General features: G+C 37.4%; 4 protein-coding genes, 1 long non-coding RNA gene and 1 pseudogene across 6 annotated transcripts; 1 reads left to right on the top strand and 5 right to left on the bottom strand.

Annotated features, from left to right (window-relative positions):
- Window positions 1-48,729: 48,729 nt before the first annotated feature.
- Window positions 48,730-53,370, bottom strand: LOC136210593 (uncharacterized). The gene is made up of 2 exons (XR_010678125.1): window positions 53,117-53,370; window positions 48,730-49,022 (listed from the first exon to the last, which is right to left on the bottom strand). It is a non-coding gene; the product is annotated as an uncharacterized lncRNA (long non-coding RNA).
- LOC136211148 (protein PHOX1-like) lies at window positions 51,471-52,388 on the top strand (annotated as a pseudogene).
- Window positions 53,371-67,268: 13,898 nt separating the features above from the next.
- On the bottom strand, window positions 67,269-75,473 carry LOC136210592 (geraniol 8-hydroxylase-like). Its single transcript, XM_066001929.1, has 2 exons — window positions 74,372-75,473; window positions 67,269-67,986 (listed from the first exon to the last, which is right to left on the bottom strand). Exons 1-2 carry the CDS (start codon window positions 75,299-75,301, stop codon window positions 67,366-67,368), a joined length of 1,551 nt encoding a protein of 516 aa, XP_065858001.1. The 5' UTR covers window positions 75,302-75,473; the 3' UTR covers window positions 67,269-67,365.
- Window positions 75,474-79,774: 4,301 nt separating this feature from the next.
- LOC136210591 (flavonoid 3'-monooxygenase CYP75B137-like) lies at window positions 79,775-83,222 on the bottom strand. Its single transcript, XM_066001928.1, has 2 exons — window positions 82,136-83,222; window positions 79,775-80,524 (listed from the first exon to the last, which is right to left on the bottom strand). Exons 1-2 carry the CDS (start codon window positions 83,063-83,065, stop codon window positions 79,904-79,906), a joined length of 1,551 nt encoding a protein of 516 aa, XP_065858000.1. The 5' UTR covers window positions 83,066-83,222; the 3' UTR covers window positions 79,775-79,903.
- Window positions 83,223-103,263: 20,041 nt separating this feature from the next.
- Window positions 103,264-106,678, bottom strand: LOC136210589 (uncharacterized). 2 transcript variants are annotated; one of them, XM_066001926.1, is made up of 3 exons: window positions 106,534-106,678; window positions 103,971-105,806; window positions 103,264-103,773 (listed from the first exon to the last, which is right to left on the bottom strand). In XM_066001926.1, exons 2-3 carry the CDS (start codon window positions 105,625-105,627, stop codon window positions 103,418-103,420), a joined length of 2,013 nt encoding a protein of 670 aa, XP_065857998.1. In that variant the 5' UTR covers window positions 105,628-105,806; window positions 106,534-106,678; the 3' UTR covers window positions 103,264-103,417. The 2 variants fall into 2 exon arrangements, with proteins under 2 accessions (XP_065857998.1, XP_065857999.1); XM_066001927.1 differs by having other exon boundaries at window positions 103,751-103,887.
- Window positions 106,679-119,424: 12,746 nt separating this feature from the next.
- On the bottom strand, window positions 119,425-122,250 carry LOC136210588 (MYB-like transcription factor ODO1). The gene is made up of 2 exons (XM_066001925.1): window positions 121,887-122,250; window positions 119,425-120,468 (listed from the first exon to the last, which is right to left on the bottom strand). Exons 1-2 carry the CDS (start codon window positions 122,147-122,149, stop codon window positions 119,883-119,885), a joined length of 849 nt encoding a protein of 282 aa, XP_065857997.1. The 5' UTR covers window positions 122,150-122,250; the 3' UTR covers window positions 119,425-119,882.
- Between the last annotated feature and the right edge of the window lie 21,929 nt (window positions 122,251-144,179).

Raw genomic sequence — 144,179 nt, 5'->3', positions numbered from 1 at the left:
CCTTTTACATCTGAAAAGCAGTATTGGGTGTTTGGTTAGTGATCTCCTGTTTGCCTTTTACACTCGAAAAGCAGCCTTTTACAAAAGCAGAGAATCTCTGCTTTTTGGAAAAGCAGATTTTTCAAATAGCAAACAGCAAACCGTAACAGCAACAGCAAACCATAACAACAAACAGTAAACCGTAACAGCAAACAGTTGGTAAAACAAACAGCCCCTAATTAGTCTTAAAAGTTTAAAGGTAAGAGTGGCATACCCCGTAGATTTTATGTCTAATTAGGGACCCTCAATATAAATGAGGATCTTGTGTCGTTTTTATAAAAAGAAAATTTCACAAGTGTCCTTTTCTTTTATTTATTAAAGAGACCAACCCTCTGAAAAAATCTAGTAAAATCTTGTAATTGGTACATTTCGATGTTGATTCATTCATTATAAATTTTTTTGCAAAAAAGTATAGCAAATGTGCTGATAGATGTTATTGTTGCGGTTGTTTTCGTTGTTAGCTATTGATGTTGCAGTAAGCTCTTTAGTATTGTTGTTAACTGGTTGTTATTAACTGATTAATTTATACTGTCTAATAAAATTATACTGAACTCTTGCTGTTAGTATGTGAAATGTCTAATATGAGAATGTTTTAAATTAATGAACAAATAAATTATAAAACAAAGCTAAATTACAAAAAATAATAAAAATAATTTAAATAAATAATTCAAAATAAATTTTTATCGAACATAACAAATAGAGATAGAAATAATGTTAAAAAAGAAATATGTTTTGTATAAATAAGAATGATAATTTTGTCAATATCAAATAACTACAAACACATGTTTCTGGAAAGCCCCCAAAAGAATTTTTTTTTGTGAAAATCTCTGAAACGCATCTATTTCTATAAAAAAAAAGCTACACGCTAGCCGCCACCGCTAGCCGCCGCAGCCTCTAAAATCACAAACCTTCCACCATGGCCACCGTGGTAGATTCTGTTTCTCCTTCTCCGTTCCCTTTGGACGATTTCCTCAGCATAAGGACTCTCTTCAATCCAAAATTGTGGTTCGCCTCTTTTGAACCACCTCCCAAACCCGTCTCCTATGCGGGGGTTCTTAAGAAAAACACGGTGGACACTCCTCCCTCATCCGCAATGATCTCCAACATCGGGGGCATCAAATCGGTCCGAATATCTCAAGCAGCTTATGAAAAACGAATTGCGATGTGTGCAAACTCATGGATTGGTCGACTCATCCTCAATAAGGGGGACAAGCCATGGAAAGTTGCGGATTTAAAAGAAAATTTGACTAAAATTTGGGGCTTATAGGAACCTTGGCGCTTGACCTCGATTGGAAAGGGTTACTTCCACGCTATTCTTGGCTCTGCAACCGCAAAAGCCCATGTCTTCACAAAAGGAATCGTTAATACGAGGCCTGTAACTCTTCACCTGCAGCCATGGGTGCCGGATTTCGACCCAATGGCTGAGAAATCACTCAAATGCATAAGTATGGGTTCGATAATACTCTCTCCCTTAGGAATATTAGGATACTCAGATCCTCTTAGACATCGCAAAGGGCATCGGAGGACTTCTTCGATTTGACAGGGCTACTCTGGATGGGGATTTCGGTCATTTTGCAAAGATGCTTCTGGATGTTGATCTAGCCCCTGAACTACCAGTAAAGCTTGGCATAGAGAGGGATGGAAAACAACTGTGGATTGAAGTTGCTTATGGAAAGCTTCGCAGTTTTTGCAAGGTCTACTCTTCGATTGGACATATGGCCTTGATAACGGGTGGTGAACTCTTGATCGGAATCCTTCCCTGCGGGGGGCGCCATTGGGATCGGCGGGGGGAAGCTCCGATGCCAAAGTCAGTATATAGTAATAGAATAAACGGTAATGACAAAGTAGGGTTAAGGAGAGCGTGAATATGTACCTCAATAGCTTGGGATGCAAGCTATTTATAGTCATGTAGTTGTAACTCTTGGTAACTAAAAAGTCTCCATTAATGCCTCATTAATGGTGGTTACTGATCTTATTCAAGTATGACCGTTAGCTCATTAATGGGTTATTAGTGCCTTTGTCGGGAATCAGCTCATCCGTTCAGGGGGCGGATCGAGGCATGATGGCGGGTCTCCCATAGGTTTGACTACGGATAGCGTGTGGAGGAATCTATGTGATCCGCCACTTTGGTAGCTTGCTTGATACGCCATAGCTTTCCCGATCGCCTGGATACGCGGTCGTTTTGGTTAATATCCCTTTCAGCCCCCCCAAAGTAATATTAAAGTCCTTTAGGGCTTTTGACTTTCCTGGCGTGCCGTCAAGAGGCGTCACATTAATTGTTGCTCTGTCCCAGACCATCCACCATGCGACAAGTGTCTTGGACACACCGCTCGAGGTAAGTGGCGGCCTCTCTTCAAACTCTTTCCTTCTCTTACTTCCATTATCTTTCTCATTTGCTAATTCTCCTCCAACTTTTGTCTGCGTTTTCCAGAGCCTTCCTTGTGTCAAGAACTCTTGAAACTTCTGATTTTCCATGTAAGTTAACCTTCTTGTTCTATTTTGCTGTCATCTGGTTTTTATGAGTTCTTCCTCCGGCTCTACCACTAAAATTTTCGATTTAACTACTTCCTCTAAGTCTTTGTTTAGTTGGACTTCTTCTGAGAGCTCAAGTTCCTCTGAGAGTACCCCTAGTTGCGACTTATCGGAGTTGCGTAATACGATGAGGGAGCGTAGGAATTATCGCCCCTGTTTAATTGAAAACCAGGACCCTTCCGTCGTTGTGGCTCCTATTGCTCCGGCGATAGACCCTAGAACCTTTTCTAGAATGGAGGCTTCTCCTTCAACCCCAATTAGGAAAAAGAAACCTCGTGCAGAGATCACTTCATCTCGTATGAGCCCCGCAGATCTTGCCGACTTGGCGGATCGTTATCCGTGGATAAAAAATTATGAGACTGCATTGGCGGATGCTCACCAGCGACCCGCCTGTCCCCCTAGGGGATATCTTTCTGTATATAGGAGTCATGTTGAGAGGGGATTCCTCCTTCCTCTTCCCCGAGTGACGGGGGATATTCTGGATTTCTTTGGGATCACCGTTAGCCAGCTACATTCGAATGGTTGGTTGGATGTAGCTTTAGATTGTTTTTTAGCTTCTAATATGGGGGTAACCTGTACTCCCCGGGTCTTCAGATCTCTTCACAAGCCTTCAAAACGTCAAACCGAATCTTTCATCACTTTTGTCAAATTCAAAGGCTATTCGCGCTTTAGCGATAAGATGTCAAACGTCCATCTCTGGGATGAAAAGTTTTTCTTCGTCAAAGTGGAAGAGGGCCAATCTATTGGATTCCCGTTGAACTGGAACTTTAAGCCTCAACATATGGCTGGAGATTTGCGTCTACTGACCGATGCGGAGGAAAAAGTGGCGAATCTCATGAAGAGCATCAAAACGGATTTCTAGACATACGCCGATGCTCTGGAATTCATGATGAGTGATATTCCCCTAGTCCATCGAGTGGGGGCTGAGATTACTTACGTGAAGTTTACCCAACTTGATGAAGGTACCTTTTTTCTTTCCTTGAACCTTGATTATTTTGTTGTCCCCTTGTCAGGGATTTATTTAAAGCCAGCCGTGCGCTTGTAGAGAGGCGTAAGAAGCAGAAGGAGATGGATGCTCAGAAGAACGTGCAGGTGGCGAATCCCAGTAAACGGGACGAGAAACGCCCTTTAGAGGGTGCTACGTTCCCCCCAAGTAAGAAAACAAGGTCAGCTGCTGCCGGTGGGGAGAAATTGCTAGCGAATGCTTCGAGAGCTGGGAAACCTAAGATAGACTGGTTTGGCTTCAACCAAGAGCATGTATGGCTGCCTTATCTTTCTTTGTTCTTTGGCTATAGATTCTGATCTTTTGCTTTCTACGTGTAGGTGGTCAAACCTGATTTGGGGAAGTACTGGTTCTCCAAGTATGGTACTATAAGGGGTCCTTGAGGAACGAGGTGGTTGTGAATGACTTGGATGAAGCCATTGGGCAGCTTGGAGAAGTTCAAAAGAGCCAGGCCAAATTCTCTGGATCCGATCATGTCAAGATGGGAAAAAGAGATCTTCTTTCGGTAAGCTTTTCTCTTCTTGTTTTACATTTTTGGATGAAAGAGTGATCTCCATGCGGGAGATTTTGTTTCTAAACGGTCTTTTTACCTTGTCAGGCTTATGCCCATATGCGCGCAATGGAGGCGGATCTTCTCCAAGGAGTCGCGGATAAGGCTACTATCAAGAGGCTGGAGAATGATGTAGCTGTTGCTAATGCCAATGCAGCTGCTGCTATTGCCCTTAATAAAAGTAAGGATGACGAGATCCACGAGCTGAAAGAGAAGATGGCAAAAGATGCTGAGGACCATAAGGCTGCCTTGGTAAATACAGAGCTTATGGCGGGTAGTCGAGTGCATTATTATAGTGAGCGGATTATGGCTTATGTCAGACTCGCCTACCCAGAGATTGACTTTGTGGATCCGGAGTACGTGGTCCCCAAGGTTGAAGACGCCATCAGATATGACAAAGTGCCAAATCCCCGTGACTTCATCCGTGACCAAGTCCGGAAAGAGCTGAAAGGATCAGATGAAGAAAGCAAGCCAGTTGTCAACCTTGATGCGGATGACCTTAGTGAGGCATCCAAAGAGGCAGATGACAAGGCGAATATAGCGGAGATCGATGGCGCGGATCCTCAGGCGGGTAATGTTGATAAGGAAAATGAGGTTCCTTCGAAGGACATGTCTCTTGAGAAGGAACCCAAAGAAGATAATGTTGTAAACGTTTAACTTTATTGTAACTAAGTACAATTTTTGTTGAAACCTTTTGGTCCTTAATTTTACTTCTACGCTTTATATCTTTTAGCAAGTAAATTTCTTGTATTTAGGACTTATTTTGCTAGTTCAAGGTAGGTGGCCAGCCATACCTCAAAATGTGAGCCTTTTTGAAGGCTTTGAAGCTTTTTATTCCTTTTGAGGAAGTTAAGCTGCTTTAGGCGATCGATTGTTTCCTATCTTTAAGGTGAATCGATCCGCCACCAGGTCTTGACACTCTTCTTTGGGAAGAATGTTTGAGGATGTAAAGATGTGAAATTTTTAATCCCTCTCCGACTGCGGTTAATCATTTCCTATCTTTGAGGTAGATTGATCCTCCATCCGAGTTTGTTGCTCTCCTATCTTTGAGGAGAAGGTAGATATGCTATGACAGCGTTGCTCTACCATAGGAATGCTTTTCTTGCCTCCCCATTTTTGAATCTAGAATATTTATATTTCTGCAAAAAGATACTTAAGAAGGAAATCGCAAATGAAAATTTCTCTTTATTGAATGGCGATTCGCCTTATTACAGCAAATTGGTCTCATGTGTGAGCCTCATTAAAACCTTTAATAAGAAAAACCTCGTGGGATAAAACCTTACTAAAGGAAAAAGAGTACTCAAGACCTGAATTACATTTTACTCTCTAATGAAATACTTGCGGAGGTTCTGAATATTCCACGTCTGTGGCAGTGTGTTCCCCTCCATGTCTTGAATCTTGAAGGTGGCGGGTCCAATCTTAGTGACTATCTTGTATGGTCCCGTCCAGGTGATTCCCAACTTTCCTTTGCCCTCAGTGGATTGAATTTTGTCCGCCTTTCGGAGCACTAGGTCTCCAAGATTCATATCTACGAGCCTGGCGTGTCTGTCATGGTAGGCTGCAAACCTCTGTTTGTAGGCGGCAATTCGTGCATACGCTTTTTCCCTTTTTGCCTCCAGTTGATCGAGACTTTCCCTCAATCTTTCATCGTTCTTATCCTCGCAATAGAATAGAACTCTATCGCTAGGGACCTGAATCTCTATGGGAATCACAGCTTCTACACCATAGGAGAGGGCGAACGGTGATTCACCTGTTGCTGTCCGAGGAGTGGTTCTGTATGCCCATGGGACATTCATGAGCTGATCCACCCACTTTTTGTTATGCTCCCCCAATCTCTTTTTTATGCCTTTGACGATTGTTTGATTTGTAACTTCAGTCATTCCATTGGATTGAGGGTAGTACACTGAGGCGAACCTGTTCTGGATGCCTTGACTTTCACAAAATGATCTGAACTCCCCACAATTGAACTGCGCCCCATTGTCAGTGATAATTGTGTGGGGGACTCCGAATCTTCCGACGATATTATCTCTTACAAACTTGACCATTCGCTCTGCACTTATGGTGGAGACTGCTTCGGCTTCTACCCACTTCGTAAAGTGATCAACAGCTACTACCACATATTTCCTTTGTCTCTTGGTAGGAGGAAAAGGACCAACAATGTCGATACCCCAAATGGCGAAAGGTCGTCCCTCGATGATGGGATTTTGTAGGTGCTTAGCCGTGTGAGATTCATTCGCATGAGCTTGGCAATTATGACAAGACTCTACCAACTTCTGAGCATCAAGCTCCACTGTAGGCCAATAAAATCCAGACAACCTGGACTTTTTCAGAATGGAGGCGGATGCTTCATGGTCTCCGCAAGCACCTTCATGTAACTCTTTGAGGATCTCCTGTCCCTCTTCTTTCATAACACACTTCAACCAGGGTTGTCTAAAAGATTTTCTGTACAGGTGATCATTTATTATTGAGAAGTATGTTGCTTTTCTTACCGTCCGCCTGGCTTCTTCTTTGTCTTGAGGCAAAGTTCCGTCTGCGAGATACTTCTGGATCGGCGATCTCCAATCTCCCACGGCGGATGTAAGAAGAGCTATGACTTCTGGGGTGAATGCCGGTCTAGTTTTCACCTCGAATGGGCATTGTAGGTCCGCCCACTGATCCTTGCTAGAAGCCAGTTTAGCTAGGTGGTCCGCTTCTGTGTTTGATCCTCGAAGCACATGGACTAACTCCCATTTGGTTTCTTTGATTTCCAGGTGGTTTAATAGTTTTTTCGCCTCCTCTACATATTTGACCAGAGTTTCATCTTTCACATCAAAGTTTTTGATTACCTGGTTGACCATCAGGTTGGAGTCGCTATAGATCACAACCCGCTCCGGTGTAATCTCCTTCAACAGGCGCAGCCCCAATATCAAGGCCTCATATTCTGCAGCATTATTTGTCGCAGGAAACTCTAGCTTCGCAGCATAATGTAATTTGATGTAATGAGGTCCCTTGATCACTATGCCTATTCCTGCGCCTTCTGCTGAAGAAGCGCCATCAGTGTACATTGATAGGGGCATTTTGTCCCTATCTTTTAGCGTGATTTACGGTTTAATTTCGAGCTTAATAGATAAGTTTAATTACAAAAATAGTATGTTTTCAAATAAATTACGAAATAAAAATCAATTTTACATTTTTAGTTGATTTCTCTAGTTTTTTATTAATTTCAGAAAACTAAACATCAAGCTAACTCGGTTCTCGAAGATCGTATTTTTTAGGTACAAAGAAGAAATCAATCAAGCACTAATTCATAGTTACGCGGGGCATAAAACAAGGCACGCAGGGCGTAGAACAATGCCCCTCAACACACGGCAGTCAACTGAGCATTCCCACATGGTCAGCACCTTCTACACGGGGCGTAAATCATACTACGCGGAGCGTCTCCTGTGTGAATTGAAGACAAAAGTTCCAGGAACTCACTTACGCGGGGTGTAACCCAGACCACACGGAGTGTACAAGGCATATTTTGATCAAATAAGTTCCAGGAGCTCAACTACGCGGAGCGTATCCCAGTTTACACGGGGCGTGGTTGAGTCAACAATTCTAAATCTAGTCCATGCGGAAGAAATTATCAACGGGATGGGTTGATTTTGCAGATACGCGGAGCATACCACCTTCTTCGCGGGGCGTACCTTGTGAAACCTGCAAAAATAGTGTGAATTCTTGTTTGTAACTTGTGTAATTATGATTCTACCCCCGAGCTTGATGTGTATAAATAAGAGTGATTAGCACTCATTTCCTCATTCAGATTTTATATAGCTAAACTCTACCACTTTGAGAGCTTGTTCACTTATTCCGTCACTCCGTCGAAGTTTCGTTCCACCCTCCTCCACCAAGCTCGAGAAGTTCCACCTCCAAGACCTAAGAGGCGGCCTTGAGTCCGGTTAGCTAGTTCCAAGGGCCGATTCTTCCCTTTTACTTGCTAATTAGCTTGCACTCTTCCTATGTACTAGGCTTGGTTGTATTCATATTTTTCCATTCCACATTTATAATATATGATTTGCAATTCCCGTTTCTCTATACGTGTTGATATTTGCTACTTGTTTTGATATTTGTAATTGATTATTGTGTAGGGGGAGTTCGATACCCGGCGCCCTTTGTACGGGTCATCTTTAGGGAACCATATAGGCGCTGCCCTACCGGGAGTAACATTCTGGAAACCGTAGGAATTGATAAGCCACGGAACTTATGGGCCCTAGTTTCTGATCCCCCGCATTAGAGACGCCTTGACTAGGAACCACGTCATATAAGTACTTCACGGGGTCGACCGAACTACACGTAGTCGTCTTTGCAAGAGTAAACCACCAATCGTATATGTTCGGAATCTTTGCTTATCGTATTTATATCTTATCATAACCTGTAGAGTTTTGGTTATATAAGTTTGTCTCACCATAGTTTAGGAGTAGTTTGTAGTTGTCACCCAAACCAACCTAAAGTATTCACCGCCTAGATAACGAATAGAACCGAGTAGTTTAATACTTGTAGATATAAATCCCGTGGATTTGATACCCGGTCTTAACCGGTGATAACATCGTGATATTATCCCAAGGATCAAAAGGGATATTCGCCCAAAGAACGCCACGTGTTGGCAGCCTGGTACGGGAGTTCCGCGGCGTATCAAAGTAAAGAGATCCGACGGGCGGATAACCTAGGACTCGCCAAAGGAAACCCATTAGTGAACCTGTGAGGCGGATCTCCCTCAGCTCTCAATCCGCCATAAGAACGGCTGAGCCGACCTTGCAATAAAGATCATTAATGAGCTATCAATTAGCTAACTGCCAACTTAAGGGTAACTAGTAACCGCCATTAATGGGGCATTGATGGAGACTTTCTAGTTACTGAGAGTTACAACTTCACAACTATATATAGCCTATGTCTCAGGCTATCAAGGTACACGCATTCATCTTTACCCTTTGTCAATTCAGTTTGCACTCTTGTTCATCCTTACTGACTTTGGCATCGGAGCTTCCCCCCGTCGAACCCAACGACGCCCCCACAGGGACGGAAGCTGATCAGAATTTCTCCTCAAGTCATCAATTGGTGCGGTGAACGTGGACCCTTAGCCAAATAAAGGGTTTTTCGTTCACTTTAAAAGAATATGGCAACTGGAGAACCGAACCCCACATCGGGGGAAGAAACACCATTAGTAACACCATCGAGCCAACCTGTAACTAGTACTGGGCGCGCTAATTCAAATGCTCCCACAACACAACCTGAAAGTAGTATGCCCCCGGACGCTTTCATCAACATGTGTGCAGAAGCAAGAGGAGAGAAGTTTGGCTCTGAGACAGGTAATCGCCTACGGTCATTCATGACCAATCCCCCGTTTTGGAGCATGGCGCCCACATCTACGATATCTTCTTAGCCCCAGATGACGCTAGGACCAAATGCCCTTAATTCTTCATTTCTCCAAGCTCACAATACAGAATCCTTGGTAACTTCCACGGCGGCGTTCGGTGAACGACCGATCAATCGGGAATTATTCCCTGCTGGCGCAGGAGGAAGTCAAAGGAACGATCAAACTCTTCCTGACGGATCTGCAAGCCATGGGATAAATTTAGGCGGATCAGATATCCCAAGGCGACCACGGTCGAATCTCTCCTTGGGTGGATCGGAAGGGTGAAAACACAAAAAGCGTAAAAAAGAGAAAAGTAGGCAGTCCGAATCGCCTTCGCCCCGAAGACCAAAATCCTCCAGCAAAGGCAGATCACCCCCATCTACTGGACGTAGACAAAGCAAAAGGCCAGTAGAGACACCACGTTCAAATGGGCCACCACCACCACCACACTAAGGGAATGAGGGGCACATTCCTTCTGGAGGCTCTGGAGGGGGTAGCGGTCAAGCTCCCCCGAGAGGACAAGGTGGAGGAGGTGGAGGTGGAGGAGGAGGTGGACGTGGAAACGGAGGCGGACGTAGAAGCGGAGGTGGACGATCACCCTCGGATCCGTCTTCGGGATCCAGCTCTTCATCTTCTCCAAGCAGATCTCCACGGAGGGGCCGCCGAAGGGCGGGTCTGGAGAATTTTGACAACAGAGTTCGAGCTGCGGTGCTCCGCATGAATGAGGAGAATGCCAGGCATAACCCATTCGCCAATAGAGATTCGCCCTTCACGGCTTGGATCGAGGCAGAGGAAACGGATAGGCATTTTAAAATACCTAATCTCCCAATATACACGGGTGCTGACAACCCAGTGGCCCACGCCAGAAAATACCGAATACTGCTTCGCCTCAACCGTACAACTGAACCAGTGCTATGCAAAATGTTTATCACCACGTTAGGAGGTCCCGCTTATGACTGGTTCCAATCTCTACCTCTTGGCTCGATAAACAGTTGGGATCAACTAAGCAGGGAATTTTGTGCTAAATTCGCCGGCTGTATCCCTCTAGTGGTCAAGTCACGGAAGCTTTTTGAATTAAAACAGAAGGCTAACGAATCTCTTCGAGAGTACGTAAATACTTTTAACAAATTGTGTATACAAATTGTTGATGTCGATATCTCCATGGCGGTGGAATCTCTGGTAAAGAACACAACCTGTAAGATTTTACAGGAGGACCTAATTAGAAAGAAGCCCAGCAGCATGGCAGAATTGATGGAGCGCTACAAGGACTTCATGGAGGTGGATGACATTCTCCGCGAATCACTATCTTCACCTAGAAAGGACAAAGGCGAATCTCGCCACTGAGATAGAGAAAAGGACAAGCACCAAGACTCCTCTTCTAGAGGCCGACGAAGGGGTTCAAAGAACAAATCAACGTTTGTCACGTCCTTCACGCCTCTCAATGCCTCTAAGAGTGAAGTGCTCATATGGATAGAGAACAGCCAGCACAAACGGAGCATTTCATACCCCGAACCAAAAGGGGGGGGAGTACACCAACACTGGTAAAAATCCTAAAAATTATTGTAAATATCACAGGAAAAATGGTCATGACACAGATGCATGCTGGGAGTTAGCCCGAGAAATAGAGCGTCTCATTGAGAGAGGCAAATTGGATCGGTTCATCCAAAATGATGGCAAGAAGGGAGATGGTGATAGATCCAGAGATGACCCGAAGAAGAAAGGAAAAGGGACCATCAATGTCATAGCAGGCGGACCTGGGTACCAACCAGTACTGAAAAAGGCAAAGACCACCGCTCTTGACAGGGCATCACTGAATCGTCCCTTTGCAGATGTAGGTCCAGAGATCTCTCCTCATGCAGATGCCTTGGTCATTACTATGATAGTGGAAGGCTGGGAGATGAAAAGAGTGATGATAGATACTGGGAGTTCGTGCAATGTCATCACAAGAGGAGCATTCGCCAAGTTAATGGTAGACCCGATCCAGGTGGAAACCACCATAGTAGACATCCTGGGAGTGACAGGACACACCATTCGCACGAAGGGCCAAGTAACGTTAGATTGTGAGCTAGCAGATGACGAACAAGTCTGGAAAGGCGATCAAGAATTCTCTATCCTGGATGGTCAGTTAGCCTATAATATGATACTTGGGCGACCTTTTATCTCGGAAGCGGCGGCCCTTATCTCCATTCGCCACTTAAGTCTTTACATCCCCACGGCCAAGGGAGGTGTAATGATCAGAGGGAGTCAAAAAGTAGCTCAGGAAACATATTCTGCCTCATTAATGATTCGCCCCCAGTCAAAGGAAGAAGACGAAGAAGAACTCGTCACAATGGCCTTGGGCGAAACAGAAATGTACCTCATGGCAGATGAAAAGCAGGTACGAATGGCTAAAGGGCTCAAGGGAGAAATTAAAGAAGCAATCACCAAGGTTCTCCATGAAGCAGAAGACGTCTTTGCTTGGAAGGATGAGATCCTCCCCAGGATTAGTCCAGATGTGATCACTCACAAACTCAACATCGACAAAGATGCAGTCCTGGTTGCCCAAAAGCAGAGAAACCATGGCCGAGAAAGGCAGAAGGTGATAGAAGAAGAAATCACCAAGCTCCAGCGGGCGGACGCCATTGAAGAGGTACTTTATACACAATGGCTGGCGAATGTCGTTCTAGTGAAGAAAGCAGGCGGATCCTACCGCATGTGTATTGACTTTACAGATCTCAATAAAGCTTGTCCAAAAGACAACTACCCCTTGCCGTGTATCGATATCCTCCTAGATGGAACCGCGGGACACGCTATGTACTCCTTCACTGACGTGAAGTCCAGCTATCACCAAATCCTGATGGAGCCCTCCGATAGAATCAAAACCTCGTTCGTGACTCATCAAGCCACTTATTGCTTCAAAGTCATGCCCTTCGGACTTAAGAACGCAGGTGCAACCTATCAACGGATGATGAACAAGATATTCGCGGAAAGCAAAGGTGATAACTACTCCGTCTATGTAGATGACATGATCATCAAGAGTACCACTGTGGAAAAGCATGCAGATGATGTAAGGGAGGTACTGGGCGTACTCCGGCGTCATAATATGAAACTGAACCCAGAAAAATGTACCTTTGGTGCAACGTATGGAAAGTTCTTGGGATTCATGATTAGCCAGAAAGGAGTGAGCCCAAATCCTGACAAGGTTAAAGCCGTTCTAGAGATGCAAGCGCCATGGAATATCAGGGAAGTACAACGCCTTAACGGGCGGATCGTAGCCTTGGGCAGGTTTATCTCTTGTTCAGCCCGCAGATGCCAACCCTTTTATGAGGTCATCAAGAAGCAAAAGGCGTTCGAGTGGAATGAGGATTGTGAGAAAGCCTTCGAAGGAATCAAACGGTTTCTCACAGAACCGCCCTTAATGAGTCGGCCCTTAAAAGGTGAGGATCTTTATATGTATGTCTCGGTTACAGATAAAGTTGTTTGCACGGTCATGATAAGAGAAGAGGACGGCCAATAGTATCCAATTTATTACGTGAGCAAGGTATTAAAGGATGCTGAAACCAGATACTCCAAGCTTGATAAAATGGCGTTGGCTGTTGTCACCATGGCAATCCGCCTTAGGCCATACTTTCAGGCTCATACTATCATAGTTCGAACAAACATACCCATGAGGAAGGTATTGCAAAAGCCGGACACTTCAGGCAGATTGATGGAATGGGCAATCCGCCTTGGAGAGTTTGATGTATGATACGAGAGCAGATCAGCCTTGAAGAGTCAAGTCTTGGCAGACTTTGTGAATGAATTCACAGAAGAAGGGATGAATCTCCCAAGATCTCAGGTCGAGGAATGGACGATGTACACAGACGGGGCTTCCTCAGCAGAAGGAACAGGTATATGCATCGTAATCACAGGCCCCCAATATATAAAGCTAAGGTACGCAGCAAAATTGGATTTCATGGCAACCAACAATGCAGCGGAGTACGAGGCATTAATATTGGGACTGCGCCTGCTGAAGGAAATCACTCCCGAGCGGATCGTGATCTATAGCGACTCCAAGTTGATGGTCAACCAGGTGATCAAAAACTACGAGGTAAAAGATGAGGTTTTAGCCAAATACGTTCCCGAGGTTAAAAAATTGCTGGATCACATTGAAGCTAAAGAAACTAAGTGGGAGTTGATCCATGTACCACGCGGTTCAAATACCGAAGCAGATCATCTAGCTAAAATGGCTTCCAGCAAGGAGAACTGGGTGGATCCGCAATGTCCATTCGAAATTAAAGCAGCTCCGGCCTTCGCCTCAGAAGAAGTATCTCTACTTACGACAGTAGAGGGGGATTGGAGGTCTGCCATCCGCCAGTATCTGTTAGATGGAGCACTGCCTACGGACAAGGAGGAAGCTCGGTGGATAGTCAGGAAGGCGGCTTATTTCTCTATAATAAATTATTGCCTTTACAGAAAATCTTTTAGCCATCCTTGGTTAAAATGCATTTTGCCAGAAGAAGGACAGCAGGTCCTCAAGGAGTTACATGAAGGAGCATGTGGAGCCCATGAGGCATCCGCCTCCATCCTAAAAAAGTCTAGGCTAGCAGGATTTTATTGGCCCACTGCAGAACTTGATGCACAGAAACTGGTGGAATCTTGTCATAGATGTCAGATTCATGCAAATGAATCTCATACTGCAAAGCATCTCCAAAAGCCCATCCTGGAAGGTCGACCCTTTGCCCTCTGGGGAATTGACATCGTTGGACCATTTCCTCCTACTCGTAGACAAAGAAGGTATGTGGTAGCAGCCGTAGATCACTTCACCAAGTGGGTGGAAGATGAAGCTGTCTCCTCCATCACAGCTGAAAGAATGGTAGAATTTGTCAAAGATAATATCGTGGGAAGATATGGCATCCCACACACGATCATCACGGATAATGGAACGCAATTCAACTGTGGTGAGTTCAAAGCTTTCTGTGAAAAATTGGGCATTTTAAACAGATTCGCCTCAGTGTATTACCCACAATCCAATGGTATGACTGAAGTCACGAATCGGACAATCGTAAAAGGAATAAAGAAAAGACTGGGAGAGCATGATAAGAAATGGGCGGATCAGTTAACAAGCGTCTTATGGGCGTATCGTACTACTCCTCGCACGGCCACAGGTGAAACCCCATTCGCCCTTTCTCATGGTGTGGAAGCAGTAATCCCAGTCGAGATATTGGTTCCAAGTGACAGAGTTGCATTCTATTGCGAGGAGGACAATGGTCAGAGATTAAGAGAAAGCCTTGATCAAGTGGAGGACAAGAGGGATAAGGCATATGTGCGTATGGCGGCTTATAAGCAGCGGATCGCAGCTTATCATGACAAAAACGCCAAACTTGTAGAATTGAATGTGGGAGATCTTGTGCTCCGCAAGGCCGACAAAATCCAATCAAAAGAAGGGAAGGGCAAGCTAGGGCTCACCTGGACTGGTCCATACCGTATAGTGGACAAGATTGGGTTCGCCACATTTAAAATCCAGGACATGGACGGAAATACACTTCCACGCACTTGGAATCTCCAAAATCTCCGCAAGTACTTCGCCAGAAAATAGAATGTGAACAAGGTCTTGAGTACTCTTTTTCCTTTAATAAGGTTTTTTCCCATGTGGTTTTTCTTGTTAAAGGTTTTAACGAGGCTCACATATAAGACCCTCTGGCTGTAATAAAGCATATTGTCTATCCAATAAAAAGCAATTGTTCTATTGTCCGTCTCTTTTTAAGTATTTTTTGCAGCAATATAAATATTCCAGTCTCAAAAAGAGGGGGGGCATCCAACGCTCTCCACATTAAAAAGTACTGCTATCTCATAGCTACTTTTTCTCCTCAAAGATAGGAGAACATTCTCATGGGTGGATCCATCTGTGGATGATCCCCATTCGAGATAGAGTTAAAACGTTCCTTGGACGCAAGGTCTTTACACTCTCTTACTCCCTTCCCAAAGAAGGGTTCACAAGACCTATAGGCGGATCACTTCACCTCAAAGATAGGTAGCAAGTGGATCCCTAAAGGCAGCTTTACTTCCTCTAAAGGAATAAAACAGCTTCAAACCTTCACAAAGGTTCACACAATGGAGTATGGCTGGCCACCTACTCCAGAATAAATCCAAAAATCCTATATATATCTTTACTTGCGCAAATGTAAAGGTAACATAAATAGCAAACACAAGGATTAAACATTGTACTTCAAGTTTTACAAACAAAAAATAAAACATCAAGTAACAACAGGAGCATTCTCCTTGACATTCTTCTCGCCAAAAGCAGCTGCTTGAGAAGCTTCCTTCTCGACAGCCCCGGATACATCCACCAAGGTGACCTCCTTTTCCACGGAAGGTGTTCCCCCAGGAAGAGGGGTGCCATCGGTTATCGGCTCCTCACCAGACTTTGGAGGCACTTCCTCGAGGTCCACTAGCTTGACGTTGGTGGTGGCAGGTTTGCTCTCTTCAACGGGTCCCTTCATCCATTTCCGAACATAGTCACGGAGGTAGTCCTTGATGTCCGAAATTTTGTTAAATTTAAGAACATCTTCTGGGTCTGGAACGGCGAACTGCGGATCTGTGAAATCGATCTCAAGATGCGCCAGTGAGACATACGCCATGATCAGTTCGCCGTAAAAGAAAGCTTGCTCACCAGCCATGTACTCAGCTTCTCCTACAGCATTCTCATACTCCTTGGAATCTGCCTCAATCTTCTCCTTTAGCCTCTTTATCTCGGCGTCCTTAAGGGCCATGGCAGACGTGGCGGATGCGATATTCGCCCTGGCATCAGCTATTTCTTTCTCCAACCTTTCTATGGTAGCCTTATCCACCACGCCTTGAAGGAGCTCAGCTTCCATAGCACGTATGCGAGTATACATCTGTCAAAGACAAACAGTTTTGTCAAAATGAAGGAACAAAGGAACAAAGATATAACTTTTTCTAAAAACCGGGAGAGTCATTCCAGTAAAGGGATCTACCGTAAGAAGCTCCGTCTTTCCCCTTTGAGCATGGATTGATCCTGGAATCTGGTTCTGATTCCTCTGTACTTCGCCCAGCTGACCTAGAGCCTCATCTAGGTCATTAATAACAGATTCATTCTCCAAAGATCCCTGGACACCATACTTGGCGGACCAGTATCCGCCTGGGTCAGGCTTCGCTATCTGCACGAAAATGTAAGAATCAAACCTTGGATTCCAAACATAGCTAACAGATAAGAGATAATGACAACCTACTTGTCCCATCTCCACCGCGGGCATGGAGGATCTCATGGCATCCGCCATAATCTTCGGACCACCCAAAGCTGTTGTTTTCCTCCTTTTTAGAGGCGGATCGACCGCTGTATCCGCCGGACGTTTCCCAGTATCCGTTTGGGGATTCGCCATTTGAGCTTTCTTACGAGCCTCGTCCTCCATCAGCTTCCTACGCTTCTCTACAAGAGCATGATTGGCCTTAGATAAACCCCTGCCAAGGACAACAACAGAGTAATCAAGGTTCAAAAAGAAGACGAAGTTACCTTGGTCAAATTGTGTAATCTTCGAGTAAATGAACTTGTCCCCATCCTTGCGAATCAGGGGAATATCGCTCATCATGAAATCTAGGGCATCAGCATATGTCCAGGCATCCGCCTTGACACTTTTCATGAGCTCCGCTACCACCTCATCACTATTCATCAGAATACGCATATCTCCCGCCATATGTAAAGGTTTGGGATTCCAATATGATGGGAAGCCTAGAGATTCGCCCTCATTTATCTTCACATAAAAGAATTTTTCGTCCCAACAATGGACGTTGGACATTTTGCCACTAAACGGCGAATACGCTCCAAATTTTGCAAAAGTGAGAAAAGACTCCGACTTTCGCTTTGACGGTTTATGAAAGGCTCTGAAGATACGGGGAGTGTACACTACTCCCAAGTTCGAGGCAAGATAGCAATCTAAAACTATGTATCACCAGCCATTAGGATGTAATTGGCTAACCGTAATGTCAAAATAAGCAAAGATGTCCGCCATCATCTTGGGAAGAGGCAGTCGAAATCCTCTTTCTACGTGACTAAAGTACACTGTCAAGAATCCGCTTGGCGGACAGGCGGGTCGTTGTTGAGTCTCCGCCAATTGGGTCTCATAGTTATTTATCCATGGGAATCTACTCACTAGATCCGCCAGATCCGCGGCACTCATACGAGACGAAGTGGACTCCGCTCAAGGTTTCTTTTTCCTAGGTAGGGTAGAAGAAGAGGCCATCCTCCTGGAAAAATGCCTGAGATCTATGGCCAGAGCGGTTCCGGTGATTGGGGTTGAGAGGTTTTGGTTACTACTACCTAAACGAGTTCGATCGTGATTACACGCCGAGTCGAGCAACTCAGCTAAATCGGAGTTAACCGTACCTTTGGAGGAGTTAGAATTTTCCGACGAAGAAGAGGTCCAGCTAAATACCACATCGGAAGGAGAGGACAAATTGAAAAATTCAGAGGTGGACCCAGAGGATGAAGAAGAACTTCTAAACATTCAAAGCACAATATATAGAACGGAAAGATGAACTTACATGAAGATTAGAAGATTAAAAGATTCTGGAAAAACTCCGAAGAAGCTCTGCACAGAAGTCGCAAAAGAAAATGGAGACGAAGAACGAATGGGGGAGAAAGAGAAAAGGGAAAGAGAAGAAGGCATTTTCTCTCTCCTTGGGTGATGCGTTTGCCACACGTGTCACTCCATGATTGGCATCGAACAGAGTGCTCATTAATGCAGGTAATCATGACGGCGCGCAAAGAATCTCAAAAGCCCTAAAGGACTTTAAAGGAACTTTGGGGGGGCTTCTGATAACATCGTGATATTATCCCAAGGATCAAAAGGGATATTTGCCCAAAGAATGCCACGTGTTGGCAGCCTGGTATGGGAGTTCCACGGCGTATCGAAGTAAAGAGATCCGACGGGCGGATAACCTAGGACTCGCCAAAGGAAACCCATTAGTGAACCTGTGAGGCGGATCTCCCTCAGCTCTCAGTCCGCCATAAGAACGGCTGAGCTGACCTTGCAATAAAGATCATTAATGAGCTATCAATTAGCTAACTGCCAACTTAAGGGTAACTAGTAACCGCCATTAATGGGGCATTGATGGAGACTTTCTAGTTACTGAGAGTTACAACTTCACAACTATATATAGCCTATGTCTCAGGCTATCAAGGTACACGCATTCATCTTTACCCTTTGTCAATTCAGTTTGCACTCTTGTTCATCCTTACTGACTTTGGCATCGGAGCTTCCCCCCGTTGAACCCAACGACGCCCCCACAGGGACGGAAGCTGATCAGAATTTCTCCTCAAGTCATCAACCGGATTATTACTTGATACGACGATGTACACTTGCCCCAACGTAGTAGCGTCTAGTAGAGTTTGAAAGCACATAGAAAGATCACATCCATAACCATAGCACTTAGCACACTCATATCACATATTATTATTATCACTCTACCTAGATTATACTCATCATGCATCGTCCATTCATCCACTTTTGGTTTAGGAAGATTCACGCCCTCTTTAGTGAATTTGTTCACAAAGTCTACCAAGACTTGGCTTTTCAAGGCGGATCTGCCTTCATAACGAACGTAAAATTCGCCCAAGCGGATTGCCCACTCCATCAACCTTCCTGAAGTTTCTGGCCTTTGTAATACCTTCCTCATGGGTATGTTGGTGCGAACGATGACTGTATGAGCCTGGAAATAGGGTCTAAGGCGAATCGAGGTGGTGACCACAGCTAATGCCATTTTATCCAATCTTGAATACCGAGTTTCGGCATCTTTTAGGACTTTACTTACATATTAGGTTGGATATTGTTGGCCATCTTCTTCCCTTATCATAACAGTACAAACTGCTTTGTCAGTGACAGAAACATATATGTATAGACTCTCACCTTCTAGGGGCCTGCTCATTAAAGGCGGTTCTGAGAGGAAGCGCTTGATCCCTTCAAAGGCTTGCTTACAATCTTCATTCTACTCGAACGCTTTCTGTTTTTTGATCACTTCATAGAAAGGTTGGCATCTACGAGCAGATCATGAGATGAATCGGCCAAGTGCTATGATCCGCCTGTTGAGGCGTTGCACCTCTCTAACATTTTGTGGAGCCTTCATGTCTAGTACAGCTTTGATTTTATCTGGATTAGGACCTACTCCCTTATGGCTGATCATATATCCTAGGAACTTTCCATAGGTTGCCCCGAAAGTGCACTTCTCCGGGTTTAGCTTAATGTTGTAATGGCGAAGGACTCCTAAGACCTCTCTTATATCCTTTGCATGCCTCTCCATGGTGGTGCTTTTAATGATCATGTCATCCACGTAAACTGAGAAGTTATCACCCTTTCTTCCTTCAAATATCTTGTTCATCATCCGCTGGTAAGTAGCTCCAGCATTCTTGAGCCCAAAAGGCATGACCTTAAAGCAATAGGTCGCCTAGTGAGTTACAAAGGAAGTTTTGATTCTGTCCGAGGGCTCCATAGGGATCTGATGATAGCTCGACTTCACATTTGTGAAGGAATATATGGCGTGTCCTGCAGTCCCATTGACTAGAATATCGATGCAAGGCAAAGGGTAGTTGTCTTTGGGACAAGCCTTATTAAGGTCCGTGAAATCAATACACATGCGGTATGATCTACCTTCCTTCTTAACTAGGACCACGTTCGCCAACCATTGCGTATAAATAACTTCCTCGATGGCGTTTTCCTTTTTCAGCTTAGATATCTCCTCCTCTATCACTTTCTGTCTCTCTGGACCATGATTCCTTCTCTTCTGAGCTATAGGGACCGCATCTTCGGCGATATTGAGTTTATGAGTGATCACATCTGGACTGACCCCTGTGAGGATCTCATCCTTCCATGCGAACACGTCCTTTGACTCGAGGAGGACCTTCGTAACACCATCCTTAATCTCAGCTCTCAACCCTTTGGTGATCCGCACTTGTTTTCCATCCACAATGAGGAACATTTTTGTATCTCCAAGGGCCATTGTAACAAGCTCATCCTCTTCATCATGCTTAGACTGTGGGCGAATCGATAAGGATGCCGAGTATGTCTCTTGAGCAACTTTCTGATTCCCCTTGATCATTACTCCTCCCTTGACTGTAGGGATGTACATCGTCAAATGGCGTATCGATATGAGAGCCGCCACCTCTGAGATAAATGGTCGCCCCAAGATGATGTTATATGCCAATTGACCATCCATGATGGAGAATTCCAGATCTCCCATCCAGGCCTGATCCTCATCTGCTAAGTCACATTCCAGCGTCACTTGCCCCTTTGTTTGGATTGTGTGGCATGTTACCCCTAGGATGTCTACGATGGTGGTCTCTATCTGGATAGGATCAACCTTAAGCTTGGCGAACGCTCCTCTAGTGATGACGTTGCATGAACTGCCAGTGTCAATCATCACTCGCTTCATTTCCCATCCTTCCACCATCATGGTGATGACGAGAGCATCTGCATGTGGAGGGATCGCTGGACCAATATCTGCAAATGGGCGATTGAGTGATGCTCTGTCCAGAGCGGTAGTTCTCGCCTTTTTTACTGTAGGCTAATACCCTAGTCCGCCAGCGATGATGTTAATGACTCCCTTAGCCTTCTTCTTTGGATCATCTCTTGGTTTATCACCATCTCCTTTCTTGTCACTCTGGATGAACCTGTCCAGTTTTCCTCTCTTAATAAGCCTTTCAATTTCCCTGGCCAGCTCCCAGCATGCATCTGTTTCATAGCCATTCCTCCTGTGATATTTGCAATAATTTTTGGGGTTTCTCCCTGTATTGGTATACTCCCCCCCCCTTTTGGTTCGGGGTATGAAATGCTCTGTGTGTGTTGGCAATTTTCTATCCACATCAGCACTTCACTTTTGGAAGCGTTTAAGGGCATAAATGAAGGCGTATATGCTGATTTATTCCTAGAGCCTCTCTGCCTACTTCTGGAGGTTGATTCGGGGAGCCTTTCTTTTTCCTTATCCCGCTTTCGAGATTCGCCTTTCCCTCTTTTGGGAGGAGAAGCAGATTCTCTTCGGATATCATCGACTTCCATGAAATCCTTACATCTTTCCATCAACTCAGCTATAGTTTTTTGTTTGTTTCTGATTAGATCCACCTGCAAGCTTTTACAGGTTGTATTTTTTATCACTACTTCCACGGTTGTGGAAACGTCCACATCTACCACGTGAATACATAACTTGTTGAATTTATTGACATAATCTCTTAGAGACTCATTTTCCTTCTGCTTCAGCTCGAAGAGTTTTCATGATTTAACCATTGGTGGGATGCTTCCTGCGAACTTCGTGCAAAATTCTCTGCTCAGTTGATCCCAGCTATCTATCGATCCTGGCGGAAGAGATTGAAACCAATCATACGCCGGTCCTTTTAGCATGGTAATGAACATCCGGCACAACACTGCTTCACTGGCACGGTTAAGTCCAAGCAACATGTGATACTTCCTTGCATGAGCCTCAGGATTATCCTCCCTAGAATAGCCTGGTATATTTGGGATCTTGAAGTGCCTATCAGTTTCTTCATCTTCGATCCGCCTTGTGAAGGGAGATTCTCGGTTGGCGAAAGGATTGTGCCTTGCATTCTCCTCATTCTGCCTACGTATTTCCTCCCCAATCTGATCAGCCATTGAGCCTCGATTCCTTCTCGGGCGTCTCCTACTGTGAGATCTACTCCGCTGTGAGGAGGAGGAGCTGGATTCCGATGAGGGATCCGATGGTGACCTTCCTCCACCTCTGCCACGCCCTTTTGGTGGGGACCATCCACCTCCTCCTTGATCTGGTGATGGCAGGGGTATAACCTGGCGAGGTGAACCAGCTTGGCGTCCATCCTCCCTCCGTCCAAGAGGTGGAGGTGATCTTCCGTGTCAGGGTGACCTAGCTCGACGTCTGTGATGAAAACGTTATTTGGATCGTCTTCTCTCACGTGATCTGGTTCGCCTTCTATGTCTACGATCATCACGTCCTCCTTCTGGGTGCTCATGATCTGCAACCTCATTAATTTGTTCCTGACCCACTTGCGGTCCAGTTTGCACCGGAGGGACTCGTCGTTCGCCAATAGTGATTCCTGGGTTTGCTGTTTGCCTTGGGGGAGCTTGATCATTCCTTCGCCTTCCCTCTGGTATGTCCAAAAATAACCTTCTGTTTATTGGTATATCATTTGCGATCTCTGGATTAACGACCATTGAATCTGTGGGTTAAGAGAGCAAGTACGCCGAATCACGAAAGGCTCCCGTTCTATAAAATGCAGCTTGCCATTGGGATGTGGTCGGTCTTGGCGGACGGCGGTTCAGAGGGGGAATGGTTCCTGTTGTGGGTCCGCCTACATCATGGTTCTCCAAATAGGCCCTTAATCGTCCCTCCATAATTGGCTGATCAGGATCAACACGGCTGGCACTTGTCTGGCGATTAACTGAAGGCGGCACTGATGGTGTTGTGGTTCCGGTTGAGGGGTTAGACCCTCCACTTTCCATGTTTGTGATTGTGAACTAAGTCCTTTTTGGATTAGAACTTCCACGCTCACCGCACCAATTGATAACGGGTGGTGAACTCTTGATCGGAATCCTTCCCTACGGGGGGCCATTGGGATCGGCGGGGGGAAGCTCCGATGCCAAAGTCAGTATATAGTAATAGAATAAACGGTAATGACAAAGTAGGGTTAAGGAGAGTGTGAATGTGTACCTCAATAGCTTGGGATGCAAGCTATTTATAGTCATGTAGTTGTAACTCTTGGTAACTAAAAAGTCTCCATTAATGCCTCATTAATGGTGGTTACTGATCTTATTCAAGTATGACCGTTAGCTCATTAATGGGTTATTAGTGCCTTTGTCGGGAATCGGCTCAGCCGTTCAGGGGGCGGATCGAGGCATGATGGCGGGTCTCCCATAGGTTTTACTACGGATAGCGTGTGGATGAATCTATATGATCCGCCACTTTGGTAGCTTGCTTGATAGTCCATAGCTTTCCCGATCGCCTGGATACACGGTCGTTTTGGTTAATATCCCTTTCAGTCCCGTAAATAATATCTCAATGTTATCAGGCCTATGACTGTAAGCACAATCGGAAACCGACTATGGTGGATGGAAGAAAAGAAGCGAAAATAACTAAAGAAATTGATAAGAAACAGAGAGCTATTCGCTCGGTTGTTCCAGTATCTCGAGCCTTCTAGCATATTATCTCTGATACTCAGATTAAGGATGCAAACCAGGTTGATTTCAATCTCCCAAATAGCCCACATGGACTTGGCAGTGAATGTGAGGAGATGCCAGAACGACCGCCATCCCTTGGAAATGATAACTTAATGCTACAAGGGGAGGTTACTACTATAGGGCCCTCATTTCATAATGATAACTCACTGAACCATGGTGCGGTCCCTAATTCCACTTTGCTTTCTCCACAACAGGGGAATATGCCATGGCCGACATTGTAGATGAGGAAGAAGGCGAGGAGGTTTGGCAAAAGGTTCAATCGAAAAGCAACATGCAAAAGGAGAAGCGCCCAGAAAAAGACACATCCCGACCACGTCGAACAGGTAAACTACCAATCAGATTTAAATGAATGTCCAATATTGGAATTGTAGGGGTATTCTCAACCGGGATATCTAGCGACATCTACAAAATTTATGTTATTTACATAAATCGAATCTCCTCTGCCTGGCTGAACCTATGGTTGCCTTGGATGCGATACAATCTGCTTTTTGGTCACGTTTGGGCTTGCACTTAGTTGCCATGAATATAAAAGATAATTCGTCTCTCTGGATTTTTGTTAATTCAAAATTCTTAAATTTAGTCATGGTCTATTACCAGTATGAATAGTATGTTTTGATTAATCTGCAGAGTTTTGGGGGCTCCAATTATCTTTGTTTTGTTTACGATAGTGTGTGGGCTAATATACGCCATGTTTGATAGTATTCTGGATTGATTAAATCTGTTGCAGGGTCGATGGACTATTTTGGGTGATTTGAACTCAGTCCTTGGGTCTCATGAGAAAACGGGTAAGGCACCGGCTGGTCGTCCCTGTCGGGAGTTCCACCAATTTTTGGATGCAGGGGATCTTATAGAAGGAGCTGTTTCGCGTTTGTATTTTACCTAGAGCAACGATAGAAGCAGAACTTCGAGAGTTGAAAGCAGACTTGACAGGGAAGTTTTTTCTTCTGAATTTGCTAAGTTTTGGGATGATTTTAGCTGTACTTCCTTGGCAAGACATCAATCTGATCACAGTCCGATCCTTTTAAAATGCAGCGGCTCTCTAAAAATGGCAGCTCAGTTTCGTTTCCAATCTATGTGGCTTGGCCATCCGGGTCTCAGAGAGGTCATTCTGAACTTCTAAAAAGGACAACATCAGTGACTTCCGCCTATGCAGCTCCTTGGTGAGAAACTGAAACAGCTCAGGCCCGTGTTACGCTAATGGAATCGAGAGGTGTTCGGGGACCTGGATGCTGCAATCTCTGAGGCAAACAGCATGCTGACTCAGCTTCAATCTGATAACTCTCTCCATGGATATTCAGAAGATATGCGCAAGTGTGAATTGGAGGCTCACTCGTGTCTAGATTTAGCCTTGCTTCAGAAAGACGCATATCTTAAAGATAGAAGCAGGGTAAATTGGTTAAGGGATGGTGACAGAAACTCCTCATTCTTTCATCATATTGCATCAATCCATAAATCCTCTAGCGGAATCTATGCTTTGCAGGTTGACGGGGAGACAATCTTTGACTGTCATCGCATTTCTTCTCATGTTGAAGCTTACTATGCCGCTCTATTCCATAACGAAGCCATCGTGACAAGTACTTTTGAGGAAGTCTTTGATGTAATTCCAAACCTTGTCACTGAGAATGAAAACACGGATTTGGTTCGCTGCCCTGATACAGACGAGATTCGCATGGTGGTTTTCTCTATGTATAAAAACAGAGCCCCGGGACCGGATGGGTTCACTGGTGTTGGTCCCATGTGATTAGTTCCAAGGGGGGGGGGTTAGGAACTAATGTAACTTTTTCGTTAAATATTGCTGACTTAATTAATTCTCTAAGTTACTTAACTTAGTTCAGGTCAGCACGGCCGAGAAATGTAAAACAGCTTTAGTCAGATGTTGACTAGAACTGTTTTACTTGTGAGTTGGGAATTAACACTTTAGGTCAGCTTCCAACTCAGCACCAAGATTACTCAGTGTCAGCTTTGCAATTTATATCCTGAGTAATTTAATCAGAAAACACATATATAGATATATTGAGAGAGAGTTAGAAATTACTCAGCACGAATTATCTTGGTTCGGCCTCTCCGCCTACGTCTAGTCCCCAGAGTCCCTCCAGGCTTTTTCAATCCAATACTAAGCTATTTAAAGGTAGAGCACAAACCGTTTACAAGGCAGTTGAATATGTAAGAGTACCTTCCTCTATTCGTCTACTCAACTCCTACTAAGTGCTATAACCGAACACCTAGATTTCTCTACCACTGAGTACTTAAAACCGAGTACTCAGCACCACTCTCTCAATTTTACAATTGATACAAACTTGTTCTTTCTAGATGAAGAACACTTTAGATGATTACAAAATCAATCTAGCTTTTACACAGAAATAGAAGTTTGGTGTAAGATCTTATTCTTGTTTGAATGTGCTTTGTATCTTTTCTCTTTTTCTCTTGTATTTTTCTTGGCGAAAATCGGCAATGATCCAAGCATGAACTTGTCCTTATATAGTTGAGACCTGAAGGCACAATAATTTGAATCCGGAATTATCCGTTGGATTCAAACGGCTCTTTCTTGCGACATTGTTCTGGTCAGCTCCAGACTTGCAGGCCAATCCTGTCGTCTGAATTTCGCAGGCATCAGGCTTGTCTTCTTCCCACAGGTGTGTCTTCTAGTGCCAGTTCATCTTTTAGCTAACGGACAGTTGACCCATGCATCTCGAAATTAACTCTGTGAGTAATTCCAAGGTTTCTATTATTGGTGCAGACAGTTGTCGGATCTTGTCTTCTAGCAAACGGATCATTCATGCTATCCTGACGAACACTCAGCTTGACTTTATTGATGTTGCTTTTGTTCTTTGTTTCTGAGTCACTCTTACTCAGCTTCCGTGGTCAGCTTCGTCTGCAAGCTTTAGTTTAGAGAAGGACTTCTCTTCTTTGATACTGAGTTGCGTTTCACTCAGTTTCTTTGATCAGCTTCATCTTTAAATATTTGTTCTGAAGATGGCTTTTCTTTTGTTATGCTGAGTTGCACTTCACTCATTTTGTGTTGTGTTCTTATGCTGACTTCGTCCTGTCTTACTTTTTTATTCTGTTTTCATTTATACTTATATTCAACATTGAACAAACATATTAGTACAATTAAATCAAAGCACTTAAATTTAATTGCCTCTTAATCATGGATTAACTTAAATAATTTTGTCAAATCAAAATCATGTGGAAAGGTGTTTCAACAAACTCCCCCATTTTGATGTTGACAAAATATTTAATTAATGGAACTCGGTTTTGAAATTCCCCATGATTGAGTTATTTTTCATTCTTCTGAAGTTACTCCCCCGTAAGGGTTGCATCTATTGACTTAAATTAACTCTAAACCTTCTAAGATTTAATTGAGTAAAATTAAGACATGCTTATACTGACTAAGTTCAATTCTAGACCTTCCAAGATCTAATTCAGATGAGCCTAGGTCAGCTTTCAGAAGAGTTCGAAATTTTAGAACATATTTTTACTCAATTTGATACATGGATAGTTTAGGTATCAGAGTTTATGGAGGATTATATCAGAGCTTATTAATCATGTATCAAGGCAAATGAAAGGATGTATCAAAGCAAATTTGTACTGAGTATATTCCATTTTAATTTTGTTTGTTTGTTCAATTAAGACAGATCAACACATAACACAACAAGTAAGTAAGCATCACATAAGATATGTCAATTTCAATAAAGGATGCATGGATATATATATATATAGATGGTCAGCATTAACAAAACATAACACGCCAGATAAAACTACAAGTCAAAAGTTACAACTAGCCAATCTATTTCTTCCTGTTGACTTGAGCTTGTTGAGCAGGATTTACTTTGCCTTTCCCTTTGGCGGTTCTTTGTTGCTGACTTCCGGATGCTTCCCCCATTTGCTGAGTTCCATCAGCTTGTTCTTTCTCCCCCGTTTTGCCAGCATCAGATGAAGGGGGAAGAAATGTCTCGCGGAGAGCAGCACGAGTGAGTTTTGCAGAGTATGCTCGGAGTTGACTCGTACTCTCCTGAAGACCGTCGAAGACAGCCATGCCATCGTCCATCGTGGCAGCAGGGATCCTAATATTAGCACTTAGCATGCTTAGTAGATACTCCTTCGACTTCCCGGTCCAAGTGATGGATTCTGATGGATTCTGTCAGCTTGGCATATGATTGATGGTACATTTTGAGCAGAGCCGAATCATAGAACTGACGTTGGGCATTTGTATAGCGGACATGGTTAAGGATGGCTTGAGAATACTGCAGTATCTCATTAGTCTTGACTTGGTCAGTATCCATTTCTTCTTTACTCAAGTTGAGTAGGCGAACAGCTTCGCTAATTTGCTCAATGGAACACTAGGAGGAGGAGGAGACTAATTCACGAGTCCCGGTGTTAGACGAGGTGTCGCGGCCTAATCTCCCGGGCGGACCGGGAGGTGGACACCTTATGGCGACGTAAGCGGTGATTGGCGCCGAAAGCAACCAATCGTGGAATCAAGCTGCTCGGCAGGACCGGAGCTCGGAGTATGAAAGAGTCGCCACCCACGAATGGGAAAATGAACACCGATCCCTTGCGGGAGACTGGTGAGGGTTCGGGAAACTTAGGTACGAGCCGAGAAGGCTAGCTTCCTTCCGGAGAAAGGCTACTAGGCACCCCGACATCGCCCGATTATGAACCACCGGCCTCCTACTCAGCGTGTTAGGCAATAACGGACTAATCGCATATTTCTTTAAGTTTAAAATTCATTTGAAACCTTTTCTTTCTCGTTTTGAAAACCGTTTTGAGCATATATTATTGAAAGCCATTTTGGTAAAGAACCACCCATTTACATCAGTTCAAAATACATAGGAGAGAGAGGGGGGAGAAGAAAGAATTGATTTGTTTACAATGTGATTTATGATTCGTATTACACACTAACTCTAAACTAAACTCACTTCCCAAAATGAGTTTATTTTCATGATTCATACCTTAATCATCGTTGGAACGATTTAGGAACGTTTTAAAACCCCGTTAATGGCGTTCACTCGAACCGTCGTTGGAACGACTCGAGCGTTTGAAAATGTTGAGATAAAAGCTTTTAACAAGAAAACGTGATTAAACATACAAGTCAATTTATTTTGTACAAAACCTTTTAACAATTCAAAAACTCTATTATTAAAAGCAATTTTAAGAAACAGTTTTAATTACAAGGTTCGCTTAATCCGTCGTTGGAATGAATTAAGGTTTTAAAACATGATATTTTGGAAACGATTTAAAGATGTCAAGAAAACGTTATTTACACTTTGGGAACATCTAGAAAAGCTTTAATTTAAACCAACAAATTAAACTCTCTTTTTTGTGATTTATTTTTCCCTTTTCACCCAACCAAACATATTTAAAGAATATATACCTATAGGAAATCCAAATGGAGAATAAATATACATATTTATACGTATATGTAAGAATGGTAAAATAGTAATAATATATATAGATCAAATATATGATAAGGAAAGTAGTAATACATACATAGGTGAAAATAAGGATAAGGCTAATTAAAATACACTTTGGTTTTTATTTAAGAAATAATGTAAAGATAGAGAATAAAATTCATAAATAAGAAAATCAACTCCAAATCAAAATAGTTTTGTACATAATAATATATAGAGAATAAACTCTAAATCAAATCGATGAAAGGAAATGATATATAAACACATTAAATAAATATATGTACAAAATATTTAAAAATAGCTTGAAAGTATATATTACATAAATATACATATGTATATAAAGGACCAAAAGCCTAAAAGTTGAGAAGGAGGGACCAAAACAGCATTTTTTATATTTCAGCAGCTTTACCGACGGAAAATCCGTCGGTAAACAGCCTTTAGTGACAGAAAACATAAAATTACAGAACTACTCCAACAGTTTCCAGATTTGTTCAAACGCTTTAAATTGGATCTATTCTATCGTTTTGGACCTCCGAGCTACCCAAATTGGATCATAGCCTATAACGGAGAATCCTAAAACGACGTTTTATTTTAAAATATTATTTAGAAATATTTTTTAAAACTTATAATTACAACGTTTTTATTAATCCCGAGCTACCTTTGAATTGGATCACGGTTCGTATTGGGATGTTAAAACGAGGTTTTTATTTTAAAACAAAACCGAACGTTTATCTAATACGAGACGAAAATTAAATAAATACGAAAAATTAAATAAAACGTGATAAATAAATAACTAACTAAATAAATAAAATTATAACATAAAAATAAATAAATATAGGAAATGAATTAAATAAAATAAAATAAATAAAACGAGTCTAGTCCTCGGATAATACCTCAAGATCGGTATTTGACGGCTGAAGTCGGTTGATTCCACGAGTTGCGTTTTTTGTGTTTTCGGGTTTTTTAGTAAAAATTTAACTTTTAGGAAATTCGGACTTTTTGAGGAAAAAAAATATTTTCCTCAAAAAATTTCACTTTCTCTCTCTAAAAATGTCTAGAGTGAGAAAGCTCTCCCAAAAATCCCCCCCTCAAAATGCATGGGGATCCGTGCCTCATATAGGCATGGATCCCCAGAAACTTTGGGCGACGCTCGATTAAAATTGGGCGTCGCCCGAAGTAGGTTGGGCTATCACCCAACACTAGTTGGGCGAACGCCCAACCACGTTGGGCGTCCGCCCAACGAAGGTTGGCGTTCGCCCACCGCTGTGGGGATCCGTGCCTTATATAGGCATGGATCCCCGGAAACTTTGGGCGACGCTCGATTAAAATTGGGCGTCGCCCGAAGTAGGTTGGGCTATCACCCAACACTAGTTGGGCGAACGCCCAACTTATGTTGGGCGAACGCCCAACGAAGGTTGGGCGTTCGCCCACCGCTGTTGGGCGCTCGCCCAGAGGCTGCCGGGCGCGTGCGCCCAGCGGCCGTCGGGCGTACGCTCCGTGCTGTCTGGCGCGCGTGCCCAGCGGCCGTCGGGCGTGCACCCCGCGCTGTCGGACGTGCGTTCAACTGTCGTCGGGCACGCGACGACTGCCGCTAGGCACTCGCACCACGTTGCTGAGCACTCGCGAGCCGTCCACTCGGCGATCGCGACTCCTACTGACCTCTCATTTTTTTTTATTATACATTTTTTCCGCGTTAAAACTCCCGGAACCAACCGCTTCAACCGTCTTGTTTCAGGTTTTCGTCACAGGTCCTTCGACTCGGTGTCTACAGTTGCCCCTACTTTTCTATTTTGACAGTGATGTGTGTGTTTTGGAAAACGTTTTTTGCTAACGCAACACATGCAATGTAAATATATTAAAGTAAAAGACACGTAAAGAGTGGGAGGAGAAATACATGATCTCCATGTCGCAAGTTCCCTCTTCGTCTTCAATCTTTACCTTGGCTGTCCTGTCATTGCCTTTGAATCAGCTATCGACGGATGCTCCTTCTAGGGACCCTAGTCTCTAAATCGACTGCATGTAAAATGGCTCAATAGCAATCCTGGTCCACGACCGTGGGTAAAATGGCTCAAAAGCAACCCTGGTCTCTAAATCGACCGCAGGCAAAATGGCTCAAAAGCAATCCTGGTCTCTAAATCGACCGCAGGAAAAATGGCTCAATAGTAACCCTGGTCCACGACCGCGGGTAAAATGGCTCAAAAGCAACCCTGGTCTCTAAATCGACCGCAGGCAAAATGGCTCAAAAGCAACCCTAGTCCACGACCGCGGGTAAAATGGCTCAAAAGCAACCCTGGTCTCTAAATCGACCGCAGGCAAAATGGCTCAAAAGCAACCCTAGTCCACGACCGCGGGTAAAATGGCTCAAAAGCAACCCTGGTCTCTAAATCGACCGCAGGCAAAATCGTTCAATAGCAACCCTGGTCCACGACCGCGGGTAAAATGGCTCAAAAGCAACCCTGGTCTCTAAATCGACCGTGGGTAAAAAGGCTCAATAGCAACCCTGGCCTCTAAATCGACCGCAGGTGTGTAGTGATGCATATGGATGGGTGAATGTAGCCTAGTTTATGGATGCGTGTAACCACCTATGTGTGTGTGTACAGGTGACCGTGCATGCGTTTGAATGTGCATAAGTGAGGCCTGTGCATTTCGCTTTATGCGGATGTATGGACATGTGTGTATGCAAACTATGTATGTGTGGATGAGATGGTCGAATGGATTCCCTTTTCATAGGCTGGAGGATTTCGGTAGCTTTAGATCGAGAAATGATGCTTCAGGCCATCCCCAAAGTGTGCAAGGATGAGGGTGAGGATAAGTTTGAAACCAAGGGTTGTAAGGATGAGGATTTAGTTTTGATGATCTTGTGTTAATGGGAGGTATGTAGTGATGCATATAGATGGGCGGATGTAGCCTAATCTATGGATGCATGTAAACACTTATATGTGCGTATGCAGGTGACCGTGCGTGTGTTTGAATGTGCATACGTGTGGCCTATGTGTTTTGCTTTATATGGATGTATGGACATGTGGGAATGCAAACTATGTACATGTGGATGAGATGCTCGGATGGATTCCCTTTTCATAGGCTTGGAGGATTTTCGTAGCTTCAGATCGAGAAATGATGTTTCGGGCCGTCCCCAAGGAGTGCGAGGATGAGGGCGAGGTTAAGTTTGAAACCAAGGGTTGTAAGGATGAGGATTTGGTCTTGATGAGCTCGTGTCAAAGGGGCTCTCGCTTTTAACCAGAGTTTGACGTATTCATTTTTTCCCTAATTTTTGCCTGAGCTGCCCTTTTCGGGATTTCAACTCAACGGGATCTCTCCGATATTCTCTATCTCTCCTTTTGCATGAACTGCCCCTAGGGGTTTTCAATTCATATTTTCTATATCTCACTGATTTTCTCTATCTCTCCTTTTGCTTGGATCGTCTCTTTTGAGGTTTTCAACCCAACCTTTTTGTTCAATTTTTCTTCTCCTTTTCTTTCTTTCTTGATTGTGAATGATACCGGATAGCACAGGGGGTTTATATCCACGGGCCATTTCTATGCTAATCATTTGACGATGAGTTCATGCCTGATGTCTTCGTTAATGGAGAAGCTTCCGGAGTGAGATGGACGTTGATCTGATTGTAGGGCCGTGCCCCCGATTAAAGTTACCGTCTTGGTGTAGGTTAGAAGTTGATGCGGGCGTATGCCCCTGCCAACTCGAGGTGAGATTTCATGTGCGCCAAACTAGGGATACTGCCGTTGGGAGTAGCTATGGAGGAGAGACGCCTTGGTCGAAATTTGACCCTTGAGAGGACCACATAGGAGCAGAGGAACCAGACTTCATGGGGCATGAGAGAGAGGAATAGTCTTTTTTTTTTTAGTTTTTCTTTTTTTTATAGATTTTGGATCGGTTTATGGGTGTTGGGGTGATTTCAGTTGAGATGGGGTGTCTATTGATGCGGGTGTTTTCATTACAAATGCAACCGTCTAGCTTAAATAAAGCACCTGGCAAAGATACATTGAATTGTTTACTGCTCAGTTTATTAACTACTATCACCAAAGCATGCCCTTTCGGGTTTTCACACTTCCGTTATTTTAACTCTCTCCTTTTACCCTGGAATTTTCAAATAAGCACCCCGTGGGGTTTTCACTTATTGGGGTGTCCCTTATTGTTGCATAGGCCGCCCTTTGCGGATTTTCAACCTATCGGGATTTTCTTTCTTTCTTTCTTTTTTATTTTCATGAGAAGGATTCCTCGGTTCCCTCGAGATTGATTAAAGTTCTGAACTTTGTCGCCGCCTTCGGCTTCACTTGACTACGCATTTGATCTTTCTTCGTTACAGTGAGCTTCTCTCGTACATTTGATTACACATTCGTTGGACAATGTCAACCGCTCTTGCCACCTTGACTCCTCTTGGCTGATCACGTCAGCTTTTGATTTATTTTCTTTTACTTCCGATTGACTTGACTTTGCCCCTGGGCCTTTTTAGCATCATTTTTTCTTTTTTTTTCTTCCCTTGTTTAACTTTGAGTCATCATAGGTCTAAACCCTTTCGTTGATCCTGGAACAAAATACTTTATCACTGATAGGTTAGTTGCCCTGCCTCGTTCTGAATGGCGCACTCCTGTACTTGTGTCCCCCTTTGGGGGGGAGAAATCTTTATTGGTGCCTCAGTGTAAGTATGGCTCTGAGGGCTTGTTGCTTGCTCCATATTTTCTTTTCTTTTTCTCTCTTTTGGACTTTGTTGATTGTCGCTCAATCTTCTTTCTGGCAAAAGCTGGTGAGAACCCTTTGTTTGATGGGTCTACGCCCGACTTATCATCGTAGAGTCAGGGAATCGCTTCTCATGATTTATTTTGCTTTTTTTTTTACTCTCTTAATTTTCTCTCTTCAGTGGTTAAGTACTGAGCAATAAGTATATTCTAGAGCTTACGTCTGTGCCATGATAGAAGCGGGAATATCTCAATTGAGTAGATATCAAATGTAAGTACGTATGTTTAGGATAAATTTGCGGAAACGAAATTTCATTGAATTCAAAAGGAGGTTAATAACATCTTGTGGAATAGAAGATAAAATAAAAGACAAGGATAAAGACTACAAGTGCACTCCTCTCTCTCATGCTACTTCAAGAAGCTTCAGATTCTCCCACTTCATAAGTGTCCTCAATCTCGAGAACTTCTTCTTTAGATTATCGTGATCCGTTGTAGACTTCGCCATTCAAGGAACAAGTCGAAGGCTTCATCTGTTGAGAAGGATCTGGATCACTTATCTTTCCAGCTTCGATGAGATCTTGGATTTCATGCTTCAACCTCATGCAAGTGCTTGTTCCGTGACCATATTTCTGGTGGAAGTGGCAGTAGCCCCTGCGTTTGACTAATTCAGTGGTTTGACCTCCCGTGGCTGGTAGAGGGTGAAGTATGTCATGCATTCGTAGACTCTCCAACACTTCAAACAAGGGTTGAGTGAAAGTGGAGAATTCCCTTCCCTCCCTTCTATACTGAGTGGGCGATGGAGGGCGAACCACCCTGGTAATCTCATGTCCCCGATGGTGTGGATCTTGTTGTGTTCGTGAAATATGGTGTGAGAATACCCTTGGTGGAGTGAATGTTTGTGGATTAACTTGTGGCGCGAGCTGGAACATAGGTTTCTCCACAGCAGCTTTCGGGATCTCCGCAACCAGTGACTCGCTCAGGACCTCCCTGACCAACCTTTTCAGCTCTATCTTGAATTCATCTGAAGCAAGGATATCGGGAAGAACTCGCTCGATTTCTGCTCTAAGATTGAAATCTCCTATCATCTCTTGGGAATTTTCAACCCCCTCATGCTTAGTATTCTCCGGATCATTAAGAGCACGTTTGAACTCATCAGAAAAGATGTATTTGGCTAAAGCCCCTTGCACACGGCTCTCAAGATTGTGGTTTGAATTGCTGGACTGGGCCATGAGTTGGGTTTCTAACAAGGAAAGAGAAAGGATCGGTGAGTGGAGCTTTTTAGGCATTATGAATTTTGATGATGCAATGCACGTGCGATGCGAATGCTAAAGCTATCTACTTGTGCCTCCTATAGATGGATGTATGATTTATGCATGATTCGTGGTCTGCGCTTTATTTCTTACAACATAAACACGATTTGACTGGAGCTAAACCCCTTCTTTTTTTTCTTTTTCTTTTTTACCAGAGTCGTCGGTATCACTTCGGTCGTCTGTGCTAACTTACCTGTTTGGAAGTGCGAATGCCTGAAACCATTTCAACTGTTATGCACACATTAGTACGAACCCTGCAAGTTTACCTTGCAATGCTTTACAAGATGTACAATGTTGAATGACGCTTGACACGACTGACACTTGTGAGATTGAGACGACCCTCATGATGAGTAAAATTCCCTAGGACGCTAGGTAGATGAGAGTGTACCCCGATGATATCTGTGACGTGTAGATATATTCAAGGGGTAGCGACATGAGTGGGGGGAATGACATACTTGGTACATCGACATGGCTCACGATCTAAAAAACCAACATAAGCGACTATGTATGAGGTGTATGTTAGGGATTGTCATCATCGGTTGTAATGACGTACTTCGAAGATACGGGGCGTTACACGGACTGATGTGACGCTCATGGTATGTCCGAGACCTAAACAGACCATGATGGAGACGTGCGGGGCATGTGTCCATAGTTTACCTGGTAACGATACTGATAGCAGGGAACCGCCTTTCTAGGAAACACAAGTTTCCTGAAACAAATCGACATAGAGGGTGTGTCCTAAACTAGAAGCAAGCGGGACGAGACCACCACATATGGGGCTTGGGTCAATGGTTAGTTTAAACCCAAGATACAAATACGTAGACGTACCAACGGAACCTTGGCGTGCTATGCAGAAAATAGTAACACACGGGGTGTGTCTCAAACAGGTTAAGGCATAAGGAAGACACGAGTGACATACGTGATGTGCGCCAGTTGCCAGCTCGGAAAGCAACTATTATAATGATGGGTATCATTTGACGGGACAATGAACACGGAATACCTGATACTCGAGGTCCGAATAGGATGCATATGTCAACATACGAGGTATGTGCCAATTATTAACTCCTACGGTATGTCTTAGAGGTAGCCAAAAGGCATGATGGGAGTCACGTTTGATGTGCCCCCACGATTGACTCATACACAACTCACGAATGACATGATGGCTTGATTTCAGGATTTCGACCGTTGTGGGGGAAATCCGACATGCTGGGTACGAGACACGAATAGGGTACACATACGACACACGTGTTAACTGACCAACTTAGGCATAGATGACGCACAGAGATGACTCAAGAGGTATCTCCTACAACATTTGAGGTGTCAGCTAGACACAATACCGACACGCAGGGTGCAGTCTAAGGATTAACTCAAGCTAGAGACACAAATACCTCGATGAATTTGCGGACATCGGTGCATCTGGTAGAATGAGAGGTGCCTTAACCCGATCGAGGTACCAACGAGACGGAAACAACGACTTACCTGGTATATGTCAAAGGTTAATTTGTTTCATAGCGCAAACCTGACGATGATATGTTTTATGAGAACTCCTAACGATCTTATGTGGATATTTATGACGTATTTGGTCCATCACCGATATTTGAGATACCAACAAAGACACACAGGGTAGACGTCGATAGTTCGACTGGAACCTATCACTATAAACAATTTGAGGAGCAACGAAGGTGCAAACCAAGACCTTAGAGGTAAGTGCCAAACGTTGGACTTAGACGTGGTACGAACAACTCGATACTACTGATACGAGCGAGACCCAAATAACGACACATAGGGCATATGTCTCAGACTCATAAGTAAGGCAATTCGGAGTTTGGGGCGCATAGACAATAATACCAATGATGTAGGGGGAGCGTGTCGAGGTTTTGACAATATAAACAAACCGATGTTTGAGGCGTACTCAAGATATGAGTGACAATTTACAGGGCGTACGTCAAGAGTTTGATAGGAACCTCACGACATGAACGACTCAGTGTGTCAAGGTATGAGTGGGATGCTCGAGAAGGCCCATAGGGTACGTGCCTAAGGGTATGACTTGGATTCGATGACATGAATCACTCTATATGACAGGTACGTGCCAAAAGTTCAACTTGAACTTGTCGATACAAATGACTCGACATTGGAGATGTAAGCAAGATGCACGTGAGGACATATATGAACTTGCCCCAGATTCGACTTGAACTTAATGACATGAGTGACTCGACATTTGACATGCGAACCGGACGTACCGAACCGCGTATGGGGGTGTGTGCCATAAGCTTAACCCTGACTGGATGGTATAAACGACTCAGTCCTTGACATGTGAGTAAGGTGCGAGGGATGACATACGGAACGCGCGTCAAAGGTCGGTCCAGAATTGGATAGCCTAATGACATATTCGTGGACTGCAAATATTGCCGATGACAAGGCGACATGTGGGGCACATTTTGACAAGGCCCATCATGTGACCAAAGCACAAGCGGTGACATACGGGATATGCACCGAAAGCTGATACATGTTCGAAGCACTAGTGTCACATGTTTTGGAATACTGACGTGTTACGATATACGGTGACACACCTGGTACATCTCATATCGATTTAGCTATTTTGAAGATGCGACGGGGTGTCTCAAGAAGACCAAGGATGCGCAGGTTACCCTAGTACAATGACATGTGGACATACAAGGTACGGCCGAGAGTACCAATGGGGCATGAGGATGACCTACTAGCCAAGAGGTTAGTACAATGACGCATAGATTCATTAGATGTGACGAGGCGACATATAAGGCGCCAGTTAAAGCGCGGATGTGACGCCATGACTTCGTGTGAAGCGTGCGTCAGAGGGTCAACGTGAACCTGGGGTCCGGACAGTGGGATGATGTAAATACGAGGGGACACTATGACGACCGACATGGCGCACCTAACGGTACAAATGGGAAGCATGGACAACACACCAGTCAAGGGTTCGTTTCGAAGCTCAGGGTATTGCCCATAATTCTGAAATACGGAGGTGCTACGTATGGATTACCTCCCCAGATGCGAATGACGACAGGTAAATGAGATTCGTATGAAACAGTTCACTCGACCCTAAGGTTTCGATCTTACAACCATGTAACTTTGGAGTATAGGTGCACGGCGCACCGACACACGTGGCATGTCTTAGCATGCGAAGGTCATGATGGCAACCTACGAGGTGAGGGGCATGGATAATACAACAACGTAATTTGGAATCACCTGGGCATTGTGTATAGCGTGGCGACATCCGTGGGTATGTCTTGAGATACGAAAGGGAGGTGACGATGACCCGTGAGATTATGGTTCTATTTGAGATCAAGGTACCAGTCATAATCTTGAGGTGTGTTGGCTAAGGCGTAGTGACATACATGGTATGTCTTGAGGCATAAGTAGGACGTGTATGAGACATGTGATGAATGGTTAATTCGAGTTTTGAGGGAACCGATGTCGTGATAATTTTTTTAATCTTTGATCTATCGATATGTTGTCAGCAACGTGTCAACATACATAATGTGTCTTGAGTCGACCATACGGAAAGTGAACGGAATCTGCCCCACGAGGTGAATGTTATGACAATGAGGTACGACCACCAAGCAGTTTGGTATTCCTAACCATGATAGAGGGAGGCGGAGTACGTCGCGACATATGGGATATGTCTCTGGATGACTTAAACACGATGGCGAAGACGCATGTGACAGGTCACGATGCAGGCGGTACCCCCTAACGGTATGAACAGGACGATAAAGATATGTGCGACATATCCCACACAAAGTATAACTTGGCGAAGAAGTAGAGAACACATCAAGGTCTAAAGGTAGACCACTTGACGGGTATGTGAGACATGGTAAAGACGCACGGGATACATTGCGACATACGGGGTATGTCTTCTGTTAGGCACCTAGCAAGGCGAGAACTCAAATCATGACATACGGGGCATGGCTCTAGACTAGTGTACCCGATATGGAAGACGCTTATGCGACCTATCGTGATGTATGACCTTAACAATACCCGGATGCACATGATGCATGTGATGCGTGGCGGTGCATCGAGTACATGTCCTGACTAGTGTACAGCTGACGCGATGGAGACGCACAGGACCCTTCATGATATGGAAGGCGGGATGAGGCAAGGACGTATGGGATAAGTCACGACCCAACTGGTATGTCTCTCGTCAAACGTATATAACATGGTGAAAAAGCGCCTGATACACCATGACATACGGGGCATGAAGCTCATGCCCCTCGCTTGGCGTAAGGGAAGAGGCGAAGATGTACGGGAGGCGTTATGTCACACATAGTATACCTTTTGAACGGTGTGTAATGACATGATAGAGACACCAGGAATGGGTCCCAATAAGCGAGGCTCAACAGGGAAAAGACATATGGAATATGTCGCGACATAACAGGTATGCCTCTTGATTGGTGCCCGGACGATTAATGGAAGATGCATGGGGCGCATTACATCCTACGGGGTACAACAAAGTGAAGATACAAGGAATATGTCACCACATGACAGGTGGGACTCCTGACGGGTGGATGCATGATGACACGACGCAGCAAGGCCATAGGGGATTCATCATGAGAGAACGGTATGCCTCTTAACCGGGCAAGGATATACAGGAGATGATGCGACATACGGGGTATGCCAACACCAAGGCATAAGAGATACGCCATGACATAATGGTTATACCTTCTGACTAATGCCTGCGATACTGGAAAAACGTACGAGGTACGCTACTATACGCATAGTATGCTAAGGCGAAGACGCATAGGATATGTCACGACATAATGGACATGCCTCCTAGCTAGCATACCAATGACATAGTGAAGACGCACGAGACATGCCAAGGACGCATAGGATGCATCCCAACACATAGGTACGACAAGGCAAAGACGTATGGGATACGTCACGACATAACTGGTATGCCTCCTGAATGACACACGACGCTGGGGTCGACTCTTTCTCATATTCCTAATAAACACGTCCTAAGTCTACGAAACCTAGAATGGCTGCACGCAATTTGGTTAGCATGCGACGCTCTATATGGCATGGCTACCATGATTCGTTAAGCATAGAATGCATTATAACTTAAATCTGACTCGACTGATGTACAACAAGATATAAATCTATACAAACAAACTAGTTAGCGAAAATCGTACATAACGCGTAATTAGATCGCGACAAGAGAAAGAAAATGTTAGATATCAATCACAATTATCACGCCATCTCTCTTCCATCCTTATTCCTCCACACACTCGTTGGTCCAAGTCTCTGTCCTAGGATTTTGGTATGGGCTCACATCGTGGTCCAGAGGACGCGTGATGCCGTCGATTATTGCGGAAAAGTAAACCATCCATCAGACAATACAGTTTGTTTTAACGTATCAGCATTCGGTGACTAAGATATCGACCAAGTTGGATTGTTCTTTCGAGATAACTCATCTTTTGTCATTTTGCGAGACGCATTAGTTCGGGTTTTGACTCCCTTTGAGAGCATCTCGGTTTTTTAGACGTGGTACGAGTTATTCTTTCAGTCCAACCGTTCGTTATTGACAATGACTCGTTCCCTCTTATTCGCGTGGGTTCGTGTCTCGATTTTTGGATTACGACGGGATCTTTTGGATCTATTGAGAGACATAACCACGTGTTTATTCAGTGATGAAATCACTTTTTATTTTAAGGAACGGACTCATCGCGTAACATGTTTGTTTTTAGCGTTAAGAATCCGTTTGCTCGTTTTGGCTACGTAAAAAGACGGCGAGTCTTATTTGAGCGAACGGTAATCTGTCGGCTAGCAACAACTCTTTGTTCCTTCCAATCTACGGGATATATCACCTTAGCGTGGTTATAGAAAATCAACGTTTCGTTGAATCACATGTTTATTCGAAGCAGGGATATCACCGTTCTTTTTCAGTTAGGCATGAGTTAAGCAAACGTGTATATCGGGCCATATTTCTTGTAGTTTTGGTAACGGTCGAAATGATCGAGTCGTTAGTCAAACCTACAGTCTCGTCCATATGGCGCAATTATACGGTTTAGCTTAATTCGGCTTTGTGATTTTAAACGGAGTATATACCGGCTCGAGACACGTATTTAACGGCATTGGTTCATTTTCTTTAACTACCCTCGGGATGGATATACATCGTAGATACAGAATGACTTTGGTCGTTTGTTTATTTTTGGCTTTTCTTTTATTTTCTTAGTCACTTTTGCAGACACGTCCATTTCTCTTAAGAACGACACCATGCATAACGTAAGAGCTCGTCTTTTATTCGGAAGGGACGGGCCACGTTTGCGAAACGCTTTACGTTACAGCGGGGTCATTCGAAACAGAAATGTTCTTTGTTTTCGTTTTGTCATAATCTCGTTTTATCCCAACCTATTTAAAGAATGTGAATAACGGCCACTGTTAATATAGTCTTTTGAATCGAGATATAACTATCCTTAATACCAAACCGATTCATACCAATACGTGCTTACGTCATAACGCATTTCCTGAACATGTGCCTTCTTCGGGACACGGAAAGGGACCAGACGGGTCGCACAAGTTCATTCATACGAGATGACTAAGTCGTCTTTAGTTCGAATCGTTTCGATGTTTTGGGGTAGTTTGTATATCGGTTTAAGAGTATATATTAACATATCGTTTCATTTTCTTTACATATTTTAGGATTAGACACGTATCATGGCAATTTGAAAACACGAACTAATTCATTTATCACATCAAAAATGGTAACGGGTAATCCTATGGCAACTTCTAAGGCTACTATATGCTGACACGGCTGATCGCGGGACCTCACAGGACCGCACAAATTCGCCCCTAATGAATGGATGGGGACCCTTTGGCGCCTTACTGTAAGGGGGAACTTACACTAGCCTCTTTCGAGCGACGAATGGACTCTCGCTAGAGGTTTCGCGGAAATTACCCAAAAGGTTTGAAATAATGCTTATGAATGAATACGAAAAGAAATAATACGATCCGTCCCCGTTAAGGGCTTAATACACGCCTTCCGGAATCAAATTTCTCGCTTCCCCAGCAGAGTCGCCACTTGTTAGACGAGGTGCCGCGGCCTAATCTCCCGGGCGGAACGGGGGGTGGACACCTCATGGCGACGTAAGCGGTGATTGGCGCCGAAAGCAACCAATCGTGGAATCAAGCTGCTCGGCAGGACCGGAGCTCGGAGTATGGAAGAGTCGCCACCCACGAATGGGAAAATGAACACCGATCCCTTGCGGGAGACTGGTGAGGGTTCGGGAAACTTAGGTACGAGCCGAGAAGGCTAGCTCCCTTCCGGAGAAAGGCTACTAGGCACCCCGACATCGCCCGGTTATGAACCACCGGCCTCCTACTCAGCGTGTTAGGCGATAACGGACTAATCGCATATTTCTTTAAGTTTAAAATTCATTTGAAACCTTTTCTTTCTCGTTTTGAAAACCGTTTTGAGCATATATTATTGAAAGCCATTTTGGTAAAGAACCACCCATTTACATCAGTTCAAAATACATAGGAGAGAGAGGGGGAGAAGAAAGAATTGATTTGTTTATAATGTGATTTATGATTCGTATTACACACTAACTCTAAACTAAACTCACTTCCCAAAATGAGTTTATTTTCATGATTCATACCTTAATCGATGTTGGAATGATTTAGGAACGTTTTAAAACCCCGTTAATGGCGTTCACTCGAACCGCCGTTGGAACGACTCGAGCGTTTGAAAATGTTGAGATAAAAGCTTTTAACAAGAAAACGTGATTAAACATACAAGTCAATTTATTTTGTACAAAACCTTTTAACAATTCAAAAACTCTATTATTAAAAGCAATTTTAAGAAACGGTTTTAATTACAAGGTTCGCTTAATCCGTCGTTGGAACGAATTAAGGTTTTAAAACATGATATTTTGGAAACGATTTAAAGATGTCAAGAAAACGTTATTTACACTTTGGGAACATCTAGAAAAGCTTTAATTTAAACCAACAAATTAAACTTTCTTTTTTGTGATTTATTTTCCCTTTTTCACTCAATTAATCCTTACTTGAATATAATTGCAACAAATAACAAATTAAATCCAAATTCACCCAACCAAACATATTTAAAGAATATATACCTATAGGAAATCCAAATGGAGAATAAATATACATATTTATACGTATATGTAAGAATGGTAAAATAGTAATAATATATATAGATCAAATATATGATAAGGAAAGTAGTAATACATACATAGGTGAAAATAAGGATAAGGCTAATTAAAATACACTTTGGTTTTTATTTAAGAAATAATGTAAAGATAGAGAATAAAATTCATAAATAAGAAAATCAACTCCAAATAAAAATAGTTTTGTACATAATAATATATAGAGAATAAACTCTAAATCAAATCGATGAAAGGAAATGATATATAAACACATTAAATAAATATATGTACAAAATATTTAAAATAGCTTGAAAGTATATATTACATAAATATACATATGTATATAAAGGACCAAAAGCCTAAAAGTTGAGAAGGAGGGACCAAAACAGCATTTTTTACATTTCAGCAGCTTTACCGACGGAAAATCCGTCGGTAAACAGCCTTTAGTGACAGAAAACGTAAAATTACAGAACTACTCCAACAGTTTCCAGATTTGTTCAAACGCTTTAAATTGGATCTATTCTATCGTTTTGGACCTCCGAGCTACCCAAATTGGATCATAGCCTATAACGGAGAATCCTAAAACGACGTTTTATTTTAAAATATTTTTTAGAAATATTTTTTAAAACTTATAATTACAACGTTTTTATTAATCCCGAACTACCTTTGAATCGGATCACGGTTCGTATTGGGATGTTAAAACGAGGTTTTAATTTTAAAACAAAACCGAACGTTTATCTAATACGAGACGAAAATTAAATAAATACGAAAAATTAAATAAAACGTGATAAATAAATAACGAACTAAATAAATAAAATTATAACATAAAAATAAATAAATAAAGGAAATGATTTAAATAAAATAAAATAAATAAAACGAGTCTAGTCCTCGGATAATACCTCAAGATCGGTATTTGACGGCTGAAGTCGGTTGATTCCACGAGTTGCGTTTTTTGTGTTTTTCGGGTTTTTTAGTAAAAATTTAACTTTTAGGAAATTCGGACTTTTTGAGGAAAAAAAATATTTTCCTCAAAAAATTTCACTTTCTCTCTCTAAAAATGTCTAGAATGAGAAAGCTCTTCCAAAAATCCCCCCCTCAAAATGCATGGGGATTCGTGCCTTATATAGGCATGGATTCCTGGAAACTTTGGGCGACGCCCGATTAAAATTGGGCGTCGCCCGAAGTAGGTTGGGCTATCACCCAACACTAGTTGGGCGAACGCCCAACCTATGTTGGGTGAACGCGCAACTTTCGTTGGGCGTCCGCCCAACAAAAGTTGGGCGTCCGCCCAACGAAGGTTGGGCGTTCGCCCACCGCTGTTGGGCGTTCGCCCAGAGGCTGCCGGGCGCGTGCGCCCAGCGGCCGTCGGGCGTACGCTACGCGCTGTCGGGCGCGCGTGCCCAGCGGCCGTCGGGCTTGCACCCCGAGCTGTCGGGCGTGCGTCCAACTATCATCGGGCACGCGACAACTGCCGCTAGGCGCTCGCACCACGTTGTTGAGCACTCGCGAGCCGTCCACTCGGCGATCGCGACTCCTACTGACCTCTCGTTTTTTTTATTATACATTTTTTCCGCGTTAAAACTCCCGGAACCAACCGCTTCAACCGTCTTGTTTCAGGTTTTCATCACAGGTCCTCCGACTCGGTGTCTACACCCGGTCAGTTCAGAACTTAGCTGGGTAAAGAGTTGATGAACCTCAGCAGAGGTTGCATAGAGTGAGTTCGCAGCTGACAAAGTGTTGAGTTGGCCCTGGAGGGAGTTCATATGATTGACCATTGTCAGCTGGAGTTCAGCCAGCTTTACTATAGAGTCTTGCTTGGGTTGTTGAGATTGAAAGGATGTCATAACACTCAGTAGATCCTTAAGACCCTTGATTTCAGATAGAAGCTGAGTGACAGAAGATATGTGTTGAGGCTCAACATGGACAGACCCAGCAGCATCGGCATGAGATTGGTTAATGTCCTGAAGTAATGATTGAGCTGAGTCAATGATTCTTCTCCCAGACTCAGTTGCATGCAAGTAAGCGTAACTCCCATCAGGATGATGCTCAGCGACCAGAATTGGAATAGCACCGGATGGAGAAGGAGTTTGGTGCTGTCCAGAATGAGATGTGCCAGCATGGTCAGCGGCTGGACTTTGATTCAGATTACCAGCAGGAACTGACTGGTTTTCATTCTGCCTTGAAGGATTTGGAAGAGGTGGATCGGCAGAGATATTGACCTGTTCAGAGTCAGCTTGAAGTTGAGTTGAAGGTGAAGGTAGATCAGTGTTGACCTGGGCAGGATTTTCCTTTGCTAACTCTTGATTTTGAGCAGCTTGGACTTCGAGCTCTTGCTCGGCAGAAATTGGATTCTCAGGAGTCTTGGCTTGTTCCTCAGCTTGAGAAATAGTGGCTTATTTTTCCGTGAGTTGGTCCAAGGTTGGTTTAATGGTATTGCTGAAGAACTGGAATTGGAGTGTGGTAAGGGCAGAGATGGATTCTCACAATTCTTAGCTTTTTAGGAGCTGTGTTCATCTCCTTTGCTGACTGGTCAGCTTTCCTCTTCTTGTCCTGCCTTGTGCGATCAGCAGGTTCCTTGCTTACAACTACTATATTTCCTTTCTTGGTCGGCACACCCTGTGCTTCTTCCTCAGCATGAACTTCTTCCACATTCTCCTCAATAGCCCCCTTTCCTTTCTTAGACTTAAGGGGTTGGTTGTGTGCTAACCCAAACAGCAGTGCTGCTGTGATCTCAGTACCCCATGACTCAGTTTCACCAACCATGTTTACCTGATGGTCTTTAAGAATTCTCGTGATGAGGGAGCCCATCCTGAGTTTCCCAGTACTCCATTGTAATGCACCGACGAGAAAGACGGGCATATTGAGTGGTCGGTAGGTCAGCATGTGCCAGATAAAATTTTGCTCGAAATTTGATGCTGATGAAGCGGAGTTTACCTTAGGAAATATGAAGTTGGTCAGGATGTAATGAGCCATTTTTTGATTCTAACCCATACACGTGCTGGCAATTTCTCCCTTGTGGTCCTTCGGTTTACAGAATTCAACGGGGTAGTCAAGTTTGGCGTTTGTGGTTCTGAATTCTTTACCTTTGTTTGGCATCTTTAGCAAAGTTGCTAGATAAGATGGGGTTATTGTGATATCTTTGCCTTTGACCTTGGTGACTAGATGGTCAGCATTGTCCTTATCCACTTTGAGGTTCGAATAGAATTCCCTTACTAACCGAGGATAAGTTTTACCAGAAATAGAAAAGAATTCTGACCACCCGTTTTTGGAGATCCACTCACAGAACGGTTGCTCAGCAGTTACAAAGCTTGGGGAGAACCACCGGCAACGAAGTACCTCACAGTTCTTTACGCAGTTGTAAACCTGAACAAATTCCTTAGGTTGCTTGTCTTTCTTTTCTTTCTTCCTTTTCGAAGGGGTTGCCTGGTTAGCTTGAGGGTTCTTGCTTGGGGTGTTGACCCTAGATTGGTCATGCTGGCCATGATCTTGAGACTCACTGGAAGTCTCAACATATTCCTGTTGAGCAGGGGACGAAGGATTTTCATCGGAGCGATTTTGGTCGTAATCGCCGCCGGAGATGTTTTGAGAATCAAACATGGTTTTCTCAAGAATTTTAGAGAGGTTCTGGGATTTGAGAGAGAGATAGATTGAATGCCAGAAATTTTGAGTGTAAGAGAGATACAAGTGGGAATTCGTCCACTACTTATAGAAAAATCGAGTTGATCTGATAGGTTGGAGTAGCCGTTTTACTTCGAGATGGTCAATCGACAATGATTCTGGCATTTATGACACAATCGACGGATGTGTTTTCTAATTATTGTGCCTACGTCATCCTAGGTGGCTATTAATGCGCGTGCTAGCATTTATTGTGCATAAGAGTTTTACTTAGTTTCGATAAGCCTAAACGTTTGAGATTCTAGGAAGTCAGTTTTACGTAGAATGAATGTTCGCGTGCTTAGTAACTCAGCTTATGTTAATCACTCAATATATATGTCTACTCAGCATGGAGTGATACAGTTAATACTTAGCTCAGCATGTAATAGTTACACATATAGCACAGCTCACTCAGCATGGTAATCACTCAACATTCAATTTAAACATATAATTTTAGTGAAGAGGGTTAGACATACCAATAGCTTCCCTTAGTATGTTAAATTGCTCACGAGCCAGAGGCTTTGTGAAGATATTTGCAAGCTGTTCATCTGTAGGAACGTAGGTCAGCTTGATCTCACCCTTGAGTATATGATCCCTTATGAAGTGATGCCTTATGCTGACATGCTTCATCCAGCTGTGTTGAATTGGATTTTTGGATAAGTCAATGGCACTCTTGTTGTCACGTTTGACTTCTATTGTTTCTGTTTTTACACCATAATCCTCAAGCTGTTGCTTTATCCATAGGACTTGAGCCACACAGATTCCAGCAGCAATGTACTCAGCTTCAGTTGTTGACAAGGCCACTGATGATTGCTTCTTACTGAACCAAGATACTAGACAGCTTCCAAGAAAGTGAAGCCCTCCTGAAGTACTCTTACTCTCTAGCTTATCTCGTCCATAGTCAGCATCAGTGTATCCAATGAGTGTAAAGTCATTTGTATTTGGATACCATAAACCTGCATTAACTGAGCTCTGCAAATATCTGAAAATTCTTTTTACAGCTATAAGGTGAGATTCCCTGGGGTCAGCTTGATATCTTGCGCAATAACATACTGAGTACTGAATGTCAGGTCTACTAGCAGTAAGATAAAGTAAAGAGTCAATCATACCTCGATATAATTTGCTGTCTACTGACTTACCTTTCTCGTCAGCAGAAAGGACCACTACAAGAAAATTGTTTTTTGGCAACGCAAAATATCGTTGCTAAAAACATGTTTTGCAACGACAATCCAGTATTTGCAACGACAACGCGTCGTTATGAGTATGTCTGTTGCCAAAGCGTTCTGCAACGATATAAGTGTTGTTGCCAAATATATATATTCAGCAACAACATCGTTGTTGCGAAACGTTTTACGTTGCCAAATCTGTAACATATCCGAATAGATGAAATATATCTTTTGCAACGGCATCTCGCGTTGCTATATATTTTTTTGGTTCAGCAACAAATTCCATCATTTGTATAATTGTTAAGATTTAGCAACGACATATGTCATTGCTATATATTTTTACGTTTAACAATGATATTTATCGTTGCTATATAGTTTAACGTTTAGCAACGATATTTATCATTGCTTTATAGTTTAATTTATCGCAACAAGAGTTGACGTTGCCACATAAGTTACTGTTTAGCTAAAATTTTGTCATTGCCATATATGTTGTTGTAGTTCACCAACATATGTTGTCACAACTTATTGTTACCAAACAAACTAATACCTGAATATGATATACATATTATTGCTTTTTTTATTTTGTAAATTATATATATATATATATATATATATATATATATATATATATATATATATATATATATATATATATAACACAACTAAATTGGAATCTAATTTATAATAAATAGCTTAATAGCCATAATTAGTTACCAAGTCAACATATATTCTTCTTTACAAAATGAGTTTGTCTAATATATGTTGTGACAACTTAATGAATCACCATCACATGGTCCAAAATCTATCAAAGATGGCAAAAAGCTTGAGTATGAATTTCACAAAAAATTACAACCACAGACAGTTAGTTATACAAAATGTGGTCTATTCTCAAGCATGGATTCCTCTTTATGCTTCGCTTTCTTCATCAACACTATCATCATCATGAAAACTCCAACCTATTAAGAAAAAGAAACAAACTACAGTATGAATTATGTATAGAAATAGGGCCATGACAAATTAAAATAAATATCACAAACTAACATAAAAGAAAATACTAATCATGATTAAAATAATAAACACTTAAATGAGGCATCACATAGTTTGCCTTAATATGGTACAAAGTCATAATGCTAAATATCTCAAATTAAAATATAAGAATATTGTTTGTGAATTTAGAGTGGTAAATGTTACTCATACATTAAGCAGAATATTGATTTGTGTAGCAAGTATATCTTTTAGGTAAATATTACAATGATTCTCAATATACCACTAGCTGTTACTGCTATACCAAGTTGCAAGAATAAAAAATTCAATAAGATATCTATTCTTCAGTTTGTAAATAAGAACAGAAAGCATTGTTCTAAAGCCAATTTAAATTGACTTTGGACTGATTAGCCATTATAACATTAACCACGTCAACAAATTTGTTGAACACAAATACAAGTCCTGGGTGAAAAGCCATAGAAAAACAATACTAGACTTAAAAAGTAAGGAAACTAGAAAGCCATTAAATTGCTCCCAAAGAATCATATAGATGTATCCTATCTTAGGAGTAACATGGCTGCATGCTATATGCAAATGGGCATAACTGAATATCCTAAGGCCATTCTTGAGTGTAATTTAGCTCTAGAGGTCACACAAAACTATAGCAAAGCACTCATAAAGAGGGCAAGGTGTTACGATGGTTTAAATAGACTTGATTTGGGGTTGAAAAATGTTAAAATGGTTTTAAAAATAGAGCTGAATAATGTTATAGCATTAGAAGCCATACAATTATCCATACAATTTGTATTTTGTACACTAGTCAAACAATCCTATCTTGAATTGCCTCATGAATTTAAACCTTTCAATTATCCAGGAGTTAAATATTTACATTTCAATTAGTAACATGAAAAGTCAAATCAAGAGAAATTATTTTCTAATTCATAATCAAAAGAGGGAAAAATAAAAGTCATTTCTAGACAAAGATTGAATTGGTATAAAAAACAAAAGAAATAAAAACTCCTCCATATACAGATGATTCAACTAGAATTGTCTTATTAGCACAATAACACAACTGATTTAGAAAAAAAAATAAACACCCTCCAAAAATACCTTGTAAAGATTAAATCTTTTTCCTTTGAAACTCCCAAAAGTTTGAACTTTTCATCAGCCTAGAAAACTAATTGGAATTCCAATAGAAACGCCTAATTTACCCTAATCTAATTTTCCAAATATAAAACTTTGTTTGTTTGTTTCAAAAAATCCATCAATGCTATCAAATAAGATTAAGCAGGGTCTAATTAGAATTAACCAAACCTAGTGAATCTAGAAATAATTATGAAACTCTGAACTGTCAAACACTCATCTTTCCATCTTCAGAGAGAAATCAATACAACAAAAAGAAGAAGCAAAACATTAGATTAGATCTCTATGGTTTCAGAAAACCTAGTAAAATCAAAAGGTTTCTGAGTAGTAAAACAAACATTATTAAAAAAAAAAGTAAAAGGAAAGAAAACAAATTGAAAAACCGGATCAAGTACAGAAAGGAAAAAGAATAATTGAAGACATTAGAGTCAGAAAAAAACCTGTTAAGTGAAGGAAGTGGAGGAAGTTAGATGTTTATGGGAAACAGAGGTTAGAAAGAAAGAAGAATGACAGAAAGAAATCTCAAAACGGAGAAACCAAACCACATAGGATCTCTATCTGCTTCAATAAATATGCTTTAGTTTTTGGACAAACTAAATTACTGTTTTAATTAACGATAATAATGCAAACACTTCTTATAATAATTTAATACTTAAAATTAAAACTGACAGATTCAGTTTCCATAGAGCTGAACAATCCTATAGCATTAGAAGCCATACAATGCAGTTGGGCTAAGTTGCCTGTTAACTGTACCCTCAATCAACTCAAGGAAGTCATGTCTGATTCTTTTCCAAACTCAGGAGCAGTTATCATTATAAGTATATAGATCAAGAGGGTGATTTGATTACAATAACCTCTGACAAAGAACTCAAATGGGCTAAAACATCAGCTGAATCGCAGGCCTCTATCAGGCTGTATTTAGTCAAGGTCGATTTTCAGCAGGATCAGTTCTTTGAGAAACTTGAGAAAGAAATAGACAAGCTGGAGATCGGAAGAAATAGGAACACTGCTATAAAAAAATGGGAACATTTCAAAAGGCCTGGACTCAAAAAGTTGACAGTGCCATATTGATGAATAGATAGTAGTGTTTGCTAAGGTTTTTAAGCATCATGTGGGGTTGGAATCTGATGTGTATCTTGGTCTTCATGAACTTGGTATTAAGTCTACCTATTTAACTTATTAATACTTCCATTTAGTATCATGTCTAATATATATATATATACTTCTTTTACATATCCCTAACCTTTATCCTATATATTATAAATTTAAGTTCATGGATGGGTCTAATTCACCGTATAATTTTTTTTTGGACAGTTACCAGTGAAGAAGCACAAGGCCTTTTCAACACAGCAACAGAGAAGTTCCAAGAGATGGCTGCTTTGGCATTGTTCATTTGGGGAAATGTTCATATGGCTAGGGCAAGGAAAAGGATTTATTCACCGAAGATGCTTCAAGGGAGTGTGTGCTTGAACAGATAAAAACAACATATGATTGGGCACAGAAAGAATATACAGAAGCAGGACATAAATATGAAGCAGCATCAAGAATCAAATCAGATCTCTATAAAGTCAATGTAGCTCAAGGGGGTCAGCAGTTTGAGCAGGCAAAACTATCTTGGTATTATGCAATTGGAAACAATGTTGACTTAGAATCGTGGTATTTCGATGAGGCCATACAACTTTATAATAGAGCAGAGGAGAACATGGAAGAGGCATACAAATGTGGGAAGAATCGAAAGTGCATCGCCAAACTGAACTTTCTAGTTTGCTCAAGGTTAGATCTAAGCAAAGAACATGAGTTTGGATGAGCTGTTTAAAGACACATCAACAGAAGAAGCTGCTGAGCAGACTAAGAAAATGGGATCTCTAATTTATCTCCTATGGGGCACCATACTCTATGAGCAATCACTCATGGAATTCACATTAGAGCTTCCAGTTTGGCATGAAAGTTTGGAAGTTGCAGTTGAGAGGTTTGAGCATGCTGGAGCTTCCTCCACTGATATAGCTATTATGATGGAGAACCACGTCTCAAATGATAGTATAATGGATGGTTTAGGATTTAAGATTGATGAAATAGTAGAAGCATGGAATGAGATGCATGAAGCTAAAAGGTGGCACAACATTGAAACTCTACTTAGTTATGAACATGGGCAGATTGAAACTCTAACTGATAAAAAAGATCCATTTACAAGATAATGTACCACATTATCTCTAACAATGACACCAGAACATAAACATGAAGCATATAACTAGTTAATTAGAGAAACCCAAACATATTAGTGCAACCAATTAAAGAAATCCAACACACTGCCCAACCACATTAGCATAACTAATTAAAGCCTATAATGCACGGAAATGGAAACGAAAACAGAAACGGAAACGGGGAAACAGAATTTTTAAGAGCCCAACACTTTAACTTCATAAAAAAAGGGTCCAACAAGAAAATAAGAGTCCAACAAGAAGGAGAAACAAAAAAAAATTGTCTTCTGAATTTTGACAACAAAATAAGAGCCCAACAACATTCCAAAGCATTCATTTGAGCCTTTTTGGTCTTCAGATTTCTCAAGACTTGAAGGATAAGAAAAAATCACAGTAAGCAGAGAAAACAAAAACAACAGATTTGAAGTAGAAGAAGAAATCGCATAAACATTGAAACGCTGCTCCAGGAACATTTACGTGCTTCATAGATTAAAGCTATTAAAGAAACCCAAAAAGCATTAGCTTAACCAAGATTAGATTCCACAATGTTTAAATCGAAATCAAAGCCATATAGTGTGGAATCTTAAAAAATATCAGATTATAAATGTTAAGCAACTAACATCAGTTAACCAAAATCAATTTAGAGGCAAACCTAATCCAAACCCAAACACCACATAGAAGAATCAAAAATTGGCATTTTACCCAACTAACATACTAAAAGTTACCTGGTATCTATTGTAATCCTGAACGGCAGTGAGGCGATCAGGGAGAGAGAGCAAAAGGGACAGTTCAGAATCGTCTACCCTCAAAGCTAAAAGAGATAGCGGAAGAAAGCGCCAACCATTGAGCAAAAGGAATGGGTCGACCTAAGATTTTGTTTTTGGTTCAGCAAAAGGAATCGTCTACCCTCCAAAATTGATGGCTATATGAGAAAAGCGGCCACCTAAATTGATGACCAGTTGTAAGGGGAAAGCGATGACCTAAATTGATGACCAGTTGTAAATATGTTTTTTAAATTTTTATTTTTTTATTTTAAAAAATTATAATTTTTATATCTTTCGCCACGACAGCCAATTGTTGCTGAAATATTTCTTTTTAACGCAACAACAAATCATTATTGCTATAAATTTGTTATTTTACTGCAACAACATCATTGTTGCTAAACGAAATGCATTAATTCCACTTTCCCGCTACGCAAAAAATTATGGAGGGAAACTCGAAAAGCTAATAATATTAATATATTTATTTTAAAATTAATTTAATAGATGTTTTTCGCCACAATAAATTTTATTGCGATAACTGCTTATATTTACTGAAACAACATGACGTCATTTCTATAAATAATTACATTTACCGCAACAACACTCTGTCATTGCTGTACCTAGATATATGTATAACAACAATACATGCTCGTTGCTATCAATGACGTCATTTACCGCAACGACTTCCTTGTTGCAATATATTTTACATTTTTTACAAATTTCCAACTTGGCGAAATTTTTGGGGAGAGGGTGTGGATAAACTTATGGCAACAACCTTTGGTAATGACCAAAGGCTTTTCGTTGGTAAAGTTAGGTTTTTGCAACAATGATTTTCTGTCGTTGCCAAAACTTGTTGCCAAAAAACAATTTTCTTGTAGTGGACAGTGTTAGTACCCATTGGGGTTGATATGAGCTTACATTCTTCCATATCGAATTTCTTTAACATTTCTTTGGCGTACTTAGACTGACTAATGAAGATGCCATTCTTCCCTTGCTTGATTTGAAATCCAAGGAAGAAGTTGAGTTCGCCCATCATAGACATCTCGAACTCAGTTTGCATCTGTTTACTAAATTCTTTGCACATAGATTCGTCAGTAGCACCAAAAATTATATCATCTACGTAAATTTGTGCTAGCAGGGTATTTTTACCCTTCTTCTTAATGAACAAGGTTGTGTCAGCTTTACCTCTGACATAGTTCTTGGTCAGCAGGAAATTGGTCAACCTCTCATACCAAGCACGAGGTGCTTGTTTCAGGCCGTACAAGGCCTTCTTGAGTTTATAAACGTGGTTTGGAAACTTTGGATCTTCAAACCCAGGAGGCTGACTAACATATACCTCTTCGTTTATAAATCCATTAAGAAAAGCACTTTTAACATCCATTTGATATAGCTTGAAATTCATGAAACTAGCATATGCACATAATATACGTATAGCCTCTAATCTAGCTACGGGTGCAAAGGTCTCACCATAGTCAATGCCCTCTTGCTGACTATAGCCTTGGGCTACAAGTCGGGCTTTGTTCCTGACTACATTGCCTTGCTCATCTAGTTTATTTCTAAAGACCCACTTGGTTCCTATGGTCTTTTGATTCCTAGGTTTTCGTACTAAATCCCATGCATCGTTTCTTGTGAATTGATCAAGCTCCTCTTGTATAGCATTGATCCAATGTTCGTCGTGCTCAGCTTCTGAGAAGTTCTTTGGTTCATGTACTGAGACGAATGCAACATTGCTGAGATATTTTCTAAGCTGATCTCTTGTCATCAGCTTGTTTTCAGTAGCATCAAGAATGAACTTCTCCAAATGTCCTCTTGGAATTTTGATTTCTTTGGGCAATGTTGAGTTGTCTGGAATAGGTGTTTCTACAATATCTACAGGAGTAGATTGGTCAGCAAAGGTAATTTCGGGTTCGTGTTTACCTTTGGTGAGCCCTTATGGTGACGACTCAGCAGCTCCATTTTGGTCAGCGGAAGCTGAGCTTGGTTCATCTTCGGCAGACTGAGTTGTCTTTCCTGCAGGGTCAGTTTCATCGAACTCGATATGGACAGACTCTTCTACAACTTGAGTTCGCTTATTATGCTTTACTGTTAGTTGAGTACCCTAAAAAGATCGCTTCGTCAGCTTTAGCATCAAATTTAGCAAGGTTATCTTTTGTGTTAAGTATAAAACATTTACACCCAAAGGCACGAAAGTAGCCAATGTTGGGCTTTCGTCCTTTCCAAACTTCATAAGGGGTTTTCTTGAGTATAGGTTTAACTAAAGCCCTATTCAGTATATAACATGCTATGTGGATAGCTTCACCCCAGAAATACTTTGGAAGCCTATTTTCACTCAGCATTGTCCTAGCAATTTCGACTATTGTTCTGTTCTTCTTTTCAACTACCCCATTTTGTTGAGGCATCCTAGGAGCAGAAAAGTTATGGTCAATGCCACTGACTTCACAGAATTCATCAAATTGTTGGTTTTTGAATTCTCCGCCATTATCACTTATAATATGAGCTACTCTTAGGTCTTTGTCATTTTCAAGCTTTTTAATCAATGTTGTGAACATCTCAAATGTTTCATCCTTGCTACACAGCAAGATGATCCAAGTATACCGAGAGAAATCGTCTACAATGACTAAGAAAAATTTCTTACCGCCCAAGCTGAGTGGCTAGACAGGTCCGAAAAGGTCCATGTGTAGTAATTCCAATGGTCTCTTGGTTGAGACAATATTTTTACTTTGAAAAGACTTCTTCGTTTGTTTACCTTGCTGACAAGCATTACATAATTGATCTTTCTCAAATTTCAATTTGGGCAATCCCTCAACTAATTACTTTCTAGCTAGTTTGGCAAGGAGGTCCATGCTTACATGACCAAGTCTCATATGCCATAGCCAGGAGTTATCCTCTTTAGACACTAAGCATATATTTTTAGAAAACTGTTTTTCTAAACTCAACATATATACATTGTCAACACAAGGGGCAGTTAGAATTAAATTGTTTGTTTTTCCCTCGAGTATCCGACACTGAGTGGCATCAAATACAACCTTTCTACCGCTATCACACAGCTGAGCTACGCTCAATAGGTTATATTTGAGACCTTTAACTAAGGAGACTGACTCAATAGTAGGGTTACCTCCGATAGTACCTGATCCAACTATCTTACCCTTTTTATTGTCTCCAAAGCTTACGTTACCACCTCGTTTAAGCTCAAGTGTGATGAACTGAGTTTCATCACCAGTCATATGCCTCGAGCATGCACTGTCAATATACCATAATTTTGATTTTTCCACACATCTCAGGCTCACCTACATTTTAAACTATTCATCTTTAGGTACCCAATTCTTGTTGGGTCCTCGTTTGTTAGTGCGAATAGGTGAAGCATCATATCTTATCTTGTGACGACATACATTTATGATGTGCCCTTGTTTACCACAGAAGTCACAATAAGTTACCCTTTTAGGGTGACTTTGTCTTTGGTCAGCACCATTGTGCTGAGCATGCCAACATACCTTAGTGGTATGACCTTTCTTTCCGCAGAAGTCACATTGGACAGCCCGCTTATTATACCAACACACATCTATTGTGTGTCCTCTTTTCCCACAACAGTCACACTGAGTGAACTATCTATGCTGACCAGTAACTGAGTACTCAGCGTGGGATTTATTTTTAGCTGAACCTTTTATTTGGTTCTGTAGGGTTGTGACATCCTTTCTCAGTTTCTTTGAATCTGATTGGACTTCCGAGACAAACTTGTGCATGATTTCCATGTTGTCATGCAAAGTTGAATTGTCTTGGAGAAGATATCGAAGGTCACTGAGTTTGACCTCCTTAATCTCGTCACACCGCCTGCTGAGTGCCTTTATTTTCTTGTTACACTTTTTAGTCAGTGTATATAAATCACTCAGGGCATTAACCATTTCATTTCTAAGCAAGTGTAGAGATGTTACCTCATTGGCATGTTCCTCTTGGTCAGAACCGTCAGAGAGGTCAGCTTGCTCAGATTGACTTTGGTCAGCAGCGTCATCGGCCATGAAGCATATATTTGCTGTCTCATTTGCATCAGCTTCTGATGAGGTTGACTCATCACTGTCACTCCATGTGGCCACCATTGCCATTTTGCTTCCCATCTTTTCTTTCTTTAAGTTAGGGCAGCTTGACTTAATGTGCCCAGTTTGATGGCACTTAAAGTACGTGAAAGGCTTAGAGCTGTCCTTTTTGTATTTGTCACTAGATTCAGCTTTGTACCTATCGCCTCTTTTGTATGGCCTCTTGCTGTTCTTATCATTCTTTCTGAACAGCTTCTTCATCTTTCTTGTGAACATGGCCATCTCCTCATCATCTGATGAGTCAGCTTCGGTTGAGTCAGCTTTCATGACAAGTGATTTTTGTTTCTTGTCGTCTGACTTTTCTTTTGCTTCGAAGTTTTTCATAGAGATCTCATGAGTCAGTAGAGATCCGATCAGCTCGTCATATTTGTACATGGTCAAGTCCTGAGCTTCCTCTCTAGCTGTCTTCTTAGCTTGCCAGCTCTTAGGGAGACTTCTTAGGATTTTCTTCACCTGCTCCTCTTCTGTGAAGTTCTTTCCATGTCTCTTAAGCTCATTTATAATATTTGGTGAACCTTGAGTTCATCTCTGAGATGTCTTCGTTTTCATTCATCTCGAACAGTTCGTATAACCTCATATGTTGTTTCACTTTAGACTCCTTGACCTTGCTTGTGCCTTCATAGGTCACTTTGAGCTTCCTCCATATCTCTTGTGCTGACTCGCAACCTGAAATTTTATTGTACTCTGCAGCATCTAGAGCACAGTGAAGCATATTGATAGCCGAAGCATTATTTTGTAATTTTTTAGGTCATCCTCTGACCATTCAGTTTCACTCTTGACAACCTTTTCGTTGTCAACAGTTTTGTAAGGCACATATGGGCCTTGAACTATTGCAAGCCACACACTCATGTTTGTAGTTTGAATAAAATTCTTCATCCTGTTTTTCCAAAATGTATAATTTGATCCGAAAAACAAGGGTGGCCGACTAATTGATAATCCCTCAGGGAGTATCTATGTTGTTTGATTTCCTGGAAGGAAACGAGTGCTGTTCTCAGCCATTTATCGGGATCAGCTCAAGATAGTTATATCTTTGAGTAGTGAGCAACTATGCTCTGATACCACTTGTTGGTCCCGTGTGATTAGTTCCAAGGGGGGGGTTAGGAACTAATGTAACTTTTTCGTTAAATATTGCTGACTTAATTAATTCTTTAAGTTACTTAACTTAGTTCAGGTCAGCACGGCCGAGAAATGTAAGACAGCTTTAGTCAGATGCTGACTAGAACTGTTTTACTTGTGAGTTGGGAATTAACACTTTAGGTCAGCTTCCAACTCAGCACCAAGATCACTCATTGTCATCTTTGCAATTTATATCCTAAGTAATTTAATCAGACAACACATATATAGATATATTGAGAGAGAGTTAGAAATTACTCAGCACGACTTATCCTGGTTCGGCCTCTCCGCCTACGTCCAGTCCCCAGAGTCCCTTCGGGCTTTTTCAATCCAATACTGAGCTCTTTAAAGGTAGAGCACAAACCGTTTACAAAGCAGTTGAATATGCAAGAGTACCTTCCTCTATTCGTCTACTCAACTCCTACTAAGTGCTATAACCGAACACCTAGATTTCTCTACCACTGAGTACTTAAAACCGAGTACTCAGCACCACTCTCTCAATTTTACAATTGATACAGACTTGTTCTTTCTAGATGAAGAACACTTTAGATGATTACAAAATCAATCTAGCTTTTACACAGAAATAGAAGTTTGGTGTAAGATCTTTTTCTTGTTTGAATGTGCTTTGTATCTTTTCTCTTTTTCTCTTGTATTTTTCTTGGCGAAAATCGGCAATGATCCAAGCATGAACTTGTCCTTATATAGTTGAGACCTGAAGGCACAATCATTTGAATCCGGAATTATCCGTTGGATTCAAACAGCTCTTTCTTGCGACATTGTTCTGGTCAGCTCCAGACTTGCAGGACAATCCTGTCGTCTGAATTCCACAGGCGTCAGGCTTGTCTTCTTCCCGCAAGTGTGTCTTCTAGTGCCAGTTCGTCTTTTAGCTAATGGACAGTTGACCCATGCATCTCGAAATTAACTCTGTGAGTAATTCTAAGGTTTCTATTATTGGTGCAGACAGTTGTCGGATCTTGTCTTCTAGCAAACAGATCATTCATGCTGTCCTGACGAACACTCAGCTTGACTTTATTGACATTGCTTTTGTTCTTTGTTTCTGAGTCACTCTTACTCAGCTTCCGTGGTTAGCTTCGTCTGCAAGCTTTAGTTTAGAGAAGGACTTCTCTTCTTTGATACTGAGTTGCGTTTCACTCAGTTTCTTTGGTCAGCTTCATCTTTAAATATTTGTTCTGAAGATGGCTTTTTTTTGTTATGCTGAGTTGCACTTCACTCAGTTTGTGTTGTGTTCTTATGCTGACTTCGTCCTGTCTTACTTTTTGATTCTGTTTTCATTTATACTTATACTCAACATTGAACAAACATATTAGTACAATTAAATCAAAGCACTTAAATTTAATTGCCCCTTAATCATGGATTAACTTAAATAATTTTGTCAAATCAAAATCATGTGGAAAGGTGTTTCAACAACTGGCGCTTTCTTCCAGACATTCTGGGATATTGTGGGTGAGGATGTGGTCGCTATGGTCCATGGTTTCTTCAATACATAGGTTTTCATGCCGGGTTTAAATTCCAATATCATGGCCCTTATTGCAAAAGTCGATGGTGCTATGTCACTGGAGCAGTTCAGACTGATTGCTATGACCAACTTTGGGTATAAAGTGATCACAAAAATTATTACCGGACGACTTGCGCAAGTTGCTGCCAGGGTTGTCTCTCCTAATCAATATAGCTTTATTCCTGGTAGGAGTATTCATCAGTGTATTGCCATAGCATTTGAGGGCACGAATATTCTTAACAAGAGATGCTTTGGCGGTAACATGACACTTAAAATTGATATCAGAAAGGATTTTGATACATTTGATTGGAATGTTTTGCTTGCTGTGCTTGAGGCTTTTGGTTTTTCTTTGCAATTTAGGGACTGGATACTCAATATATTATCTTTAGCAAGGATATCGATTCTCACTGGCTCCGTGGCCACCGGATACTTTAAATGCTCTAGAGGAGACCCCCTTTCTCCTCTGCTGTTTGGCCTCGCTGAGGACTTTCTTAGTCGCTGGCTCACCCGTCTCAATTGCACAGGTAGTCTAAAAGCTATAGGTTATTCAAAGCTCCATGATTTCCCAACCCATTTGCTCTATGCAGATGATGTCACGTCCGTGTCTAAAAATTTTCGATATAGATTTTAGAGTATTAATTAATTATGATTTTAAATATGTTATTAAGTTTAATTTATGTGTAAATTAAAAGTTTTGATTAAGTTTTATAAAACCTATGTATACTAAAAGGATTAAAATTAATATTTTACTATATACAATTCAGCTATATATGAATATAAAGCTATAGGAATTAATATATATTATGTTACAAAAGATTTGTTTTATAAAACGATAAATAAAATTTTATCTATTAGAATATAGGTTCGACTTTTAGGCTCTTAGGCGTTCGTTATCCTATCTTCTGTTCATACCTAATGCCGTTTTGGGTCAGGTGTGACATTTTGGTATCAGAGCTTAGGTTATCTTCCTTGGACATAGTAGTTATTATTTGGAGGGTTATATAGTTCGATGATGAGTTGTAAAAAATGGTAGATATGAATTTCGATGACGAAATTCTTTAAGGTGGGTAGAATTGTCACGTCCGTGTCTAAAATTTTTCGATATAGATTTTAGAGTATTAATTAATTATGATTTTAAATATACTATTAAGTTTTATTTATGTATAAATTAAAAGTTTTGATTAAGTTTTATAAAACCTTATACACTAAAAGGATTAAAATTAATATTTTACTATATACAATTCAGCTGTATACGAATATAAAGCTATAGGAATTAATATCTATTATGTTACAAAAGATTTGTTTTATAAAAGAAGAAATAAATTTTTATCTATTAGAATATAGGTTGAGCTTTTAGGCTGTTAGGCGTTCGTTATCCTGTCTTCCATTCATACCCGATGACGTTTTGGGTCGGGTGTGACAGATGACGTTCTTATTTTCTGTAAAGCCTCAACTGTCAATATCAAAACAATTCGTGACGCTTTCGCGTTGTATGGTTCTTTGTTTGGACAATTTGTCAATTGGCAAAAGTCAGAAATCTTTATGGGTACTGGCATTACCGATAGACGTGGTTTGCAGCTGGCTAACTGGATTAGCATGCACAGAGGGCCCCTACCTTTCAAATACCTTGGTGTTCCTCCGTTCATTGGAGCCCCCAGATCCAGACATCTCCTAAAGCTCAAGGATAAATTTCTCTCTCAGTTTTCAAAATGGAAAGGGGATCATCTCTCCATGGCGGGTAGAATTGCACTGGTAAACTCTGTCATTTATGGGAGCTTTATACACTCGTTTATTATGTACAGGTGGTCTCTGCTATAATCAAGCAATTAACCAGACGCATTAGAAACTTCGTCTGGACTGGTTCAGTCAATGCCAAGAAGCTGGTTGTAGCTCCCTAGAAAATCTGTTGTAAACCCCTCAAAGAGGGAGGGCTTGGTCCAAACAACCTCCACCATTTGAGTACTGCTATGCTCGGTAAGATGGTTTGGGGGCTTATTCAGGGAGAGTCTGTTTGTTTTCAATTACTTCATCCCGCTTCCTTTGCGCTGATTACCCACGAGATACTGTGGTAAACTCATCGATTTGGTGTTCAATTAAAAGAGTATATCACATCCTGCTTGCAAATTGTTTTTAGTGGATGGGACGGAGATATCATCTTAACTTCTGGAACAGCTCTTGGATTAATCTGCCAATTGCCTCTCAAATTAGTCTCCATCGTCATTGTCTGATGAGAGTTGATGATTACCTTACTGATTCAGGCTGGGAAAACTTACATGCACTTCCGTCCGACATTGTTCACGTTGTTCAACAAATCAGGAGAAGCAATGAAGATTTTGATATTTGTATCTAGAAGCCGTCGGTTAAGGGTACCTTCACAACTAGGCTGTTCTATGCTTGGATGAATCCGTCGACGGTTACAGCTGCTTGGTATCGCTTTATTTGGGCCAAATATATACCACCGACACGTTCTTTGATCTACTAGAGAGAAATTCACGATAGCCTTCCCACACACGACAGGCTTAGTGCCAGGGGATTAGTGATTATGTCGAGATATTGCTTATGTGAATCTGCCTCTGAAACGAGTGCACATATCTTCACGGAATGCCCATTTGCGTTGGAAATATGGAAAGCCATTGGCTCCTTATTTGGTTGAGTAATACTTATCAGATCCTCTCTATGAGAAATGATCCTAATTGCTTTTGAACAGAAATTCGGATCTCAGATTAAAGCTATGTGGTCTGCTGCAATTATCAGTGTCGTTTGGGTGATTTGGAGCGCCAGGAATAAGATGATATTCGACGCCGAACTTCCTAAAATTTCTGTCTCTCTGTGCAGGTTGTGGTAAGCAATTAGAGAGGCTTCAACTTTTGGAATTGGCTCCTCTTGGAACTCACCCGTCGAAGCACATATTTTAAGTGAACTTGGGATTCCCCATCGGCCCCATAAGTCACCTCGTGTCATCCCGGTCTGCTGGCAACCTCCTCCACTGGGATGGATAAAAGTAAATACTGGCACTTCTGTAATCAGCTACCCTGGTCAGGCGCGATACTGAGGAATTTTTAGAGGAGCGGATGGACGGTTTATTGGTGCGTTTGCTTACCCGTTATCCCCTACTTTCTCTTATTTGGCCGAACTATCAACTGCAATTTTTTCCATTAAAACGGCTCTTGAAAGGGGCTGGATGAATGTCTGGCTCGAATCAGATTCAGTTTACGTTGTGTCTTTTCTTCGCAGCAGAACTATGGCGATCCCTTGGATGCTTCGGCAAGGCTGGTTGTTCTGTTTGCACCGTCTTGACTATCTCTGTCTGGGTATCTCGAACATCTTCAGAGAAGGCAATCAGTTTGCTGATACTTTAGCCAATTACGGACGAACTGCTCCTAATCAGTTTTGGTGGAACGAGCTTCCACTTTTCTATTCATCGTTCTTCTACTGTAATTTAGGAGGATGGCATGTTTACCATTTCACATGACTTGCTCTCTTTTGTAACTCTTTTCTTTCTATTAATAATAACGGCCATGGCCTCGGGTGTTCTGTAGGGGGTGTCGATCTAGTCGGGATGTCCTTGATTCACCCCTGTTAGCTGCCTGCTTTCAATTAATTATTATTAATATAATAATAATTATTTTTCTTTCAAAAATAATAATAATAATAATTGTTCCAAAAAATAATAATAATAATAATAACTATTGTTATTATTAGGGTATCATGTCATAATCACGTGATATACAATATAAATGATAATTGTGTCAAAGGTTTATAATAATTGTGGCAATTGTCTTTATACATGGTGTTGTTGTATCAGAAATTAAATGCCTATATTTAAATGACACATTGAGTTTTTTTTATCCATACATAAGAAAGGTGGGATGATAAAAAAATCTCACAAATAAAACATATGATAGAATCGAGTCCCTGTATAATTTAATTGGATAAATTACATATGTGATGTATAGTTTTTGACTTGTTTCACACACTGGCGCACAATTTTGTTTGCATATATATAGTGGTGACCTCACACTAAAGTGCAAGTCTAAAAAATGATCAATCAATATGTCACGTCCCCTCAAAAAACATGAAACATGACACGTAGTAAGCAGATGAAAATCATCGTCAACTCAAATGATGCTCAGCACCGATAAATGTGCTCTGACACATCTGCAATTAAGAGCAAACAAAAAGACAAACAAATCAATCGATAGAAGCCCGCATAATCTCCTTATCAATCCCTCGAATCTCAAAAATTCCAAAATATCAAGATTGGAGTCCCTCATATAAGGATTCGGGCATGTTTGATTCAGCAAGAACAATCAACTCCAGCACCCCCCAGCCAGGGATTTTTCGTCCTAAAGAACGATAAACTTGACAGGGTGGACATCTAATATTAGATAAATATAAACATGCCTACATGGCATGTTTAAAACCCGAGCCACTACTCGGAATCAAATGTCATGTTGAATGATCATAGAGAATCAATTCCTCGTGCGAACTAGTCTCATAGTCTTGATCCGGGAGATCACCATCGACCCTATCAAAGATCAATATGTTACAACAATCATACCCAATCACGGACCAATTGGGCTTGAGGGATACCGAACCACGATTTGTAGGCACATGTTCACCTATCAATAGATGACGTAGCACAACACGCTACAAGGTTTATAACCCCCTCTTCCTTTTCGATCACAATATAAATAGAGTAAGAAATTTTCCAAGGTACACAATTCATTCATATCCACTAAGCTTATACTCTAGCTTTGATTTATGTCAACTGAGATTAAATTTTAATTAGTATCTTTATAGGTGGGACTGTTGGCCACGGAAATTCTTTCCATTCCCAAAGGCGAGGATCGAACCCTGGACCTTTGGTTAAGGGAGGAGGAGTCTTTACCACTCTACCACAACCCCGTGGTTAGATGCGTGAATAAACTTTTAAGTTTATTCAGTTTAGTCTTTTGTCCATTTTTAAACTATAATTAATTGTACAACTATTTTGTTTGTTCCTAACCTTTTATCTTAGTTGATAGAAGTACATGAAAACATTGTTTTGTTGCATATTAAAGACTCAGAAAATCCTATGTTTAATTGTATTTAATTTGTATCGATTTCATTGGTTTTGGGGTTGTAATATGTTATTGTTTATTTATTTTGTGTATAAATATGCAATATGTCATAAAACATGATTTTTTCAGACAAAGCAAGCGTTTAAAACGAATTTAAAAGGCTCAAAAGAGTTATGAATAGCCTTGATGTATTTAGAAATGCTAAGTAGGAGGTCGCTGGGTTCACTAGGCGATTTGAGGGTGCTTAATATTTCATTCCGATGGAATATTAACCTTGTCAAAGCATACTTTACTTCACGAACCCACTTGTTTCCTATAAGGGATATCAGTAACATTATCGGACCTAAAATCTGAGTGACAACTCCTTCTCCAACACTAGCCCTACTGAGCTTGTAGTTTTCTCAATTGGACTCTAAGTCCAAATAGTACCATAACGTCATGACAGTCCTCCTATGGGTGAAAGTCTTATCGAGGCAGACTTTGTCCACAACTACTAAACAGCTCTTTAGAGGTTACTCGATAGGTTATCGATTCTTCTCAACCCAATACATGACTTCTTTCTTGGGAGCATTGAGTGGTGAAATTTTATGCTCGGTTTGTTCACTAGATCCCTACCAGTCTCTCTCCCCTTCCTCATGATGCTATTGTTTTTAGTGATTGTTCGGACCCAGACGATCATTCAATAGTGGGCTAAGCTTATGTCCATCCCACCTCATGAAATCTCTAACATGTTCTATGATGTTTGGAAAAAACCGAGATCGTCAAGTGGTAAGATCCTTCGAAAGATCTTTGCCACCACAGTTCATAGTCATGTCATCGACTCATGCATCCATATTAAGGTGTCAAACCTAAATGACTCTTTTTGGAACCTCTCCACCCATTCTTAAAGGGTTTTATTCCGCTCCTGAACTAGATAATTAAGGTCATGCATGGTTTTATGCTCTAATTGATTTTGGACCTTCAGTTTGAGGGGCAAATAAGTGTTATGCCAATAAAAAAACAAAAAAGCACGTAGAAAGTGAATGAAAAAAAAATATAGTCAAAGTTTACAAAAAAAAATGGTATGGAAAAAGAATAAAGAAAACTTACATGATTAAGTTGGCGGAGGGATTTAAATGATAAATCAGATTAAACGATTTTAATGGAATAAAAGCTGTATCGTTTAAATGAAACTCGTGCCAATTGCTGATTTTAGTATAGAAAGAGAATCATTTGTTAATGTTAATTTTAAGAGAATATGAATCACATTGACTTCTCATCTATAAATTATTGTGCAAATTGGACTTTAAGCATATATGTTTTTTAATTTTAAGTTTTACAATAATAAGGGTGCGTTTGGTTTAAACTTCGGAATCGGAAACGGAAACGGAATCGGAATGTAGCGGAATCAGAATCGGAATGACTATTTATTTATTTTGTTTGGTTCAGTCCGGAATCGGAATTAGATTCTCTTTGAAGCTGTTTGGTTCTTTAATAATTAAATTCGTAATAAATATAATATTCATTAAAAATAATTTAGCAAACAATTATTATTGTAACATTAATTAAAAAATAAATATAAAAAATATTAAATCATCTTAAAAATAGATATTCTAATACAAATAAAAAATAGTATATTAAAATAAAATTAATGTTCTTTATTGATAATTTTATTATTATAAATAAAAAATGGTATTATAAATTGAAAATAAAAACAAACATTGGTATATAACATAAGTGATATATAAAATATAATATAATGTAAGCATTCATTTTTTACCAACAAAAAGAAATAATCATTTTCAAAAAAACAAAAAATAAGCATGATTTGAATGGTTATGGTAGTGGGTTTTTGATAAAAACGTGGAGATGTATTTTTTTTTAATAAATCAATATAGGAATGGAAATGAAATGGGATTGATGTGGAGAGATGGGGAATCAATTATTCTTATAGTTGGGGAATGAGATTATCATTCCCAAGTTATATTTGTTTAATCAAACATTAATAAAGGAAATGATTCAATCTCATTCCCATTCCATAGTTTAAATTTAGCTAACCAAACACCTCCTAAATCTTTCCATAATTTTACTCCCTACCATGTTATTTGCACTGACAAATGAGCCCGATTTCTTCGATTTGATAACGCTGAAAAACATAAACCTTGTTTTATAACAAAAAAAATTCATTAGCATTAATTTCCAAATCGATGAAACCACAAAAAAAAAATTACACTTGGCAACTTAAATATTCTTGGTTCAATTGAAAATTTTGTATTTAAAAAGATATGAACCAACCTGATTAACCGAGACCATATCAATTTTACCGGTTGGTCTAGTTTTAACCAAAGTGAAGTATATAATACTAACAAGAAATTTTATCATTACATGGTTGAATAAATTGCAGAGGCAGTTACTTATGTTTTGACAAACATCACACATTATAAATACAAATTACTAGTGATATAATGTTGGATCAGACAACCTTGGTGTAGGAATAACAATGAGAGGATTTTTCAACTTCATAACAATCCCAAACTTCTCAGTAAGATCCACATTTTTCCTTTGCAGCGAATTCCAATCAAAAGAATGCAAAAGTGTAGCCAGAGAATACAAATACATCCTTTCAGCCATAGCAATGCCTGCACAAATTCTCCTTCCGGACCCGAATGGGAAATAACTAAAATCATTGCCACTGTAATCCCATTTACTGTCCAAAAATCTCTCAAGTTTAAACTCCAATGGATTTTCCCAAATTGAAGGATCTCTATGAATTGCCCAAACGTTAACGAAAACTCGAGCACCCTTTGGAATGGTGTAGCCTCCTACGGTGCAAGTTTCGCTTGGGCAATGAGGAACTAAGAGAGGGAGTGTTGGATGTAACCTCAATGTCTCCTTCATTATCGCATATAGATAAGGCAATTGGTGTATGTGATTCTCTTCTACGATGTTGTTTTTGCCTATTACTGTATCTAGTTCTTGTTGAGCTTTTCTCATTTCTTCCGGCTTGTTTATCATTTCAGCCATGACAAATTCAATTGCATTTGAAGAGGTGGATGTTCCACCCACAATCATATCCTGCAAGACATGGAATATCATGTTTTATTATATGCCAGCCAAAAACTCTTTATATCGTATAGTATAGAAGTTTAACTGCATGAGTTTGATTATTTCACTTTAAGGATTAGGATAAAGTTAGTTATCGTTAATGCGGTGAGATTATTAGGTAAACAAATTTATTAGATTTTTTGTTTTTATCAATATTACGCTATAGTCAATCGATACATATATGTTAAAATCCTTAAATTTTGTCTTAGTTAGCAATTAGCGCCTTCTTTTATTTTTGTATATGAAAGTATAAAATATATGACTTGTTTAGTTTTCAATCTTAATCAAAATGGTTCTTAATGAAGTTTGTGTATTTTTTTTCCTTCGATCTAAATCACAAGTATCCTAGTTGAGATAGTTAGGTTAGGTCATAGTTAAGACTGTTAAATAATATAAATAAACTTAATTTATTAAGATAGTCAAATAAGAATTTGTGATGTTGGAAAATTTTCAAAAAAGACAAGGAAACTTAATGCATGGAAGTAGTGCATGTGATAAAAAATAAAAAATAAATAAATTAAGGGGTTAATTACGTGGAAGATGGTTTGGGGAGTTGAACAAATTGTGGCTAATTTTTGTCCAAGTCAATGTCAAATTAAATATCACAATAAATTGGGGTGTATTTTGTCAAAGTGATGTCAATACATTTGAGTATATATATAGAGGTATGGAGGAAGTTTAGAGAATTGAAAAATAATAAAAAGAAGTGTGCTAAGAGTGTCAATAGTTGTTATTTAAATGTATGTGAGGGTCTAAAAAATGTTAGAGTGATATTGAGTTGTGTAATCCGAAATTCTCATTGAGTTGATATAATGTTTTGATAAAAATATCAATTTTAGTTCCTTTTATTTTTAAATCTCTTCTTTATCTCCAACAAAGTGGTATCAGAGCCACGTTACGAGAGTCAGTCTTCCGCAAAACAAACCCTACAAAAATGTCAGACGGTCTCAAACTTCCGTATCAATACCCTAAGCTCACCAAAACCAATTATTCAAGTTGGTGTATTCGAATGAAGGCGTTACTAGGATGTCAAGATGTCTGGGATATAGTCGAAAAAGGCTACATAGTCCCAGGTAACGAGGCAGCGTTGACACAGGCAGAAAAAGATACTCTACAGAAAAATCGCAAAAGCGATCAAAAGGCGCTTACTCTCATCCATCAAGGTTTGGATGAATTAATGTTCGAGAAAGTAGCCGAAGCTACGACCGCCAAACAAGCGTGGGAAATCCTACGAGTTTCTCTTCAAGGGGAGGAGAAAGTTAAAAAAGTTCGTTTGCAGATGCTGAGAGGAGAATTTGAGATGATGAGGATGAAAGAGACGAAAGTCATTAGTGATTACTCATCCCGAGTAAAATCTATCGTAAATCAGATGCGGCAGTATGGAGAAAAAATTGAAGAGTCCAGAATTGTTGAAAAAATTCTGCGATCACTACTACCAAAATTTGATTACATAGTGGTGGCTATGGAAGAGTCCAGGGACATCAGCGAAATGTCCGTTGATGAAGTTGTAGGGTCACTACAAGCACGAGAGGAGCGGTTTGAGAAACGAAGAGAAGATTCCGCAGAACAAGTCTTAGCAACAAAGGCTGTGTTTAAAAATGGCGAAAGTAGTCAGTCCGGTAGAGGACGCGAAAGAGGTCGGGGAGGAAATTGTAGAGGACGAGGACGTGACAGAAATCAAGGCAGAAAGGAAAACGGCAACAACAACAATGACAGAAGCACTCAATTCACCAGAGGCAGAGGAAGAGGCCGAGGACGCGGTCAAGGAAGAGGAAACTGGAGGCCGAATGAAGGATGCGACAAGTCCAACATTCAATGTTATAATTGCTCTAAGTACGGTCACTACGCGGTGGAATGTTGGAGTCCGCCTAAAGAGGTAGAGGAGACTGCCAATAATATTCAAGATGAGGAAGTAACTGGCACAGTGTTACTTACCTACGAAGGTGAAGAAAATCGCGAAAATAATATATGGTATCTTGACAATGCGGCAAGTAACCATATGTGTGGTGACAAGAAGATGTTCGTGGAGCTCTATGAATCCGTTCGTGGTAATGTTGTATTTGGAGATTCCTCTAAGGTTCCTATTACAGGCAAAGGAACCATTCTTATTCGGCTCAAAAATGGCGCTCACCAGTTTATTGATAATGTTTATTATGTTCCTAGCATGAAAAGCAATATTTTGAGTTTGGGACAGTTACTAGAGAAAAATTATGAAGTTCACATGGTGGATCGGAAACTACTCCTGTTGAATGAGAAAAAGGAGTTGATTGTACGAGTACCAATGGCGAAAAACAGAATGTTCACAATTAACATTCAGACAGACATGGCTAAATGTTTGAAAGCTTGTGTGCAAAGTCCCCCATGGCTTTGGCATCTACGGTGTGGACATCTCAATTTTGGAGGACTGAAGCTGTTGGGACAGAAGCAGATGGTAAACGGATTGCCTCAAATTGACCAGCCTCTTCAACTGTGTCAAGGATGTCTTGTTGGAAAACAATTCAGAACCAATTTTCCAAAGAAATCCATGTCAAGAGCAAAGGCGCCACTTGAGCTAGTTCATACAGACGTGTGTGGACCGGTCACTCCACAGTCTCTTGGTAAAAATAAATATTTTATACTTTTCATTGATGATTATAGTAGAAAAACTTGGATGTATTTTTTGAAGGAAAAACAGAAGTTTTTGAGACATTTAAAAAATTCAAAGTCCAAGTGGAGAAAGAAAGTGGTCATTTTATTAAAGCACTCAGATCAGACAGAGGCGGTGAATACATGTCCATCTCTTTCAAGCAATTTTGTGAAAAACATGGAATCCGTCATTTCCTTTCAGTCCCCAGATCACCTCAGCAAAATGGCGTAGTAGAAAGAAAGAACAGAACGGTGCTCAACATGGTGAGGAGCATGTTAAAAAGCAAAAATTTGCCGAAGGAGTTATGGGCCGAAGCAGTAGACTGTGTTGTCTACCTGTTGAACAGATCGCCAACTGTTAGTGTTTGGGATCAAACTCCACAAGAAGCATGGAGCGGAATAAAGCCCAATATTTCTCATTTGCGTGTTTTTGGCAGTGTTGCTCATGTCCATGTACCGGATGAAGAACGCAAGAAGCTAGATGATAAAAGCAAGAAATATTTGTTTGTGGGCTATTCAGAACATTCCAAAGGGTACAAAATGTTCGATCCTCAAACTCAGAAAATCGTCATCAGTAGAGATGTCACCATTGATGAAGAAGCAGTTTAGGAATGGACCAGTGAAAAACAAAACAACTACAGTTTTTATCCTTTCATGGATGAAGATAATGATCAGGAAGAACCAGCCACAGTCGCAGCCACAACACCAGCAACCAGTTCGACATCAGCAAGCTCATCCAGTTCGAGTTCGTCCTCGAGTAATGAAGACAGTTCAGATGAACATCCGCCCGGAAAGCCTAAAAAATTAATACCTATTAAAGATCTCTATGATGTAACAAGAAATCTCGATGATGAATTAACTCTTTATTGTCATTTTGTTAATGATGAACCAACAGATCCAGAAGAAGCAATGAAAGATGAAAAATGGAGAAAAGCCATGGAAGAGGAGATTCATTCGATCGAGAAAAATAAAACATGGGAGCTGACATCACTTCCGGCCGGTCAAAAACCCATTGGAGTTAAATGGGTGTTCAAAGCAAAGAAAGATGCAAACGGTGAAATTGTCTGACACAAAGCAAGATTGGTGGCGAAAGGGTTCAGTCAATGACCTGGTATTGACTACAACGAAGTTTTTGCTCCTGTTGCCAGAATGGAGAGTATCAAACTAGTGATTTCTGTAGCTGCTCAACACGGGTGGAGAATCCATCAAATGGACGTGAAATCCGCATTTCTCAACGGATATCTGGAAGATGAAATTTATATCCAGCAACCACCTGGGTATGTTGTGAAAGGTCAAGAAAATAAAGTGCTAAAATTAAAAAAGGCACTTTATGGTCTTAAGCAAGCACCACGAGCCTGGAACAGTCGCATTGATAAATATTTTCAAGAAAATAGTTTTGTCAAATGCCCACATGAATATGCCCTGTATGCAAAGGTGAAAAATGGAGATATGTTACTTGTTTGTTTGTATGTGGATGATCTCATTTTTACAAGGAACAATCCTAAGATGTTTGAAGAGTTCAAGAAGACAATGGCTCGTGAGTTCGAGATGACTGACATTAGTCTAATGTCATATTATCTTGGCATTGAAGTGAAGCAGAATGACGATGGAATTTTTATTTCTCAAAGTGGTTTTGCAAAGGAGATCTTAAAGAAGTTCAAGATGGAAAATTGTAATTCCGTCAGCACACCAGTCGAATGTGGAATCAAATTGACAAAAGGTGAAGGTGGAGACAGAGTCAACCCGACATTATTCCGAAGCTTGGTCGGAAGTCTCAGATACTTGACATGTACGAGACCGGATATTCTCTATGCAGTCGGCTTAGTAAGTCGATACATGGAAGCCCCAACGGTGTCACATTGGAATGCAGCAAAAAGAATTCTCCGTTACGTGAAAGGTACAACTAATTTGGGATTACTTTATTCAAAAACTGACGATTTCAAATTAGTTGGATATTGTGATAGTGATTGGGCCGGTGACAAGGATGACCGAAAAAGTACAACTGGTTTTGTATTTTTTCTGGGTGATACTGCATTTACATGGAGTTCGAAGAAGCAGGCAATTGTGACGTTGTCAACCTATGAAGCTGAATATGTTGCTGCAACCTCATGTGTCTGTCATGCGATTTGGCTCCGAAAATTGCTAGAAGAATTTCAGATGATTCAAAATGATCCAACGGAGATTTTTATCGATAACAAGTCTACACTGGCATTAGCAAAAAATCCTGTGTTTCATGATCGAAGTAAGCACATTGATACGAGGTATCATTTTATTCGGGAGTGCATTGAGCAAAAGGAGGTGAAGCTGAAATACGTGAAAACTCAAGATCAGATTGCAGACATTTTTATAAAGCCGCTGAAGTACGATGTGTTCAGTTATTTGAGAGCTCAACTGGGAGTCATGAAAAATTAAGTTTAAAGGAGGATGTTAAATAATATAAATAAACTTAATTTATTAAGATAGTCAAATAAGAATTTGTGATGTTGGAAAATTATCAAAAAAGACAAGGAAACTTAATGCATGGAAGTAGTGCATGTGATAAAAAAAATAAAAAATAAATAAATTAAGGGGTCAATTACGTGGAAGATGGTTTGGGGAGTTGAACAAATTGTGGCTAATTTTTGTCCAAGTCTATGTCAAATTAAATATCACAATAAATTGGGGTGTATTTTGTCAAAGTGATGTCAATATATTTGAGTATATATATAGAGGTATGGAGGAAGTTTAGAGAATTGAAAAATAATAAAATGAAGTGTGCTAAGAGTGTCAATAGTTGTTGTTTAAATGCATGTGAGGGTCTAAAAAATGTTAGAGTGATATTGAGTTGTGTAATCCGAAATTCTCATTGAGTTGATGTAATGTTTTGATAAAAATATCAATTTTAGTTCCTTTTATTCTTAAATCTCTTCTTTATCTCCAACAAAGACTTCTCACACCCCTTTCAACAGATGTATTTAATGAGAATCGAAACTGATATCTTTTCTCATAAACTTAGCCTACATTCCCAAGCTACAACACATTAGTTAATTAATAGAGTTTATGTATTATATATACATTGACATTTCCATATGTATAAGTTCTAATGAGTTAATATTTTAAAGTTCTATAATTATATAAAAATTAAGAAATCAATTACTTTAAAGATTAAAATTGTATGAGAAAAAATATAAAATAGAAATAGTAACGTAAAAGATAATTTTATATGTTTAAATCTATCACAAAAATGATTAAGCAAATATAGAAAATAAATACTTAAATATACATTTTCCTTAAAATGTATCTAATTCAATAAATTACTAGATTATTTAATCCATCACAAAAATCATCAAACAAAGGTAAAAAAACTAAAGACTGAAATGTCATAGAATTGGTTGGGATGGTAAGGTGTTGAACATCTACTTGTTAGGTTTGAGGTTCGATTTTTTAGTTCGTTTAAATTTAGTCATATTAGTAAACAATCTATAAATTTATTTTAAATCTTTACCGAGATATATTATTCTCCGAACCTTCATAGTAGGTAGGTATGCATGTCTTCTAGTTTGGATTGGATCCAATGGACCGACTAATAAAAAGAGAGAAGCATATCAACTCATTAGAATATAGTTAAGGTAAAGAAAAATAGCCTATAAATATCATATTTCTGTTGGTAAGGTCGGATCCGATTCTATCCTTTACCTAATTTTTGTTTGTAAGAAAAAAAGATAAAGATATAAATGAAATACAATAATACCGTGAGTAAGGCTTTAAGGTGAGTCATGGTAAGAGGAGTCTTTGCATCTTTTTGGTCTCTAAGTTTCAACAAGAACTGTAAAAAATCCTTATTGTCTTCACCACTTTCCCCTGCAGAATCCATCTTCAACCTTTTCTCAATCATTCTCTCAAAAATCCCCTCAAATTGATTAGAAAAGATATCCATCTGCTTTCTCAGCCCTTGCAAATCAAATCGAACCAAACCTGGAAAAAAGTCCGAAACATTCGGACTAGCCAATATCTCAGTCATTTCTGCAATAACTTTCCTGAATTCTTTTCCCAGATTAGCCCTTTCTTCTCCTTGAACTGTTCCTCCCCACAGCATGTTAGTTATAACATTTAAAATTGACAAAAATATCTGCTCGCCGAAGTCCACCGGCAATCCGGCCTGACTGTACATATAACTCACAGTCCCTCGTACCTCGTGCCGGCGAAGCGAGTAGACGGAATCTAAAGTAGCATTGTTAAGCATATTGAGAACACAAACTTTCCTTAAGAGTCTCCACTGCGGTCCATATGGCGTCCAAACGATGTCGTTTGCGCTGTAGGCAGCGGAGCGGGCGACATCAGGTACATCGCGGTTAGCGAAGGTGATGTCGTGCTCTTTCAGAACTTCTCCGGCCAGTGATGGACATGTGATGATGATGCCAAGCTTGAACCCGAGTCGGAGTTTCAAGATCGGGCCGTACTTATGGGAGAGGGCGGCGAAGTAGGAGTGGAGCTCTGGATCAAGAGATGCGAGGTTTCCGATCAGTGGCAGGCCCGGCGGGCCTGGCGGAAGCCGGGAGCTTCCTTTCGTGGAATTGGTATATGTGTACCAGAGAAATGCAAATATGGGGCATAAAATTAAAATATAGATTGAAGGGGAAATAGTTCCGAGATTTTCATTAAAACTTGAGATTGGGGCCATGATTAAGTGATGAATATGATTTTAAACTTATGATGCATATTTATATATGTTCAATAGAAGAAGATAATAACAAAGTTAATGTACGGACGTAAAGGAATTCCCCGACTGTGGCTGAAATACAAACTAAATGGATAATACAATTTATTTGATTTCTGTGATTGTTTATGTTGTAACGAAGCAGAGCTGCTCGGCTCGTTACAAATAATATTGTCAGATTTAAAGAGGTGCACAGCCTAGTTCGCATATTGTTTGGGTTCAGCTCGGTCAAAGGCCATATTTGGGAATTAACTGTTAGTTGATTATCTTATTTAACTATCTGATTGTGTAAACTTCTTTGATAAGATTTAGCTATTTGGGTAAAATGACAAATAATGATATGGTAAATCATTTATTTGAGATGAAATAATAACAATTAGGAGTGAACATGTCTTTCAAAACAGATGGACAATAAGCTAATTGAAAAATCTCCTAAAATTGGTTTTTCCAAAATTAGCTTTTTGGATCCAATAAGCTATTTCAAATCTCTATTTACCAAACACTACAACTAGATGTTTGACTAGTCAAAACCTCTAGAGTGGCTCAAACATCCAATTTTATCTCAAAATACTCTTTACCAAACAAAGTCAAAGTTCAGATCGATTAGACTCGGTTCAAGTTTGAGATTGGCTCGAGCATTAATGAGCCTGAATCGAAGTTTTCTTGGGTTCGGCTTGAAAGCTCGTGAACAGGCTCAAGAGTTCTTATTATTAATATTATATATATAGAAAATTCCTCAATGGTATTGTTTCCCCCACAATTACGCTGGAACTAATTGAAATGGATCAACGTAGAAAAAGTGCCAAACAGAGAAAGAGCCGAAGAACACTTCTCAATCGGAACCATCCACAAGAAACAAAGCAGGCTGACCAAAAACGATAAAGGAAGCAGAGTTTAGGTGAGCAGCAGCACGCCCCACGAACCAAAGCTAATAGAACTCGAAAGCATAAAGAAGGTGGAGCAAAAACGTGGGCAGGTGGAGTTCGCGGGTAGGTGAAGTTCGTGGGCAGTTCGCACGGAGATAGAGCTCGTCACACAAAAGGAACTAACTGGAGTAACGTGAGTTAGTGGAACAGGAACGTGGGCACGGCGGTTATCAGACAAGCCACCATATTTAAAGAAAAGAAAAAGCAAGAAAAGGCATCCAACTCAAACCAATTCAACAAAATGAAATCAAATCAAACAAAATCCTAATGGAATTCAAACATTTCACACATTCCGAACTCTAGCTATTCTGCATCCTTAGTTTGTTCATTCAAATTTAACTTTCAACTTGTAAGCTCTAGCTCTGATATATCAGTTTTTTATCAACAAAGCCATTCGAATACAATGCAAGCAGTGTTTCTCCCTTTGAATTCTCTCTTTTGCAACATCTCAGTGTAGTCATAATCAGTCTTCTAGATTCCACTACGAACTTTAAGCACTTTTATGTCCTTTAAGCTTTTTACACTTTCGTTTGATTAGAAGTTAGATTTTAGCTCTTAGCTCTTTTGTAGTTTTTTGACAAAGCTACTGGCACGCTCACAATCCGATCCAATCCACACAAGAAAGGCACCAAACAATTTTGGCACACCCAGTGGGACCCTGCTGAGATGGCACCTAGAAAGAACGTGAAGGAGAATACTGATGCATCTGTGGATGCAGATGTGTATGGAGCTACAGGACAGGGAGAATGTCCTGTGGAGGTTACTGATGAAACTGAAGCAACATTCCCAGAGTTTCAAGATGGACAAACCGAGGTACTAAGCTTTTATATTTTACTGCTTGTCATCCTCAAACGGATGGACAAACCGAGGTCATTAATCAAATTCTTGGTTAGGTTCATACTGTGGTTAGGAAAAATCTTAAGAATTGGGAAGAGTGTTTACCTATGGTAGAATTTGCATATAATCACAGTATTCACTCTCTACTTTGTTTTCGCCATTTGAAGTTGTTTATGGTCTTAACTCTCTTACTCCTATGGATTTACTACCTTTACCTGTGGATGCCAGGTCTAGTACAGATGGCGCTGAAAAGGTAGAATTGGTGCAATCCATTCATGAAAAGGTTCGCAAGCACATTAAAGAAAAAAATAGACGGGTTGCTTCTAAAGTAAACCAACATCATAAACGAGTTGTATTTGCACCTGGTGATTTGGTGTGGGTATATTTTCGAAAAGAGAGATTTCCAGGACTTCATAAAAATAAGCTTCAACCCTGAGGTAATGGTCCTTTTCGAGTTTTGGAGCGTGTTAATGACAATGCTTACAAAATTGATTTACCTGGTGAGTATAATGTATCTGCTACTTTTAATGTTTCTGATTTATCTGTTTATGATGCAGATTCTGATTCGAGGTCGAATCCTCCTGAGGAGGGGGGGATGATATAACCCGAATTAAAAATCTGGATTCTCACATGGAGCGAATACATTTACCGGATGGACCTGTTACTCGAGCACGCACAAAGAAGTTCGAAAAGGAGCTTCAAATATATGCGGTGCAAATGTTAGATATGTCGGAGCAAAATGATACAAATGAAATTCAGGAAGCTCTAAATTTTTCGTACCTCTCGGGTTACTCGGAAAGCGGACACATCAAAGAAACCAAACACGGACTAAACGAAACAAGCGGTGAAATTGATTCAAAAATCACCATATGAATTTTAACCATTTGGATTTACGGGGAAAATAAAATCAATTTAATATGAATTGATTTAATTTTTTTCAATGGTCAAAATGACAACTTTCAAAATCCATGTGGACCTAATCAATTCCATGAGAATCGAATCTTGCTTTCTCATTTGCATTATTGTCAAATTGTGTGTATTGATTTTCTTTGTCTTAATGATTAACTAAATCAAGTACTTAAATGTCCTTGTATTATTGTTGTTATCAAGATATTTCAAGGGCAATTCAAATCATTATTTGTATTTTTTTTATCTGTTTAAAGGATGAGCTTTTTCATATGTAAGACACAAGTTTCATTTTAATAAAAATCCTAATACATAAATAACCCCTTGAACTTGTCCAAATGTTGTAACTTCCCCCTCGAACTTTCAATTGTAACAACTTACCCCACAAACTTGTCCAATTGTAAAACATAACCCCTCAAACTTGTCCAATTGTAAAACATAACCTCAAATTGCTGACATGGACTGCAATTGAAGAAACACGTGAAATACAAAAGCTGCAACGCTCGTGGATTGTGATAGTCAGATCTTTGGCGTGATATGAATCCGGAGAAACGTTTTTACGGTTGCTTCAAGTACGAGGTAAAAAAATTCCCAATTTAAGGTTATGTTTTACAATTGGACAAGTTTAAGGGGTAAATTATTACAATTGAAAGTTGGAGGGGGCAGTTGCAACATTTGGACAAGTTCAGGGGGTTATTTGTGTATTAGGCCTTAATAAAAAGATTAATTAAGTGTTTGTGAGTGGTTTCTCTTGTGTTCTTTAGGCACTACTTTGAACAGTTCGGGATTAAATCCTTAATTGTTGGAGACTGGGATTGGGTCTTTACAACTTAGTTTGTAAGAGTTCTTTTATGTCAAACCCTGATTTGTTAGCTTTCCTAGGGATCAAATGTAGTTGTCGGGTTTTCGAAGCACTGTTCCTCGTGGGTTCACATCAAATTGGTGGCAACTCGAGTTCCTACGTACTAGCCTCTTTAGAGAGGTTGTTCTGCGACACATTTAGAAAAATAGCAGAGAGTCGTCTGGGTGCACCTCACGCCTTGCTTGGGCATGGGTGCGACAAACCTAATTAATTTAATTTCTTTTCATATCTTCACTATAAATATAGCAACAAGCATGAGGTTGAAGACAAAACTGAATGAAATCACGTAGAAAGTGAATGAAAAATATATAGTGATGTTTAAAGAAATGATATGAATAAAGAATAAAGATGACACACATGATTAAGTTAGTAGAGGGATTTAAATGATAAAACAGATTAAACGATTTTAATGGAATAAAAAGTCTATCGTTTAAATGATTTTGTCAAACTAGTACCAATCGCTGATTTTAGTATAGATAGGGAATCATTTCTTAATTTTAAGAGAATATGAATCCCATTGACATCTCATCTATAAATTATGTTGCAAATTCCTACCATGTTATTTGCACTAACAAATGAGCCCGAATTCTTCACTTTGATTATGGTGAAAAACATAAACCTTGTTTTGTAACAAAAAAAATTCAATTAGCATTAATTTTCAAATCGATGAAGCACAAAAAAATAATTTAATTAGACTTAAATTTTATGCTTTAAAAGTAATGTTTTTCTAAGGAATGAGATAGATCAAAACTTAGAAGTTAACATAATGATAAGCACATGAAGGGAAACTTAAATGTTCTTGGTTCAATTTAAAGTTTTTTATTTAAAAAGATATGAACCAACCTGATTAACCGAGACCAGATCAATCTTATCGGTTGGTCTAGTTTTAACTGATTCATTACAAAGTGAAGTAAATAATACTAACAAGAAATTTTATCATAACATGGTTGGATAAATCATAGAAACAGTTCATAATATTTGGACAAATATGACGCATTATAAATACAAATTAGTAATCAATAGAATATAGAAGTTCTAGTGATATAATGTTGGATCAGATAATCTTGGTGTAGGAATAGCAATGAGAGGATTTTTCAACTTCATAACAATCCCAAACTTCTCAGTAAGATCCACATTTTTCCCTTGCGGCGAATTCCAATCAAAAGAATGCAAAAGTGTAGCGAGCGAATACAAATACATCCTTTCAGCCATAGCAATACCTGCACAAATTCTCCTCCCGGACCCGAATGGGAAATAACTAAAATCATTCCCACTGTAATCCCATTTACTGTCTAAAAACCTCTCAGGTTTAAACTCCAATGGATTTTCCCAAATTGAAGGATCTCTATGAATTGCCCAAACATTAACGAAAACTCGAGCACCCTTTGGAATGGTGTAGCCTCCTACGGTGCAAGTTTCGCTTGGGCAATGAGGAACTAACAGAGGGAGTGTTGGATGTAATCGCAATGTTTCTTTCATTATGGCATATAGATAAGGTAATTGGTGTATGTGATTTTCTTCTACAATGTTGTTTTTGCCTATTACTGAATCCAGTTCTTGTTGAGCTTTACTCATAACTTCTGGCTTGTTTATTATTTCTGCCATGGCAAATTCAATTGCATTTGAAGATGTGTCTGTTCCACCTACGATCATATCCTGCAAAACATGGAATATCACTGAGCATTTGATCAACTATTTTTAATACATGAGGCTCTTATTAGACCATTCAATTATGTGTGTGATTTGAACTCCGTTTGAAGAGAGTAAAACCACTAGCATCTCTGTTCCCTTGAAATAAACCATTTAAATTTTAAATTAAATGAATTGTTTTACTTTAAAAGTTATGATAATGCTAGTTTAGGAGTTGAGGTGTTAAATTTATTTTAGGAGCTTAATACATCTCCAGTCCTATTTACTTGTCTAAAAAAGCGAATTAAATTCATATACTTTAACAAAATCTAATTTATCCTTTTGAAATTGTTTAAAGTGGTTTACTGACTCTTTGAAGGGATTAATTGACCCCCTAAAATATATTGATATGTCAATTTGTTTAAAACGTATGCATTTCAACTTGTACAAAATTTTCATTTATTCTGCCACGTGGATTTTAAAATAGAGAATAAAATATTTTCAAAGTATAAGAGATAAGCTTTTTCTTTATTCCTTGATATTATTGATTTGTACTTGAACTTGTTCATGTAATGTAATTTATAAGTATTTTCTATCCAAAAAAAGGACTAGGAGTGTATTAGACCTATTTTAGGAGTTCTTATATTAAGCATGCAATATTTCATGTCACTTGAATGACCTCAATTTACATTTAGAGATATGTATTGTGATCCCCGCTTAATAATTAAAATAGTGGGACACCTTACAATATATATGGGATCCATGTTACAGGTGTCAAAATATATATAAAATGTCATCTATTTGAAATAAAAAACCAAATGCTTCTAATAATTTCTCATATACCTTCTAAACTATTTGTTAAAACATAAGCATTCGTGCGAAAAAAATAAAGTTTAAATCACAATATAAAAGTTAAAACAATAGCTTAATGTATTAAAAATTAATTAATCAATACATAATGTATTAATTTAAAAAATCAGAAACTTAATAACTAAAAATTAAATTCTTTTTGGTTCAAAAAAAATTAAATTCTTTCAAAAAAAACTAAAAGTTAAGTTGATAAAGAATTAAATATGCGTTTCTTTTCTATATATATTATTCCATTAGTGGGTTAAGCTATACTTACTTTGTTTTTGACCAAGTCAGTCTTACTTTGTTTTTTCCACCATTGAATAATGATGAACTTTGACAAAGTAAACTCATCTAATGGTAGAAAAAATAAAGTAAAACTTTATAAAAAACAAAGTAATCATTGAGGTTAGAGCTATGCTTACTTTGTTTTTGACAAAATAAGTTTTTGTTTTTTCGACCATTGGATGGTGATGAACTTTGACAAAGTAAGCTTATCTAATGGTAGAAAAAACAAAGTAAAGCTTACTATGTAGAAAACAAAATAAACATAGAAGACATCATATAACTAATATACTAATAAAATACCTTCTATGGTTACTTTATTTTTGACAAAGTACCTTTACTCAAATATTCACTCAAATGTTCACTCAAATAATATCTGTTTAATTATTAAATTATTTATTCCATCACAACGTGATCGAACAAATATTGAAAAATGTAAAAAAAAAAAAAAATATATATATATATATATATATGCAGAAAAAAAGGAAGAAATAGAAGGAATACCATGAGCAAGGCTTTGAGGTGAGTCATAGTAAAAGGAGTCTTAGCATCTTCTTCCTCTGTAATTTTCAACAAAAACCGCAAAAAATCTTTATTTTCTTCACCATTTCCCCCTGCTGAATCCATCTTCAACCTTTTCTCAATCATTCTCTCAAATATCGCATCAAATTGTTTAGCCAAGCTATCCATCTTCTTTTGCAGCCCTTGCAAATCAAACCGAACCAAACCCGGAAAAAAGTCCGAAACATTCGGACTACCCAAAATCTCAGTCATCCCTGCAACAACTCTCCTGAATTCCTTTCCTAGATTAGCCCTTTCTTCTCCTTGCACTGTTCCCCCCCACAGCATATTAGTTATAACATTTAAAATTGACAAAAATATCTGCTCACCGAAGTCCACCGGCGACCCGGCCTGACTGAACATATAACTCACAGTCCGTCGTACCTCGTGCCGGCGAAGTGAGTAAACGGAGTCCAAGGTAGTATTGCTCAGCATCTTGAGAACGCACACTTTCCTTAGAAGTCTCCACTGCGGTCCATACGGAGTCCAAACGATGTCGTTTCCGCCGTAGGCGGCAGAGCGAGCGACATCAGGTACATCGCGGTTAGCGAAAGTGATGTCGTGATCTTTGAGAACTTCTCGGGCCAGAGATGGAGAGGTTATGATGATGCCAAGCTTGAATCCGAGTCGGAGTTTCAAGATCGGGCCGTACTTACGGGAGAGGGCGGCGAAGTAGGAGTGTAGCTCTGGATCAAGAGACGCGAGGTTTCCGATCAACGGTAGGCCCGGTGGGCCTGGCGGCAGCCGGGAGGCGGCTTTCCTGGAACTGGTATATGTGTAGCAGAGGATTGCAAAAATGGAACAGAAAATTAAAATGAAGATTGAAGGGGAAATAGTGCTGAGATTTTGAAGAAAAGATAAGATTGTGGCCATGATTAGGGGATGAATGTGATGAAGAAGAAGGATAGTTAAAAATATTTATATGTTGAATTGAAGAAGATTAATGTAAGGACAAAAAGGAATTCTCGATTGTGGCTGAAATAGAAACTAAATGGATACCCTTTTTATTTATTATTTATTATTTTTCTAAACTCGATGAAATCAATTGCGTTGCCGTCCTAAAGCCGAATCTTCAAATTATAGTAATACCCTTTCTTCAGTTAATTGCCGTCGCTCTCATTGAGCCTCTGACTGTCCCATTCTAAAGAATCTTTAGCTCTTTGTATTAAGGCTTTGATCCTAAGTTACTTCCATGGCATACACGGCAGCATCGATGTTAAGATTGCGGATCTGGATAGCTATATTTTGGAACCTTTCTACCAATTCCCTAAAGGACTCTTTTGGGTCTTACAATAAAAGCATCCACAATGGGTGAGTTACTTTTTTTTTTTTTTATCACTTCACAAAAATCCTATTTTTTTCAAAAAAAAAAATCTAATACATTCAACCACATTTCCATTATATCCATTTGTATTACTTTTCTACGTAGGTCTCACTTGTCATAAAACTCTTACACATTTCAAATAAATTATTATTTCTATCTATCAAACAATTGATCTAATTTTTTTGATTGGAAGCGGGGGACTGAGACCCGAATCCTGAACATCCCAGCTATGCTGGCACCCCAGAACCCGAGGCCAGGGACCCGAATGAATTAATAAAAAATAAAAAATGAAAGAATACAAAAGGTTCCGCCAAGGGCGTTAAGAAAACCGAAAATTGTCTCTACCTACCAGATCGACTAAGACTAGACTGTTACAGAAAGAAGGATATTCATCCCACCACGTATTTGAGTGGCCAAGTCTAGCGTGATTGGCCAATGCATAAGCGACGCGATTACCCTCCCTCAGCGTATGAGCAACCACAAACCTCATTCCGGATATAATTTGACAGTGAGTCCAATCCTCTTGAAAGATCCATGGAACCGCCTGCGGGTTCCTGAACAGGGACACAACGTAGGTGGAGTCACTTTCCAACCAGAAATTACGCCAGCCTTGAGTCCCTGCTAAACGGATCGCTGTTATTGCAGCTCGAAGTTCCGCCAAATGAACCAGTAGATCTGCCGCAGCAGCAGCAAAACAGCCCAGAACTTGACCAAACTCATTCCTGAAAACTCCGCCGCAGCCTGCAGAAGAGCCCGAAACCGAGGCATCACAGTTAGCCTTTATCCAACCCGTCGGTGGCGGCGTCCATCGAACCGCGATTACTCTCGGAGCGCGCGAGCAGCGAGGCGAGATATTTAAATTATGCAGAATAGCCAGTTCCGTAGCAGAATTCCAAACTATACCAAGACGGAAATGATTAGACCTGCGTATGTTGTCCCAAAGCAGTTTTAAGGCTTGATGAATGCTAGGCTTAATGTCGTTAAACATACACTCATTGCGAAGGTACCAGATCACCCACGACAAGTGAATGACTGCACTAATCCAGAGTACCTTAATCTGCGAACTGAACCGTTGCTTCGCTGCCCACTTAATTAAATCCTTGTACGCACCATCGATGTGTAATCGTCTTCCGAACAGCGATGAGATGCTTTGCCAGAGTGCCTTGGTGAATTTGCACTCGATCAGGATATGCTGTAACGTTTCAAATTGTTCCTCACAAAAGCAGCATCTGGAGACCACTGTTAATCCCCGTTTCTGTAACATGTCATGGGTTGGCAAATAACCCCAGAACGCTCTCCAAGCGCAAAACGAATGTGCAGGTGGAACAAATTTATTCCATAAGAACCGAAACCCTGGATCCGGAGGCATTTCTTCATCGAACCACCTATAGAAGAGCTTGGAGCTGAAGATCCCTTTATCCGCCGGCTTCCATATGCACTGGTCAACCGAGCTAATCCGTCCAACCCGTTCAATCGCAGCCACAGTTTCCTCCGACAAATGGTCCAAATTCTCCCAGTGATCCCCGATCAAAAACTCATCAACCCGTTGCGTTAGCCCTCATTGCAGAGACAGCGGGATGTCTAGCCTGCTTGCAATCATGGGGATGATCCATTCCGATGTCCAGAAGTTGAGGTTAGAGGTAGCCCCTATAAACCACGTACTATGATCCCGTAGTAACCTGTAAGCCGGCTTAATCGAGTTCCATATCGTCGACATTGCCACCTGGGCTTTCAGAATTCCACCCGGAGAGAGGAACCGTGATCGAATCAGCCTTAGCCAAGGAGAGTTCTCCGCTACCAATCCCCAAGCCAGCTTTCCAAGCAAAGCAGTGTTAAATCTTGCTAACTCCTTAATACCAAGGCCACCAACATGCAACGGTTTATAACAAATAAACCATGGCACCGTAACGAGCTTCCGCGAGAGAATACTACCACTCCAGATAAAATTCCGCATCTGCGCAGAGAGTCTTTTCAAGAGACCCTATGGCCATTTGTAAACCGGGAAGGAATGAGTAAGTGATCCTGTAATCACGGAGTTAACCAGGGTAAGCCGTCCAGCCATAGAGAGGGAAGAGCCCATCCAATTAGCAAATTTAGCGGATATCTGATCGCACAAAGCCTCGAGGTGCCATCGCTTTGGTGCCCCCCTGAACAGAGGAACCCCAAGATATCTGAAGGGGAGAGAGCCGATCCTGATACCAGTTACCGCAGCCAGCCGTAGACGTTATTGCGTAGTTACGTAATCACCGAAGAACGATTCCGATTTCTGCCAGTTGACAAGCTGCCCTGATAACAGTCCATAATTTGTGAATATTCCGCCAAGGGCGTTTGCGTTAGCAATCGTGGCTTTGCAGAAAATGATAACATCATCTGCGTAAAGTAAATGTGTAGGAAAAGGAAGCTCCCTGGTATATTGCATCGGCGATAGCAAACAATCCGACACTGAGCTTGATATAAGCTGGCTTAAGTAATCCTTCGCAATCCCAAAGAGGATGGGGGAAAGTGGATCACCCTGACGCACTCCCCGGGAGCAAGCAAAGTAACCCCTTGGTCCTTGTGAGGTCATAATAGATATTCTTGCAGAAGATAACAAGTTTAGAATATAATCCCTGAACTTCAGTGAGAAACCAAACGAGTCTAATACCTCAAGCAGGAAATTCCAATCTAATGTGTCAAAAGCCTTCTTGATGTCGACCTTAAACACCATATTTCCTCCAAAACAACGCTTATTAATACAATTCACCCCTTCTGACGCAACCGCAATGCACTGTTGAACCTTGCGCCCTTGTAGAAAGCCAAATTGGTTATCCGATACAATCCGGCTGGCCACCGGGGCAAGCCTGTCAGCAATAATTTTTTTGATCAACTTGTAACAAAAATTACTCATCACTATAGGTCGAAACTGATTGAGCCGAATAGCGCCTTTCATCTTCGGGATTAGAGCCATCAGACTAGAATTTAATCTCGCGTCAATCAGCCCATTATCAAAGAACCAGCAGACCAAGTTACACACGTCAGAGCCAATAATATCCCAGCATGACTGAAAAAACTGACCTGTGAAGCCATCCGGACCCGGGGCGCTAGAGCCATCCATTGCCATAACAGCAGCTTTGATTTCAGAAGTATCCGGCCGTCTAAGAAGGGATTCATTATCTCCATCAGTGACCAATCGAGGGATCAGTCTGTGAATGTCGGTCAGGTCGGAGGGGCCCATCGGATTTTTAAAGAGATCTTCATAGTATGCAATAACCTTATTTGATATAGTATCAGGATCATTTACCAATTCGCCGTTTACTTCCAGCACCGATATGCCTTTAGAGGCGCGACGTCGCGCCGCCGTTTGGTGAAAGAAGGCATTGTTGCGGTCCCCCACCTCCAACCATCTAACACGGCTACGCTCTTTGAGATAAACTTCCTTCCGGAGCATATGCTCCTCCAAATTGGACTGGGCAATTCTTTCCCTTTCAAGGTTCCCCAGGCTAGAGTCAATTGATAACTCCGTCTGAATTCCCTGCAATTCTCTCTCACAATCTTCAATGTTTTTATCAAGATGTCCAAACCCTGTTTTATTCCAAGAGTGGAGGATAGGCCTGAGACCTCTGAGCTTGTGGCAAATGAGTTGCATAGGAGCTAGTCTAGGGTGCTGGCTGAGCCAATAATCTCTGACCAACTGTCTGAACTCTGGGTGATGCGTCCACATTTTCTGAAAACGAAACCGCTTGAATGACGGGGGTTCCGTCACATAGGAAAAGAGAACTGGATGATGGTTTGAGTGAAGCCTGTTCAAGACCGTGCTATGACAATCCCAATTGATCTAATTATTTCATCATTCAATTTAAATAATTCAACTAATCTATAAATTAGTTAAAAAATAAATATCAATTATATCTATAATTATTTTCCATCGAAATAGTTAATTAAAAAATATAATTAATTGTAAAAATAACATATATCACAAACGATATTTTTTATTGAAATAAAACACAAGAATACAAAACGGAATAAAATACAAGATTTAAAAATGAAAAAATTACATTAAAAGTACGAAACAATGGACGATAAAAAACAATGACATTGGAACACGCAACATATTAAGCAACTGAACCGCTAGGTCTTTGGTTGAGATATCTCGTTCTATGACGTCGCCATATATGCTTAACTAGATCATCAGTTAGCATGGTATGTGTCGCTCTATTGCAAATTGCCAACTTCTGTCTAACTAAGTTTTCGAAAACAATTGGAGGGTTTCCTAGTGCAGCGCCTTCAATGACTTCCGCTTCAAAAATTTCAGGAGGATAGTTCCTACAATACGTGTTTCACTCGTCTTCAACACTCATATTATGTAGTATAATGCAAGCTTCCATTATATCATGAAGTTTTCTTTGTTCACACAGTCTAGCAGGTCCACGAACAATGTTAAAACGGGCCTGAAGTACACCGAAAGCCCGTTCCACATCCTTCCTAGCAGAGTTATGCATTGTTTCGGATTAATAGCATGTGGAAAGTTTTTCACAAATGTAGCCCATTCTGGATATATACCATCAACGAGGTAGTACCCCATGTTGTACATCTTACCATTAACCATGTAATCCTTTAGTGGAGATTTTCCTTCTATCTTATCTAAAGAATGCATGCCATATCCAAAGATCTTGTGAAGCAACAGCTTCAAGTATAATTGTAGGCACACATTGATCCCCTCGGGTGTATTGTCATTGCCACCTAATAGGACAATACTTCCAAGGCCAGTGCATGCAATCAAGACTCCCAAGCATACCTGGAAACCCATGGATATCCTCGTGCATAGAGAATAAGCGTTTAACGTCATCAGCATTTGGCCTACGCATATAAATTGCTCCGAAAACCTCAATGATGGCCCGACAGAATTTTGATAGACATTCTAATATTGTGGTTTCAGCAATCCTGATGTACTCATCTTCACGATCAGCAGCCTCTCCATAAGCTAGCATACGTAATGTTGCAGTGCATTTTTGAATGGGTGTGAATCCCATCCTCCCTAATGCATCAACCCTCTGTGCAAAATAGACTGTATGGTTGTTGAGCGATTTCCGCAAGTGCACGGTATACGCTTGTAGTAATAAAAGATATCGATCCCACAGGGAACGTTTTTTAACAAAACTTATTTACAATCGGTTAAATTTACTTTTAGGTTTATGTTATGGAAAAATCGTTTAATCGGTTTTGGTTTTGAAATTGCTAGAATGAGAATTAGATTAGAGTATGATAACGTTAGAAAAATGTTCTGATTTAAGAATGAATTTGCAAGATAGGAACGTTTAGTACTTTTTAGAAAAGTAAACAGATGTATTTGTTTGCATTAAGCAAAGAAAACAACTTTAAACTTTGTACAAATTATAAAGATGAAATAAATGACGGAACCTCTAATTAATTGGCTTCGAACATGACAAAACCCTATCCGGGATAATTGCCCTTAATCAAATTAAAACTCTTTCGAGATAATAATTTGCCTAAGTGTTCAACAAAGTTTCCTTGTAAAGATTTTGAATTAAATACGTTTTAATGAAAACACCAGCAGTCACTTTAGTGGATTGGTTACCATAAGTACTGCATAAAAATCTATCGAATAGAACGGACTTTATTAGATGAAATATAAATTGATACAAGTTTACAGAGAACATGGAGCATGGAAACATTCGACGGCTTGCAAGTGAACGGGTTGTCAATCCTTTCCTTGGGTTTCGTTAGAGTTTGTCAGGCTCCGGGGCGGATCCTCTACCCAATCTTCTCGTTGAATCTTCGTAATAGAGACTGGGTCGGTCTACTACCAAAATGAAAACTAAACTGGAACAATGTCTAAACGCTACTGAACTTATTATTATTGAATAAACAATGTGTGTACAGCATATTGCTTTTTACAGAAATGAAATCTAATCTCTGACTCATTTCTGAGTCAGAGTTTCTGCATAACTCTTGCACTAATCTTAAAATCTAACTCTCTCTATATATCATTCAACTCTCAAATCAACTCTTTATTTATAGATGTTGAAGAGCCTTGATTGAAGTGTCGTGTCCGTTGTGAAGAGATGTATCCGTTGTGAAGAGACATTTCTATCCACCCGAACGAACGCGTTTCTTGGATTTTAAACATGTGTTCATTGTACTTGGCGGAATTTCTGCTCTTACCGAGAATGGAAATTCTCTGCCGAGAATGAGGAACTGATTTTTCAGCCTTCGGACGAAAGGGCGTGTTGCGACCGAGAATTTGAGATTGTCGGTTGCGGCCCCAAATTCTCTACCGAGAATTTCGGATTCTCTATCGAAAATTTGCATTTTTCTCTGTTTCTAACTTCGTCTTTGTCCTCGTTTTTGGTGTAATTGATCTTTGTCATTTTTGACTCCTTTTGTAGGGTTTTTCTTCTGTTTTTGAGCTCTTTTTGTTCTTATTTGGATTTTACCAAATATTTATGTACCTTACAAGAAAGAAACATATTCGAGAGTAAAAGCATTCTAAACAGTTATAAATAGCATAAATTCGTAGCAATATTGATGTAATTAACGATGATATTTTAGGTATATTTTGGGCTTAACAATGGTTCTCCAATGATTAGACTATACGCATGAACAATGGTCTACTCATCCGAAACCTTCTTCGAAACATTTGGTCGTCGTATACTGGTGCATCAGCAAAGTAATCTCTATATAAACGTTCAGCTCCTTCTTCACGATTACAGTTGATATGTCTTCTATGATGAATTGGTGCCAATGGTTCGACAATTTCTTGTACGATAGCTTGCTCAATATGATCATCTGTTTCATACCACAAATTTGCAAAAGTTGCTTGTTGACTCTAAAAGAAGTTATCGTAATTGAAATTGGACATTTTGTAAGGTGTTTGTTAAGAAATAGATGAGTATTTTGTATTGAGAAAATTCATATGACTTGTTGCAATTTATAGATGTAATAATTCTGTTGATAGCACATGGGATAGTGGGTTTTGTAATGATTCTGTAGATAGCACGTGAGATAGTGGGTTCTGTAATGATTCTGTAGATAGCACATTTGATAGTATGTTCTGTAATAATTCTGTAGATAGCACATGTGATAGTGGGTTTTGTAATGATTCTGTAGATAGCATATGGGATAGTGGGTTCTGTAATAATTCTGTAGATAGCACATGGGATAGTGGGTTCTGTAATGATTCTGTAGATAGCATATGGGATAGTGGGTTTTGTAATGATTCTGTAGATAGCACATGGGATACTGGGTTCTGTAATGATTCTGTAGATAGCACATGGGATAGTGGGTTCTGTAATGATTCTGTAGATAGCACATGGGATACTGGGTTTTGTAATGATTCTGTAGATATCACATGGGATAGTGGGTTCTGTAATGATTCTGTAGATAGCATATGGGATAGTGGGTTCTGTAATGATTCTGTAGATAGCATATGGGATAGTGGGTTCTGTAATGATTCTGTAGATAGCACATGAGATAGTGGGTTCTGTAAAAACGGGTCTAGACTTTTATGCTTTCTATAAGACCCACACATCTCAGCCTCCATTATCACCCATTTGTGAAAATGGATCCATCTAACTTCCCTATGGAATATAGCATCATCACAACCCTCAATCAGTCTGAGTGTACTCAAAAGATGATTAAATATCAATATGATGTTGTCCGCTCTTACAGACAAACATTTATTCAACCAGAAATGTTTCATCCCGATTTCCCGTTTATGTCTTGTTTCAAACTTCCAATAAGGGGAGAGTGCCCCAGGAGCTCAATGCACATGTGTTGGTTCTTATGCTACATGCATTACATACCAATGGAATTTTCTTTATCTGAATGGTGTGACGGTCTATGTGGAGGTACTATTCCTGCAAACGTACAAACATTTATGAAATGGTTTATGCCACTTGATGCATGGAATGCGTATTTTTCTCGATTGGTGTTTGAAAACACGAGAGTTTTTAGAGCAAACTATACACAAAGGAAAAATATTTCTGTAATATTTTTTCTCAAATTGACACCGTCTACTGCATTTCATGAGCTTCATGATGCTTATCCAACTTCTTTATGTGCAAATTGGCAATCTCTTCGTGGTGCATCTATTTCTCTCCAACGAGCAAGTGCGCAGAAAAACAACTGCATTGAAGTGTGGGGACGTGCTGAAACACCATGGGCAAGTCTTCCTTCTGATTATATCGATACAATCCATGAAGCTGTAGAGATTTTTGAGACCGAGCAGTCTATTAGGATTGATATGAGGGATTAATGTAGTTTTTAGTTTATGTTTTGTTTTTAAAAAATGTGTTTTTTAGTTTTAAGTGTTGTTTTGAAAAATATGTTTTTTAGTTTATGTGTTGTTGTATTGAAATAATGTGTTTTAAAAAAATGTGGTTTTTAGTTTAAGTGTTGTTTTGAAAAATGTGTTTTTTAGTTTATGTGTTGTTGTATTGAAATAATACTAAAATACAATTAAAAAATACAGTTAATATATTTATAATAATATTTACAAACTAAAAGAGATGATACCGTTTTATATATACATATATATTTTCCCGTTGGGCTAGGTCCGTAAAAAAAATATATACATATATATTTAATTAATTTTATTTTTAAATTAATATATTTGCAACGAGATACATATATATCAAATTCACTATTTTTTTTCATCTTCTCTACATATCACCGCTTGCTTTTCCATTTTTTTTAAAAAAAATAAATCTGATCAGTCCACTAACACGATTAAAAAAATACAATTTAAAAAAAATACAACGCAAACTAACACGATTAAGATAATATATCTGAGTATTTCTTCATGAGGTAGGAGCACATAGTATCATATATTTTTTTTTTGTTCTTCATCCATTCCGGCTGAACCCTTATTGATAAATTCAAAATCTCTTTGCAGCATAATATGGTCATTTTGCTGTGCCACTACCTTCGCCGCTGCAATTTTTTCACTATGCATTTTTTAACACACGATAGATCATCACTGTTGGCGGACGATGTTGCCTTCTGTTTGCCTTTGTCTTTAACCGCCGCCTTAATTTCCGATGGTCGTTCACGTTTCTCTTCTGTTTCAGCAATCTCTTCACCTCCAAAGGTTCCCCAATTTGAAAGAATATAGTTCCGCCATTTAGGTTCGTGGGATAAAACCCGCCAACAATGGATATAGTTGAATGTCGTGTTCCACTTCGCTCGGTATAGAGTTCGCGCATGTCCAACGCGTTCCGAATCCCCTTTTCCTCTCAATTGCAAATTCTGCACTTTCATAAATGAGCCAACAAATCTATTTGTTTCTCTACTTATTCGTAAAAATTTATTCTTACCCTTACCGCTTGTGATTGCTTCCGAATTTCTGGGCCTCCCTTCGTTCAACACATTGCTTATTCGAGTCTAGAATTTTCTTTCCTTCTGAGCCGAACCAACAACATTATCTATAGAAATTGATAAAAAAAGCATTTACATAATAAGTCTTCTAATTCATGCGCCCATTTGTACTGTTTCTGCTTCTTTTTTGGCTCGACAACAGGTTCATCGAGAAGTGTTTCGTCAATCTCTTCTCTTGCTTCTTCTTCTTCTTCGTTGTCGTCTTCATCATTAAGATCGACAACACCCCGATTTGGTGAGTCAAGATTTGGCGACTGTGATCCGAAAAATGAACTTCTTGAACTGTTGAATGAAAGATACGGATCCGTATAACCCGAATTTTGTAGGTGAAAGTTCATCGGTTGACTATCGTTATATTGGATCATATTGGCGTCATGAATATCGCGATGGTAGAAGTTTTGAGGGTTTGGCACAAAATGACCGTAATTTTGAGAAAATCCGCGTTGTGGAGATCTCCTCATGGGAGATATTTACATATTCGAAGTATTTCGGTTTGGCATTTGGAAAGGATTAGGGTGTTGCAAATCAGAATATAGATTTTTCTGCAAGGATTTTTGGCTACGTTGACGTTTATCCATACCTCTAAATATGCAAAATGTAGTATTTAGGTGTATTTTTTGGTTGTGTAAAGAATTTGGGTCATATAAAATATAAATGGGTTGGATATTTATAATGAATTTTTCAAAAATAGTTGTTACAATATTACTATTATATATATATATATATATAATTATTTTTTTTTAAATTCAAATACAATGCAACGGATATATAAAAATAAGTTTAATATTCAGATTTCATTTCAAATCACAATGGATGGCACCGCTTTTCCGTTTTTTTAAATAAAATAAATAAAAGTGGATCAGTCCACAATTGCGACTGAGACGTGCCTTATGCGCGTGTGTATCACACGCGCCAGCTGAGGCGCGATCTCAGCCGCCTAGATGGACGTGGACCACAAATAAAAAATTTTCGTTCACTCTCACCAATCCGTATCACAATTGTGATACACATTTTCTCTCTCCTCACTTGATCCTCTCCCTCACAATGCAGTGATTCACCTAATTGTATGCATTACCTGTCAGATTGAACAATCTAATAGATACACTTGCACATATCAGTAAAATGCCACATAATGACATTTGTAGGCCGCATTCATTTCTAGTACTCCTTGGAAATTTTTGACATGGATCGTGGGATTTCCGGACCTGTTATACTTTTCCAATAAGAGATATTTAAACCCTCGAGGTAATCATTTTCTCCGAAGGTGTGGGAAAAGTGAGAGCTAGTATTGGTCACCTTCAACATTAGGACATTTGCACCCGAATTTCCAAAATAACTCCCATTTGGATGAGCTCTTCCATCTATCTTGGGCTTATGGCTATATGCGTTGTTGGAGGATGTGCTTTTAGGTTTTGGTCGTCTATCCTTATGGGACCTAGGAACAGTTGTTTTCTTCTCTAGTAATTGTACTTTATAGAGCAAGACCGCACAAAGATTTTTTTTTTTTTGCTTCTACTACACAAGGACTCAGATTCACTTGAGGACCACTGAGTTTTGCACTTGCATATCAGTGATTTTGAAGGACTTGGATTTTTTTTGTATGATTTTTCCTATCTGATAAGCATTTGGCCCGTTCATCCTTCTATGGCAGACGATGGGGGGGAGAGGGTGGGAGTAATCTTTCTTGAAGGAGTCTTTGCAACTGCTCTAGCAATGGGGGGAGGACAATGACATGAATCGATTACTTTGATCTCTACAAGGGATTTTCTGCTTGTTGATAGTCCGTCAACATTTGCCCTCTTTGTGGTATTCCTAATATATGTTCCTCTCTGTATATAGTTGCATCCCAACCCTGCAAGTGTAAGCTTGAAGTGAAGATTAATGAGATGATTTAGGCATCAAAACATGCTTAATAGTTTACTTTCTTGATTTGTATTCCTCTTGATGGAATAGATCATGGAATCTTTATTTTTTGCCAACCTAATGTCCTCTTCTATCACACTTATTTTTTCTTACAGCTCGACCATCATTGTTGCATGCTTGTTGGTAGCTTGATGAACAGTGCACATGGTATAAAGGAGTTTCTTAGTGAAGCATTCCATAAATTCTCTATTGGAAGGTTCAAGAGACCCCAAGCATTCGCTAATATGTCGGTTGGCGTCCGAGGTTATCTAGAGAAATTTTAATGGGTTGTTCCTGGCATCATAGAATGTCCCATGTTAGTGCAGGATACTGGGGTTAGTTGTGTTTCCTTAATGATCCATGTAGTGGCGGAGCCAGGATTTCATATCCGGGGGCTAATTTTATCCCTACGGGTCAGATTAATTTTGTAGAGTCCAGCCTGTTAACGCTGGGCAAATTTTTTTTAACCTCCAACATGATAAAACTATTTCATTTTAGTGTGTTCACTAAAAAATTAAAAGTGTCTAATGTGAAACGCTTAGACATATTTAATTTTATATAAGTTTAACGTTAGGTTCCTAAATTAACACTCCTAAACAAGTATATTATTCTTTATTAATTGAATATTTACATTGATATTTTGATTATTGGAAAAAATTAAAAATTAATTAATAATGATGAAAAAAGATAACTAAATTAGGTAATAACATTGACAATTTAATTTAAGAAAAAAATATAATTAGATAAAAATAATGATGGAAAAAAATAATAAAATTTAATATTCACATTTTGACTTAAAGAGGATTTAAAGGAAAAAATTATAATCGGATAAAAACAAATTTTGATTTAAAGGGAAAAATTACAATGGGATAAAATTATAATTGGATAGACACATTTTGAGGATTTAATTGAAAAAACAGAATAGACACACATTTTGGGGATTTAAGAGAAAAAATCAAGCTGGGTCGAACCTATAACCCCCTTAAAAGTGAAAAGTCTTAATTACTACATAAAACATCCTTGTCATCTTAATTTTGTGTTACATATTCACGTCCTAATAATTTGAATGAGGTAAGAAATCAATTTCTTGTATTTCTCATTAAAGGAAAAAATAGTAACTAACTATTACATTTATACTTAAATGCTAGGTGTGCTAATCAAGTAAACTTAATGGGCAAAGAAAATAAGGACAAGTGTTCTAATCATGGCCATTAATCACAATCCTTGTGATGAATGGTGGTGATGCTCTTGTGGAGGATTTGAGTGTGGTTGATCCCATTGTAAACAGATGGAGCCCTTCTAGAATCTACCATCATGACGAAAAGATGAAACTGCCCCTAGCCTTTGCGCAAAGACTAAAACACCCTTGGATAGATGAAAGGGTTAGCGTGTTATGACTATATGTATTGGAAGCATTTGTACTTGAGTAATCTTATCTTCTTCTTGGACTTGAGAATCGAGAAAGGAAAAGAAACCGAAGAGATTATTTCTTCTTCTCCAATGTTCGAACCTCTCTTCTTTCTCTGTAACAAACCTTTCCCTGTTTCCATTAATATAAGACGTCCTATATTATAAGTACTAAGTAATTTAATTTTCTTGGGGGACTACTCGAGACTGAAGCACTGTTCCTTAGAGGTTCCAAGCTCCGGGCTGTCTCCGCCCCTGGACCCATATGGTCGTCTAGTTAGTTCGATTCACGCTCACCGCACCAATTTGATACAAGAAAATCTGCGAAATAGTTTTTTTAGTGCTTGGGATAAGATAACAAGATGATCAACACGAGTCCGTTGATCGGCGACCACACTCTGATATCTAAATTAGTAGAGTTTAGACATAATATAAAGTAATTAAAAATAATTGCAATAGATATATGTATATACATTTTTAGGTAGTTTGCATTATACCTGACTTGAGGTTCCTTAATTCTAGACTAGATTGGTGAGTTATAATCCGATGTGGATTTATTTGTTTTCCATTGGTCCATGTCTGCAAAAGGATTTTATTCCTATTTAGTTCAATCTGATGAGGGCGAGCATTGGCGCAACGGTAAACGTTGTTGTCGTGTGACAAAGAGGTCACGGGTTCGAGTCTTAGAAGCGGCCTCTTGCCAAATAAATTGGCAGGGGAAGGCTTGCCCCAGTACATCCTTGTGGTGGGACCCCTCCCTGGACCCTCGCTCAGCGGGGACGCGTAGTGCATCGGGCCGCCCTTTAGTTCAATCTGATGGCTTCCGCTAATCCGGGCATCTCTATTAACCTAAGATGATGACACGTACATATTGATATTAATATCACTAGTTTAATTACGTGCATGATCAGTTGAAATATCATTGAGGGCTTAAAAAATATCACGTTTCAAGTTTAAGTGTTAAAATATTGTTACATATCAATGAGATAACGATTCCGTTAAGTATTCATACGAATTGGGTGAAATTTCATCAAATAAGATAAGTCAATGACCAAATGTGACCAAATAATAGGTCAAGGGCCAAATTACATAATTTTAAATAGTTCATGGGCTAAATAATGTTTTAAGCCTTCAGTAGTGTGTCTAGTGTATTTATGTGCTTTTGCGATGGATTTATTTGTTTTTCAATAAAGTTTGGTTTTTTTAATGCGTTGTAATGGAACTTGCCTTTGTACAAGATAGAATTTTGGGAGGTTGAAGAAAGTCTGCAATGTTTTTAAGGCCTAATACATCATCAGCTCATTGACTTGTTCATAATAGTAGATTGACTCTCAGAACTTTACAAGTATCTTACCAGCTTCTTAAACTTGTTTATTTCGTATCACCAGTTTCCTAAACTTGTCCATAAAAATTTATTAGCTTCCTGAACTTTGTAAATGTCTCACCAGCTACCTAAACTTACTTATTCTGTAACAACTAAATACAAACAGCATAATACTAACTCGGATTAAGGTGCAAAAATACCCCTAACGTTTTGGGTCAGGGGTAATTTTACTCCTAACGTCTAAAATGATGCAATTTTACCCCTAACATTAGTAGTCAATAGCAAATTTACAAATTTGGTGAATTTTTTAAACCTTTTTTGTCCAATTCGTACAAAAGTCAGTATATTTTTTTATTTTTTTCACATCCCAACATATTTTTGTAATTTGTTACTGATAAAAATGACGCACATGTGAAGTATAGATGACAAGATTCATGATCGAGAAGACAATTTGATGAATTATTTCTAAAATTAACCCAATTTATCAATGTCAAAGGTAAAATTGCTCTTGCCTTTCAACGTTAGGGTAAAATTACTCCTGACCCAAAACGTTAGGGGTATTTTTGCACCTTAATCCGAGTTAGTATTATGGTTTTTGTATTTAGTTGTTACAGAATAAGCAAGTTTAGGGAGTTGGTGAGACACTTGCAAAATTCAGTGAGCTAATTAATTTTTATGGACAAGTTTAGGGAGCTGGTGATACGAAATAATCAAGTTTAGGAAGCTATTCAGACACTTGTAAAATTCAGAAAATCAATCTATCATTATGGACAAATTCAGGGAGCTGATGATGTTTTAAGCGCATTTTTAATTTGTTTTCTCTTTTTAATATGAAAAAGGACAGTTTCATCAATATAATAAAACACAAATTAAAAGACCAAAAAAGTCTAAGATAATGACAGCTATTTCTCAAACCCTACCTTATTTATATAGTCTTTATATTTATTGGAGTCAATTAGATATGTTCACGGCCTGGATATCCACAGACCCGCCTGGATCCGTGTCTTTTAGATCGGGTTTGAGTATGAAAATTTGTCTCTAGATCCAGTTTGGCCCAAATCCGTTAAAATCCGTCTTTTTTTTTGCACAGGTTTGGGATTTATAGAAATAGCATGGCCCGATCCAGTCTAGCGCCTATTGATATTAATTAATAAAATTTATATATTAATATTTAGTTGTTGTGTTTTACATAGGCTGAGTTTGAGATTTGAATTTTGAGCCCGAGCCCGAGCCGATTTAATTAACAGTGGGATGGGATGGACTTGGATTAAGAATTTGTAGACAAAAGCCTGCTGGTCCGGTCCATGAACAAGTCTAAAGTCAATATATATATATATATATATATTGAGTCAGTAAATTAATATTAGGATAAATTATATAAAAAAACTTCTACTTTTTCATGATTGTCAAATTGGTACCTAAAACAAAAATTGTACAAACGAATCTTTTTCATTCTGTTAAAAACGATAATTTTTTAGTTTGATACTATAAAAATGACTGTTACAAAATAAAAAATTACATGAATTAAGGTTATTTAGTACCATATTTACTATGGAACCAAATTTTTTTTTAGAATAATCATTTTTGGAGTTCTTTCTATAAAACATTCAGTTTCTCTTTACTCGCCAAACAACACCTAAATAACCTTAAAATTAAAAAGTTAAAATTGCTTAGAATATCATAAAGCTTTGAATTTTTCAATTTTGATGTCGTCAACGCTCATTTTAATTATTGTTTTTAGTAAAACGAAAAACCTTAGTCATTTCCGTTAGCAACGTGAAAACCATTTAGATTAAAAAAAAAATTAGATACCAGTCTGAAAATACGTGAAAGTATAAAGTTTTTTTTTACTTACTCACAAAATATATATATATATATATATATATATATATATATATATAAAATAATTATTAAACTGTTAGATACTTTTGAAATTAATTTCAACCTTGATTGATTTATTTATTTATTTTATTTTTTTAATATCAAAACTTTAACCATTTTTATGGAATTATTTAATTATTATTTTTTTGGTAAGAGTTTTAATTATTAAATATATGTAATTTCAATTATATTTATTAATTGGAATTGATTTATATAATTAAAAAACTAGCTTGCTTAGTATACTACAATTGATGTTAACTTTTAAGGGTTCACATAGTCGATTAATCAGTTCACTAAATCAAATTTAGTCAGTCGATTATTTTTGGTTTTTAGAAAACATTAACCATACATTAGTCTATTAGTTTTAGTTAATCATTAATCGGTTAGTTAATTATTCCGATCGGTTAACCTTTATATCAGTTTTGAATCATTAAAAAAATATATAAAATAAAGAAATTATGTTCCACACCATGAATAAATGTCATCCATTCTCTACAAATTTGTCACATAACAGATACCCAATCAAAATATTCATACCTTCGGGCGTGAGTTTCATCCGTGTACGGATCCAGGATTTGAGGGAAGGGGGCAAAACTCTATATAAAAAAAAATTTAGACAAAATTCTAGATATGTACTCTCTTCGAACACGATCCCTAAAATTAACATCAAATTCTTCAATCTGTTTTCTTAGTCCAGGATCACTAACTATATCATTTGGATTAAACTCAGCACTAGGATTTGAATTGAGAAGTATTTGTGCATTAGGACTACTACTGCTAGATAATTCATTAACCGAACATCATGCTCTTTTAAACACAAATTTGTCCATTAACCTACATAAATGAATAATGTCAAATCAATTTAATCAATAATGCCAAATCAATTCAATCAATATTGCCAAAAAAAAAAAAAAAATTCAATCAATTTGTCCATTAACCTAAAATTAAGAATAAACTATCAATCAATTCAATCAATTTATCCATTAACCTAAAATTAAAATTAAAGGGCAAAAGTTAACTAACCTGAAATTGATGAGGTGTTGTTGGATTGGAGATGGTGGCCGGCCGGCCGGAGAAAGAAGACAGCCGGACGGAGAAGGAAGACGGCCGGCTTGGAGGAGGAGAGGAGGGAAGGAGCGTCGCTTGCTTTGCTGCTGTCGTCTCGTCTTGTCGATGATATCGATTGAAATTGAGTCGCACACCTGCTGCCCTGCGATCAGGGCCGGCCCTGAGCTATGAAACGCGGGGCGCCCGCCCAGGGCCCATAACATTAAGGGGCCCAAAAAATTATTTTAGATTGTACATATATAAAACCGAGATGTATAAGTAACATAAAAATGAATTGGTTTAGTTGGTATAAGTAAGGGGCTTATGATTCTAATTAAGCTTGTGGTTGGAGGTTCAAACCTCATCTTTCTCATTTTTATTATTGTCAAATATTTTTCTCTTCCCACCCCATTTTATCATTATCATTTTTTTGTTTTGTTAAATCAAAATTATCAATTTATTTATGTATTCAATAAGAGAAATAACCATTTAATCTTTTCTAAAAAAAATTTATTATCTCATTTCAAATTTTTTCTTAAATTTAATTGTCAATATACATACTACTTTGTAAAAAAAACAAATTAAGCATAGCCTCTACCTGAAAAATAATATATTTATAACAAATAGCATAATTAAACTCTGAACTTTGGCTGCTTTAAGGATTAAGCCCCTGATCATTTATTTTTCCACATTGAATCCTTGATCATTGATTTTATTATGGATAGACTCTTATTTAACTTTAGAATCGTCAAATCGATATTCTCATCTCCTAAACTCGACGGAAAAGTTAAATAAGAGTCAAATCCATAACAAAATCAATGATAAAGGGCTCAATGTGAAAAAATAATCGATCAGGAGTTTAATCCTTAAAACAGCCGAAGTTCGGAGTTTAATTATATTGTTTGCCTATATTTATTTACTTTTTCAATTTTACATGACATAAATGCTTGTTATTTTAGTATATAAATAATTCTACTTAGTAGTCGAAACTACTGCACTACCAATTTAGCTTTTATGTAGAAAATATTGCAATTTTAAATAACCTTTACGAGTTGGTGCAATTTCAAACCTAGTTGATTAAAAATGAGTTCTTTTCATTGACATGAAATGTGCAACTTCAACCATATTGAGTGACCAGAACAGTGGAGGTTGGAGCGAGGATAGAACAAGAAATTACATATAAAAAACCTCATTTCTGTCAATTAAGCTCGAAACTATACCAATTGATAAACGTTAGGTTTAAAATTGCACTATTTTATGTATAAACGCTGATTGCTCTCTCCTAATAACCATATGACTAAATTTGTACCTTATCTTTTATAATAATAATAAAAATCATCTGGCCTACAACTAAAAAAAAAAGTAGAATGAATATATGGGGGCCCAAATTATCATCTCACCCCGGGCCTCTAAAAGGTCAGGAACGGCCCTGCCTGCGATACTGCTGCTTTTGTAAATTAAAAAACACAAATCAAAACCACGGTTCTATCTGTATAGGCAAGCATACCAAGCCAATCTTCCACAAAAAGTGCTTCATCTGCTGGGGTAGAGCCAATCTTCCACATAAACTTAGTAGTTTTTATATTTAAAAACTACTATTCATTAGTAAGGATGGTAAGATGATCAGAAATTGGATCCTTATGCTTTTTATTCGAAAATAAAGACTTTTAAAGATTTTAAAAAATTAAGATAATAAAATTTAATAATTATTTTCTATTATAAATTTAGAAAAAGGATTGACAAAAAATAAAGAAGTTTCATCGAATTTGGTTCAAAAAATAATAAATATATTTATACCTTAATGATTATATATATAATTTCGGCCAGTTAGCCATACCCAATTTTGAAAATAAAAAAACCATAATTGTAACCATTAACCATTATTTTTAAACTTACATTAATCCATGAGTTTCGGTTAATCTAATTTTTGATTTGATATTTCGGTTTTTCAAATTTTTATGCGCATCTCTATTAATCCCAACCAATTTCATCATTAACTTTCACACGAGGTGTAATTGAGTAATATCATTTGAAATTAGGATGATAATTTATTTGAACCTTTTGAGATTCAGTTATAACTATTGAATGCTTTTTTTTTTTGGTCTGATTTCTCAGTTTGAAGTACGCCAAGACACTCTATTAAAGTTTTTGTGTATCTAGGGTGCGAACTCAAATCTCTAGCTTTAGTGACTTGAGATCCTCAACCACTCAAGCTAATCTTAATTGAACTTTTTTTTTACTGCCTTTACCCTAAAAAGTTAAAATCTCATATACAATACACAAATTCAATGAAGTTTTTCAGCGATCAGTGAGTGCTCAAACCCCCTCACAATCCTCTCTAATTTTGTCACTATTGTGGGGGTACATGTGCCCATCACAAGTAATTTTATAAATTTCATTCTCATTCTTAACATTTATATAGGATTTAGGTAGACGAGACCTTAAGGTTTGAATTGTCCCATGAAGATCGGATAGTATGAGATATCCATAAAAACTTGTACCCATTTGTCATCCCCAACACACTTATTAATCAATTGATGTCACTTGCGCACATTTATTTTTTAATACCAAATATCTCATATGAAAGATATGTATATCTCTTTTAATAAACCGGTATACTGCCCTAAACACACAATAGAAGTTCATATATCCTAGACAAAAACCATAACCTCAACAATTGCAAATATTAAGTGAAATGGAGTATAATTTTGATTTATAAATATATATATATATATATAATGATCATTGAGAGTTGGTCCGAGTGCTAAGAAATCAATATCTCTACTTAGCATGTTTGAAATTTGATTTCCACTCGGTCAAAATTTAACTTTTATTGATGTGTAATTTATAAATTCTACTGTAAACTATGGTCAAAGTAGAGGTTGCCTTGACCTTGGATACAATTACCTAAACTTTTATTACATAAAATAAAACATGTATATATATACAATGAAAATGTACAATTTCAAGGACTACTCCTAAACTCATGGGGGGAATTATCCAACCATGAATCATCCAAGAGAGGAGTAGAAGATTCCAATTCAGTAGGCCATTCAGAATCAACATCTATTTCATCATACACAATAGCTCTACATTTTCTATCCCTACTTTGGCAAATGCCATTTAACCAAAGATTGCAATGAACAAATACCAAATCATTCAATTTTTCCAGCTCTACTTTGTTCCTTTTCTTGGTGTGTATGCTTTCAAATGTGCTCCAATTCCATCTGCACCAATGTGAACTGCAAGGCTGGCTTAGTATTCTCATAGCTACTCGTTGCAGAGTCGGAATTTCGTACCCGAATCCTGCCCACCAATCACCTATACATCCATCATTGCAGCATCATATTAGAGATGTAGCTACAGCAAGTTTTCACTTCATCCTAAATGCTTGTTTGAGCTTAGGATTTAGGACATCATATGACGTTTTTGCTCCTTAAATCATCGGAAAGGCAATCAATTTTTCGGAAAATAAACAAGCAACAATTATGAGTAATAAGATTTGAAGTTACATATACCTGGAGAATTGAGTGTCCTTCCAATGATTGCAAAATCCGTACCAAGAGCACCCTGGGCATTTATGTACATAGGATGTTCTTTGGTGATGTCCATTTTATCTTTATCTGAGGTAGCCATCTTCATCATAGCTTCTTGAAATCCATTCCTAATTTGCGGATCGACTCTAAGGTTCGGGTTGTAGAAAATTGAGGGGTTAAGAAATGCTGCTGCAGCATGTAATGGCGAATGCAGATTCCATCTTCGATCGATGATATCCCAAATTGGCATATATTTTTCTGTACTGCCCTTATAATATGCCTTGATTGCAACCTTTGCTCTCTCTAATCCTTGGTATATGTAGCCCATTGCCGGCATGTCCCCATCAACAACCCTCAGGACTCGAACAAGGGGTTCAGAGACACTTACAGCTTCGTGTGCATACTTCCAAAATCGATCTTGATACAACAAGGATTTAATAACTTGAGCATCCGGTTGTCTGCTATGAATGGACGTTAACCACTCTGAATGAGAGAACATATGAACTAAGTTTTCCTCCTGAACAACGATGGCCCTTAACGAGAGAAACTTGCTTACAAATCTAGTGATTCTGGGGCGGAACAATTCCCTTCCACCGGTGAATCTTCTCATCATATTCAAAGTCCATGCATTACTATATATGAATGTAGTAATGGTGTTTGCCTCCTCCAACACGGTAGCTACCCATTCTTGTTTACCGATATCCTCCAGCATCTTATTAATGCAATACGAAGCACAAGGCGACCAAAACAGTGAACTGTACTTAGTCATGAGAAGCCTGCCTGCGTAAACATAACCCGCAGAGCTATCTGTTATAACTTGTAATACATTTTCCACACCAACCTCCAATACAATTGACTCGAGCAACTCGAACAAGTAACTAGAATCGTCTTTGTGGCCTGATATATCGACTGATTTCAAAAACAACGTCCCTTTGGGGCATGTAACTGAAAACACGAGGAACGATTTGGCTCTACCATCGAACCAACTGTCGCACAAGATTGTGCAACCTGTTTCTTTCCATTGATCTTGGTATTTCTTATACCAATCATGCACATCAACTTTCGCTTTCTCCAATAGCGAGGATCTAAGCTTTTCGTAACTGGGAGCTTTATATCCTACCCCGCATTCAGCTACTGCATCAAACATTTCCTGATAATACATGGATTTAGCAGCACTGAATGCAATGGAATTATGGTAGAAAAACACTGCAATTTTCTTATCAGCGTTATCCTGTTTTTGCTTCTGAGCATCATCAATTGGCTCTGCGGTATTTGAAGGATGCGGAAATAACAAAGACGGGCACATGCTACCCCGTTGGCCACTGGATCCATGGTTAGGATGCAAACCACCACTACCAGAAGAGCTATTTTCTTGACCATTTGCCGCTGGATCCACCTTTACTTTCTTGGAGGTCTTCTGTTTCTTAGGAGTGTTTAATATACTTCGGATATGATCTCGAACATCATCCGGGACTTCTGCACAGGGGACTATATCTTTGTTTCTAATTTGAGCCAAATGGAACTTCATCCGGTAAACCCCTCCACTGAATTCTCTATGACAGTAATTACACCTAACCTTCTGCCTCGTTGCATCCACAAGAACACAATGTTCCCAACACGCATCTCTTCCACGAACCATAATCTCTAAACAAGTAGCTAATTCAGGACGAATTAACCCCTGTCGAGAATACACTGATTTAGCAGGCCTCAATGATCAAGAACTTGCCAGTGGAAATGTCATCTGATAGACTCATCATACTTTGAATATCTTGAATCTTTAAGGCAATAATAGTATGAATCCATAAGGTAGCAGTACATCTGAATGATAAAATAGTAATTACAAGTCATTCAAAAAATAGTAATTACAGTCATTCAAAAGGAAAAGCTGCCAGGTCTAGCATCACTTGCAAAATTGTTCAAATCACTTTAAGTATGCAAACCATAGTTATTAAAGGCGCAAGGCAAACTAAGGTTCAAGGAGGCCTTCGAGTCTAGGCGCAAGGCCTAAGACTCAGGCGTGCGCACCTATCGACACAATCACACAAGCCGCGCTAAAGAAAAATAATGATAAAATCATAAACAACAACTATTAACATTTCTAAAAATGCAACAAATAATCAAATACTAAATCATATCCAATTATCCATAATCCTAATCATAAAATGCATCAAATAAATTCCAAATTAACTACTAATTCTTCCATAACCATAATTCATAATAAAAATTCTAAATCTAGAGATAGAGACTAAAATTAAATTAACTTATAGTCTAATCAATTAGCAGGAATTCCAGCTTCAAAATTTTACCCTAGTAAACCAGAATTCAATACCAACATATACTACCTTATACTAGCCATAATTTTTCTAAAGATATCTATTTCAAAGCTGGAAACAGAGTGTTGAAAAAAATAAAAATAAAAACTGAGATTTAATTAGCTTATAATCATATGTTAAATCAAATCATGGAGATAGATCAGTATCTGTGAAGTTAACTAAGCTAGAGAGAGAGTGCGTGTGTTTTTGTGTATATGCTTTAGATAATTTACCTGAAATAGAAATGGATCTGAAGGAATTTTTGGTAGCGGCGAGAGAAAAAGTAGGAGTTTGGTCGGAATCTGGATAGGAATTAGATCGGCGATCTGAAAGGAAGGAGAAACGAGGAAATAAAAAACAACGGCGATAATTTAGTGATCCTCGGAAGCGTGGAGCTGGAAATCGTCTCCTACACTCACGTGATCCATGCGTGACTCTTCTATTTTGCTCACGTGTAATTAGAGGCTATTTTTCTTTGAAGTAAAATATCATTAATGAGCCAAAAGTCGGCAAAAGTTTAATACAGAAATCGGAAACCCACTAGGGATAATATCAAAGTAACACTGACTAGCAAATTGAGAGGTCGCTCTAGCAAAAGCATGAGCTAAACCGTTTGCTTGTCTTCTAATAAAACGGATAGTGTAACCGTTTTGAGATGATAAAAGTGTGCGACATTGCCCAATAATGTCACCAAACTCAGACTGATCCAAACTTCCTGAAGTAAATTAGAGGCTATTAAAACGAATTAATGGGTGATAAACGGATCATATCAATTTACTTTGGTGACTCGTTAAGATTCAATCTTGAAACGGTTCATTAAGTAAATGGATTGACAGAAATTCACTTATTTAATCCAATTAATTAAATGAATAAAATTTATTTATTTTTGGTAGAAAAGGAAAAGTAAAAACAAAAAACAACAACTACCTGGGAATTAGTCTAGGGAAGCTAACCCCAATCCCACCCTCTAAAAGAAGAGAAGAGATGAAACTAGGGGAAACAGAAAGGGTAGTAACACCTAACGTCCCCTCATGGTCCGCCGCCGCCAAGCGATCTGCAACTCGGTTCTGCTCTCTAAATATGTTAATAAAACCATAATCCAAAAAATTATAAAGTATAAACTTATAAACCAAATTCAAAATGATTAACATTTCAATCACTGAAATATTATTAACATTTAAGTTAAACCGATTATACAAAGCATCATAACTCGTCTGGTACACTTTTGAATTCAAAGATGGGAGGTTGTGGGTTCGAATCCATCCTCCTATAAGTGAATTGTGGTGATCTATTTATAACCGAACTCCTTAAAGTTCAACCCCAATTCGTTTAATTTATGTGTTGAATCATGTTATGATATCATTGTCTATTTTGACAGCTCTATTCTGCAACAAACGTGCAATTGTTCTTATAAATCTATACTATATATAATAGCGGAAGCAGAGAGAAATAAGGAGAAGTGTTTTAGAGGCATTTTTTATAAGTTGTCAACGTAGTAAAAAATCAAAATTAAAATGATTTAATTAATTAAAAATAACAGATTTATATTTATAATAAATTAAACAATTACTAGCCCATTAATTAAAACAATAAAAGAAAGTTAGAGTCACACGAATATGAAAAAATACAAAGTAAAGGAAATCCAAAAGTCACAAATAAACTTTTATATAAAGCATGATAGATAGTATTATATTTCTGAATGTAATTATTCGATTTTTCCATATGATGTAGTTATTTTGTTCTCAATTGTGTTGTTGTTTTATTTTTATTAAAGAATAGTTGTTATAGTTTCATCTTTCAGGTCCATTTCTGCCGTTACCCAGGTTCGAACATTTCACTACCTTATCCATGTTTTCTTTTTTATTTATCTTTCTTTTCAAACTGATATCTCCAATTGAAGAAATACGATAGAAATAGAAGATGCATGGACAACTAAAATCGGGAAACACAAAAGTCTCAAAAATTACAAGAAATCCTTATGTTTCTCAAGGTAATTATTCGATTTTTTTCATATGTTGTAGATAGATAGTATTATATTTCTGAATTTAATTATTCGATTTTTCCATATGTTGTAGTTATTTTGTTCTCAATTGTGTTGTTGTTTTATTTTTATTAAACAATAGTTGTTATAGTTTCATCTTTCAGATCCATTTTTGTTGTTACTCCGGTTCTATACATTTCACTACCTTATCCATGTTTTCTTTTTTATTTGTTTTTTTTTTCAAACTGATATCTCCAATTGAAGAAATCCGATAGAAATAGAAGATGCATGAACAACTAAAATCGGGAAACACAAAAGTGTCAAAAACTACAAGAAATTCTTATGTTTCTTAAGGTAATTATTCGATTTTTTTAATATGTTGTAGTTATTTTTGTTCTCAATTGTGTTGTTATTTTATTTTTATTAAACAATAGTTGTTATAGTTTAATTTCAGAGATGAAATTCCATTTCTGTCGTTACCAAGGTTTCATACCTCTCGCTACCTTATGCATATTTTCTTTTTTATTTGTATTTTTTTTAAATGACTAAAATAAAGAATTTGTATATTTGCATTCTTTTTTATTATATGTTAAGTTGGAGACATATTGAATAAAATATTAAAGATGTATTGAAATATTATACTTACAATGAAGTTTATTTCAATTATAAATTTTGTTATATTATTATTATTATTATTATTATTATTATTATTATTATTATTATTATTATCAATAAGTTATTTCTTCCCAGTTCTTTAGACAAAGAGATTGTAAGCGTCTAATACACTTGATAAGATGTTTATTCTTGAAGAATTTGGATTATGCGAGATACGAATTCAAAATGAAGGTAAATAAAAATAAATTTTGATGCTCAAAATTCTAAAAATGTACATTAATTATGAGATATTGAGATAATTGCTTTTGTAATATTGGCTTATATGGTTTTTAACTATTATATTGTGGTTTGTACAAAATTGTTAGTATTTCAAGAGTTTTTAACAAATAAAAATGAAACATGATAATAGGACAAGTCGTTGGAAAATATTAATTAAAAAATATTATTATTTGAATCTCTTCAAATTCTCAAATGTTGGGCACAATGATTCTAATTAATAGAATTAATTTCACATATTAATTATAAAACGTTTTTTTTGTACTAAGTGGTTACAATTACAATTTAATTCTATTTAAATAAAATTAAGTTATGGACTTAATACTTTAAAAAAAAAAAGGGCGGCCCGGTCGCATGGACTTAATACTTTATTAAGAAAAAATAAAAATTTTAATTAATGGCCAAAAAGTATTTCCAATCTCCTCTTTATATGCTTACATCTTGACATTCTCTCTTATTTTCAAAAAAAAAAACGAAAGGAAGATAATTCTCTCCTAATTATCTTTTTTGTCCCTTCATTTTTATTTTCTATTCTTTTGTTTGTTTTTTTGCTTATGAAATTCAAAAATATATAATTATTAGAAAATATTAATGAAGTCAAATAAGTGAAATGTGCGAGCGTGACTAATATTCTATGCAGTGAAAGAATGAAGAACAAATCGATTGAATGTCTTGATGAGATATTACGATATGAAAACAGGAGAAATTATCACATTAAGCTGATTCAATTGGATATATTGGGTTATTGTAGCAGAATGAATAATTGAATTCGAATACTTGGTGATCATGAAATTCTATCAAGCAAAATGATTATCATTAAAATGAATTTGTGACTAATTCTTATGAATTTTATTTTTTTTATATGTAACATATTGAATTGATAAAGTTTCTTTATGCGCAACATTAGAAAAATATTGATTGTAATAGTTTATAATATTTTCTTATAGAAATTGGGACGAGACAGAACTGAGCACCCGTGGCCCAAGAACTGACAAACCCGCAATATATTAATAAACGAAAAATGAGTGTTTGAACAAAAGAAGAGGAATGAGAACAAACAAAAGAATGGGGAGGAGAAAAGTTTAGGAAAGTCAAGAAAAACGCAAGTGAGAAATACTACAAATGTAATATAATATATTGATGTTGGTTCCATTTTATCATAGATTGTAATTCTTTTGTATCGTAAATATAATATTTAATTTTAATTATAGTTTAATTCAATTTTTGTTTAACATAGATTGTAATTCTTTTGTGTCGTAAATATAATATTTAATTTTAATTGTAGTTTAATTCAATTTTTGGTTTTTCATTATATTCTAATATATTTTTTAATTAATCTCCTATTTTATTATTATTGTTTCACATAATTCCAGTTATAAAAAAATATAAAAATGTATTAAAATTACTAAAATGTAGAAATCATTGAATTTTGTAACAGAAAATCATTCACCTTTAATTAAAATTCTATAAGAAATTAATCAATTATTTTCAAAATTAATTTAATTTAATTTGAATTAGCAATAAAAAATATATATTAATTTAAAATATACATAATATAAAAAAAATTCTTAGCATGATATAAATTTATTTATCTAAATTATATAAAAGTTTCATATCCCGTGCATCGCACGGGTTTTCGACTAGCTAGAATTAGATTGAAAGGATAATCAGACTAGATAACATTATTAATTTAGTGTTCATTTGTTTCTTAGTTTTGTATCTCCCATCTATACTATATATAATCACGGAAGCAGAGAGAAATGAGAAGAAGTGTTTTAGAGGTCTTTTTGATGAGTTGTCAACGTAGTAAAAAATCAGATTAAAAATATTTAATTAATTAAAAATAAATATTTAATTAATTAAAAATAACAAATTTATATTTATAATATATTAAATAATTACTAGCCTATTAATTAAAATAATAAAAGAAAGCAAGAGTTACGGAAAGATGAAAAAACAAAAAGCAAAGGAAATCCAAAAGTCACAAATAAACTTCTATATAAAGCATGATAGATAGTATTTCACCATTATATTCATTGGTCACGATAGATAGTATTATATTTCTGAAGGTAAATATTCGATTTTTTTTATATGTTGTAGTTATTTTGTTCTCAATTATGTTGTTGTTTTATTTTTATTAAACAATAGTTGTTATAGTTTCATATTTCAGATTCATTTCTGTTGTTACCCAGGTTCTATACCTCTCGCTATCTTATCCATGTTTTTTTTATTTGTCTTTTTTTTTTGCAAACTGATAGCTTCAATTGAAGAAATCCGACAGAAATAGACGATGCATGAACAACTAAAATCGAAAAACACAAAAGTGTCAAAAATTACAAGAAATTCTTATGTTTCTCAAGGTAATTATTCGATTTTTTTTATATGTTGTAGTTATTTTTGTTCTCAATTGTATTGTTGTTTTCTTTTTATTAAACAATAGTTGTTATAATTTCATTTTTCAGAGATGAATTCCATTTCTGTCGTTACCCATGTTCCATACCTCTCGCTACCTTATCCACGTTTTCTTTTTTATTTGTCTTTTTTTTTAAATGACTAAAATAAAGATTTTGTAAATTTGTATTCTTTTTTAGTATATGTTGCTAGGTGTTATCGTTTCGATTGCTAATTCTTAACTAAAATTTAGATTTTCGGCTTTATATAAACTCAATTTTTGGCTTTCTCAATTGTGCTATTTTATTTTTATTAAACAATTGTTGTTATAGTTTCATCTTTCAGAGACAGAAATTTTATCCAGATTCTATACTTCTCAATACCTTATCCATGTTTTCTTTTTTATTTATTTATTTTTCAAAATGACTAAATTAAAGATTTTGTATATTTATATTCTTTTTTAGTATATGTTCCTAGGTGTTATCGTTTTGATTGTTAACTCTAACTAAAATTTAGATTTTCGGCATGAAATATGATCATAGGACAAATTATTGTAAAATATTAATTAAGAAAATATTATTATTTGAATCTCTTCAAATTCTCAAATGTTGAGCATAATGATTCTAATTAATATAATTAATTCCACATATTAATTATAAAACTTTTTTTTTGTACTGAGTGGTTACAATTGCGATTTAATTCTATTTAACTAAAATTAATTTATGGACTCAATACTTCATTAAGAAAAAATAAAATGTTTAATTAATGGGCAAAAAATATTTTCACTCTCCTCTTTATACGCTTATGTCTCGACATTCTCTCTTATTTATTTTTTTTTTAAAAACCGAGAGGAAGATTGTTCTCTCTTAATTATCTTTTTCGTCCCTTCATTTTTTTTTTCAATTCTTTTTTTTGTTTTTCTTACTTACAAAATTCAAGAATATATAATTATTAGAAAATATTAATGAAGTCAAATAAGTAATATTTGCGAGTATGGCTGATATTCTATATAGTGAAAGAATGAAGAACAAATTGATCGAATGTCTTGATGAGATATTACGAGATGAAAATAGGAGAAATCATCATCTTAAACTGATTCAATTAGATATATTGGGTTATTGTAGCAGAATGAATAATTGAATTCGAATACTTGGTGATCATGAAATTCCATCAACCAAAATAATTATCATCAAGATGAATTTGTGACTAATTCTTACGAATTTTATTTTTTTATATGTAACATATTGAATTGATAAAGTTTCTTCATATGCAACATTAGAAAAGTATTGATTGTAATAGTTTATAGAATAATATATTGATGTTGCTTTCATTTTAACACAGATTGTAATTCTTTTGTATCGTAGATATAATATTTATTTTTAATTGCAGATTAATTCAATTTTTGTTTAACCTATATTGTAATTATTTTGTATCGGAAATATAATATTTAATTTTAATTATAGTTTAATTCAATTTTTGGTTTTTTTATTATATTCTAATATATTTCTTAATTAATCTGCTATTTTATTATTATTATTTCACAGAATATTTGGAATATGAAAATGTATTAAAATTCCTAAAAAGTACAAATCATTGAATTTTGTAAAAATAAATAAATCATTCATCTTTAGTTAAAATTCTACAAAAAAAGTAGTCAATTATTTTTAAAATTAATTTAATTTAAATTATCATTAAAAAATATATATTAATTTCAAATATACATAATATAACATTTTTTCATAGCATGATATAAAATTATTTAAAAATAAATATGTCAATTTATTTATTTATCTAAATTATATAAAAGTTTCATACCCCGTGCATCGCACGGGTTTTCGACTAGTTTTATTTTAAAGGCGGAAACATTTTCTAAACAAGTAAAAACCGATCCTAATTATTCAAGCATGTAATAAAAGGTTAAAAAAAACTTATTTACCATCCTCCTTCGATTGAGTAAAGTAATCGGAGATGATGAATCGAGACAATGAACTGTAAGATAAAATCTTTCTACAATTCCATATACGAAAGTTTCAGCTGAATCAGTTTGTGTGCTAGCATCTTTCCAATAGTAACAAGGGTGTTTGAATGTTCTTGAATATATAGAGAATTTTTAAAATTAATGTTGTTTCTAAAGCGCTAAGAAATATAACTCTAATTTTCTCCTTTAAATATCATGTATCAAATGACACCATTGTCTAAAGAGAGATGAGAGATAAATATAGAAATGGGGGCTAGGTCTAGGAAAAAAGGTGATAATTTTTAATCCAATTAAAAATAGATTTAGTTAGGATTTAATTTTCAAATTAAATCATAATTGTAATCTTACCATAACCATATATCCATATATATAAATATTATCTGATTAATTATTATTTTAACCATTAAATATAATAACTAATGGATTATGATTTAATTCTAAATTAAATCCTAATTTTAATCTTACTAAAACCATGTATTTATATATCTTTATAAATAACTATTGCAATAGTGTTCAAATATGGGTTGTGTATTATTTAAAAAGAAAATATGAGTTGTGAATGACCATATGAATTTGGTTTACCGCCAGATTTAAAAGCATCAGGATGCTTTAAATCTCCACTATATGATTCTAATAAGTTTAGATCTAATGGTATTTGGTTACTCATGATCAATGTAAACACTATTGATAAATATTATACTATCAATTTCAAAATAATTGTCACATTTCATAAAAAAAAAAAAAAAATTATTTTATATTATTTGTCAGATTTAGCTTTAAGAATGTTAATTGTACTTTTTATCCTTTTAAGTTTTCAATATATAAAGAGTGGATCAATTAAATGAGTGATACAAAAAACGTGGATTGTTAATAAAGAGAGATAAAAATATATTTTATTTTTTTACCATAAATTTAGTGCAGATCAATCATTTTTTAAATATGTGTAATTTGATCAAATATGACAATTATTTTAAAATGAATGCATTATTATATTAGTTATTGTGTTTTAACAATTAAAATGTATTAACTAATTAATTTGGCTGAATTCTCCTATGATGGGCTTGGCTCTAGGCCTCATTTTACTCCAATTAATGTCAACCACTTCCTCGAGTTCAAACACACTAATTTCATATTCTTGGAATATATATACCCATTACATTTATGTCCAAACTACCCATATATAATTTAGCCAATCTTTCTTTACGGGCAATTTCGTAGGTTCATCTAGCGCTAGTAATGGACCTGAAAAAAAAACCTTTGGCCCAAATATCATAGGCGGACTAGCAAAGGGACCAGATCGATGGTTTCAAAATCGCGTTCGAATTTGTCCTGCGTCTTAGGATTGAGGGACATTCTGAGGTTCTGATAGGTTAGAATAAACTAATTCCGGATTGGTTTAAATGCAACTGTGACGGAGCTAGTAAAGGAAACCCGGGAATTGCTTCTGTTGGTGGAGTTCTCCGTGACGAACATGGTGTTTAGCAGGGAGGTTTTGCAGTAAACCTAGGGGGTTTGCACGACTGTTTTAGCAGAGATTTGGAGTTTATTTTTTGGACTCTAGGTTGCTTGGGATAGTGGTTTCAAAAAAGTAATTTTTGAATTGGATTCGTTGGTTGTGATTCGCTTAGTGACCGAGCCTGTGGTTAGTCGGCATAAGGCTTACTGGTTTCTTCTGAAATGTCAAGAGCTTATGTCGCAGAATTGAGAGATTCGAATTGAGCATGTGTATCGCGAAGGCAACCGAGCAGCCGACTAGATGGCAAACTATACATGACTAGTTTCTTTGAGTTTTCATGAATGTGTGGAGCCTCGTGCAGGTATTCAAGAAATACTTTTTACTGATTTATGTGGTATAGACAACTCTAGAATAGTTCGAATTTAGTTTTCTTTTTGTTTTTAGAGGTTTTTCTCTCTTGTTTACCGAGTTTTAACCCGTTCCTCTTACCAAAAAAAATCCAAAAAATTCAAAATAAATAAGATTTTTAGATATGCTAACAATCTTCTATAGTGTTTTTTTTTTCTTTTTCTCTTTTGAAGCAATCTTGTATCGTGTTTAAATTTATAAAATGAATTTGTTGGACGTATTAGGTAGTGGTATATTTAACTAGTTAATAAAAATAATATAGGAATGATATAATATGATTAGCAATTAATTAAAAAATGAATAGAAGTCTTATCCTTATAGCAGAAAGCACTAACTGTGCATCATTAACCTTTTAATATTTTCAGATAGTGTGGACCCTTTTTTCCTACATTCAACTCAAAAGACATACATACATGCCGACCTTTTCTTATTCTCTTCATAATATAATGTGAGCACATGAAATTAAATAATATATACATTTAGTTTTATTTATAATGAAAAAAATATATATCCATAAAGAATAGTGGTATAGAAGTGTGACATATAGCATGAATTGCATAATCAAATATACCCTAATGATTCCACATTCCACTTTGCAATCATGAAGCCAGATTCGAATGTTTCTATATTTTAATTTTTTTTTTTTTTTTTTGGAAGAAATACTTGAATTGTTTTAGTTAGGTGTAATGTCTAACCTCACCGTCAACACCTATTTATTCGCCCCAAAAATATAGCAGCGAATCAATGTGTAATAAATAATAGTAAATAAAATAAAAATTGTATTCCTTAAAAAAAATTGTATTTATGTGATAAATAATGTTAGAGATACATGATGATACGGATTAATGTTGAATGAAAGGGTGTTGATCTTAAACTTATAAAGATGTTAAACCTAGTTTTTGAAGGAGTTAATTTCAGTATTCACATATTAAATCCGTAGAAAATGAAAATCCTTCATTGTTAAAGATGTAAAACCTTAATGAAACTTTAAAGGGATTAAAATAGTTTTTGATCAATGAAAAGTTATAGTCATTCTTACAAACAAGAGGTTTTAAATAGCTTTCCCAAATAAAAGTAAAAGATTAAATTTACGTAACTAGAGTTACAAGTCATTAAGGAAAGCTAAAGATAAGATGAGAAAGAGGATGTCAAAATGGTATTTAGGGAATTAAATCGAAATGGTAAAATAGTAAATAAAAAGTGGTAGGAACAGTAATTATAGAAAATCAAAATTCTGGCAGATTTGGGCAGATTTTGACCTTTCTGTCGCCTAAACATTTTTGGTTGAATATCCATGTCACACGGTGTGTGGCATTCTTTGCACACAGCTCTTACTTAGCTATCCAGAGTCACATGTCTTGTGGGGTTGTGTCACTCGGCGTGTGATGAGTTCTAGGAGCACCACCGGATTTCCTTTGAGTTCTACCAGTCGTGTGGTCTACCTGACACACCGTGTGGAGATGAATTTCAGCAATTTTCTTCTTGCTCCTCCGTATCTCACTCAACTTCTTTCACCTTGATTCAAACCCTTAAAAAAAATATCTACATCACATGAATAATATGTATTAAAAATTAACTATCAATAATACTAATTAAAAGAATAAAAAAGAAGTCAAAACATTAATAGGGTAGGGTAAAAGAAAGCGTTGCACCATTAATATATTATTTTGTCACAATATGACAAGTTTTCTTAGATTTTTTTAGCATTAATTTTTGTTGAGTTTTATAATTTGTTTGGTTTAGTAGTTGTTGTTTATTGTTATGGTTATGGTTATCGTTTGTTGTTATTAGCTGATTGATTATCATAATTAATGGTTGCTGATATAAAATAACATACATTTATTTAATTCAATTAACAAGTCAGAATTTGTCATGCGAAAAAAAGAAAGATGTCATCATTATATATAAGGAATTAGAAAAAGTTAATCAATCAACCTCCCTAAAACAGAATACTAGGCTCTTCCAAGAAAATGCTCAAAAGGCATATCTCCCTATATTTGATGAGATATGCTACTAGAAATTACTCCTCAGTGCTTGTTGTCTTGACTAATGCCTTCCATTGCAAAGGCCTTATAATTGCCAACCTTGGCATAAACCTTTTCTCATAAGTACGATTGAATTTGAAAAGGATATTTTAGGGAAAAAACTCAAACGGCAAATTTCAAGTAGAAAAAACAGTATTGTAGGGTGCATTTGTTTTATCTACACTTTGTTGTTGTTGTTTGCCGTTGAAAAAAGCTGCATTTTCAAAAAGCATGGATTCTCAGTTTTTATAAAATGTTATTTTTCAGGTGTAAACGGCAAACAAGAGGTCATTAACCAAACACCTAAAATTGTCCATTTTGAAGCAAAAAGACAAACATAAACATGAAAATGAGCAACCAAACATCTTCTAATACTTTTTGAAACAACTGATGTTTACCCCTTGATATAGTGACAATTAATTGGGCCTGAATGCCCAAGAATCGGCTTACGGTCCAAATCCAGCATTTGAGCCTAAACTCCTCAAGCCCATGAATGTTCGGTTATACGAATGCTTAATGATGAAGAAAGTCTCTTTGGAAGCTGCCTGACACGTGGACCAATAGTCGTCTTGGAACCCAAAGGCACGCTCCCCAACTCTCATTTAGTATGGAATGAAAAGATAGAGTCTGAAACCAAATCAAAAGTTGACATGTGTCAAGATACACAAACTTTATGTAAGTAAATTATTTATAAATAGTCTTGATTTCAGAGCCTCAAGTACGTAACCTTTATGAATGTTCTCTCTCTTATCTAACTACTTTCAAGATCGTTTTGTACTTACTAGTACCTTACTGACTTAAGCATCTGAGAAGCACCAGAGAGCTTCAAGATTGTTTTGTACTTACCAGTACCTTCCGATCCCTTTTTGACTGTTTGTTGTCGCCTCAGGACATCGGAAGCGATCATGAGACGAAATACATAAACGAAGACATTATTTGGTGCAATGAACGTGGACACTACTTCGTTAAAATGGTTCATGTTCACAGTTCAGTCATTCGCCCTGTAGTTCAAGCTATGTTTCAACCTATAGTTTACTATGTAGTTCAACATGTGATTCAGCCCAACCAAAGAGCTGAAGATAGGCCAAGTTCATCAGCCGCACCAAATCGTGGCTTGGTTTATTCTAGTAATCATCCAATATCACCATTATTCGTTATTTTAGCTTTGGAGCAAAGAATTGATGTCTGCCTAGCTCATTGGATCCTGAGTAGCGAACTTTTATGGATAGTTTAACGAAGCAATTAATTTACAATATCGAATCTGTTCAAGAATCTATGAACATCTTTCGAGCTAAGCATGCTTCACAAATGGAAGTTATACGTTTAGAATTAAAGGAGGCAAGGGATGTTGGTTGGTATGGAGAATGGAGGGGATCAGTCACCTGTTCTATTGGACTAATTAAAATTGATCCTATTTGAAAATGTTAGGATTAAATTTGTATCATTTCATATATTAGAACCAAATCTACACTTTTTAAAAAATGTTAGGGTCAAATTTAATCTTTACCATTGATTCCTATTTTGTGTCTTTATTGTCTTAATCTTTTCTCATAGTAGACATGCAAATTACCAACTATTTCTCTCTCATCCACTAAGAGTGAGTACAAAGCAGTTTCTACGTTTCTAATGTCACTACATAATTTGTGTGGTTTTCCTCATTGCTTACTAAACTTTGTTATCCCATGCCCATTCCATTCCAGTCCAACTACGGTGTGACAATATTAGGACTATCCACGTGGGATGGCCAATCCAATGTTCCATGCACGGATTAAACACATTGAATTTGACTATTGCTTTATCTGAGAACAAGTTAGATTATTCTTTCTGTAAAATACATCTCTTTCTTGTACATAAAATTTAATCACAAATTCGGTCTACATTACTAAATGACAATATGTACATTAAATTAGCTCTATTTTTAAATAATAACAACCTATGGTCTAATGTTAAATTATAAATTTCAGAATATATAAAATATTATCCTTTCCTATAAAATCAAAAACAAATAATAGTGTCCACTTTTTATTTGAATTATGATACAAATATATACAAATAATATAAAATTCTGGAATCCCACCACTAGCTAATAGCATTTCATATTGACAAATGCTCCCAAGTGTCCCTATCTCTTACAGAAAGATTACAACATTCGTAAAAAGCAGAAAGAATATATATATAATTACAATGATGCCACTTTTTAATTAATGATTTTTTTGACTTGGGTTGGTGAGAAAAAAACCTGATCTAAATTAAGACAGGCTTAATCCCTTAATTAAACACCAACCACAATAATTCCTCAAGCATAAAAAGATTAATTAAGATAATAATATTATCTCAATAACACTTAAAAGAACCTAACTTCAGCTATACCAGACAGACAAGACATTAACCTTTGATTTTATGTATCTTTATGTCCATTTTGTCAAAATGATTGAATTTGAAATAATTAATGTTTAGTCCTTGTCTTGGATATCTAATGAGTTCATGGCCTTGAATTCGGTGTTTTCGAAGCAATCAAAGCCAAAATCATGAACACCGAAGTCTTGACAATCCAATAACCAACTGCAATTATCTTCCCAGGATGGATAAGGACAACCTGCGTCGACATTAATGATGTTTTCGATTGTAGGAGGATCAGGATTGTTGTTGAATGACATTGCATCAACTAGAGGAGGCTGATCATCCATCCATAAGCAATTCAATAATATTTCGTCGTTGCAAATGTTGTCCAATAATAATGATTGATCATCGCTGTAACAGTTTTGATCTTGTGTCGAGCTTGAATTTGAGTTTGAGTTTGAGTTTTCCTCGGAATTATTAACCTTATTTTCTTCGTTGTTAGTGTTATTGCAGATAGATTCAGGCAAAACATCTGTATGTGATGAAGAGGTTTCGTCGGACTTAGATTCTTTTTGGAAGGGTTCATGAGTTACTGGATCAATTCCCATTTTCAGAAGCTTTTTCTTGATGTGGGTGTTCCAGTGATTCTTTATCTCATTGTCTGTTCTTCCTGGCAACCTAGCTGCAATTTTTGACCACCTGTAAAAAAAATAATTTAATTTCAATAATTATTCAATCAAAAAGTTCAAGAAAAAGTATAAGAAAATGTGAGAATAATAAAAAATAGTACAAATTAAAATGATGGGAAAAGAAAAAAGAAAAAGAAAACATTTTGGAACCCGTTATTACGATTTTAGTAGATTGAATCTCTGATTTTTCATTTCAATATATTAAACTTTCGATTGTTTTTTTTTTTTGTCCCATTAAACTCATCATGACTACTAGACAAGCATGTTTTAAATATAAAACTCGATTATTGAATTGTTATTCATTTCATATGATTCAAATTTACATTTGCAATAACTCAAACACAATTTCTTTATATATGTGGTATGTCCATCGAGAAACTTTATTTCAAATTTTAAAAAATATAATAACATACACATATAAAATATGTAGTGCTTTAAAAATTGGATGTGCTTTGCTAACCTATTTGACAAACAAAGACTTAATATATTAAAAAATAATTGATCAAAAATATAATGTGTTGAAAAAAAAATCAAAAATCAATACATCAAAATCAAAATAATCAAGAGTTTCGTAATGCTTTTTGGAACTAAAAAATGATATGAAAAAGACCTAAACAAAAGTCTAAAATGAAGAATTGAAGTATTAAAAAAGAATTGATATCCTCTTAAGTTGGTTATATTGTCATGACAATCATTAATCACTAAATTATTTATTTATTTATTGAATAATTATATCTCAACTATTGATTTTATGATTAATGGTTAAGATGTATTAAACATAATTTTTTTGAAGTAATGTATTAAACATAATTAATTTGAGAAAATTTCAATTTGAAAGGATATAAATAATAAGTTTACTATCTTTAAGAGATTTGAAAAATAATTTTACATTATAAAAATAATAATTCTTCTATCTTTAAAACAGTTAAATTAAATTAATGAGAAAAAAAAAACAATATTAGCTAGGATGGCATGTCAACATATTATTGAAATTGGTACCAACTTTCAAAACTTTGGTTGGCATTAGTTGTTGACAATTTTTATGGCATGCCAAAATCATATAAACCTTTATATATTAACTTTAATATGAAAAGCTGCAAATCATATAGAAAAATAAATATGCTTCAAATCACCTTTAATTATATATATTTTTTTTCAATACAAAACAAAAGTTAACAACACTTAATTCCAAAATGCATTCGTCTTTTTCCAATACAAAACAAAACTTAAACAGCCTTTTTCTTAGTCACATATTTTCCTCGTGAAGCCACCACACACCAAACCCAAAATAATAATATGCTTTTAGTGTATGATTAACAAGACAAATCAATCACATTAATTAACGAGGAGAGCGATCAGATTATATTAATAGTATATGAGGACGCGTTTTAAAACCGTGAAATTGATGAATGAAATTAGGGTAAATACCTATTGCCAAGATGGGCATGAAGATCAATAACCAATTGTTCTTCAGAATCAGTAAGAAGGCCTCTTTTCAAGTCAGGGCGAAGATAATTAGTCCAGCGAAGACGGCAACTTTTGCCGCAGCGACGGAGTCCGGCGAGTTTAGGAACAGCTCTCCAACAGCACTGGCCATTAGTGAGAATGAAATTGATGAGTTTCTTGTCTTCATCGGCCGTCCATGGACCTTTTTTCACGCCAAGTTTATCGCAGCAAGGTTGCCTGCCCATATCGCATTAAAACGCTAGATACCACTATAGTTTTGACGATATTCCACCGACGGAGCAAAACAAAGAAAAAAAAAAAAAGGAAAAAAGTCTCACCAACACTACTTGTAAAGACTCAAAAGCTTCGTACCCACCTTTATATAAAGTCCTCATCTTTGGCTCCCTATTATTTAATGATTATTAATTTACTATATGTAACATATTATATTTACACTTTTATTTATATATAAAATATATATCTCAATGTTTAAAATGATAAAGAAAAGCTATATAACAATCTGTTCCATCATTGCAACACTAAATAATGTCTCCCATTGTCTCAAATTCACGGTTTTAAAATGTGTCTATATGTAAAAGCCTAGTGTTAAAAAAAATGCCATTTAAACTGCATTAACGTTTGAAATGGAGATTTCACCCCGATTTCTCCGATTATTTCATCTGGACATTTTTTGACTCTCCGGGCGATTTTTAGTCATCTGAACTCCGTCTAAACAACATGAGATCAGCCTAGTTGTTGATTGGATTAAAAAACTTTTACTATTAGTACTATTATTATTATTATTATTATTATTATTATTATTTGTTTTATTATAATTTATTTTTTAAATATTGTCACATTGGTGAATTGTATTTATTATTTTCAGATATTTTTATTTAATTGTGTTTTCTACTTGTTTTCATGATATAGCTTAAGACTTTGTTTTCATGATATATGCTACAAATATAAATTTTTTCTATATTAAATCATTTTATATTATTATTTTTAGATAGTACAATATATCTTTTAATGACATTTATATAATAAATTTTAATTAAAAGATGAAATAAAAATATCCAATTAATTCTCAATTAATCCCCGAGTGCCTTGTATACCCGACTAGCGCCAACCTTGATTGCAATGTACTATTATTAATATAACTCAATCATTCCTTCTTCATTTTCAATGTATTATTCAATTTATTCAGGTTCTTATAGTATCTTTTATAAACATTCCTTACTTAGACGTTCCAACTCAGTATTACCCTTAAAAGCGTGTCCTTACAAAAGTTCTACCATAATCTGTAGATAAAATAAATAAATATCATTTTCTATTATAGGGGATGTTTGTTTATTCATTTTTCTGTTTATGTTTGTCTTTTTACTTTAAAATGAAGAGTTTTAGATATTAGATTAAAAATCTTTTGTTCGCATTTTATATATAAAAAGTAGTAAATTTCTTCTTTTTGGAAACACGACCTTTTCCAACGGTAACAACAAATAGTAATATCTGTAATATATTTATTTATGTATGTAAATTTTTTAATTGAAACTTGAATTTTGTATAACAAATTTTTTTTATAATATGAACTATATCACTAACAAGTTGGCACACATTTATACCTATTATTTTTAATGAATGCAAATAATATAAAATGATGATTTCTATATCTTTCATTCTTAATACCAATTATTTTCCAAATATGTATATCAATTTCCACGAGAAATTATATTATACTCCTGATATAATACGCTCGACCTACTTGTAGATATTTAAAACCAATTGTATTTCATAAATTGATATGTACAATAGAAGTTGTTATAATTTATAGTTTATTTACTAAAAGAAGAGTTATTTTAGGATTCAAAAGAATCATTAATTACCTTTTGATTTTAAAGTTGCTGATAACATTTCAAGTGATTATTTAACTTAAAAGTATACATATATAAGGTCTAAAAGGTAATATTTATATAGAAAATTTAAATAGAAAAATATGTACATATATGAAGGGAGAGTGGAGATTTTGGGGTCCACCATAGGGTTGTGAGAGGGATATTGGAACTAAAATATGGGTTGTTAAGTTATTTTGTGGTTTCATAAAAAAGAATGATAGTTATATTATCAAAATGTAATTATTATTTTAGTAAATAGGAAAAAGAAATAAATTTCTTCCCATATTCCTACACAACCCCACTGCTCCTGATTGCACTCTTACTCAACCATTCCATCATCCATTTCGTCATCACTACGTTTACGTACGTGTCTCTCTGTATTTTTTTTTTTAATTTATACATACTTGCTAATTTTAACAACTAAAACTTCTTAATTAGAATACCACAAATAAAATTTATAAAAACAATCCATTTTACACAATTTGATTGCCATAATTATTATTTTTAATATAAAGAGTAAATTTAGCTTTGCAATCAGGGTTAATTTATTTGAAATTAATTTTAAGTATTAATTTCTTTTTTTTTTTTTAATAAATTTGAGAATTTTGCCAATTTTAGAGATTTTGGGATTAACCCACAAACTCTTTTTTTGAATTGATGGCCACAATGTCATTGCTTAGTGATTAATTTTAAATATCTATTCCATCCTTTAACTTAATGAATTTAGTTAAATTAATTCAAATATGTGTTAAAAAGCCATTTATTATATATCAACACGTATCATATTTAGATTAATTTGATAAAAAAAATAATAATTTGAAATTATAGAATATATGTGATATTATACGAATTATATTAAAATATACGTGTCTTTATCTTAAATCCGGCTATATTGCAAAACACTTTTAGGATACATGGAACAAATGAGATGTATTATGAATTCTCGTTGGATTAGGACTTCAAATTCGCAATTAGAATTAAGAAATCTCAATCCATGTATATTACTAACTATCTAAAATATGTCTACCAGTCAATCCGAAGCCAACATATGTACTCCAAGCAAGTTTGGGTGAATATATATATATATATATTTGTCGGGGTAAATAATTATAAGATCCATATATTTTTACCTAACACACTATTCAATCTCTATGTTTTTGGAAGTATTTATATAGTCATTTAGTTTTTATTTCATCAACTATTTAGTCCTTATATTTAAATTAATGGTCAAACTAGATTTAAAATCTCAATATTACCGTTTACTCTATGTTTTAATGATAAAGCATCCATATTTTCAATTTTATATTTTTTTTCTCAACATAATCCTAATTTCTCTAATTTTAAGTAATTTATTTATTAATTTTTATATAATTATAGAATTTTAATTTACTAACGTAAAATTTATTCATTAAAAAAATGAGCAAAATATATTTTAAAATTACCAAACTAAGAGTATAATTATATTTTTAACAAAAAAGTATAATTATATATGTATTTAAAAAGTATAACCATATAAAATGGGTAGGTTCAGTGGTCATGGACCCCTAATAGATTTTATAGATAAAATGAATAAAAAAATACAGTGTTTTGAAAAATTATAAAAAAAATCATAATAATATGTAATGTTAGTTTAAATATATTATATAGAATAAATAAAAATGATAATAAAAAGTTAAGAAAGTAAATACTATATTTTTTTAGTATATATATACAATAAAAACTTTATTAAAACTATTTTGATTAAATTTGAATATAAAAGATAAGCTTTTTATTGAGATAACTAGGGGTAATTATGTATCTTTATATAAAAAAATAAATGAATGGATTAAAGAGTCAATAAAGATAAAACTTAAAAACTTTATAATAACATGATGGACATACTAGTGTGTGAAGTAAAAACACAGGTACATCTTATAATTATTTACCCTATTTGCTGACTACCGGATTTGCTCATGCCTCTGATACAGATTGAAAGCGATAAATGGAGGTTTTAATCGTAAACCAACAAAGATCTTCTTCTCTAGCTAGACTAGAAGGAGTGAATCCCGATAAACAAAGGTATAAACCTTAATCTCAAGAGAAATGATAGTTGAGTGATAAAAGTTGCCATATCCTTACAAAATGAGGGTTTAAATACAACCTCTAAAAGATAAGCAAAGGACAGGGACTACCCCTACTAGGGTTACAATACAGTTAATAATAAGAGGGTAAGATAGGTAATGCGCCCAGACAACAGGTACAGAGGTGCAGGTACGGAGCGTCAGAGGTTGTTGGTGAATTCCTTCGGCAGGAAGTAAACTTGAGATCCGCCCAGTGTAGTTGTTGGTACGCCTCATGGCGTACACCTAGATCCGTCCCGCTCGCGTGTTAAGGGGATCCGCCCTCCTAGATACAACCTCGGGAGGAACGCCGAGAGGAGATCCGCCAAGGCGCGTGTGATTGTTGATCCCAGTTAGGATGTCCGCATCATTCTCTCCTTCTTTAAAAGAATTCGGTACTGGCTGGTCTGTGTTGTTCTCCAAAGGGCCATCTGACTTCCACGGGCTAAGGTCACGAACATTGAACGCCGGTGAGACTTTACCAAGCCAGTTTGGCAAAGCTATGTGATAGGCATTGGCATTGACCTTCTTGGTGATCTTATATGGCCCATACTTTCTCGGTCGAAGCTTGCTGCTTGTGGCGTTGGCGAGCCTCTCTTTTCCCAAGTGAACCATAACCTCATCTCCCACTTCGAACTGTAGGTCCCTGCGGTGCTCATCCGCCTTAGCCTTTAGTTTCTGGTTTCTCTCCTCAAGAGTCTCCTTCACCTCTTGGTGCATCTGGATATAGTCTTTGGCTAGCTGATTTGCAGTCACGTTTCCTTTGGGAAGATGGGCTATATCAAGGACGTGATTCAGGGTCTTAGTGTATACCACCTCAAAGGGTGACTTCTCAGTTCCCGAGTGTACAGATCCATTGTAGGCGAACTCAGCTTGTGCTAAAACCACATCCCACATCCTGGGCTTATCCTTACATTTGCTGCGCAGTAAGTTTCCCAGAGTCCGATTGACCACTTCTGTCTGTCCGTCTGTCTGAGGGTGGGCGGTGGTACTAAACTTCAGAGAAGTATCAAAAAGAGCCCACAAGGTCCGCCAGAAGTGACTCAGGAACTTTGTGTCACGGTCTGAGACAATGCTCTTTGGTACACCATGTAATCTGACAACCTCTTTGAAGAATAGCTTGGCAGTCGCTGAGGCGTCGTTAGTCTTACGGCATGGTATGAAGTGTGCCATTTTCGAAAACCGGTCAACAACCACAAAGATGGAATCCATGCCTCTCTGAGTTCTGGGTAACCCTAGGACAAAATCCATGGACAGATCCTCCCATATGGTTTCTGGTACAGGCAAGGGCAGCTGTAAGCCAGCATTTGTAGCGTGTCCCTTGGCGGTCTGGCAGATATAGCATCGTTCTACCAGGTACGCCACATCTCTTCTCATTTTGGGCCAGAAATAACGGGAACTCACTGCTGCATATGTCTTGTCTCGCCCAAAATGCCCCCCCAGGGATCCGCCATGTAGATCTCGGACCACCTTCTCGCGGATAGAAGTGCAGGGTAAACAAAGTTGGTTGCCCCTCATTAGATACTCATCCATTAAGTGATACGCCCCATCCCCAGGTTGGCGCTGGCACTTCTCCCAGATACTTCCAAAGTCAGGATCCGCCAGGTACTCTCCTCTGATGTGTTCGAAACAATCGGTCTCCAGGTTGACTGTTTTTATTAGTGCAATCCTCCGACTCAAAGCGTCCGCCACTATGTTCTGTTTTTCCGCCTTATGGATAAGCTTATAGGGGAACTTATCTATGAAGGCGGACCACCGGGCGTGCATGGCGCTTCGAAGTTGCTTCTGACTTCCCAAGTATTTGAGAGCTTGATGGTCAGTGTAGAGGATGAACTCTTTTCCCACCAAGTAATGTTCCCATACTTTCAATGCCCTCACTACAGCATAAAACTCTTGATCATACGTTGCCCACCTTTGCCGTGCCTCACAGAGCTTCTCACTGAAGTAGGCAATGGGCCTCTTTTCTTGCATCAAGACACCACCAATCCCAATTCCACTGGCATCACACTCAACTTCAAACAATTTGTCAAAATCGGGATACGCCAGCACTGGCGCTGTACTCAGCTTTTCCTTGATCAAGGCGAAGCTCTCTTCTTGGGCGTCCGCCCACTCGAACCCCTTTCCTTTCTTCAAACATTCTGTCAACGGGGCCACTATGGAACTGAAGTTCTTAATGAATCGGCGATAGAACGTTGCTAGCCCATGAAAACTCCTGATATCCCCCACGTTCCTTGGGGTAGGCCATTCTCGGATGGCTCTTACCTTCTCCCCATCAACTTGGATTCCATTCCCACTGACCACGAATCCAAGGAAAACTAAGCTCTCCATGACAAAGTCACACTTCTTGGTGTTGACGTATAGTCGGTGTTTCCTTAACAGGTCAAACACGGTCTGCAAGTGCTCTTCATGTTCCGCCAAGGTCTGGCTGTGGATCAAAATGTCGTCGAAATACACAACTACGAACTTCCCAATTACTGGGCGAAGCACCTGATTCATCAGTCTCATAAAAGTACTAGGGGCGTTGGTCATCCCAAAGGGCATAACTAACCATTCATACAATCCATCTCTTGTCTTGAAGGCAGTCTTCCACTCATCCCCAGATCGGATTCGTATCTGATGATACCCACTCCTGAGATCAATCTTGGAGAAGACTCGAGATCCGCCAAGTTGGTCCAACATGTCATCCAACCTTGGAATTGGGAACTTATACTTGATGGTGATATTGTTAATAGCCCTACTGTCAACACACATCCGCCAAGACCCATCCTTCTTCGGTGTAAGTAAAGCTGGAACAGCGCAAGGACTCATACTCTCCCTAACGTATCCCATCTCGATGAGTTCCTCCACTTTTTGTCTCATGACATCATTCTCCTTTGGGCTCATTCGATAATGTGGGAGGCTTGGTAAACTAGCCCCGGGCACAAGATCGATATGATGTTGGATGTCCCTCAAAGGTGGTAACCCACTCGGCAGTTCGTCGGGGAACAAATCTTGATACTCGCCAAGTAGGCGGGTCACTTCACTCGGCATTTCCCTTTCGTCCCTTTGGGCGGATTCGTGATTCGCCTTAACTATTACCACGTATACCATTTGGCTCTCTTCACATTCGCTGACAAACGATTTGTGTGTAGGACAGACTACCAAGGTAGACTTCTCGTCGGCCTTTGGCTCTCTCACCATTGGTGTAAGGACAAACTTCACCCCATTCTTCACAAATCTGTAAGTGTTCTCTCTTCCGGCGTGGGTGGCGTTGTTATCAAACTGCCAGGGTCGGCCCAACAATAGGTGGCATGCGTCCATATCGACCACATCACAACAGACTTCATCATGATAGTTACCAATCTCAATCGGTACCTTGCATCTCTAGGTCACCCTCAACCCGCCCACGTTCTTGATCCATCCCACCCTGTAGGGATCAGGGTGCGCCTCTACCAACAACCCGAATTTCTGAACGGCGCTGCTACTCACAATGTTCTCTTGGCTCCCACTATCTATTATCACATTACATCGCCCCCCCTTTCACAAGACAGCGGGTTCTGAATAGTCGGTGCCTTTGATCGCCCTCTATCCGGCTGGAGACTAACAAACTCCGTACCACATGAATGGCGTACCTCTCTTCACCCGCCACCTCATCATCTTCTCCCAAGGGTTCACAAAATACTTCATCCTTGTCGTCATAGTCATCTTCGTACCTCTCCACCATGTTGGCGCTCTTCCTTCTAGGACACTCATTGGATCTATGTCCTGGCTCATTGCACCAAAAACATTTGAAAGGTGCTGGCCTTGCATACGGATTGTTGCTCTTGGGTGGTATAGGTGCTTCTTTGTATGGTCTAGTATCTCCAACGGATCCCTTTCCCACACTGTTAACCTTGGCCCCACTGGCACTCGCCACCTGCTTGCCTTTGTCGTAAGACTTCACGTTATCTCTTCCTCCAGGCATATACTCAGTAGTGGCGGATCTCCTGGATCTCCCGATCAATTGGGACTCAGCCTTGAGGGCTAAATTCCTAGCATCTTGTACTCTAACCACCATCTGTGTGCCAATATGATCCTGGATATTGTATCTCAACCCTTCTAGATACCTAGAGGTCTTTTGGCTTTCAGTTTCAGACAGGTTGGCTCTCGCCGAAAGCCTTAAGAACTCAGAAGTATACTCATGGACACTTCGGGTCCCTTGAGAGCATCCTCTGTAGGAGCTGTAAATATACTGTTCGTAGTCCGGCGGTAAGAACCGCTCCCTCAGCATCGCCTTCATCCGTAGCCAAGATCTAATCGGATCTCTGCCCCCTCTTCTTCTTTCTTCCCTCATCTGATCCCACCAAACTGATGCGCCACCCTTCAGGCGATACGCCACCAGCCTTACTTTCCTCTCATCAGGAATCCCAGCATACTCAAAGAAACGTTCAACTTCCGATAACCAATCTAAGAATCCCTCTATATCCAGCTCGCCACCAAAAGATGGTAAATCTATTTTTAGCTTAAAGGCGTCATCTCTATCAAAGTTTCCTAGGTCTGGTTCTGCCCTAGCCATACCCACACGCCTGTTATCAATCAGACCAACATCCCTCATATTTCTAAAGGCACCATTATTCCCAAGATCCTCAAAATCATCACTATCGCTATCAGCGTTATGCACAAGGACAAAGTTGGGTCTTCTTACCTCAGGATCCCTAGGACCCATTTGTGGAAGTTGGACATTTGTCAATGGCAGTCGAGGTGGCGTGGGTTGCCTTTAGGGTCGTGGTTCAAGGACTCCTTCCCTCCTCTGGTCGGACTCCCCGGCGGCTGGCCTGACCACTGCACGGATCTCCAATCTGAGGTTTTCCAGGGAAGCGGTTAGCTCCTAGAATCGTTGGTCGTTTTGTTTCTGCCGCTCAAGGCTGGCCTGGATTTGTTCCGCGAGGTGCTCTCTCAGCTCCTCATATCTCCGGTCACTGGTTTCCATGGAATCTTGTGGTTGTCGGGGTTGAACCATTGCCAAAAGAAGTTTCGGGTCAGGAAACGATTGGCTCTGATACCAACTGATACAGATTGAAAGCGATAAATGGAGGTTTTAATCGTAAACCAACAAAGATCTTCTTCTCTAGCTAGACTAGAATGAGTGAATCCCGATAAACAAAGGTATAAACCTTAATCTCAAGAGAAATGATAGTTGAGTGATAAAAGTTGCCATATCCTTACAAAATGAGGGTTTAAATACAACCTCTAAAAGATAAGCAAAGGACAGGGACTACCCCTACTAGGGTTACAATACAGTTAATAATAAGAGGGTAAGATAGGTAATGCGCCCAGACAACAGGTACAGAGGTGCAGGTACGGAGCGTCAGAGTTGTTGGTGAATTCCTTCGGCAGGAAGTAAACTTGAGATCCGCCCAGTGTAGTTGTTGGTACGCCTCATGGCGTACACCTAGATCCGCCCCGCTCACGTGTTAAGGGGATCCGCCCTCCTAGATACAACCTCGGGAGGAACGCCGAGAGGAGATCCGCCAAGGCGCGTGTGATTGTTGATCCCAGTTAGGATGTCCGCATCAGCCTCCTTATTAATAGAATATAACTTCATTGTCAAAGTATATATGTATATTTATCCTAAATCCAACTTGTTAAAATTAAAAGTAAATAAGTCAAATACTACTAACTGAGGCATCAGGGTTGTCATACCTGTTTTACTTCAGAGATAGAAAGAGTTTTCAATATCGTCAAAGCATTATTACACAGATTCAATCGTATCGATATGAATATTTAAAGTTTATTTTAACGGTTAATAGATAGTCTTACCCTTTATCGGATAAAATAAAGTTTAATTTTTTTTCCCAATATGCAGGATGGGTGGGATGGTTGAAGAAAGTACAACAAATTTCTGCTTTCTAGTGAATTGGATGACACAAATATAATTTCTTAGAGGCGAAATCTGGAATGAAACTGGAAGAAAAAATATCACATCACTATATTTGAAGATAGAAACTTGACAGCAGAAATAGTACTATGTGCAATTTTGAAGATTTTACTCTCTTCTCTCGTTTTTCTTCTGTAATTTGACCTATTCCTGAAATGTGGAATAACACCATATTCGTCCAACTGGTTTATTTTCTATATAATACAAAAAAAAAAATTAAAGAGGTAAAAGGAAAAGGAAAATTTATTATATATATTTAAATTTGAAATAATTTAAACAATTTAAAACCCTTAAATCAAATCTTAATCAATATGTGCCTACACATTATACGTTGTGATAGACAAAGGGCTTAACAACGAGCCATGAAAAACAAACAAAACAACACAAAACTAAAGATAAAAGGCCTAATACACAAATAATCCTCTGAACTTGTTCAAATATTGCAACTGCCCTCCAAACTTTCAATTGTAATAACTTACCCCCCAAATTTGTCCAATTATAAAACATGAGCCCCCAAACTTGTCCAATCGTAAAACATAACCTCAAATTGCTGACATGGACTGTAATTGAAGAAACACGTGAAATACAAAAGCTGCAACGCTCGTGGAGTGTGATAATCAAATCTTTGGCGTGATACGAATATGGGGAAACGTTTCTACGGTTGCTTCAAGTACGGAGTAAAAAAAATCTTAATTTGGGATTATGTTTTACAATTAGACAAGTTTAAGTTGTTACAATTGAAAGTTGGAGGGGCCAGTTGCAATATTTGAATAAATTCAAGGAGTTATTTGTGTATTAAGCCAAGATAAAATAGTGGGACACTACTAATAGGTCATCTCTTTAGGCCATGAAATTTCACTAACAGCTTCTCTGAACTCGGGACTAACACTAAGGGGGCAATTTTGAAATACACAGATACCTTTGGACATAGTCAACATATAATTAGCCAGATTAATGATTACAATGGATGTATGTATGTACTTTGATTATAATGTTTAGCTCATATTTATAGGATGTCCAGAGGTAGATTCGTAAGATGTTGTTATCCTTAGATTCATCGGAAGATATTTGGTGCATTTTAGGTAATTTGTGTTATACCTGATTTTGGTTTCCTTTATCCTAGGTGGTATTGGCGGGTTCTAACATGAATGGACTCAGATGTTTTCCTATTCTTCTATGTGTCTCTGAAGATGGGCAATATCTCTATTTAGTTTAATTTGATGACTTCCTTTTATCTTAACATCCTTGATAGTCTAGAACGAGAACACGTATATATCGGTACTATTTTGTATGATACGTAATTAATTTTATTTTGAAACATATATATATATATATAGGTTTTACTTTTTCATTAAGACAACGATCGTACTAGTAAGCAAAAATAAATTATGAAGAAACCTCTTTGTTTTCCTTCGAGTATGCTTTACATGAGTTAGACTCATCATCAAAGGACAAGAGTCATTAGTTAATGCTAAATCTACTTATCTTCTAAGTTCTACTAATCATCTCCTAATTAATGACGTGTTTAAGGAAAATTAATAATAATAAAAGCTTCATTATTCAACTGACATTATTCATTACTACATCTGCTGAAAAGTAGCAGATTTTCTTTGTTCCGTAACGACCCAGTCATGAGGATGTAGCATCGGGATGGAAAGTCTAAGCAAGAAATAACCGTAAAGGTCTGAATCTCACATCGGAAATAAAGAAAGATTGGTTAAACCATATATGTAGACGCGTGAAACCCAACTATATCTACAATATACAGGGTGATATTTAACCACAATTATTCATTAATTAACCTCAATTAATTAACTAAGCATAAATATTAAATATTATTCTCAGATAAATGCGTGCACATCTCATAAAAACAGCATGCTCAAAAAAAAAGATTATGTTTCATTTGACACGGACAATATACTTTTAATTAAAATCAATACGTACCATTACAATATATGAGACACGTATATATATAATTATGTACAAATTTCAAAAATTGCTCGATTCATGCACAATTCCATTTGCAGAAAAGAACCTAATTAAGCACGTACCATATGAATTTTTTTTGGATAATGTGTGACAAGTTTAATTTCGTTTTAATTAATGAAATCTGTCAGCTTACATGGTAGACTTCCATGTCAAAATTTTAATTAAAAAAATAAGAACTATGACTTTTGTCAAATACAGAAATTGGGGTAGTTCATAATCCAATTTTTTGGTGTTTGACTTATGTTTCTAAGCTTAGGTTAATATAGTTCAATGTGGACCCTTTATTTACATAATTTTGATATCCTTATCCCTAATTAATATTTAATTTGGTTTATACATAGATTAATTAATAATACAAGTTGTTAAGCTAAGTAATTAATAGCCACATTGTATATAATCATAACAAATTCAATCTGAATCTTGTCTCCTGTGCTCTATCTTAATTCCAAGTGTTAAAAAAACAATGGAGAAGTTTTCGAATAACTTGTAAGGCACTAAACCTTAATTTGATGTTATGGATTAATTAATTAGTTTATATATGATTAGTGAAAAGATTGAAGTAATATTTATTTATTTATGCATAAGTTCTTTGAATTATCAAGGGAAGGTAGATAATCTAGAAACAGCATACTGCAATCTTGATCATGTAGATTGTTGGTTGAAAATAAAATTAATAAAAAAAAGTTAGGAAAACACTTGTTGTGTGCTCAAAATCTCCCAACAATTTTAATTAACCCAACATTAAATCACCAAGTTTTGTTATTGATGTCAAGGAAATGAGTTGCATAGAGATTTCATATCAACCACTAGATGATATCCCTTTGTATCTTGACCTACAATATAATAGGGTATGGCCGGTGAGCCGATGTCTGCATTTTGATGTCTAAATTAACCATAAAATAAATTATAATGAAAGGTGATAAGAAAAATAGATGTTATATCTATTACAAAATGTGATAAGGGCATCAAATCGATCAAATGTGTGGAAAGGAGTGATGGGCGAAACCGAGCTAAAGGTATGACACACCAATAGGAAAAGAAGACAATTCATGTGAAAAATAGAAGTCGCACGCTGTGTGGAAAATCCACACATCGTGACTTTAAAATCCACCAGCTTATTCTCAGAATAAAACCCACATGTCGAGTGAAACCCCCACACGTCGTGTGGACTTTAAAAAAGTCACTAATTCTTTCGAAATGAAGCTCTCACGTTGTGTGGACTTTTTAGAAGGCCATTGCAAATCAGCTTTACCCTTCTCTAGCTTCCTCCTAATTACAAGTTTGTCACCCTTATTTGCAATTCCTACCCCCGACTTATTTACAAGTTTGTCACCCCTTACACTTATTATCTCATTTTACCCCTTAACACTATCTCTTTAATTATTAATGTATTAGGCTTTTATGTAATTTTGTCTTTATGTTAAAAGATCATATAAATTCATATTTCTTATAATGAGATTAACTTTTTATCAATCAATACAAAATTATCTGTTTGAGAGTTTTTGGGGTTCATCACTCTTAACAATGATGATTTTTAATTCCTACAGGTTTAGCTCATAAATTTTGGGGTTTCACGACTCCTTCAAGTTTAGTTTGAGAATATCTTTGATAGTTTGTGAATGAAAACTATCACTCGAAACCCAATCTATATTAGTTGGTATCAGAGCCTTGATCGTCTCCTAATACGAGACTTCTTCGAGCACTTGATTCCATCACTATTTGGAGAACGAATAGCGGAGGCGTTGGGAAGAATAAAGGAGGGAACCCATGAAAAATTGGGAAGAGATCTCAACAGCATCATCGAAAGGTACATCCAAGAAGTTTTTAGAGGTCACCAAAGAATAAATGAAATAGACTCAATGTTGCCTCCTAAAGAGTCATCACAAATCTCTCCTCTATTGCACATTCAAGAGGTAAACCCTAAATTTTAATTTCTCATGTTGAAATTATAGGTAACCAAATTACTAGTAAGAAGTTGGATGTTTGTGGTGTTGATGATGCTTTAAATTCTCATTGTGAGTTTGTGGTTAATGAATTGTCAATGAGAATTTGAATTCATGTATGAATGAGGAGGAATGAGTGCTAGTATGTGAGAACATTGAGGAAACTCATGTTAGAAGCGCTCCCTATGTGTTTGATAAAATGCCCTTTAGGCAAAACATCAATTGTATGCTTAAGGAAACTGAGGGTATTTTTCTTGAAGAAGAGGAGAGTGGCTTTGGGCTTGATATTCTCTCTGAGGAGAATGATGAAATCACTTTATGTGGAGAGGTTGATAGCTATGGTGATGCGAGAGATGTTGGTGGATCAACTATGTTAGGATGTAGCATGTCACTTAGACGGAAAACTTGGCAAATGGAGTGACCGACTTAAGCTATAGGAAGGAACAAATGCGGAATGACATATGACTATGTGTTAATTTTGAATGGTAATGGTGAGCTTAAATAGATAAATCATAGAAAACAAGATTGATAGATCATAGGACACAAGATTGGGTTATTGAAGAAGAGAGTAAAAGATTTGAAAGTGAAAATAAGAATGAAGTGGATAAGTTTGAGGAGGAGATTGATAAAGAGGAGAACCGTTCCGGGAATGAGCTAGATATCGATTATGAATCAAATTGTTGGAATGCCATGAATTTAGAATAGAAGCTTCTAGACATGTTGTTCCTTGTTTTGATTGGAGGGATCAGCGTTTGGAGGATCAGAATGTCATTTCGTGTAAAGGGGAAAATTTTGGGTATTTCTCATCTTTTGTGTTTTCTCTTTGATTCTATACTTTTTGAAGGAGATTTCCAAGAGTGTGATGTTGATTGTGTATTCATCTAATATTTTCTAGGGAAGAACTATTGTATTGCCTATTATTTTGATATAGTGGAAGATTTAAGCAGACTACGGCCTTTATAGTTTTTACTCTCACATTAAGAGGGTTTTCCACATAAAATTATTGTGCGTTGTGCTTTGTGTGTGGCTGTCATTTTCTATTCATAATTACATTAATGTATTTGGTGATTGCTCTATTTGATGGTTTCCTCAAAGATTCATTCAAGTTGGAAAAGTATTGATAACATATTGTAATTCCGCATTGTTGTGTTTCTGTTGTTAGTCATCTTTCCATTAAATTGGTATCAGAGCTTTGGCTATTATTATTGTTTTTGGACTTGTTTGAATGATGGAGGCTAATACAAGTAGAATGTTTACCATGTCTGGAAAGGCAAGATGGAAGACCTTCTTTATACGAAGGATTATTATCTACCGATATTCACTAAAGAGAAGCCCGAAAATAAGTCAGACTCAGAATGGGCTATATTGCATCGACATGTTTGTGGATTTATTACGCAGTGGATGGATGATAATGTTTTGAACCATATCAGTGGTGAGACAAAGGCACGTGAGTTGTGGGAAAATTTTGAGCAATTGTATGTTCGAAAGATAGGGAATAAAAAGTTATTTATGATAAAGCAAATGATGAATTTGAAGTACCGAGATGGGACTCCTTTATCATATCACTTGAATGTATTTCAAGGAATTATAAATCATCTTGCTGGAATAGGGATCAATTTTGAATACGAGGTATAAGCTTTATGGATCCTTGGTACATTCTCGGACTCTTAGGGGGAGATTTGTTGGATTTTCTGACCCATGAGGAGCCCAAAATGGGATCATCGTTTGGAGGACCGGAAGGCCATTTGGTGTAAAGAGGAAGATTGTGTCTTTTGTGGTATGTCTCATTTTTTACGTTTTCTCTTTGATTCCTTACTTCTTGAAGTAGATTTCGAAGAGTGTGATCTTGATTATGTATGCCCCTAGTATTGTCTAGGGAAGAACTATTGCATTGCCCATTATTTTAATATAGTGGAAGGTTTAAACAGACTACAGCCCCATAGTTTTTACTCCTCACATTGAGGGGATTTTCCATGTAAAATTGGTGTATGTTGTGGTTAGTGTATGACCGTCATTTTCTATTCGTCATTACATTGTTGTGTTTGGTTGTTGCTTTATTTAATAGGTTCCTTAAGGATTCATTCAATTCGTTTTTTAACATAGTATTATATAGCTTCTTAGATCAAGTGATCGAAGGTTCAAACCCTGACGACTTCACTTGTTAATGGAATTTCAACCATAAAATAAAATAGTTCCCTTATAAAAAAAACAATAAGATAGTTCAACATTGTATACACTTCAAATTCATAAAGCATTCAAGTGTGTGTTGGAAATAATAATAATAATAAAAGTTATTTTAAACCTTTATGTATTAATTTAAGTTATGGGGTAAAATGATTTTTTAAGAGTTTTTATTATTGGTAATAATAACGGCGTATGTGAACCTTGACTAATTGTCTCAACCGTCTTGTTGAATATTTCATGTGTTGACCTGTAAAACAGAATCAATGCCATAGAGGGGCTGGAATCCGACAACCCGCTCTCATACCTAAGTCAATCAAGTGCTTAGGAATGGTTAAAGAGTATGGACTAGTTGTGAGATAATAGTTAACATACCGTAGGATGTAGCTATACATGTCTATATATAGGGTTCAGACCGAATCCTTCATTCACTAGAAATCCTTTTTGACTTAAGATTTCCTTCTCCTGTTAGGAATCTTGTCTTAGAGAAGTCTTTTGCCATGTGGAATTCTAGTTATCCCATAACATTTCTGTATAATGGAATAGAAACTTTTAAATGTCTTGAAGACTTGTTTTATCACACGTGGTGTAATAGTATTAAGGACTGTAATGATACCACGGATATGATGTCATTTCGTATGATATCGGGTACACACTACGATGGTTTATGCGGGTGTTTTGAGTTAATTTTGAGGAAGAATTAATGAGAAATCTTGGTACGTGTACGTGGAGAAAAAGGTAGTAAATGATTGCCATACTGAAATTGCTAAGGTAGCTGAAGAAGAGATTGCTTGCGAGATTGTCTTGTGGTTAATTTAGGGTAGCAGTTGTGAGTTCATCATCATATCACACTCAACTATATTTTATAGGGTAATTAATGATTAGTCCTTATATTTTAACAAAACACACTGTTTAGTCCCTGTATTTTCAAAAACACATGGTAAGGTCCCTAACATTTTTCTCAGTGAACTGTTTAGTCCTGCTGTCTGTTTGTTAGATTTTTTTACCGTTTATAAATTCAGAAATGACTAAATTACCTTTTACTATTTACCTTCAAATTTCAGAAGAGGAAATCCAATTTAGAAGAAGAAACTATTTGTATGGAGAACAAGAAAAAGAACAGACCCAATGCTTACGAATTTGAACAATTAAGAAGAAAATCAAGAAGAAGAACACTCAAAGTTGATTTCAGATGTAAAGGAAAGGAAAATGAAGGAAAAGAAGAACGCAAATCCAATTCATCAGAATCTAACGGCAGGGACTAAACAGTTCACCGAGAAAAACGTTAGGGACTAAACAGTCCATCGAGAAAAAGATTAGGGACTTTACCGTGTGTGTTTTAAAATATAAGGACTAAACAGTATGTTTTATCAAAATATAGGGAGTAATAAATTAATTACTCTATTTTATATATCATAATTATCAAAAGGAAAGAATCCCTTTATCAGTTAATTGGATGCAACCATGATGTCCAAGCTTTTCCAATTTACTACATTAGTTTAAGTTTCCACTAGGGATCATACATAAAACATGTCAAATATTTCTTTTGGTAACATAAACATGCCAAATATTACAACACTGACGCACTGCTTCCATTAGCCATGATCTCTGCTCTAATATTAAATGGTTTAGTATACCAATAACTCCTCGATTTGGTCCGCGCTAGACTGTCTCGGAATTTGTTTAAAGTGACATAATTAAAATTTTAAGTTGAAAAAATTTAAATAAGTTTAAATGTATATCATTTAAGCAAGTTTAGGAGGTAAAATTTCAAAAAGCCATAAATCACTATAAGTAAGTTCAAATGGACAATATGTCACTTTAAACTTTAAGTGGCCAATAAATCACTTAAAGCAAGTTCAATGAGTTAATCCGCTTTTCTGAACCAAATTCACGGACACCTGATATATTAAACCATATTAAAAACTACATCCTTTAGCAACCAACTTTTGGGTTTAATGAATCTTTAAGGATGAGAACAAATTTAAACAACATAGTAATAATATCTAAAGCTATTATATCCAGTTTTTACCAAATCTTAATTATTAACAAATCTAGCATCTGGGCATAGAGTAGATCAAATCTTGATAAGGATATTTGAATTTGTATTCTCTCAATTTGTTATAGAGTTTGAAATTGTCTTGGTATATAATTCAAATTATATTCTGTTGTAACACTATCGTAGTTACAGCTATATAGCATGCAATGTTTCACGGAGGTTCTATAGTGACTTTGAATTTAAGGATTCATCTATGACCGTTACATATGAGAACCACCTCTGACATTGATAACCATTTGGTATTCTCATAGCGGATCAGTCCAAAGTTTGCTTCCATAAACCCTAAGGTCCTTGGTTTGACACTCCATGTAACCGATGAAACACCGTCACAAACAAAGCACACACTAGTCTTTAGTTAATTTTTGTTTATCTTATTGCTACACGGCTTCACTAGACCAAATCCTCAACCAGTCAAATGTGTGCAAATCACTAATCTTGGATACTCTGTTAATCATCTTGCACGTGGAAGTATGACTTATCAAATAGCCTTATAGTTAGGGCATATCCAAACATGAAGAACATCTTCATGGTCGTTGGTTTCGTTGTCATCATAGGGCTTGGACCCTCCTTCCATGGCTGACAAGAAGTCTTCGAAGCCATAACCAATTTCATGATGCTTGCTAGAGCTCTTTCGAGAACTCTAGGCTGGTGATCTCGTCAATTGGACGAGGATCTTTTCCGAGAAGTTTACTTGGTCAGTCAAGTCGAGATAATGGACATAAAAGTTGTTTAAGTAGTTATAAGTACACTTCAATACCAAATCAGTATGAGTGTGAAAAAATATTGTAAAAGATGGATTCTAGAATGAGTCAGAAATACCTTTTTTTTATAGAGCTCAAAAGATGCATTACCTTAAATGCCCGTCAGTGCCGTGAGTGAGACAGTGGTGATGAGTCGAGGAAGAAGCTACTATGTTGTTGAGGATTGGATCACTTAGATAATTTAAGGCTGATTTGGTTTTGTGTTTTACGCCCCGTTTGTTTGGCGGAAAATATTCTGCAGGAAAATATTTTTCCAATTTTCCAGTGTTTGTTTGGGCAGAAAAATAAGTCAAAGGAAAATAAGTGGTAAGTTAATGGAAAATGAAGGAAGAAATAGGGGAAAATGTTTTACCCTTTTCAAAAGGTAAAACATTTTCCCCAAAACATACGCGTTTAGAGAAAAATGGGAAAAACGTTAAAAAATGTAAAAATACAAAAAATATGAAACACAAAAAAACATGAACAATGTGAAAACGTTACAAAACACGAGAATATGAAAAAAAAAACCCGTAAAAAACATGAAAATGTGAACAAACATGAAAAAAAGCAAAAAAAAAAAAGCAAACACTTGGACATCACAAAATATGAACTACGCGAAAAAGTGACAAAACACGAAATATACAAAAACGTGAAAAATACAAAACAAATACGAAAAACACGAAAACGCAAAAAAAGCAAACACTTGAAAAATCACAAAACATGAAAATGCAAAAAAGTGATAAAACACGAAATATACAAAAATGTGAAAAATACAAAAAACACGAAAACATAAAAAATACGAAAAACACGAAAAATGCTAAAACTCAAAAACGTGACAATATGTGAAAAACGCGATAAACATATGAAAAGACGAAAAATACAAACAAAACACGAAAACGTAAAAAACACAAAAACGTGAAAAATACGAAAAACATGAAAAAACGTGAATAAGACGAAAAAGTAACAAAATGCGAAAATAAAAAACGAGAAAAAAAGAAATTATGAAAAAGGGAAAAACTGAAAAACTAAACGTGAAAACACGAAAAAATGAAGACAAATGCAAAAAAAACACAATAACGTTAATAACACAAGAAAACGTGCAAAAAATACCAAAAATATGAAAATGTGAAAAAAACGTTTTTTGTGTTTTTAACATTAATTTTTTTCACATTTTCGTATTTTTCCACTTTTTTTTCCATGTTGTCATTTTTTAATATATTTTTTACTTTTCGTGATTTTCGCATTTTTTCAATTTTGTGTTTTTAACAAATTTTCACGTTTTCTTGTGCGTTTTTTCATGTTTTTCCGGTTTCCATATTTTTTTCAGGTTTTTGTGTTTTCCACATCTTTTCACGTTTTTTAACGTTTTCGTGTTTTCCACATTTCTATTCCTTTTTTTTTTCTATTCTATTCCTTTGATGCTTAATACATGTGGATATCTTTTTTGTGTTTCATATATACAATTGAAAATAAAAAATACAGAAAATCTATATTTAGTGGTTGGAAAATATTTTCCAGTGTTGTAACCAAACATCGGAAAATATTTTCCAGTATTGTTGCCAAACACAGAAAAATATTTTATTTTCCTACACAATATTTTCCCTGCATAAAATTTTTCAGAACACAATATTTTTCCCCAAACAAACGACACCTTAGTTTATAAAAGATCTATATATATTGTTAAAGGAATTTAACCAACTATTGAGCTAATATATAAGGTCAAGAAATAGTATTTGTATGATCTTTGACAAAGAGAATTTCTATGGATACACATAACATTTTCTTAACATCCAAAATCTAGGTAATTATATGATCTTATTACAACATAAACATCAAATATTAGCATCAACAGATTAATCAATGAATTCACTTATAAATTCATAAATATCAAAAGAACTTCCATAATTTGGCTATCAAAGTAATACTATATATAAATTCATATATTTCGATGCAATTTTAATAATAAATTTTATTTTCACACTTATATTATGCATTACACTAATGAGCCAATATATTTTTGAAACTTTTTACACTCTCTTATTACATTTTGATTTAATAATGAAATCTTATATATCCAGGTTTTGAGGTTATTTTTTTCAGCTTTTAGCTAGAAGATGTGTCTCTTTTTTACTTTATTTTGCTTTAATAAAAAAATTATTCATATTTGGTAAAAAATTATTCTTATTTATAGTTTGTTGGTTTTTTCTCTATTTATGGATGGTTGTGGTATGTTTTTTTATATGGGTGTTAGCATGTTTCCTTAATAGAAAATCAGAAGTGTTTTTGTCTATCATCGTATGGATCTGTCTCATTGAAAGCTCATGAAGTCATTCTTGGAGAAAAATATTATATAGTCGATTCTGGATGGAGTGTATTTCTCGTCATTGTGCTAAAAACAGTTGCAATCACTGTCTACTATTGCTCCACCACGATCTATTATATTGAATCGGTTTTGATCACATGGACCTTAATGACCATACAATATTTGGTCATTCACCGTAGATCTAGTCTTATTATAATCCTAAAGTAGAGATTCAAAACATCATACGGCTTAGATTCAATAAGCCTAGATAACGGTGAATGGCCAAATTCACTTGGTCATTAAGGTCCTGGATATTGAAAATGTAGATTCAAACTTATTGTAATTTTTTAATTACTTATGTCGAGATTTACTATTTTTCCTATAAATGGAACCATTATTCTTTTTCTAAAAAAAATTACTGTATTATTTAAAATCACATTTTTGTAAAACCAATTAGATTATCCCACTTTAATAGTGACCATTGATAGAGTAAATTGCATAATTATTCCTCAAACACCATCAAGCACACATCATAGCGACTTATGAACTACTGATAATGGAAATTGAAAGAAATTTGAGAACATCAAATTATTTTTAAGTAATAATTATAGCACAATAAAATAATTATATATATAATAAAAGAGTCATTAGATATTCTAATTGCTTAATTTTTTAGTAATTGGTCGTCATTAGAAAACACTAATTTGAAATAGATACAGAGTATATGAAAACTGAAAAATAAAAATATAAATAAATAAATAAAAATCCAGCTGGAAACCCTAGTTGAAAACCAGTGTTGTGTTATTTTGCAATCAACATTACAACAAAATCCTAGCTAGTGCAAATCAGAGAATTAAAGAAAAATTAGGTAGACATTCAAGTAGAGGTAAGACTAATTTAAAGGTCATATAATTAATCAATTTCCTAATCAACAATATACTGACCAAGATAAAAAGATAAATGCAACAGAAAAACATCTTCAGACACTTCCTGATGGACTGTGACTGCCATTTTATTTCAATACTGATCATTTCTTTTTTACAGCATAAATCTTTATTTTGTATCTTTATTTATCAAATTAGTTAATTGTCAACATCAAATTCAATTAAAAATGTTATTATTAAATTTTTCATATTACTAAATTGAAAAGTTGCACGGCTCCTTGAATACGTAA

This window comes from Euphorbia lathyris, chromosome 1, assembly GCF_963576675.1.
Source record: "Euphorbia lathyris chromosome 1, ddEupLath1.1, whole genome shotgun sequence".
NCBI lineage: Eukaryota > Viridiplantae > Streptophyta > Magnoliopsida > Malpighiales > Euphorbiaceae > Euphorbia > Euphorbia lathyris.
Note: the sequence above shows the minus strand (reverse complement) of the source record. Positions and strands in the feature narration are given on the sequence as shown.

Coding starts and splice junctions, on each gene's coding strand:
- LOC136210589 (XM_066001926.1), bottom strand. CDS start 105,627: ATGGTTCGTGGAAGAGATGCGTGTTGGGAACATTGTGTTCTTGTGGAT. Junction 103,774..103,970: donor AAGGACACTCAATTCTCCAG/GTATATGTAACT, acceptor ATGGATGTATAG/GTGATTGGTGGGCAGGATTC.
- LOC136210588 (XM_066001925.1), bottom strand. CDS start 122,149: ATGGGCAGGCAACCTTGCTGCGATAAACTTGGCGTGAAAAAAGGTCCA. Junction 120,469..121,886: donor CATGCCCATCTTGGCAATAG/GTATTTACCCTA, acceptor TTTTTTTTACAG/GTGGTCAAAAATTGCAGCTA.
- LOC136210591 (XM_066001928.1), bottom strand. CDS start 83,065: ATGGCCACAATCTTATCTTTTCTTCAAAATCTCAGCACTATTTCCCCT. Junction 80,525..82,135: donor ACCTCAAAGCCTTGCTCATG/GTATTCCTTCTA, acceptor CATGTTTTGCAG/GATATGATCGTAGGTGGAAC.
- LOC136210592 (XM_066001929.1), bottom strand. CDS start 75,301: ATGGCCCCAATCTCAAGTTTTAATGAAAATCTCGGAACTATTTCCCCT. Junction 67,987..74,371: donor ACCTTAAAGCCTTACTCACG/GTATTATTGTAT, acceptor CATGTCTTGCAG/GATATGATTGTGGGTGGAAC.